The sequence below is a fragment of the Pongo abelii genome, chromosome 4 (assembly GCF_028885655.2).
Source record: "Pongo abelii isolate AG06213 chromosome 4, NHGRI_mPonAbe1-v2.0_pri, whole genome shotgun sequence".
Taxonomy (NCBI): Eukaryota; Metazoa; Chordata; class Mammalia; order Primates; family Hominidae; genus Pongo; species Pongo abelii.
In genome coordinates, this window is record NC_071989.2 from 69,699,178 (window position 1) to 69,843,356 (window position 144,179).

The 144,179-nt window shown below is 39.0% G+C and overlaps 1 protein-coding gene across 4 annotated transcripts; it reads right to left on the reverse strand.

The window, feature by feature from the left end:
• Positions 1 to 15,083: 15,083 nt before the first annotated feature.
• Positions 15,084 to 121,321, reverse strand: DEPDC1B (DEP domain containing 1B). Of its 4 annotated transcripts, none has more exons than XM_003776602.4 (11): positions 121,179 to 121,321; positions 108,035 to 108,300; positions 73,981 to 74,116; positions 72,076 to 72,203; positions 71,324 to 71,454; positions 69,392 to 69,439; positions 65,333 to 65,473; positions 23,923 to 24,089; positions 21,594 to 21,770; positions 17,244 to 17,429; positions 15,084 to 16,082 (listed from the first exon to the last, which is right to left on the reverse strand). In XM_003776602.4, the coding sequence occupies exons 1-11, from the start codon at positions 121,224 to 121,226 to the stop codon at positions 15,921 to 15,923; spliced, it is 1,590 nt and encodes a 529-aa protein (XP_003776650.2). In that variant the 5' UTR covers positions 121,227 to 121,321; the 3' UTR covers positions 15,084 to 15,920. The 4 variants fall into 4 exon arrangements, with proteins under 4 accessions (XP_003776650.2, XP_054411564.1, XP_054411565.1 ...); XM_054555589.1 differs by having other exon boundaries at positions 69,392 to 69,436; positions 121,179 to 121,304; XM_054555590.2 differs by lacking the exon at positions 121,179 to 121,321 and adding an exon at positions 120,746 to 120,944.
• Between the last annotated feature and the right edge of the window lie 22,858 nt (positions 121,322 to 144,179).

Sequence of the window (144,179 nt, forward strand, 5' to 3'; positions counted from 1 at the left end):
TCTGTCCTTGTTAGATGGATTGTGACTTGTGAAAATAGTCAAATATGCTAAATCAGACACCTGCTATGCCTTAATAGATCATCAAATTCAATTCTCTGTGAAAAGGTAAGAGTGATGAACTTTCTGAAATCAAAACTTTCATCATCTTTAAGCAGTAATTGTGTAATTATATTTGGCATTTTGATAAGTAGAAAGTAGAAAGAAATTCAGAAATGATGTCACTGTATGTTTTAAATGTTAATTATTGCCTTAGATAATTATTAACTTAGAACACTGATGCATTATTATCCAATCAGATTGTACCATCTTGTATATTCTATTTAGAAAAGTCTTAAATTTTTTTTTCTAAGTATCAAAACGCTTTCAAAAGATGGAAATTTTTAGGACAAATTTGCATATGGACAAAAACCCAAATTTAATTTTTAAAATTATGCAGAATCAGTACGCAAGAAGGCTGATTTCATTTGTTATATTTCCTCTGTGCCTCTTATCATGGTCTAATAACTCATGTGAATGAGCTACATGATTCCAGTCTTCAAAACATCACTCCCATCATTTGACTGAAGTTTTAATAACTTCTGAGTCCAAAACACACCTGATTAAAAAGTATACATACATAGATATGGATATTAGTAATTGGAGGTAAACTAGAATCACAGGTTCTCATAAAATTATAGATTGCATTTTATCCTGCCTAACTATTTTTAGCAACAAACAGTTCTGCTATCTTGGTAAATTATCACTGAAATTTCTGTTATCAGGACCCTTCAAAGGTCATGAGTTCTTAGTGGGAAGAGTGAGCAAAAGGCCCTACATTCGCATGTTGTATTAGTCTACACTAATCAAAATCGAAGTACTTCAATTTTATTTTTTTATTTTTATTTTTTAATTATACTTTAAGTTTTAGGGTACATGTGCACAATGTGCAGGTTAGTTACATATGTATACATGTGCCATGATGGTGTGCTGCACCCATTAACTCGTCATTTAGCATTAGGTATATCTCCTAATGCTATCCCTCCCCCCTCCCCCCACCCCACAACAGTCCCCAGAGTGTGATGTTCCCCTTCCTGTGTCCATGTGTTCTCATTGTTCAATTCCCATCTATGAGTGAGAACATGCGGTGTTTGGTTTTTTGTCCTTGCGATAGTTTACTGAGAATGATGATTTCCAGTTTCATCCATGTCCCTACAAAAGACATGAACTCATCATTTTTTATGGCTGCATAGTATTCCATGGTGTATATGTGCCACATTTTCTTAATCCAGTCTATCATTGTTGGACATTTGGGTTGATTCCAAGTCTTTCATATTGTGAATAGTGCCGCAATAAACATATGTGTGCATGTGTCTTTATAGCAGCATGATTTATAGTCCTTTGGGTATATACCCAGTAATGGGATGGCTGGATCAAATGGTATTTCTAGTTCTAGATCCCTGAGGAATCGCCACACTGACTTCCACAATGGTTGAACTAGTTTACAGTCCCCACAACAGTGTAAAAGTGTTCCTATTTCTCCACATCCTCTCCAGCACCTGTTGTTTCCTGACTTTTTAATGATTGCCATTCTAACTGGTGTGAGATGGTATCTCATTGTGGTTTTGATTTGCATTTCTCTGATGGCCAGTGATGATGAGCATTTTTTCATGTGTTTTTTGGCTGCATAAATGTCTTCTTTTGAGAAGTGTCTGTTCATATCCTTTGCCCACTTTTTGATGGGGTTGTTTGTTTTTTTCTTGTAAATTTGTTGGAGTTCATTGTAGATTCTGGATATTAGCCCTTTGTCAGATGAGTAGGTTGCGAAAATTTTCTCCCATTTTGTAGGTTGTCTGTTCACTCTGATGGTAGTTTCTTTTGCTGTGCAGAAGCTCCTTAGTTTAATTAGATCCCATTTGATAGAATGCTAGCAAGACTAATAAAGAAAAAAAGAGAGAAGAATCAAATAGACACAATAAAAAATGATAAAGGGAATATCACCACCAATCCCACAGAAATACAAACTACCATCAGAGAATACTACAAACACCTCTATGCAAATAAACTAGAAAATCTAGAAGAAATGGATAAATTCCTCAACACATACACTCTCCCAAGACTAAACCAGGAAGAAGTTGAATCTCTGAATAGACCAATAACAGGAGCTGAAATTGTGGCAATAATCAATAGCTTACCAACCAAAAAGAGTCCAGGACCAGATGGATTCACAGCCGAATTCTACCAGAGGTACAAGGAGGAGCTGGTACCATTCCTTCTGAAACTATTCCAATCAATAGAAAAAGAGGGAATCCTCCCTAACTCATTTTATGAGGCCAGCATCATCCTGATACCAAAGCCAGGAAGAGACACAACGAAAAAGGAGAATTTTAGACCGATATCCTTGATGAACATTGATGCAAAAATCCTCAATAAAATACTGGCAAACCGAATCCAGCAGCACATCAAAAAGCTTATCCACTATGATCAAGTGGGCTTCATCCCTGGGATGCAAGGCTGGTTCAATATACACAAATCAATAAATGTAATCCAGCATATAAACAGAACCAAAGACAAAAACCACATGATTATCTCAATAGATGCAGAAAAGGCCTTTGACAAAATTCAACAACCCTTCATGCTAAAAACTCTCAATAAATTAGGTATTGATGGGATGTATCTCAAAATAATAAGAGCTATCTATGACAAACCCACAGCCAATATCATATTGAATGGGCAAAAACTGGAAGCATTCCCTTTGAAAACTGGCACAAGACAGGGATGCCCTCTCTCACCACTCCTATTCAACATAGTGTTGGAAGTTCTGGCCAGGGCAATTAGGCAGGAGAAGGAAATAAAGGGTATTCAATTAGGAAAAGAAGAAGTCAAATTGTCCCTGTTTGCAGATGACATGATTGTATAGCTAGAAAACCCCATTGTCTCAGCCCAAAATATCCTTAAGCTCATAAGCAACTTCAGCAAAGTCTCAGGATACAAAATCAATGTACAAAAATCACAAGCATTCTTATACACCAATAACAGACAAACAGAGAGCCAAATCAGGAGTGAACTCCCATTCACAATTGCTTCAAAGAGAATAAAATACCTAGGAATCCAACTTACAAGGGATGAGAAGGACCTCTTCAAGGAGAACTACAAAGCACTGCTCAAGGAAATAAAAGAGGATACAAACAAATGGAAGAACATTCCATGCTCATGGGTAGGAAGAATCAATATCGTGAAAATGGCCATACTGCCCAAGGTAATTTATAGATTCAATGCCATCCCCATCAAGCTACCAATGACTTTCTTCACAGAATTGGAAAAAACTACTTTCAAGTTCATATGGAACCAAAAAAGAGCCCGCATCACCAAGTCAATCCTAAGCCAAAAGAACAAAGCTGGAGGCATCATGCTACCTGACTTCAAACTATACTACAAGGCTACAGTAACCAAAACAGCATGGTACTGGTACCAAAACAGAGATATAGATCAATGGAACAGAACAGAGCCCTCAGAAATAACGCCACATATCTACAACTATCTGATCTTTGACAAACCTGAGAAAAACAAGCAATGGGGAAAGGATTCCCTATTTAATAAATGGTGCTGGGAAAACTGGCTAGCCATATGTAGAAAGCTGAAACTGGATCCCTTCCTTACACCTTACACAAAAATTAATTCAAGATGGATTAAAGACTTAAACATTAGACCGAAAACCATAAAAACCCTAGAAGAAAACCTAGGCATTAGCATTCAGGACATAGGCAAGGGCAAGGACTTCATGTCTAAAACACCAAAAGCAATGGCATCAATTATAAATATTGATGTGGTTGGCTGTGTCCCCACCCAAATCTCATCTTGACTTGTAGTTCCCATAATCCCCACGTGTCAGGAGAGGAGCCCAATGGGAGGTAATCAAATCATAGGGGCAGTCATCCCCATGCTGTTCTCATGATAGTGGGTTCTCACAAGATCTGATGGTTATATAAAGGGCTTTTCCCCCTTTGCTCGGCACTTCTTCTCCTGTAGCCTTGTGAAAAAGGATGTGTTTGCTTCACCTTCCACCATGATTGTAAGTTTCCTAAGGCCTCTGTAGCCATGCAGAACTGTGAGTCAGTTAAACCTGTTCTCTTTATGAATTTCCCTGTCTCAGGTATTTCTTCATAGCACCATGAGAATGGACTAATACAAATATTAATTATATTTTACTTAGTTCTCATGAAAATAATTTTTAGTCCTCCAGTTTTTTAAAAATTAAGTTTCATTTGCTTTATTAAACATAGAAAGAAATCCATTATAAACTACTCAAGAAGACTACCTTGTTATTACTTTGAAAGATACACTAGCAGCAAGATGTAAAATTTGTGGGGGCTAGAAAAGGGAGAAAAGCTTTTGTTATATTCTCTAGAAAAGGCTCTAGATACTATAAGTGTCCTCAGTTCTGACAGAAGAGCCCCAAAAGAGGCATTACAAAGTGAGCAGACCTAGCCACATACATAATTATTTTTTGTTTGGAAATAAGCACTGTTGGTGACATTTTATGGAAAATATAATTTATTCTACATCCTCAAATGAAGCAAACAATTCACTCAACAATTCTCTAAGGTGAAATTTGCAAAAACTGTAAATAGAATTTTAACTTAGATTCACTACTTAATTATGAAACTTACATTGCAACATAAATATGCACTAACAAACTGAAAGTGACTTTTTTTTATTGGGTTAGCACCCTGTTGTCCCATTGTTCCCAGTTTATTTCCTCAAATTGAAAATTTAAACGTTAAAGTTAACTAGACACTGAAAAAATTCATCAGAGGGTACTTATTACACTGTTAATAAATATATCCTCCACTTATCACAGGAAGTATATTTGTTCTATAAAATTAAATAAGAAATATATTTCCAAGTTGATACAAAGTAGCAAATTCTGTTTATTAATGTGGTCTTAGATCCCAACTTTCAAATCACTTGAGTACCCATGAGCAAATAATTTCTTTAAGACTCAATAATCATAGTTTATGTTTTATGGCAACTTGTTTGGAAGACCCAATGATGTCAAGGTATTATACTCTGCAAGTTATATTGTCTTAAACAAGAAAATGCACGACTGCAAATGCTGTAAAATTAGAATTTCCTATGTTTCATGCTGAAGTGAGTACTTCAAAATACTATGATGATCAATATAAATACAGTTGAATCTCTCCTAAATACTGGTTTTTCATAGGTAATAAAACTCTCACTTTTCCCTAGGTCTTTGACATATGTAGGTTTTTGTTCTTGAGGGTAAAAGTAATGATTTACCACAGCCACACCCATATAACTAAGGACCATTTTTACTGATTCCTCTTTTAATCATGATTTAAGATTTTTGTGACTTTCCAAACATAAGACATTTTTAGTTTCTTCTTCCTGTACACAAGCAGCTCACAAACATCAGCTTTTTAAAAGTTATATTTCCTATAACAATGTGCAGAAACTCTCTTCTATATGTGGGAATCAAAACCAGACTCTTGGATAACATAAGTGCTAAGTCGTGACCCATATGTCTATTAAATTTGCCAGACTCCCAGACATGACTTCCCTGAAGGCAGATGCAGGAACACAAAGACGTGTGAGAAATAAAAATGAGAAATGGCTGAATTCCATCATCCTGCTCATACACAGAGTGTCTTCAACCTTGAAAATTTGCTATAGTACTCGTTTAAAATTTTCTGTATGGAACATTCATTTGATAAATTTCTTACCAGAGTCTCTTAGGGCAATGATACTCCCTATGACATTTTTGACTCATCATACCTAAAAATAAAAGCAATTATACATAAAAATGAAAAATACTTTAAAAATCATACCTAAAAATAAAACAAATACATGCTTATGTCTACAGTGCATCAAAGAAAGACTTTGTTTTCATCACTGTTGCAGTATCTTTTGTGGGAATTTGTGGAAAATGCGATGAAAAATCTTTAGCATATATTTGTAGAAAGAGACCAAAAGAAATTGGAAGTGAATTTGGAAAAGCTGGTTAAGACAATGAAAATGCTGCAAATCAAAAAGAAATTTCAGATCTTAAATTTTTTAAAGTATAGGTTGAAAAATGACAAACGAGCTTATACATAAGTATCCAAAGTAAATGTGCTAAAAACCATAAAACATTGCTCACTGGAAACTATACAACACATTAGTCAGGAGCCTGGGGTTTGCAGTTAGACAGTGCTTGTTTTGACTGCCATCTATTTTACTTGCAAGCTGAGTAATCTTAGGGATATTACCCAACCTGACTGAGCCTCAGTTTCCTGAGCTGTAAAATGGACAGTAAAATGAATGTAAAATCCATAATAGTGGACATATGAATTGAACAGGAGACTAGAAGTGCTGAAATATAAGAACATTCTGAAGAAATTATCCAGAAAGCAGCATAGAAACACAAAAATACAGACATACGTTGAGATTAAGAGACAGAGTATAGAGTGAGATCTAACATACATTTAATTAAAGATTCAAAAGCAGAGGAGAGATTGTGACAAAGGCAATATTTAAACTGATGAAAGACCTCAAACTTCTGATTCAAGAAGCTCAAGAAATCCCAAGCAGGATAATTATTTAAAAAGTACACACCAAGATATAGCAACATCAATGAAAGACCATGAAAGAGAGAGAGAAAAGCAGCCTGCCAAGAAAGGGGCACATTATTGATAAAGAAGTGATATCTAGAGTGGCAGCTGACTTTTAAACAGCAATAATGTAAGCCAGCCAACAAAGGGATAACTGCAGTATATGGAAATAAAATAGCTATCAACTTAGAATTCTATACGCAGTGTATTAGTCAGTTCAGGCTGCTATAACAAGTACCATACACTGGGTGGCTTATAAATAGAAATTTATTTCTCATAATCCTGGAGGCTGGAAGTCCAGGATCAAGGTGTGAGCATGGTCCATTTCTGGTGAGGGCTCTCTTCCATGTTGTAGACTACTGACTTCTTATTGTATCCCCACACTATAGAAAGAGGGCAAGAGAGCTCTGTGGGTTCTCTTTTATAAGGGCACTCATTCTATTCATGGTCTACTCTCTTGGCCTAATCACCTCCCAAAGGCCTCATCTCCTAATACCATCACTTTGGGGGTTAGGATTTCAACACATGGGTTTTCTGGGGAGACAAACATTTAGTCCATAACTTACAGTTAAACTATCTTTAAACGATGATGGCATTCTTTACACTAAATTGTACACTGAATGGCTAAAATACAAATTTTCTGCCATATATATTTTACCACAACTTAAAAAAATATATAACATACCCCAAATCACTGAATTATACATTGTAAGTGGGTGAATTGTATGGTTATGTGACTTATATCTCAATAAAGCTGTTAAAAAGAATAAGGGCAAAATTTAAAAAGTTTTCAGACAAAAACAAAGTAATCCCTTACTGCAGATAAATTCTAAAGAATTTACTTTAAGAAGAAAAAAAGTGGTAAAATACATGGGTAAGTCTAGTAAACAAAGACTACATAAAATAACAACAATATATTATGAAGTTTAAAAAGCAATAAAACATAATACATTATAATAATATCTAATTGGAAGGGTGTTCTTACTGCATTAAGGTCCCTAAATAGTCTGAGATGATGGAAAAGGTACTGACTAACTTTAAACTTTGATATGTTAGTGTAAAAGACACAATTCCTAGGGAATCCAACAAGAAGATTAGAAACAGAGTGCATAGGTTTCAAATTAGCAGGAGAAATCATGAAATTATTTCCAAAATCCAAACAAAGGCAAGAAAGTGAAGACAATGAGTTAGAAAGCATCAGTAAAGGTGCTTTTACCCAAAATTAGAGTAGATTTATACCTAAAATTAGAGTAATCATATTAAACTGTCTAAATGCTACAATTAAAAATAAAGACTGTGAAGTTGGCTTCTTAAAACATAAACTACATGCTGTTTATAAGAGATACACCTAAAATATAATACAGAAAGACTGCAGACAAACACATTACTAATGATAAAGAATGACATTTTATAGTGATAAATAAAAAGGTCAGTCCACCAGATAAATATGAAAATTCAAAATGAATTTAATCAGAAATCTATAATAATTCTCTCAGTAATAAATATAAATGCAGCCAAGGTGAGAAGATCACTTAAGACTAGGAGTTTGGGACCAGTCTGGGTAACAAACACATCAAGACAAAATCTCTAAAAAATTTGAATAAAATTAGCTGAGCATAATTAGTCCTAGCTACTTGGGAGGCTGAGACAGGAGCATCACTTGAGCCCAGGAGGCCAAGGTTGCTGTGAGCTATGACTGCACCACTGCACTCCAGCTTGGGCAACAGAGTGAAACCCTGTCTCTAAAAAGAAAAGGGGGGAAAAAAACATACACACACACACATATATACAGGCAAAATAAATCAGTAAAATTGTAGGAAATTTAAACAAGATTTTATATAGAGAGAAAAAACTGTAATCACTGCAAAATTCATATTCTTTTCATGTGTACAGAATATTAACAAAAATTGATCATATACTAGGCTATGCAACAAGTCTCAACAAATTTCAGACTGAAATTATACAAACCATTTTTCTGACTTCAGCATAATTACATTATTTATTTTTTAAAAGTTAACTAAGTTCCACCCAAGATTCAAGAAAGAAATCATTCCAATCATATATAGAAAAAGAGAGTAATTTTCAGCTTAATTTATAACCTTGATCAGAAAGTCAACAAAGATAGTAAGAGAAGAAAATTTTCAGGCCAATTTTACTCATGAACATAGATACAAGAACTGTAAACTAAATATTAGCAACAGAATCTAGATATACATATCCAAATGATAATACATCATAATTAGATTTATGCCACTCCCAGAATGCAAAGTGGCTTAATATTAGTAATCAGTTAATGTAATATAACCCCAATGATAGACTAAAAGATAGAACTTATAAAATCCTCAAATGTAGGAAAGGTAGTTGATTAAGATTCAACATCAACTTACAGTTAAAACAAGCAATAAAAATTTTTTGACAATAGAATAGAAATAGAAAATAACTTCTTTTAAAATTATAAAAGGGTATCTACAAATACTCTAATGCTAAAAACTTCCTCTTTGAAATTAGGAGCAAGATGATGCTGCTGCGATCCCCACTCTATTCCACATTAAACAGTAACTCCCTCTTATCTGCTAGGGATATGCCAGACCTCCATAGGTGCCTGAAACCATATAGTTTTGTTTTGTTTTGTTGATATAGGGTCTTACTCTGTCACCCAGGCTGGAGTGCAGTGGTGTGATCTGGGCTCACTGCAACCTCCGCCTCCCAGGTTCAAGTGATTCTTGTGCCTCAGCCTCCAGAGTAGCTGGGACTAGAAGCGCCCGCCACCACACCTGGCTAATTTTTGAATTTTTAGTAGAGACAGAATTTCACCAGGTTGGCCAGGCTGGTCTCAAACTCCTGGCTTCAAGCAATCTGCCCGCCTTGGCCTCCCAAAGTGTTAGGATTACAGGCGTGAGCCACCATGCCTGGCCCTGAAACCGTATAGTATTGAACACTATATATACAGGCATATCTGGTTTTATTGCACTTCACAGATTATATTGTATATTGTATCCAGATCACTGCATATTTTACAAATTGAAGGTTTGTGGCAACCCTGCATTGAGAAAGTCCCTTGTTGCCATTTTTCCAACAGTAATGTGCTCACTTCGTGTCTTTGAGTCACATTTTGGTAATTCTTACAATACTCAAAGGTTTTTCATTATTATTACATCTGTTACGGTGATCTAAACAATAGCTTTTCACTGTAGATAAAACAGCGTTCTATTGGCAGAAGATGTCATCTAGGACTTTCATAGCTATAAAGAAGCCAATGTCTGGCTTCAAAACTTCAAAGGACAAGCTGACTCTCCTGTTAGGAGCTAATGCAGCTGGTGACCTGAAGCTGAAGCTAATGCTAATCTATCATTCAAAAAATCCTTGGGCCCTTAAAAAATACACTATATCTACTCTGCCTGTGCTCTACAAAGCCTGGATAACAGTACATCTGTTTACAGCATAGTTTACTCAATATTTTAAGCCCACTATTGAGATCTGCTGCTCAAAAAAAAAAAAAAAAGATTCCTTTCAAAATATTACTGCTCATTGACAATGCACCTGGTCTACCAGGCATGGATCCATGAAACAAAGGGATAAGTCATTTTCAGAGTGGGCAAAGCACAACAGTCCAAGATTTCATCATGCTATAAGAACAGCACACAATTTAAAACTTGTTTATTTCTGGAAATTTCCATTTAATATTTTCTGACTGTGGTTGAGCATGGCTTACTGAAACTGTGCAAAGTGAAACAGCAGATAAATGGGAACCAGGGAACTGCTGTACTTAAGATCTCCAGTGTCCTGAGACAAAAAAGAAGGAAAGGATGGAGGGAGCCAGGGAAAGGAAGGAAGGAAAGGAAGGAAAGGTAGGAAAAGGAGGAAAGGAAGGGAGGGAAGGGAGGGAAGGGACGGAAGGGAGGAAAGGGAGGGAAGTGAAGGGAGAGAAGGGAGGGAAGGGACGGAAGGGAAGGGAGGGAAGGGTATGGAGATTGGAAAGTATGTTGTATTTAGGTCACTTTATAACAAATTATTCTTTAATTAAGTGGGTTAAAACAATAAACATTTATTATATCACAGTTTCTGTGGATAAGGAATCCAGGCACAGCTTTGCTAAGTCCTCCAGCTTAGAGTTTCTCAAAAGTCTCCAATCAAGGTGTCAGCTAGGGTAGAGTCACCTCAAGGTTTGACCAAGGGAAGATCCACTTCCAAGATCACTCGTAAAGCTGTTGGCAGGCTTCATGTCCACGCTGGCTGTTGGCCAGAGACATCAGTTCCTTGCCTGGTGGGCCTCTGAAAGGGCAGCTCACAACATGAAAGCTGGCTTTCCTCAGAGCAAGCCAGGGAGAGAATAAGAAGGAAGACAAGCCTCTCCCTCCTCCCTCCTCCCTCCTCCCTCCCTCCCTCCTCCCTCTTCCCTCCTCCCCCCTCCCCCTCCCCCTCCCCCTCCCCCTCCCCCTCCCTCTCCCTCTCTTCGTCTCCCTCTACTTCTTTTTTCGGTCTTCCTCTGTTGCTGAAGCTGGACTGTACTGCCATGATCTCGGCTCGCTGCAACCTCCCTGCCTCGGGCTCCTGTGATTCTCCTGCCTCGGCCTGCCGAGTGCCTGGGATTGCAGGCGCGCGCCGCCACGCCTGACTGGTTTTTGTGTTTTGGGTGGAGACGGGGTTTCACTGTGTTGACGGGGCTGGTCTCCAGCTCCTGGCCTCGAGTGATCTGCCTGCCTCGGCCTCCCGAGGTGCTGGGATTGCAGACGGAGTCTCGCTCACTCAATGCTCAATGTTGCTCAGGCTGGAGTGCAGTGGCATGATCTTGGCTCGCTACAACCTCCACCTCCCAGCCTCCTGCCTTGGCCTCCTAAAGTGCTAAGATTACAGCCTCTGCCCCGCCGCCACCCCGTCTAGGAAGTGAGGAGCATCTCTGCCCGGCCGCCCATCGTCTGGGATGTGAGGAGCACCTCTGACCGGCCGCCCCATCTGGGAGGTGAGGAGTGCCTCTGCCCAGCCACCCATCGTCTGGGAAGTGAGGAGCACCTCTGCCAGGCCGCCCCGTCTGGGAGGTGAGGAGCGCCTCTGCCAGGCCGCCACCCCGTCTGGGAGGAAATGAGGAGCGCCTCTGCTCGGCCTCCCCGTCTGGGAAGTGAGGAGCGCCTCTGCCCAGCCGCCCCACCTGGGAAGTGAGGAGCGCCTCTGCCTGGCTGCCACCCCGTCTGGGAGGAAGTGAGGAGCGCCTCTGCCCGGCTGCCCCGTCTGGAAGTGAGGAGCGCCTCTGCCCGGCTGCCCCGTCTGGGAGGTGAGGAGCGCCTCTGCCCGGCCGCCCCGTCTGGGAGGTGAGGAGCACCTCTGCCTGGCTGCCACCCCGTCTGGGAGGAAGTGAGGAGCGCCTCTGCCCGGCCGCCCCGTCTGGGAGGTGAGGAGCACCTCTGCCTGGCTGCCACCCCGTCTGGGAGGAAGTGAGGAGCGCCTCTGCCCGGCCGCCCCGTCTGGGAGGTGAGGAGCACCTCTGCCTGGCTGCCACCCCGTCTGGGAGGAAGTGAGGAGCGCCTCTGCCCGGCCGCCCCGTCTGGGAGGTGAGGAGCACCTCTGCCTGGCTGCCACCCCGTCTGGGAGGAAGTGAGGAGCGCCTCTGCCCGGCCGCCCCGTCTGGGAAGTGAGGAGCACCTCTGCCTGGCTGCCACCCCGTCTGGGAGGAAGTGAGGAGCGCCTCTGCCCGGCCGCCCCGTCTGGGAAGTGAGGAGCACCTCTGCCTGGCTGCCACCCCGTCTGGGAGGAAGTGAGGAGCGCCTCTGCCCGGCCGCCCCGTCTGGGAAGTGAGGAGCACCTCTGCCTGGCTGCCATCCCGTCTGGGAGGAAGTGAGGAGCGCCTCTGCCCGGCCGCCCCATCTGGGAGGTGAGGAGCGTCTCTGCCCGGCCGCCCCTTCTGGGAAGTGAGCAGCGCCTCTGCCTGGCTGCCACCCCGTCTGGGAGGAAGTGAGGAGCGCCTCTGCCCGGCCGCCCATCGTCTGGGAGGTGAGGAGCGCCTCTGCCCAGCCGCCCCGTCTGGGAGGTGAGGAGCGCCTCTACCCGGCCACCCATCGTCTGGGATATGAGGAGCGCCTCTGCCCAGCCGCCCCGCCTGGGAAGTGAGGAGCGCCTCTGCCCGGCCGCCCCGTCTGGGAAGTGAGGAGCGCCTCTGCCCGGCTGCCCTGTCTGGGAGGTGAGGAGCGCCTCTGCCAAGCCGCCCTGTCTGGGAGGTGTACCCAACAGCTCCAAAGAGACAGTGACCATCGGGAGCGGGCCATGAGGACGATGGCGGTTTTGTTGAAAAGAAGCGGGGGAAGTGTGGGGAAAGGAAGGAGAGATCAGATTGTTGCTGTGTCTGTGTGGAAAGAGGTGGGCATAGGAGACTCCATTTTGTTCTGTACTAGGAGAAATTCTTCTGCCTTGGGGTGCTGTTGATCTACGGCCTTTTCCCCAGCCCTGTGCTCTCTGAAACATGTGCTGTGTCAACTCAGGGTTAAATGGATTAAGGGCGGTGCAAGATGTGCTTTGTTAAACAGATGCTTGAAGGCAGCATGCTCTTTAAGAGTCATCACCACTCCCTAATCTCAAGTACCCAGGGGCACAAACACTGCAGAAGGCCGCAGGGACCTCTGCCTAGGAAATCCAGAGACCTTTGTTCATGTGTTTATCTCCTGACCTTCTCTCCACTGTTATCCTATGACCCTGCCACATCCCCCTCTCCGAGAAACACCCAAGAACGATCAATAAATACTTCATAAAAAAAAAAAAAACCAAACCAAACCAAACCAAACCAAAACAAAGAAAATTATTTGGCTCCATTTGGCTAAAAAAAAAAAAAAAAAAGAAGGAAGACAAGCAAGATGGAAGTCAGAATTTTGGAATCTAATCTCAGAAGTGATACCCCATCACTGATGATGTATTCTATTACTTAGAAATGTGTCATTTTAGCTCCACCCACACTCAAGGACAGGAAATTACACAAGGCATTAAATACCAGGAGGCAAGGATCACTGAGGACAATATAGATGCTGTCCACCACGGAACAGAAAAGCAAAAGCTGTTTTTTTCCTAATATGTAGACAATGCAAAAGAATCATACTAAATGTTTAGAATTAACAAGTCTAGCAAGGTTCACTGTAAACAAAACTCAGGAAAAATCAGTTTTATACCATACACAAGCAACAAACACGATAAGGAAATTTTACACCAGCATTTACAAAAGAATTAAACATCAACATTGATCAGCTGAGTAACTGTTGAAACAAGAAATGGGTACTATGTTCTTTGAAAATTTTGATACTTTTTTTTAAAGTATCAAATACTTGGGAACAAATCTAACAAAAGATTTGTAAATCTTCACAGAAAAAAACAACTTTTTTCTCATTTATTTCAAATAAATGGAAGGGTAAACCATGGTCATGGACTAGAAGACCTAATATTGTAGACAACAATTCTCTCCAAATTGATTTATACATATAATGCAATCAAAATTAAAAAAAAAAAAACTCAACAGGGTGAGCGTTTGTCTCTCTCTGTGTGTGTGTGTGTGTGTGTGTAGGCTTGACAAACTGATACCAAAATTTGTACAAAGACGAAAAAGTCAAAAAAATGGAAAAAATGTTCAGCCATATTAATAATCATGGAAATGCAAAATAAAACCATGATCAGACACTATTAATAACCACCACATTGACAACATTTCAAACTCTGACGATAGCAAGTTTTAGTGAGGATATTAAACAAAAGGCGTTCTCATACACTGTTAATGGGAGTGTTAATTGGGACAACCATTTTGGATAACTGCTATTATCTATTCATCAATTTCACACTTAATTGGTGCTTATGTTTTATGATCTCTCGATAAGTATGTTATATTTTTTTTAAAAAGTAATCTTAAAAAAAAAAAGGAAAGAAAACAACCACATATACTTCCAAAGACAAGCAACAGGAAAAGAGATTCTGAAAAATAGACTCTACCTCGGAGTGAAAATAGAGCAAAAAGAAGAATTATTCTTGGCTCTAAACAGAATGCCAAACTCTGAGAATGAATCCTGAAACACTAAAAATCTCCCATTACATTACGTATTTGGAATGTAAGGTGGTACCCAAACCAATAGGAATACTTTGGTCCATTTTTAAAAGCAAAATCTGCATCAGATGTAGGAGGTATTTTGCTACAAGAGAACAGGAGCAAATCTTAAGTGCAAGGAAAAATCAGTCCAAGGAGTACTGTAAGCCAATTAGCAGGTGTTGCTCTCAGCTTTTTGGGTAATTGCACTCAGAGGAAGACTTTCAGATGCTCCATAATCCAAGTGCACCACAATTTTACAAAAGGACAAAGCAATGCTAAAAAATTGGCAAAGTGCTCGCCTAAAGACCAGTCAGTACAAAAGCCCAAATCTTACTTTTCATTTTCTCATAGAAATAAATGACTGATGAAGACCACTGGCAAAGGCATTTGAGGATGCTCTCTAACTGATCTAAATAAATGCCAAAAAAGAAACATGAGTAATGGCATTTTTAAAAAAAATAAGTTTATTTACATTTCACTTACTTTCAAAAGGATGAAAATATATTTATAAAGGAAGTAGTCTCATTTTATTTAACCCATTTGCGTTTGACTTAGAATCACAGGTCTAAGGGTACCCAAAGAATTTATCCAGTTCAACTTTCCATTTTTACTTAAGACTGAAATTATACCATTGCAGGCAGATGAAAATCTACTCCACTTATAGGTAAACATCAACTAATATATATGTTATAAAAACACTAGCTTTAGTAAAATCTGTCATAACAACCAATAAATCTGCAATAAAAGCATTGCTATCACAATATAAGACATTAAAAAATTTATCTGCAGCAATAAAACCTGGAATTTATACAGGAGAAATCAAAATTGGCTACTAAGTCAATAGCATCACAGTAACAGTACCCAGTGTCTTTCTTATTCAAGTATACACACTATTTTTAAGACTTAAAATTAAGTCTTAAGGCTATAATAAAGATACCAGTAGCTAGGATGTATATACACAATTATTTAATAAACACCATGAAAAAGAAAGCAAAGAGATAAAAATACCCTTAAATTCTGTAGCAATTACAAACATGTTAACATTATCACTATATATTTGACTCATAAATTTTAACCAATGTATACACTTTAAAAATAGCATTGAGTTTTATAAAAATACTAATGGCTAAACATTTTTTAAAACTAAGGCAATCTTTATCTATGTATTTCAGTAGTCTTTGTTTTATGCTTTTCTTTCTTCCACCACCAAAGTCTTTCTCCTAACCACCATTCACTCAAAACAACAACAGTGGTCTCTAGTGCCTATTGCTGTGGAAGTATTATTACATTCGAAAACTTCTAGTTCTTTGAAATGGTTGGAAAGGCTTCTTTAGTGCCCACATTAGCAGCTGTGGTTTCGGTTTGGGTTTTTCAGGAAACAGAAGTGCTTCACTTTCTGGTGTAGGAAATCGTTCTTGATAGACTTCAGGATAGGATTTCTGAAACTAAAAAAATGAATGGTCCAAGAAGAGTAAAAAAAGACACATAAAAGCCAATAAAATTAGGCAGCCAAATTTTAAGAGTTTCTGAGCCTGTATTTTCCTGTTTTTGTTTATTTTTGTTAAAACATTTCATTCCAATTTCTATAGAGCTAATCCATCTTTCCTTTGATCTAAGCTTCAAATAAGTTCCCCTTTTAATAATGTTTCTTAAAATTCCCCCCATTGCCAACTATAAATAGACCTCACTTTTTAAATATTCACAAGTAACTCTGACTTCAAAATAACTTCTGTTCTACACAGTTAAATAAAATTTTGGCCCAATTACATTTCACCATTTTTCTGTTTCTCCAAGTCAGCCCCACCAGCTTCTGCTCAAATGGAAGAGGGAATATTCTGGTGTATATTACTTTGCGAAAAGCTTAAAAGAGAGGCAGTATACTTTCTGTTGATCTTTACCACTAAACTCTTCTCCAAAATTACTCTGAGAATAATATGATCAGAAGCCCAGAACTCTGGTGCTCTGTGTGTAATCCTACAGGTATGGTGTTTCCTGAATCCAACTATGTAGAGTTCAGTCTTTAAAAACAAAAACCACTCACCTGATCATGGATCAACCTTTATGAATAGTCAAAAGTAACATATTGTGAATTAAAAACGATTCCCTGGAACCCTAAGCTGTGTCCCCTAACATAAGAGGAACTAAAAACTTGTACTGATACCTGAGGCAAGAAACTAATTTGATAGTGGCTATCTAAAACCAATGGCTTTTAAACTCTAAACATTTTACACCTGTGAATTCCATCTGCTTTGCCTTTCGAAAACATGAAAAGAAATCTACCCTCACTGATAGCTTCTCTGAGATTAAAGCAGATGCTCTGCTAATTCACATCATGCCACATACCAAAACAAAGGACAAATATTAGAGAATAGCTCCATAAATGAAGAGTTTGGCAATGGTAACAGATTTACACTGAAGAATAAAGATCTAGGAAACTGACCACAAGTGTGTAAATCAGTGAGACTTCTGGAATGTATGAACTATTATACTTAGAAAACTGCTATGGCTCAGAAGATGAGATTTACATGAAGCCTATTAAAATTAAAAAAAAAAACATAAAAACAGTAGGGAGGAGAAAAAATGGCTTATAAGGAATATCATTTTACCTGCTTCAGTTTCTTCTTCTTCTCTTTGTTGGAGAGTTTGGCATCTGTTATGACTTCCTCCAACAAGGCTGCCAGAGGTTCCTGAGAGCCGTATGATCTTTGATATTCAAATTCCTCTGGACTAATTTGACGGCAAAATGATGGAGCAGATAAAGTGATATCCATATCAGCTCCTGGGTATTTTATCTGAGGTAAAAGGATTAGTAGTGAAAGAATATGGCATATTTTCAAATAAATTATAAGAATTAGTTTAGATCAAATACAGGATATCTCCTTGTACTGTAGCGATGCCATGTTAGTCCTCAAAATTTGATTGGGGGAAACTCTATATTGAAAAGTAAAAGTATTTCCATAACTTCAAAATATTATTATTTAAAGCCACGGTTTTAAATTGGATTTTTACCTTTGTAAACCCAGGAGCCATTTCAATAACAAAAAAAGCTTGTGCCCTTGTTGGGAACAGGCCCCAAAATCTGGCCATAAACTGGCCCCAAAACTGGCCATAAACAAAATCTCCACAGCACTATGACATGCTCGTGATGGCCTTGACGCCCAACGCTGGAAGGTTGTCGGTTTACAGGAATGAGGGCAAGGAACACCTGGCCCACCTAGGGCAGAAAACCACTTAAGGCGTTCTTAAACCACAAACAATAGCATGAGCGATCTGTGCCTTAAGGACATGTTCATGCTGCAGATAACTAGCCAGAACTCATCCCTTTATTTTGGCCCATCCCTTTATTTCCCATAAGGAATACTTTTAGTAAATCTTATGACTGGCTTGCTGTCAATAAATATGTGGGTAAATCTCTGTTCAAAGCTCTCAGCTCTGAAGGCTGTGAGACCCCTGATTTCCCACTCCACATTCTATATTTCTGTGTGTGTGTCTTTAATTCCTCTAGGGCCGCTGGGTTAGGGTCTCCACGACCGAGCTGGTCTCGGCATTCCCTCTTTTAACAAGATCTGAAATTCAAGCATAAATTAAACACATTGACTAAAATGATTCAAAACATTGATAATGCTGTATATCCACTGGAACTATCTGGGCGCCTTCCCACATTTGAAGAATGTGATTCTCAATGCCTTGGGGATGGTAGTGGCATGCATTTAGCTAAGCTTTTAGGAAGAGAGGGGTACTACAATCATTTCCTAACATCTTACCCATGAGAATCAAGTAAAACAACAAATGTGCAGACATTGCAGAAGGGATAAGGGAGAAGAGAGAAATAAGAGGAAAAAGGAAACCAAGACCTGTGAGTAAATGAACATACATTAAAAATATTTAATTTCAGAGCCTGGAGTCCTTTGAAATAGAAGGTTGCAGATGAGGATCATAGAAGGCTTGTGTCAAAAACATTGCCTATCTAATAACGTATCCCAGGGTCAGCTCTGAAACTGTCCTAAAACAATCACTGGAATAATCCAAGCAACACTGCATTTTCAGAGAAGCACTCCCCTAAATGTGATACAGTGTAGAGGCTTAGGAGCCTAATCAAAAGAACAAAGATCTATAGGTTCTGAGTGCTGAATGGAACAGGTGCTTGGCAATTCTAATATGTACTTGCAAGAGAGAAAAAGTAACTGGACAAGTGAATCACTACTGATTTTATTCAGAGCACACTGCAGTGTCTCTTCACAAGATCATGTTTACCTGCAGTTAAATTAATCACCATAGCTCAGCCTTCTGAACTTCAAGTAATAGCAAAGGGCTCACAAGGCTAAGTTACTACATATATGCCTGTGCTATGCATGTGAATACACAAACCTAGCAAGTATACAGGGCAACACAGTTATTGCTTGATATTGTTTGGCTGTGTCCTCACCCAAATCTCATCTTGAAATGTAGTTCCCATAATCCCCTTGTTGTGGGAGATGGGAGGTAACTGAATCACAGGGTGGTTCCCCCCATGCTGTTATTATGATAGTGAGTGAGTTTTCATGAGATCTGATGGTTTTATGAGGGGCTTTTCTCCCTTTTGCTCGGTGCTTCTCTCTCCCGCTGCCTCATGAAGAAGGAAGGATGTGTTTGCTTCCCCTTCTGCCATGATTGTTAAGTTTCCTGGGTCCTCCCCAGCCATGCTGAACTCTGAGTCAATTAAACCTCTTTCCTTTACAAATCACCCAGTCTTGGGTATGTCTTTATTAGCAGCATGAGAACAGACTAATACACTCCTATAACATTTCCTTGCAGAAACTTGGGGAAGTATTTCTGTTCATTTTTATTTTCTTTAGGTTTGGCTCATAAAAATATCAGAGAAAAAAAATTAAACTAAAACAGCAGTTAAGATTACACTTTTCACCCATGCAAGTGGCAAAGGTACATATAAGTGTTAATGATAATATCCAAACTAGGCAAAGGGGCAAAGAAATGAACACTCACTTTCTTATACCACTGACAGAAATGTAAATTGAAATGATCATTCTAAATTTGGCAATATGCTATCGATACTTAAAATATGTTCATGGCCTTTGGCCAAGCAATGCTGCCCCTAGAAGTTTATTCTTAGAAAATAATCACAGATTAGCCAAAAAAAAATCTACCTTTAAAAATATTTACTGCTATACTGCTTCCAAAATGGGGGAAAGCATGGAAACAATCTAAATACCAACCAAAAAGTATCATTTAAATAAATTATGGTATATCCATATTATGGAATACTATGTTGCCAATAATATTATTATGGAATAACATAACAATAATGATGATACCAACAACAAAGGCAGCTACTAATTGTAGGTTTACAATGTGATAAACATTATTGTGAGCATTTCACATGTATTAAGCCCACATGTATTTTAATCATGTTTTAATTCCCTAGAAAAACTCTATGAGGTAAATATTAACTACTATTATTCTCATTTTACAGATGAGAAAAAGAAATGTTGGGACAGATGTTGAAGCAGAGACATATTATATAATTTGCCTAAGGTCACACAGCTAACAAAAGGCATGTCATGAATTCAAAGGCTCCTGAGTCTGTGCTCTTGGCCATTCTCATGCCAATCAACAATATTTAATGATGGGGGAATTTTTTTCTCATTGTTAAGAGAACGTAAGTGGCAGGAAGGGAGGCAGGCAAGAAGGAAGAAGGAAGCAGGGAAGGAGGGAAGGAGGGAAGGAAGGAAGGGAAGAAGGAAGGGAGGGTGGGGAGGGAGGAGAGAGGGAAGAAAGTAAGGTAGGCATGGACATAGACAGCAGACAGACACAGAAAAAAAAATTTGAAAGACTATAATACTGACTATGAACATTTTAGTGTAACTCTGATACTTTTTGGTGTGTTTTTTCTATATTTCCCAAGTTTCTTCAATGTGTTAGGTTGATAATTGCAAAAAAAATAGAAAAAATTTTAACTTTAAAATTGCCTTCTAGAAACAGCTGGACAGTTAATTATTTTTGTAATACCTCAGAAGGAGGCAGTTCACTGGTCCTTAATTGTGGTGCCTCAAAAAGATCTCAAATGAGAAGAGGTCCAATCAGTCAGAAGGAGTCAAGTGGACCTTCTGCCTGCCTTTACCAGGTTTCTGCTCCCACAGGCTGACATACAAACCCCACTTTGGGGTCCACACGATAATAATATATTACACTTCTTTTGCATTGTTTTTATATAACCACCATGACAACAGCAGCAGCTACCTTTCAAAGAATACCTGACATTTGTCAGAAATTCATCCTAGGAATTGTAAAGTATAGTGTTCTAATCTTCACAACTTTATAAAGAAAGAATAGCCCATTTTAACGCCTGAGGAAAGAAAGTAAAATCCAAAGAGGTTAAGGGACTTGCCCAGAGTCACACAACAGAAAGGATACAGCTAGGAATTTGGCCAGGGTTTCATGGCTCTCATGCCAGTGTTCTCCTACTGTACTATGATTTTCAGACAGGCAATATGGAATGATAGTTTAGAGCACTGATTACAGAGGCTGACTGCATCAGTCAGAATTCTGGCTCTGTGGCCTTAAACAAAGTTATTTAAGTTCTTTGTGCCTTAGCTTTTTCATGCAAAAAGTGGGAATATTAAACTAGGTCACAGGGCAATTATGAATCAAGACACTTACTGCACATAAAATCATTTCCATCAGTACGTATATGTAGATTCTGAATAAACTCATTCAAGGAATTAGCAATAAAAGATATGCCACATGGATTGATATAACAAAACCAAATGTGCATTCTGTAAAATTTTCAATGATAATACAAACACATGCAGGGGATTACTATGTGCCAAGACCTGTTGTAAGTACTTTATAAACATTAATTCACTTAATCCTCATAATAAAATGCCCCAAGAAGCCTAGCAAGCTTACGTGACTTTATATTGCCAATTTTATAGGACTGATAATATCCTCTCCTTTACCTGGACTCTTCGTAGATGAGCCACATGCTCCTCTATAGAGGTCTGCAAGGCCAAAGGGACTTTCAGAATTTCCTGGTAATTGTCCATCAGAAACGTTACCAATCTAGCAGCTAATAACTCATCCAAGTCCACTTCATCCTTGGAACACAAGATGCAACGGGAAAACGTCTGAACCATCTAAAAAAAAGAGCGGGGTAGGGGGTAAACGCAGACGAGTATTTTTCTGAACTGAGTGCAATCTAATTTGCAAAAGGCAAATATGAGAAATAGTCTAAGGCACAGGGTGCATATTCTACCAGGAGTACCCAGCCATCTCAGATGGGTTGATGGTGTCAACAACCAGAACAAACAAAATGTACATCTTCCTGTTAAGAGACTGCAGAGAGATGCTTATCTGAGCAATTTTTAAAGGTACTTCCTTTTACGCATGATTTTAAATATACACACATATATATATATATACACATACACACATATAAATATATGAAAACAAATTTTGAAAATCATTATCACCATGACTTGAATCATGTAGCACTATTAAGTTCAAAGCACTTTATAGCCATTTAGTCAATTATTATTTATCCTAATTTCATTATTGATTTCTTTTAAACTGCTAACACAGTCCACATGCCTCAACCATTACATCTTTTCCTAGTTAGCTTATTTTCTCTAGGATTTTCGATGTATATTTGACAATCATCTTTGAACAAACCCATGGGACTTTTCAAGAAGTACATTAAGTGATGAGACTCTCTTTCAGGCAAGCAGAAATGCAAAATATATTATAGCATCAATATCATGTAATAATTTCCATAGAATTTATATTAACTATTCCTTTTTTTTTTTTTTTTTTTGACGGAGTCTCGCTCTGTAACCTAGGCTGGAGTGCAATGGTGTGATCTCGGCTCACTGCAACCTCCGCCTCCCAGGTTCAAGCAATTCTCCTGCCCCAGCCTCCCGAGTAGCTGGGATTACAGGCGCCTGCCACCATGCCCAGCTAATTTTTGTAATTTTAACAGAGACGGGGTTTCACCATGTTGGTCAGGCTGGTCTAGAACTCCTGACCTCAGGTGATCCACCCGCCTCGGCCTCCCAAAGTGCTGGGATTACAGGAGTGAGCCACCACGCCCAGCCTAACTACTCCATTCTTAATACTGTTCTTTGGACTGGCTTGTTTTGTTTTGTTTTGTTTTTTCCTACTACTTTTATTGCTGACAATCTTCCTTCAAAATCTTTAAGCAAAAAATCATGTAATTCTGCTTAGTAAGACTTCATTAACACACTGCAAATGATCTTCACTTACATTTACATGTACAGAGAGACACACAGGCAGAGAATTTTTTGCCTGGAGACCATGGACCCCAGGGACTCTGTGATCGCCTTGAAACTGCATGCAAAGTTTTGCACATGTATTTTATATTCAGAATAGATATAAAGTTTTCTTCAGCTTTCCAAAAAGGTCTATTAGCCTCTCTAACCATCCACTCACTCCAACAAAATATAGAGATCAAGAATCCTACTGGGCACTAAGTGTTCCTCTGATCTTACTCTATTACTTCTAAAACTGGGCCAGTGAATCCCCAGGGAGTACACAGTGGTTTAGCAGGATATGGAAAGCACATACATTCCACTGAAGCACCAGTTTTGCTCCAAGACATTTTTTGAGGAAAATTAAGAGATTTTGCTAGTACGTTAATTCTAAAATAAACTCTCTTTAAAAACATATGCCAATAGAAGCAGAGATTAGATGGTAGTTACCACAGGCTGGGGGATACAGGGGCATGGAAATAGAAGATGTTGGTCAAAGGGTACAAAGATCCAGTGAGACAGCAGGAGCAAGTCTTAGTGCTCTAGTGCACAGCATGGTGATGACAATTATAATAATATATTGTGTATTTCAAAATTGCAAAAAGAATAGATTTTTAACGATCTCATTACAAAAAAATGATAAGTTGGTATGGTAATGAATCTGTTAATTAGCTTGACTGACTCTTTCTATAATGTATACATAAACTAAAACATCACATTTTACCCCATAAATATATGCAATTATTATTTGTCAATTAATAATAAATTTAAAATAATTTTAAGTGGGAGAACAGGATGTAGCAGATCTCTCTACAGAGTTTGCCCCTACTCAAGTCTCCATTTCTCATTATGTTCTTTAAGACACTTAGAACAAAAGCACGACACAAGTCTGGGTGGACACTGACTGTGGCTCTTTTAAGCAAGCCTGGTTTGTACTTCCCTCTGATCACCCGAACTAATACACCTTACTCAGTCTACTTTCATTCCAAAAAGTCATATCTGATGTTAAAAATCAACCTACCAGTGTTCGGGTACCAAAGCCATCACACAGGGGTGGCATCTCTTTGTTTAAGCAAATCCTTGCCATCATCCTCATCAATAGTTGTAACTTTCTCCTATTTTCAGGAGGCAGGAGAAGGCAGCAAATCTGAAATGCTTCAACTGCCACTTTCTCCTTCTGTAACAAACCTGATTTAGAAAAAAAAAATGTTATCTTTCAACACCTATAGCCTAGTAGATTCTATATGGTCATATTTTAACAAAATATATATTAGTAAAATTACATAAAATATTTTCACATATTCAACTATACTGGGTCAATTGAATATAGATCCATTGTCACTCACAAATCACTATAGAAAATACAAACCATCAACCAGGCATGACAAATATATAGAACCAAATACAGCCATTTTCTCCTCCCATACACTAGACAGATATATCTCAATTTTCATAGCACTCTTTCCCGAACCAGGAGCAGCCAGGCTAACACTACCCTAACCCTCAACTCACCTAACAACTCACGTTGTTAATAAGTCCAAAACAGCAAGAACGTGAACGTGTCATCACTCCCCTGAATGCTTCCCTCTGTATTATTTCCTCATTATCAGCAGGCTCACCACCTTGCATGACTCTCACTGACTAAATAAAGGACTGATGCCCACAAAGTCAGTCCACTGCCAAATGGCTCCCCTTCTTTCTAAATAATGCCTTTCAAATAACCCTTCCTTCCACTTAGGCTATCTTTCTTAGTTAAGTGTGCCGATTCAATCATGTTATATGCCATCCTTCCTCATCTCAGGTATGATTTTGCTAAAAGTTATGATATTCTAGCCAGGCACAGTGGCTCACGCCTGTAATCTCAGCACTTTGAGATGCTGAGATGGGAGGATCACTTGAGGCCAGGAATTTGAGACCAGCCTGGGCAACATAGTGAGAACCCATTTCTACAAGAAAAAAAAAAATTTAATTAGCTGCCATGGTGGCACATGCCAGTAGTCCTAGCTATTCAGGAGGCTGAAGGAGGAGAACTGTTTGAGCCCAGGAGTTTGAGGTTACAGTGAGCCATAATGGCACCAGCCTGGGCAACACAGCAAGACCCTGTCTCTCTTTTTTTTTTTTAAAGGATATTATAATATTGCTCTCTTTTTTACTATATTTGTCCCTGGACATACTTATATCCAAGCCCTCTAATGAGGTAAAACTGCTTCTATCAGTTTATCTGTCCTATATCCAACTATTTCAAGTTACCACTAGTCTTTGGGAGGCAAAAAACATCTTTTATATTGAATAAGTATTTATTGACCATCTACAATATACAAGAACTGTGCTAGATCCCAGAAATACAAAGATATACCAGGCCTGTTCCTTTGAAGAGCTTATGCACTGTGAGGAGAAACCCATAAACAAATAAGTGACAAATGAAAAGCAATGCAAGAAATATCTGCAAGGGCCACAGAAGGGGAACTATAAGCCACTCAGTATGACATGTAGTTATGAGGGGAATGACTTGGTAGAAGTAAAGCTAGAAAGATCAACAGAGATGAGGTCTCAGAAGGCCCTGACTGCCAGATGAAGGAGATTGGGTTTGATCCCAAAGGCAGTGGATGTGCACGGACGGGAAAGGAGGGCAGAAGACAGATCTTTTCTAGACCAAGTGCTGATCCTAGACGTACTCAGGAATGCTGTTGATTATATCATTATCATCTATGTAGACCTGTTTTCAATTCCACATCATCAAATCATGGAAAGAAAAAAGGTTTACGATAATATTTTAATATATTCTTTCATTTACCCAACAAATATTTATGAAGCCCCACCTGTATTCCGGGAACTGTATTAGGAGGGGACATGCAGTGAGGAATAAAGCAAAATCCCTGTGTGATCTCATGGAGCTTGTTTTCTAGAAGATAAAAAGCAAAAAGATATAGAAATACAAGGTCAGGCAGCAAGATGCTATGGAGAAAAATACACTGGAGAGGAGCTGGGGAGTGAGGGGATGTGCTCCAAAAAAAACACTTCTATCATCTTCAGGAAGGCCCTCTCTAAGGAGGTAACATGTGAGCAGAGATCCAAAGGAAATGAGAGCAAGCCAAGGAAATACTGCAGAGACAAACTTTCAAGGTGGAGGGAATGGCAATTACAAAGATTGTAATGTGAGAGCATACTGGGAGTGTGTGAGGTACAGGAATGCGGCCAGCATCAAGAGACAGTGTGTGTAAGGAAAACACAAGTCAGAAATCAGGTTAGAGAGGCAGCCAAGGGGCAGATCATGCAGAACTTTGTAGGCTATATCATTAAAGACTGAGGGGTTCATTATAAATGACCTGAGAAACCACTGGTGGGTTCTGAACAGAGGAGTCACTTGATCTGAATTGCTTTTTACTGTGGCACCTGTAGAGCAAATAGATTGCAAGGGGAAAGCAGGGAAAAAGGAAGACACACAGCATGCTGATGGTCTGAATGGGGATGTAGCAGTTGAACTGGTAATAACTAGTTAAAATCTTTCTCCACAAAGCCATCTAGTTTTTCTGTAAAGCCTTCTGTCTCACTGTCCCACGAATCCCTTCTTTTTCCAAATTAAAAATCCCTTTGCAAAGGCAGATATCCTTACTGCATTGTATCTACATTGCTTTATGAATGAGACTACAAGCTAATTGAAAGCATAATGCATTTATTTTGGCAAGCCACATTTCCTAGTATAATACAAGGCAAACAGATAAACACTCAAATACCTATTTATCAATAGACTATATATTATATTATATTATATTATATTATATTATATTATATTAAATTAATTATTAGCCAGTATTATATGGCTACTAAATGATAATTTTTGAAGTTATGCAACAATATTAGTAGTACAATATTTTTAAAAAAATAAAAGCATGCTGATTATAAAGCCTTTATGAAAAATAATGTATTAAAAAAGAAATATATTTTAAAATTAAGAGTACATCAGGGCTGTAAAATAATCAGAATTTTATAAAAGAAATTTAAAAATTTCTTTGTGAGGATGCTATTAAACAAATATGTAAAAATTATATCCACTATATCTTTTCAAAAAATTATTACTAAATTCTAAACAGCCAGTTGCTTGCCAAACTTACAGTAGATAATAATTTCAGACTTTATGAAAATTAAGTGAGGCTAGGCATGGTGGCTTACACCTATAATCTCAGCATTTTGGGAGGCCAAGATGGAAGGATCACCTGAGGCCAGGAGCTTAAGACCAGCCTGGACAACATAGCAAAATCCCATCCCTACAAAAACATTAAAAAATTAGATAGGCATAGTGGTGCATGCTTGTGGTCCTAGCTACTCAGAAGACTGAGGCAAGAGGATCACTTGAGCCTATGAGTTTGAGTCTGCAGTGAGCTATGATTGCACACTGCACTCCAGCCTGGGCAAAAGAGCAATACCCTGGGAAAGAAAAAGGAAAGGGAAAGGGAGAAAGAAAGAAAAAGCAAAAAAGAAATCAAGCAAGAAAACATACGTAAATCCATCTCAGGAATTTATCTACAGAAACCTACATACTGGGTGATAAGCCACCATCCTTGACTCATAAACATCCCAATAACTCAACCTTCCTGTGAGACCCTTTTCCTCCCTCCTGTCACTGATCCCAGCTGGGACTCCTCTACAATTTCTTCCAACTGTCAACCTTCCTATTTCCTGTGAAAACAGAAGCCTATGCTACTATCTCTTCCTCCTTTAAATCCATAATCTTTCCCCAAGATCATCCTCCTGCTTCTAGCAGTGGAGGAGCCACTATCAGTATCTTTAACAGAAGGAAGTCTCTGCTGCACAATATTGGATAATGTGGAGGGAGAGGGAGTTGCTTACTCCCAAAGCTAAAGGAGCAGCATGAAAGGATGAGGTTCCTGTCACCTGCAGCTGGAGCATGGAATACAGTTTACCAGACTGGGGAGAAAACCCACTGTAAGGACTGGTTAGGTCTATAACACTACTAGATTTGAATCACAGTTGAGCTACATAATGAATTAAGTAGGACTCTGTAAGTTGATCTTGTAATTTAGCTGTCTTTTATAGCAATGTTCTGAGTAGTGGGGAGAGAGGAGAAGTACAGAACACTTGTTCAAAGCTACCTGCTTGGAAAGGCTTGGGACAAAACCTATTATTTTGACATAATTTATGAGATAAAATTGAAAAATTAATTCATTTCTCCCTCCAAAGAGGTATAAAATTGCTATGCCCAATTCCATTTACCTGCTTACTTTTTTCCAAGTATACATTACTACCACCTAATATACTACAGAATTTACTTATTATGTTATCTGCCATTGTTTCCCCTCTGCCCCACTGGAATGTAAGCTCCACAGGGTAGGGGTTCTTATCATTTTCGTTTGTTGATATGCCTCCTGTGGCTAGAAAAATACCTGGTACATCATAGGTACCAACACATTTCTGTGTAAAGAATGAATGAATGAATGATATGAATGAATGAATACATGAATGAAGGATAAGAATGACCCATCTCTTATTGGGATTGTAGCCAGAATATCTGGATTAAATCCCAGCTCTCACCGATTGTGGACAAGTCAACCTCCATAAATCAGAAAATGTTGTCAACAGTCATAAAACCAAATCAATGTACTACACTGGGTATCCATGGGCTATATAGAGGAGTCAAGTGAACTAAAATTTCAGTGGCATCAGTCATAGCTACTACTACCTTAAAATGTTAAAACTAACATCAGGAGGAAGATACAACATGAATCACATACAACTTTGGCTGGATTTTCTTTAAAATCTGGTTAAGAAATGTATTGTGCACTAATAGATAAGATTAAATTTGGCTCTGGGCCTCACAACAATAGCAGGTAAAATTCCACAATGTCCCAACACAAGCATATTATTGAATAATAAATCATTTAATTATACGCTCCTAAACCCTAATTGCCTAAACATTTGTAGAACCACATTACATAGTATGGAAGAAGATATAAACTTATGTAAACATCATCCACATATTATGTTTTTGTAAAATTCACCATGTGTAATTCAGAAAGCCTCTGTCACAGTTATTACTCTGTGAGTCACTGGAAGATTTTCAGGCTTGCATTATTATTACATACAAAAAGGTATGTCTCATTCCCTGGTGTTAGAAGGTCCTAAACAACTCAAACTTTTTGATTTTTCAGCTGAAACTTTGTAGATGTTTTTGTTAGCTTCAGTGAGAGAACTATCTTTGCAGTTGCTATTTGATAGTTGGCTCCTTGTTATAGATTAGTGAAGTCTTTACTGGAGTCATCTATTAATATACAGGTATAACCTCGTTTTACTGCACTTCCCTTTATTTGCTTTGCAGGTATTATGTTTTTTACAAATTGAAGTTTTGTGGCAACCCTGTGTTAAGAAAGGCTATCACCACCATTTTTCCAACAACATGGGCTCACACCATGTCTCTGTATCACATTTTGGTAATTCAGAATATTTCAATTTTTTAATTATTATTTTATCTATTATTATGACCTATGATCAATAAGTAATCTTTGCTGTTACTACTGTAAGTGTTTGGGGGAACCACACAATATGCCCATAAGATTGTGAACTTAATCAACCAATGTGTGTGTTCTGACTGCTCCACCAACAGTGGTTCCCCTGTCTCTCTCCCTCTCTTTGGGCCTCTCTATTCCCTCAGACACAACAATATTGAAATTGGGCCAATTAATAACCCTACAATGGCCTCTAAGTGTTCAAGTGAAAGAAGAGTCACATATCTGTCACTTTAAATCAAAAGAAACGATTGACCTTAGGGTGGCAGGTTAAAAGCTGAGAGAAGTCACAAGCTAGGCCTCTGGTGCCAAACAGCCAAGTTATGAATGCAAAGAAAAGTTCTTGAAAGAGACTAAAGCGCTACTCCAGTGAGCACACAAATGACAAAGCAGTGAAACAGCTGTGTTGCTGACAGGACGAAAGTTTGAGTGGCCCAGATAGAAGATCCAACCAATCACAACATTTCTTTAAGCCCTACCCTAATCTAGAGCAAAGTCCTAACTCTTCAATTCTATAAAGGCTGAGGGAGGTGGGGAAACTACAGAAGAAAAGTTGGAATCTAGCAGAGGCTGGTTTATGAGGTTTGAGGAAAGAGGCTGTCTTCATAACATAAAAGTGCAAGGTGAAGCAGCAAGAGTTAATGTAGAAGCTGCAGCAAGTTACCTAGAAAATCTAGCTAAGATCATGATGAAATTGGCTACATTAAACAACAGATTTCCAATGTAGACAAAACAGCCTTTAATGGGAAAGGATGCCATCTAGGACATTTGTAACTAGAAGGGAGAAGTCAATATTTGGCTTTAAAGCTTGAAAGGACAGGCTGGCTCTCTTGTTAGGCGCTAATACAGCTGGTGACTTGAAGTTGAAGCCAGTGCTCCTTTACCATTCCAAAAATCCTAGGGCCCTTAAGAATTCTGCTACATCTGGCTGGGTGCGGTGGCTTATGCCTGTAATCCTAGCACTTTGGGAGGCTGAGGTGAGCGGATCACCTGAGGTCAGGAGCTCAAGTCCAGCCTGGTCAACATGGTGAAATCTTGTCTCTACTAAAAATACAAAAATTAGCCAGGCATGGTGGCATGTGCCTGTCGTCCCAGCTATTTGGGAGGCTGAAGCAGGAGAATTGCTTGAGCCCAGGAAGTGGAGGTTGCAATGAGCCAAGACTGCGCCACTGCACTCCAGCCTGGGCAACAGCGCAAGACTCCACCTAAAAAAAAAAAAAAAAAAAATAGAATTATGCTACATCTATTCTACCTGTGTTCTAGAAATGACAACACATAGTTTAGTGAAGATTTTAAGCCCACTGTTGAGATCTGCTCAAAAAAAAAAAAAAAGAATAGTAAGTAATGGTAAGTAATCAGTGTTACTTTCCTGATTTTTATGCTTGTATGAGGGTCCTGTAGGGGAGTGACCTAGTTTATAGGAAAAACACACAGAAGTATTTATAGGTGATAGAACATTTGATTGGCAATTTACTTTCAAATGGTTCGGAAAAAAAAAGTTCTTTGGACTGTACTATAGCCGTTCTTGTAAACTGGAGATTGCTAGAAAATTTAAAAATTTGTTTAAAAGAAAAATGGTGAAAGGTCTGAGGGAATGCAAGGTCATATGCGGGCTAAGAATAGTGTTATGAATACTCTAAGGATGTCAATGATATCGTTATGGTTTCCATCATTGCCACAAATAACTGAAGGATATAAAATATAAGTGTGACACCTGGGAGATATCATCACTCTTCTAAGCTTCTCTTGTGCTATACACACACAGGAGCTACATGCTACTTTTTAAATGCATTGCTTTTTTGTAGTCTTCATTATGCTTCTCTTCTCATGAGATATTCATTGCGAGATTTCAATTTCTCTAAATCGATTTGAAGGCCGTGATTTGACCCTTACAAAATCTGCATAACAAAAACACATTTTAAAATAGGGTGCTAAGATAGTGCAACTATGGACAAATAAACTGTGAATCTTCAGCTTTAAGGGGGCCTACTTCAAAAACAGTGGAGCCAGAAGGGGCTGCTGATTTGTCACGGAAGAGAAGCAGTTTGGGTTTGTGAAAGATAGTAGACTCATGGAAATATTCAACAGGCAGATGACGATAGCAGCTCTGGAATTTAGGGGACAGGTCAACACTTGAAATATATACTTGAGAATCATTAATTTATTCATTCAATGAAGGTTTGAAAAGAGCATAAAATGTTCTAGGACTGTGCTAAGATCTGAGAATCCCAAAACAGTGAGACAAAGATCTTGTTATCAAGAAGCTCACAGTCTGGAGAAGAAGATGAACGAACACAAGCCATCATAAAGCAATGTGGAAGACAACAATAGAGATGTGTCAAAGGGATATCATGGAAGCACCAAGGAGACTGACAGGTAATCGATAATGATCTGTCCCAGGAAGATTAAAATATAATAGCCATAAGAGGAAGTTACTTTTTTAAGTCTGTATTTGAATACTTAATATAATGTCACAGAAACACACAGAAGTCATTCAACAACTATTTCCTCAAAATCAGATGAACTAAGACAGTCCATGAAAAAAGGCTGTTACATATGTATGTGTGTGTGTGTGTGTGTGTGTGTGTGTGTGTGTGTATACATAAAAAACAGATGTAGGGTCATTGTTTTGCCATTAATTGGGTCTGAGGTTTTAAGCATTCCTGTATGACCACCCAAGAGATTACTTCTTGATATATTTTAATCAGTTAAGTTCTTTGTACCAGTGATACTTAGTCACAAATTGCACCTATGTTGTACTTTCAGTTTTCAAGTCTTACAGGAACCATTCTCTGCTATACCTCTGTGGTCCAGGGGATGAAAGGGATTTACACCTCTGTACATCTTTCCTTCCTTTCTCTTTCACTCCTATAAAAGAGGGCAACAGAAGTCTGAACTTGTTTGTTTAAACTCCACCAAATCATTCTGAGCATGGTTCTAAAAGCAGCACCATGCGTTTCCCCATCTGAGCCTTCATTTTATCTTTTCTGACTGTAGAGTGGTCATGCTCATAGTTAATAAACAAACAACACAACTTTTAAAAATCACTTTAATTTCTGTGAGTTTTGGGGGGTTTTTGTTTTTTTACACTTTCTTTCTAGTTTCTATGTCTTCCTCCAATCGTCTCTGTTTTGTTTTGTTTTGTTCTGTTCTGTTCTGTTTTGTTTAAGAGATAGGGTCTTGCTTTATTGCCTGGGCTAGGCTCAAGGGATCCTCCTGCTTCAGCCTTCCAAGGAGCTGGAACTACAAGCATGTGCCCCAACACCCTGCTAATCCATTCAGTTTTGTAAAGTTTGTTTATATTTGTTTATGTTTCTAAGCCCCTGCTTGATCTCTTCTCTTTTTTTAACTTACCATATAAGATAGGAATTTATTAATATTTAGATGTAATATGTTTATTAAATAATGTTGTCTTTCCCTTTCAATTGGATATGAGTACTGCATTTATTTATCCAAATACGAAATGTTATGTTTTTTAAAGTTATTATTAGCAGGCCAGGCATGGTGGCTGACGCCTGTAATCCCAGCACTTTGGGCAGCCAAGGCGGGTGGATCACCTGAGGTCAGGAGTTCGAGACCAGCCTGGCCAACATGGCGAAACCCTATCTCTACTAAAAATACAAAACATAGCCAGGCATGGTGGCACATGCCTGTAATTCCAGCTACTCAGGAGGCAGAAGCAGGAGAATCACTTGAACCTGGGAAGCAGAGGTTGCAGTGAGCCAAGATCATGTCACTGCACTCCAGTCTGGGTGACAGAGCAAGACCTTGTCTCAAAAATAAATAAATGAATAAAGAAATAAACAAACAAAGCTATTATGAGCAAAGTTATGAAGAACAAAGCCACCCCTACAGCTAATACTTCATGCACATACATGACATTTCACTCAAATTAATACTTGAGTAAAATGAATCAAAAACATCCCAAGTTTAAAATCTCGAAAGTGGGGGGGGGGGGGTGGAACCAAGATGGCCAAATAGGAACAGCTCCAGTCTACAGCTCCCAGCGTAAGCGACTCAGAAGACGGGTGATTTCTACATTTCCAACTGAGGTACCGGGTTCATCTCACTGGGGAGTGTCGGACAGGGGTGCAGGACAGTGGGTGCAGCGTACCAAGCCTGAGCCAAAGAAGGGCAAGGCCTCACCTCACCTGGGAAGCACAAGGGGTCAGGGAATTCCCTTTCCTAGTCAAAGAAAGGGGTGACAGACGGCACCTGGAAAATCGGGTCACTCCCACCCTAATACTGCACTTTTCCAACAGTCTTAGCAAATGGCACGCCAGGAGATAATATCCCACGCCTGGCTCGGAGGGTCCTACGCCCACGGAGCCTCGCTCATTGCTAGCACAGCAGTCTGAGATCAAACTGCAAGGTGGCAGCCAGTCTGGGGGAGGGGCGCCCGCCATTGCCCAGGCTTGAGTAGGTAAACAAAGCAGCCAGGAAGCTTGAACTGGGTGGAGCCCACTGCAGCTCAAGGAGGCCTGCCTGCCTCTGTAGACTCCACCTCTGGAGGCCGGGCATAGCCAAACAAAAGGCAGCAGAAACCTCTACAGACTTAAATGTCCCTGTCTGACAGCTTTGAAGAGAGTAGTGGTTCTCCCAGCATGCAGCTGGAGATCTGAGAATGGACAGACTGCCTCCTCAAGTGGGTCCCTGACCCCTGAGTAGCTTAACTGGGAGGAACCCCCCAGTAGGGGCTGACTGACACCTCACATGGCCGGGTACTCTGAGACAAAACTTCCAAAGGAATGATCAGGCAGCAACATTTGCTGTTCACCAATATCTGCTATTCTGCAGCCTCCGTTGCTGATACCCAGGCAAACAGGGTCTGGAGTGGACCTCCACCAAACTCCAACAGAGTTGGAGCTGAGGGTCCTGACTGTTAGAGGGAAAACTAACAAACAGAAAGGACATCCACACCAAAACCCCATCTGTACTTCACCATCATCAAAGACCAAAGGTAGATAAAACCACAAAGATGGGGAGGAAACAGAGCAGAAAAACTGGAAACTCTAAAAATCAGAGCACCTCTCCTCCTCCAAAAGAATGCAGCTCCTCACCAGCAACAGAACAACGCTGGATGGAGAATGACTTTGACGAGTTGAGAGAAGAAGGCTTCAGACAATCAAACTACTCTGAGGTAAAGAAGGAAGTTCGAACCCATGGCAAAGAAGTTGAAAACCTTGAAAAAAAATTAGACGAATGGCTAACTAGAATAACCGATGCAGAGAAGTCCTTAAAGAACGTGATGAAGCTGAAAACCATGGCACAAGAACTATGTGATGAATGCACAAGCCTCAGTAGCCGATTCGATCAACTGGAAGAAAGGGTATCAGCCATGGAAGATGAAATGAATGAAATGAAGCGAGAAGGGAAGTTTAGAGAAAAAAGAATAAAAAGAAACGAGCAAAGCCTCCAAGAAATATGGGACTATGTGAAAAGACCAAATCTATGTCTCATTGGTGTACCTGAAAGTGACGGGGAGAATGGAACCAGGTTGGAAAACACTCTGCAGGATATTATCCAGAATTTCCCCAATCTAGCAAGGCAGGCCAACATTCAAATTCAGGAAATACAGAAAACGCCACAAAGATACTCCTTGAGAAGAGCAACTCCAAGACACATAATTGTCAGATTCACCAAAGTTGAAATGAAGGAAAAAATGTTAATGGCAGCCAGAGAGAAAGGTCAGGTTACCCACAAAGGGAGGCCCATCAGACTAACAGCAGATCTCTCGGCAGAAACCCTACAAGCCAGAAGAGAGTGGGGGCCAATATTCAACATTCTTAAAGAAAAGAATTTTCAACCCAGAATTTCATATCCAGCCAAACTAAACTTCATAAGTGAAAGAGAAATAAAATCCTTTACAGACAAGCAAATGCTGAGAGATTTTGTCACCACCAGGCCTGCCCTACAAGAGCTCCTGAAGGAAGCACTAAACATGGAAAGGAACAACCAGTACCAGCCATTGCAAAAACATGCCAAATTGTAAACACTATCGAGGCTAGGAAGAAACTGCATCAACTAACGAGCAAATTACCCAGCTAACATCATCAGGACAAGATCAAATTCACATATAACAATATTAACCTTAAATGTAAATGGGCTAAATGCTCCAATTAAAAGACACAAACTGGGAAGTTGGATAAAGAGTCAAGACCCATCAGTGTGCTGTATTCAGGAAACCCATCTCACTTGCAGAGACACACATAGGCTCAAAATAAAGGGATGGAGGAAGATCTACCAAGCAAATGGAAAACAAAATAAGGCAGGGGTTGTAATCCTAGTCTCTGATAAAACAGACTTTAAACCAACAAAGATCGAAAGAGACAAAGAAGGCCATTACATAATGATAAAGGGATCAATTCAACAAGAAGAGCTAACTATCCTAAATATATATGCACCCAATACAGGAGCACCCAGATTCATAAAGCAAGTCCTTAGAGACCTACTAAGAGACTTAGACTCCCACACATTAATAATGGGAGAATTTAACACCCCACTGTCAACATTAGACAGATCAACGAGACAGAAAGTTAACAAGGATATCCAGGAATTGAACTTGGCTCTGCACCAAACGGATCTAATAGACATCTACAGAACTCTCCACCCCAAATCAACAGAATATACATTCTTCTCAGCACCACACCACACCTATTCCAAAATTGACCACATAGTTGAAAGTAAAGCACTCCTCAGCAAATGTAAAAGAATAGAAATTATAACAAACTGTCTCTCAAGACCACAGTGCAATCAAACTAGAACTCAGGATTAAGAAACTCACTCAAAACTGCTCAACTACATGGAAACTGAACAACCTGCTCCTGAATGACTACTGGGTACATAACGAAATGAAGGCAGAAATAAAGATGTTCTTTGAAACCAATGAGAACAAAGACACAACATACCAGAATCTCTGGGACACATTCAAAGCAGTGTGTAGAGGGAAATTTATAGCACTAAATACCCACAAGAGAAAGCAGGAAAGATCTAAAACTGACACCCTAACATCACAATTAAAAGAACTAGAGAAGCAAGAGCAAACACATTCAAAAGCTAGCAGAAGACAAGAAATAACTAAGATCAGAGCAGAACTGAAGGAAATAGAGACATAAAAAACCCTTCAAAAAATCAATGAATCCAGGAGCTGGTTTCTTGAAAAGATCAACAAAATTGATAGACCGCTAGCAAGACTAATAAAGAAGAAAAGAGAGAAGGATCAAACAGATGTAATAAAAAATAATAAAGAGGATATCACCACCAATACCACAGAAATACAAACTACCATCAAAGAATACTATAAACACCTCTATGAAAATAAACTAGAAAATCTAGAAGAAATGGATAAATTCCTCGATACATACACTCTCCCAAGACTAAACCAGGAAGAAGTTGAATCTCTGAATAGACCAATAACAGACTCTGAAATTGAGGCCATAATTAATAGCTTATGAACCAAAAAAAGTCCAGGACCAGACGGATTCACAGCCGAATTCTACCAGAGGTACAAGGAGGAGCTGGTACCATTCCTTCTGAAATTATTCCAATCAATAGAAAAAGAGGGAATCCTCCCTAACTAATTTCATGAGGCCAGCATCATCCTGATACCAATGCCTGGCAGAGACACAACCAAAAAAGAGAATTTTAGACCAATATCCCTGATGAACATCGATGCACAAATCCTCAATAAAGTACTGGCAAACCGAATCCAGCAGCGCATCAAAAAGCTTATCCACCATGATCAAGTGGGCTTCATCCTTGGGATGCAAGGCTGGTTCAACATACACAAATCAATACACGTAATCCAGCATATAAACAGAACCAAAGACAAAAACCACATGATTATCTCAATAGATGCAGAAAAGGCCTTTGACAAATTTCAACAGCCCTTCATGCTAAAAACTCTCAATAAATTAGGTATTGATGGGATGTATCTCAGAATAATAAGAGCTATTTATGACAAACCCACAGCCAATATCATACTGAATGGGCAAAAACTGGAAGCATTCCCTTTGAAAACTGGCACAAGACACGGATGCCCTCTCTCACCACTCCTATTCAACATAGTGTTAGAAGTTCTGGCCAGGGCAATCAGGCAGGAGAAGGAAATCAAGGGTATTCAATTAGGAAAAGAGGAAGTCAAATTGTCCCTGTTTGCAGATGACATGATTGTATGTCTAGAAAACCCCATCATCTCAGCCCAAAATCTCCTTAAGCTCATAAGCAACTTCAGCAAAGTCTCAGGATACAAAATCAATGTGCAAAAATCACAAGCATCCTTATACACCAATAACAGACAAACAGAGAGCCAAATCACGAGTGAACTCCCATTCACAATTGCTTCAAACAGAATAAAACACCTAGGAATCCAACTTCCAAGGGATGTGAAGGACCTCTTCAAGGAGAACTATAAACCACTGCTCAATGAAATCAAAGACGATACAAACAAATGGAAGAACATTCCATGCTCATGGGTAGGAAGAATCAATATCATGAAAATGGCCATACTGCCCAAGGTAATTTACAGATTCAATGCCATCCCCATCAAGCTACCAATGACTTTCTTCACAGAATTGGAAAAAACTACTTTCAACTTCATATGGAACCAAAAAAGAGGCCACATTGCCAAGTCAATCCTAAGCCAAAAGAACAAAGCTGGAGGCATCACGCTACCTGACTTCAAACTATACTACAAGGCTACAGGAACCAAAATAGCATGGTATTGGTACCAAAACAGAGATATAGACCAATGGAACAGAAAAGAGCCCTCAGAAATAATGCCGCATATCTACAACTCTCTGATCTCTGACAAACCTGACAAAAACAAGAAATGGGGAAATGATTCCCTATTTAATAAATGGTGCTGGGAAAACTGGCTAGCCATATGTAGAAAGCTGAAACTGGATCCCTTCATTATATCTTAGACAAAAATTAATTCAATATGGATTAAAGACTTAAATGCTAGACCTAAAAACATAAAAACCCTAGAAGAAAATCTAGGCAATACCATTCATGACATAGGCATGGGCAAGGACTTCATGACTAAAACACCAAAAGCAATGGCAACAAAAGCCAAAATTGACAAATGGGATCTAATTAAACTAAAGAGCTTCTGCACAGCAAAAGAAACTACCATCAGAGTGAATAAGCAACCTACAGAATGGGAGAACATTTTTGCAATCTACTTATCTGACAAAGGGCTAATATCCAGAATCTACAATGAACTCAAACAAATTTACAAGAAAAAAGCAAACAACCCCACCAACAAGTGGGCAAAGGATATGAACAGACACTTCTCAAAAGAAGACATTTATGCAGCCAAAAGACACATGAAAAAATGCTCATCATCACTGGCCATCAGAGAAATGCAAATCAAAACCACAATGAGATACCACCTCACACCAGTTAGAATGGTGATCATTAAAAAGTCAGGAAACAACAGGTGCTGGAGAGGATGTGGAGAAATAGGAACACTTTTACACTGTTGGTGGGACTGTAAACTGGTTCAACCATTGTGGAAGACAGTGTGGCGATTCCTCAACGATCTAGAACTAGAAATACCATTTGACCCAGCCATCCCATTACTGGGTATATACCCAAAGGATTATAAATCATGCTGCTATAAAGACACATGCACACTTATGTTTATTGCGGCACTATTCACAATAGCAAAGACTTGGAACCAACCCAAATGTCCATCAAGGATAGACTGGATTAAGAAAATGTGGCACATATACACCATGGAATACTATGCAGCCATAGAAAATGATGAGTTCATGTCCTTTGTAGGGACATGGATGAAACTGGAAAACATCATTCTCAGCAAACTATCTCAAGGACAAAAAACCAAACACCACATGTTCTCACTCATAGGTGGGAATTGAACAATGAGAACACACGGACACAGGAAGGGGAACATCACACAACGGGGACTGTTGTGCAGTGGGGGTAGGGGGAGGGATAGCATTAGGAGATATACCTAATGTTAAATGACGAGTTAATGGGTGCAGCACACCAACATGGCACATGTATACATATGTAACAAACCTGCACGTTGTGCACATGTACACTAAAACTTAAAGTATAATAATAATAAAATTAATAAATAAAAATAAACAAAGAAAAAGAAAATGTGGCACATATACACCATGGAATACTATGCAGCCATAAAAAAGGATGAGTTCATGTCCTTTGTAGGGACATGGATGAAAGATGGAAACCATCATTCTCAGCAAACTATCACGGGGACAAAAAACCAAACACCTCATGTTCTCACTCATTGAGCAATGAGAACACTTGAACACAGGAAGGGGAACATAACACACCAGGGTCTGTCCTGGGGTAGGGGGAATGGGGACGGATAGCATTAGGAGACATACCTAATGTAAATGACGACTTAATGGGTGCAGCACACCAACATGGCACATGTACAAATATGTAACAAACCTGCATGTTTGCACATGTACCCTAGAACTTAAAGTATACCCTAGAACTTAAAATATTTAAAAAAAAAAAAGAAAGAAATGGCTTTCAGGAAAAACAAACATGCATTAAAGAACAGTTTTTGGTTATTACTCATCTTTGTACAATTATATACTACTTTCTTTTCTTAGTAATTCAAGTCTTGAGCCTAAGTTTTTTCAGACAATAAATTCAAATGTTTTCTGAATGTTTTTGGTGAATAGCAACTATGCTTATCATCATATGATATACTGATTTTCACAAATAGTGATTTTGACTTCTTTATTACCTTTAGGATATTGGCAATGTAATTTATGAGTTGTATTAAATAAAACCCTTGTCTGCAAAAAATAAAAAATAAAAATAAAACATGATGCTTTAAAAAAAAAGTCCTCGGATAACATGTGTTACTTTTTTGTTCAACTTTGATTTATAATTAAAATACTACAAAAATGTAGAAATTTTAAATGTAGAGCTCAGTGAGTTTTGACAAATGCATACCCCCATGTAAACAGCACAACAACGAAAATATAAAACTCTTCCACCCCCCAAAGAATCTACTGGTGCTCTTTGGCAGTAAGGCCTCTCGATCCCCTAGACCAAAGCAACCTCTGACCTGCTTTCTGCCTCCATAGATTCCCCTTTCCTAGAATTTCATGTAAATGGAACCAGAATGGCTTTTATCACTCAGCATATTTTTGAGATTCATTTATATTGTTGTATGTACCCATAGTTTATTTTTATTGCTGGGTAATATTTCATTGCATGGATATACTACAAAATGTTTTTCCATTCACTTGCTGATAGACATGTAGATTGTTTCCAGTGTTTTGATATTATGAATAAAGCTGCTATGAATACCACACAATTTGTGTGAACACATGTGTTCTTATCTCTTAGATAAATACCTAGGAACGAAATTAAGGTATATGTATGTTTAACTTAGTTAGAAATGATGAACTCATTTTCCAAAGTGGCTATGTCATTTCACAGTCCTATCAGCAATGTCTGAGGGCTCCAGGAGCCCCACATCTCACCAAAAATTTATGTCAGTGTCTTTGGCTTTAGCCATTTTAGTGTGTACATGGTAGTATCTCATTGTGGTCTTAATCTGCATTTCCTGTATGATTAATGATATTAATAATCTTTTCATGTGCTGAGTATTTCATATATATTCTTGTCATGTCCAATATTTTTGTCTTTTTTATTGCATTGTCTTGTTATTGAAGTGTTCTCTACATATCCTAGTTATAAGTGTTTTGTAAGCTATGTAATGGGAATTTTCTTGTCTTTTCATTTTCTTAACAGTATATTTCAAAGAGCAGAAATTTCCAATTTTGATGAAGTCTATTTGATATAATTTTTATTTTATGGTTATGTTTTCTAGGAACTAAGATATCTTTGTCTATGCAAAATTGCAAGAATTTTTCTCCTATACTTTCTTTTGGAAGGTTTTTAGATATATCTACTATATTTGAATCTGTGATCTAGTCCAAAGTAAAATTTGAGTGCATACAGTATACAGTATAAAGGTTCACTTTTTCCATAATAGATATCCAGTTGTTCCAACACTATCCTGAAAAGATGATCCCTTCCCTTGGCTTCTTTGCTGCAAATCACTTGACTACAGATACGTGAAATCTACTCTTGGACCCTCTATTCTATTCCATAGGCCTAAATATCTATCCTTATGCCAACAACACACTAAATATCAATATACTTTACAGGAAGACTTTACAGTAAGATACCAATACCACACCTGAAAGTAAGATTTTATAGTAAGTCTTAAAAACAGGTAATGTAAGTTCTCTAATTTTTTCTCCTTTTCTCCACATTGTTTTGGCTATTCAGCTTATTTGTATTTCCAAATAAATTTTACAAAATGCTTGAAAACTCTACCAAAAAAAGCCCTTGGATTTTTATCAAGCTAAATAATCCATGGATCAATTTTGGAAGAATTGACATCTTATCAATATTGCATATCTTTCAGTCCATGAACATAGTATGTCTCTCCAGTTATTTAAGTCATCCTTAGTTCCTCTCAACAACATTTAATAGTTTTCATTGTCAGGTCTTGCATATACCTTGTTTATCCCTACTTATAATTCATCCCTGAGTAGTCCATGTTTTTTGGTGTTATTGGAAACAGATTATTAGGTTGGGTTTTTCGGGGTTTTGTTTTAGTTTTCCAACTGATTTTTATACAGTGGTCTTATATTCTGCTTCCTTGTTAAGTTTAATTATTAATTCATAAGTGCTTTTTGGGGGCAGATTTCTTGGGATTTTTGATATCAGCAAATGTAGTTTTATTTCTTCTTTCCAGTCTTAAATCACTTATTTCATTTTCTTGCCTTTAAGGCATGAAAGCACTGCTGACCTCTCATGAAATGTTGCATAGAAGTGATGAGTTTTGTCTTTTTCTGACCATAGGGGAAAGCATTCAGTCTACCACCATTAAGAAAAATGTTGCTCTGGGAGCCAAGATGGCCAAATAGGAACAGCTCTGGTCTACAGCTCCCAGCGTGAGCAACGCAGAAGACGAGTGATTTCTGCATTTCCATCTGAGGTACTGTGTTCATCTCACTAGGGAGTGCCAGACAGTGGGCGCAGGTCAGTGGGTGAGCGCACCGTGCGCCAGCCGAAGCAGGGGCGAGGCATTGCCTCACTCGGGAAGCGCAAGGGGTCAGGGAGTTCCCTTTCCAGGGGTGACAGACAGCACCTGGAAAATCGGGACACTCCCACCCGAATACTGTGCTTCTCCCACGGGCTTAGGAAACGGTGCTCCAGGAGATTATAGCCCGCACCTGGCTCAGAGGTTCCCTACGCCCACGGAGTCTCGCTGATTGCTAGCACAGCAGTCTGAGATCAAACAGCAAGGCGGCAGCGAGCCTGGGGGAGGGGTGCCCGCCATTGCCCAGGCTCACTTAGGTAAACAAAGCAGCCTGGAAGCTTGAACTGGGGGAGCCCACCACAGCTCAAGGAGGCCTGCCTGCCTCTGTAGACTCCACCTCTGGGGACAGGGCACAGACAAACAAAAGACAGCAGTAACCTCTGCAGACTTAAATGTCCCTGTCTGACAGCTTTGAGGAGAGCAGTGGTTCTCCCAGCACGCAGCTGGAGATCTGAGAACGGGCAGACTGCCTCCTCAAGTGGGTCCCTGACCCCTGAGCCCCGAGCAGCCTAACCGGGAGGCACCCCCCAGCAGGGGCAGACTGACACCTCACACGGCCCGCCGGGTATTCCAACAGACCTGCAGCTGAGGGTCCTGTCTGTTAGAAGGAAAACTAACAGAAAGGACATCCACTCCAAAAACCCATCTGTACATCACCATCATCAAAGACCAAAAGTAGATAAAACCACAAAGATGGGGAAAAAACAGAGCAGAAAAACTGGAAACTCTAAAAAGCAGAGTGCCTCACCTCCTCCAAAGGAACGCAGCTCCTCACCAGCAACGGAACAAAGCTGGACGGAGAATGACTTTGACGAGCTGAGAGAAGAAGGCTTCAGATGATCAAATTACTCCGAGCTACGGGAGGATATTCAAACCAAAAGCAAAGAAGTTGAAAACTTTGAAAAAAATTTAGAAGAATGTATAACTAGAATAACCAATACAGAGAAGTGCTTAAAGGAGCTGATGGAGCTGAAAACCAAGGCTCGAGAACTACGTGAAGAATGCAGAAGCCTCAGGAGCCGATGCGATCAAATGGAAGAAAGGGTATCAGCCATGGAAGATGAAATGAATGAAATGAAGCGAGAAGGGAAGTTTAGAGAAAAAAGAATAAAAAGAAACGAGCAAAGCCTCCAAGAAATGTGGGACTATGTGAAAAGACCAAATCTACGTCTGATTGGTGTACCTGAAAGTGACGGGGAGAATGGAACCAGGTTGGAAAACACTCAGCAGGATATTATCCAGGAGAACTTCCCCAATCTAGCAAGGCAGGCCAACATTCAAATTCAGGAAATACAGAGAACGCCACAAAGATACTCCTTGAGAAGAGCAACTCCAAGACACATAATTGTCAGATTCACCAAAGTTGAAATGAAAGAAAAAATGTTAAGGGCAGCCAGAGAGAAAGGTCGGGTTACCCTCAAAGGGAAGCCCATCAGACTAACAGCGGATCTCTCGGCAGAAACCCTACAAGCCAGAAGAGAGTGGGGGCCAATATTCAACATTCTTAAAGAAAAGAATTTTCAACCCAGAATTTCATATCCAGCCAAACTAAGCTTCATAAGTGAAGGAGAAATAAAATCCTTTACAGACAAGCAAATGCTGAGAGATTTTGTCACCACCAGGCCTGCCCTAGAAGAGCTCCTGAAGGAAGCGCTAAACATGGAAAGGCACAACCGGTACCAGCCGCTGCAAAATCATGCCAAAATGTAAAGACCATCGAGACTAGGAAGAGACTGCATCAACTAACGAGCAAAATAACCAGCTAACATCATAATGACAGGATCAGATTCACACATAACAATATTAACTTTAAATGTAAATGGACTAAATGCTCCAATTAGAAGACACAGACTGGCAAATTGGATAAAGACTCAAGACCCATCAGTGCGCTGTATTCAGGAAACCCATCTCACATGCAGAGACACACATAGGCTCAAAATAAAAAGATGGAGGAAGATCTACCAAGCAAATGGAAAACAAAAAAAGGCAGGGGTTGCAATCCTAGTCTCTGATAAAACAGACTTTAAACCAACAAAGATCGAAAGAGACAAAGAAGGTCATTACATAATGGTAAAGGGATTAATTCAACAAGAAGAGCTAACTATCCTAAATATATATGCACCCAATACAGGAGCACCCAGATTCATAAAGCAAGTCCTGAGTGACCTACAAAGACACTTAGACTCCCACACATTAATAATGGGAGACTTTAACACCCCACTATCAACATTAGACAGATCAACGAGACAGAAAGTCAACAAGGATACCCAGGAATTGAACTCAGCTCTGCACCAAGTGGACCTAATAGACATCTACAGAACTCTCCACCCCAAATCAACAGAATATACATTTTTTTCAGCACCACACCACACCTATTCCAAAACTGACCACATACTTGGAAGTAAAGCTCTCCTCAATAAATGTAAAAGAACAGAAATTATAACAAACTATCTCTCAGATCACAGTGCAATCAAGCTAGAACTCAGGATTAAGAATCTCACTCAAAACCGCTCAACTACATGGAAACTGAACAACCTGCTCCTGAATGACTACTGGGTACAAAACGAAATGAAGGCAAAAATAAAGATGTTCTTTGAAACCAAGGAGAACCAAGACACAACATACCAGAATCTCTGGGATGCATTCAAAGCAGTGTGTAGAGGGAAATTTATAGCACTAAATGCCCATAAGAGAAAGCAGGAAAGATCCAAAATTGACACCCTAACATCACAATTAAAAGAACTAGAAAACCAAGAGCAAACACATTCAAAAGCTAGCAGAAGGCAAGAAATAACTAAAATCAGAGCAGAACTGAAGGAAATAGAGACACAAGAAACCCTTCAAAAAATTAATGACTCCAGGAGCTGGTTTTTTGAAAGGATCAACAAAATTGATAGACTGCTAGCAAGATTAATAAAGAAAAAAAGAGAGAAGAATCAAATAGATGCAATAAAAAATGATAAAGGGGATACCACCACCGATCCCACAAAAATACACACTACCATCAGAGAATACTACAAACACCTCTATGCAAATAAACTAGAAAATCTAGAAGAAATGGATAAATTCCTCAACACCTACACCCTCCCAAGACTAAACCAGGAAGAAGTTGAATCTCTGAAAAGACCAATAACAGGAGCTGAAATTGTGGCAATAATCAATAGCTTACCAACCAAAAAAAGTCCAGGACCAGATGGGTTCACAGCCGAATTCTACCAGAGGTACAAGGAGGAACTGGTACTATTCCTTCTGAAACTATTCCAATCAATAAAAAAAGAGGGAATCCTCCCTAACTCATTTTATGAGGCCAGCATCATCCTGATACCAAAGCCAGGAAGAGACACAACGAAAAAAGAGAATTTTAGACCAATATCCTTGATGAACATTGATGCAAAAATCCTCAATAAAATACTGGCAAACCGAATCCAGCAGCACATCAAAAAGCTTATCCACCATGATCAAGTGGGCATTCATCCCTGGGATGCAAGGCTGGTTCAATATACACAAATCAATAAATGTAATCCAGCATATAAACAGAACCAAAGACCAAAACCACGATTATCTCAATAGATGCAGAAAAGGCCTTTGACAAAATTCAACAACCCTTCATGCTAAAAACTCTCAATAAATTAGGTATTGATGGGACGTATCTCAAAATAATAAGAGCTATCTATGACAAACCCACAGCCAATATCATACTGAATGGGCAAAAACTGGAAGCATTCCCTTTGAAAACTGGCACAAGACAGGGATGCCCTCTCTCACCACTCCTATTCAACATAGTGTTGGAAGTTCTGGCCAGGGCAATTAGGCAGGAGAAGGAAATAAAGGGTATTCAATTAGGAAAAGAAGAAGTCAAATTGTCCCTGTTTGCAGATGACATGATTGTATAGCTAGAAAACCCCATTGTCTCAGCCCAAAATCTCCTTAAGCTGATAAGCAACTTCAGCAAAGTCTCAGGATACAAAATCAATGTACAAAAATCACAAGCATTCTTATACACCAATAACAGACAAACAGAGAGCCAAATCATGAGTAAACTCCCATTCACAATTGCTTCAAAGAGAATAAAATACCTAGGAATCCAACTTACAAGGAATGTGAAGGACCTCTTCAAGGAGAACTACAAACCACTGCTCAACAAAATAAAAGAGGATACAAACAAATGGAAGAACATTCCATGATCATAGATAGGAAGAATCAATATCGTGAACATGGCCATACTGCCCAAGGTAATTTACAGATTCACTGCCATCCCCATCAAGCTACCAATGACTTTCTTCACAGAATTAGAAAAAACTACTTTAAAGTTCATATGGAACCAAAAAAGAGCCCTCATCGCCAAGTCAATCCTAAGCCAAAAGAACAAAGCTGGAGGCATCACACTACCTGACTTCAAACTATACTACAAGGCTACAGTAACCAAAACAGCATGGTACTGGTACCAAAACAGAGATATAGATCAATGGAACAGAACAGAGCCCTCAGAAATAACGCCACATATCTACAACTATCTGATCTTTGACAAACCTGAGAAAAACAAGCAATGGGGAAAGGATTCCCTATTTAATAAATGGTGCTGGGAAAACTGGCTAGCCATATGTAGAAAGCTGAAACTGGATCCCTTCCTTACACCTTATACAAAAATCAATTCAAGATGGATTAAAGACTTAAATGTTAGACCTAAAACCATAAAAACCCTAGAAGAAAACCTAGGCATTACCATTCAGGACATAGGCATGGGCAAGGACTTCATGTCTAAAACACCAAAAGCAACGGCAACAAAAGCCAAAATTGACAAACGGGATCTAATTAAACTAAAGAGCTTCTGCACAGCAAAGGAAACTACCATCAGAGTGAACAGGCAACCTACAAAATGGGAGAAAATTTTCACAACCTACTCATCTGACAAAGGGCTAATATCCAGAATCTACAATGAACTCCAACAAATTTACAAGAAAAAAACAAACAACCCCATCAAAAAGTGGGCAAAGGACATGAACAGACACTTCTCAAAAGAAGACATTCATGCAGCCAAAAAACACATGAAAAAATGCTCACCATCACTGGCCATCAGAGAAATGCAAATCAAAACCACAATGAGATACCATCTCACACCAGTTAGAATGGCAATCATTAAAAAGTCAGGAAACAACAGGTGCTGGAGAGGATGTGGAGAAATAGGAACACTTTTACACTGTTGGTGGGACTGTAAACTAATTCAACCCTTGTGGAAGTCAGTGTGGCGATTCCTCAGGGATCTAGAACTAGAAATTCCATTTGACCCAGCCATCCCATTACTGGGTATATACCCAAAGGACTATAAATCATGCTGCTATAAAGACACATGCACACGTATGTTTATTGCGGCATTATTCACAATAGCAAAGACTTGGACCCAACCCAAATGTCCAACAATGATAGACTGGATTAAGAACATGTGGCACATATACACCATGGAATACTATGCAGCCATAAAAAATGATGAGTTCATGTCCTTTGTAGGGACATGGATGAAACTGGAAGTCATCATTCTCAGTAAACTATCGCAAGAACAAAAAACCAAACACCGCATATTCTCACTCATAGGTGGGAATTGAACAATGAGAACACATGGACACAGGAAGGGGAACATCACACTTCGAGGACTGTTGTGGGGTGGGGGGAGAGGGGAGGGATAGCATTGGGAGATATACCTAATGGTAGATGACGAGTTAGTGGGTGCAGCACACCAGCAATGGCACATGTGTACATATAGTAACTAACCTGCACATTGCGCACATGTACCATAAAACCTAAAGTATAATAATAATAAAAATAAATAAATAAATAAAAGAATTTAAAAAGACTAAAAAAAAGAAAAATGTTATCCATAATTTTCTCACAGGTACCCTTGATAAGGCTGGGGAAGTTTTCTTCTATTCTAATTTATTTAACATTTTTATCATTAATGGGTGTTGAATATTGTCACATACATTTTCTGCAATCGTTGAGATGGTCACATGAGTTTTTTCCTTCATCCTATTGATATGTTGAATTATACTGATTGATTTTAGATGTTAAACCAGTCTTACTTTGCTGGGATAAACCCTACTTGGCCATGATGTATTATTGTCCTTTTTATCTACTGCTGCATTCAATTTGCAAATTTAATGTATTTTTGCATTTGGTTTTATCAGGGATATCATGTGCCACAATTTTTTTGTGTAATGTATTTGTTGGTTTTATTACCCATGTCAATACTGGCCTCATAAAATGGTTCAAGAAATATTCCCTCATCTTCTATTTTCTGAAAGGACTTTCATACAAATGTCATTATTCATTCCGAAGTGTTGGGTAAAATTGATCAGTAAGCCATCTGGACCTGCAGTTCTAGCTTAATTCTAGCATAGTCAGAAAACTTAGTACAATTTCAATCATTTTAAATTTACTGAGCTTTGCTTAATTACATGTCACCCTTGACATACATATTATTTTATTATTATTATACTTTAAGTTCTGGGGTACATGTACAGAACATGCAGGTTTGTAACATAGGTATACATGTGCCATGGTGGTTTGTGGCACCCATCAACCCGTCAACTACTTTAGGTATTTCTCCTAATGCTATCCCTCCCCCAGCCCCCGACCCCCTGCACAGGCTCCTGTGTGTGATATTCCCCGCCTTGTGTCCATGTGTTCTCATTGTTCAACTGCCACTTATGAGTGAGAAGATGTAGTGTTTGGTTTTCTGTTCTTGTGATAGTTTGCTGAGAATGATGGTTTCCAGCTTCATCCATGTCCCTGCAAAGGACATGAACTCATCATTTTTTATAGCTGCATAGTATTCCCCGGTGTATAGGTGCTACATTGTCTTCATCCAGTCTATCACTGATGGACATTTGGGTTGGTTCCAAGTCTTTGCTATTGTGAATAGTGCCACAATAAACATACGTGTGCATGTGTCTTTATAGTAGAATGATTTATAATCCTTTGGGTATATACCCAGTAATAGGATGGCTGGGTCAAATGGTATTTCTAGTTCTAGATCCTTGAGGAATCGCCACTGTCTTCCACAATGGCTGAGCTAATTTACACTTCCACCAACAGTGTAAAAGTGTTCCTATTTTTCCACATCCTCTCCAGCATCTGTTGTTTCCTGACTTTTTAATAATCACCATTCTAACTGGTGGGAGATTCTATTGGTTAGAAGCAAGTAACAGGTCCCACATATACTCAAGGGTACAAGGTAGCAGGAAAATTGGGGGCCATCTTGGATTCTGTGCATCCATAAGTACTTTCAAATATTCTATTTTATCTCCACCGTTGGTTGATAAGCTATACCTCTGTTTAAACAACCACACCAAGATACAATGCAATTCTTAAAAATCAGTAATAAAATCCTAACAGCAGTCATAGGGAACAAAAAAAAGATACATTCTACCCCCCTCCTCCTTCAGGATTCCAATTACATGTATATTAGACTGCTAAATATTTCCCATAGGTCATTGAGGCTGTATTTTTTGTTGGCTTTTGTTTTGTTTTGTTGTGGGAGGTTTGTTTTGTTCTTTTTTCTCTCTGTGCTTTGTTTAGACTAGCTTCTATTGTGTGTATTCAAGCTCATTGATCTTTAACTTCTGGAGTGTCTAGTCTACCCCTAATCCTATCCAGCAAAATTTTCATTTGAGATACTATATTCTTTTTAACACCTAAAGTCAAATTTAGTTATTTTTTCTTTGCTTGTTCTTTTTGTATGGGAATATATTTTTTAAAGTATATGATTCTAGTGATTTTTTTTGTATAGTCACTAAGTTATACCCATCCCTATTATCTAATTCCAGAACATTTTGTCACCTTCCCATTCTCTCCTCCCCACAACCCCTGGAAACCACTTATCTTTGTCTCTATAGATTTGCCTATTCTGGACATTTCATAAAAATGGAATCTTTTACTTAGAATAATGTTTCCAAGATTCATCCAAGTTGTTGTAGCATGCAACAACATTGCATTCCTTTTTATGGCTGAATAATATTTCATTGTACAGATATACTACATTTTACTCCTTCATCACTTGATGGACATTTCAGTTGTTTCCACTTTTTGGCTCTTCTGAGTAATGCTGATATGAACATTTGTGTACAAGTTGCTGTGTGAACATATGTTCTCAATTCTTTTGGGTGTACATCTAAAAGTGAAATTTCTATATCACATGTTAACTGTATGTTTAACTTTTCGAGGAACTGCCAAACTGTTTTACCAAATGGCTGTGCCATTTTATAGTCCCACCAGTAATGTACAAGAGTTCCAATTTATCCACATCCTCACTAACACTTATCCAAATTAAGAAATACATTTTACACTGCAATAATAAATATATGTGTTTAATTAAAACGAAAAAGTTTATGAAAATACCTACTCTTGCTACATACAATGCACTCTGATATTTTGCATACTATTCTATTTTTTTCTTTTTTTAATGTTATTCTACAATACAGATTTCACATCCAACATAAAGTTTCAAAAACAATGGTTTAGGGAATACTGAGTTTGAGCTGAGATTCTTGTATAACATCCAAAAATACACAGTCAGAAGTCAGAAACATTCTGATCTTGAGTTCAGGAGATCTAGAATGAAGATACAGAACTGAAAGTCTTCAGCACATGGGTGATCTATGAGGTAGGTATGTGATCAAAGAGATACACGGGAAAAGGGCTGAGGTTGGGGGTATCTATAAGACTTGTGAGGTCCTTCTTTACATACAGTTCCAAGGATGTTAATTATTTTTCAGTTCATTCAAATGTCAAAGCAGTATTCCACTTTTAGTTTTGCATCGAATCTTGGAGTGCTACATTTTGTTTTCCATGATTCAAATTCATGCAGAAATGCTTAGATTCTAAAAACCAGTTTAATCTGAGCTCTTTGTTCCTTAACTTCTTCCCCATTGCTGGATGATTACCTAATCTTTTTTATTTCATCACTAAGAGGTTACTGACAAAGGTACAGAAAAAAATGATTACAAGATAACTTAGCTTTTAAATACACAAGAAGACCTACAAATAAATTCAAAAGACATCTTCATCAAATACTTTTTTTTTAAGCATGTAATGAGTTTATTATTTTTAATCAATGTATTAAAATATACTTAATTTATCCACTTTAATTTCTAATATGACAAATACTAACAGATATAAGGCACATAAAGAAAAACTCTTTGGGTCCTTAATAATTGTTAAGAGTAAAAAAGGGTCCTGAAACCCAAAAGTTTAAGGACCACAGGATTAGCAGATTCCTAGTAAAGGGACAAGAGGAACCGAGGCTGCGGTTCCCAAATACATCCCCTAACAGCTACATCAGATTCCCGGGCTTGCTCCATACCCATTGAATTAGAATTGCCAGAGTTTTGTTCCAGGAAATTATATTTCTAAAAAGCTCTCCAGCTAATTCCTATATGCAACCTAATGCTTGGAGGCAGAAGCACCCACAATGAGTTGACAAGTATTTCAGTCAACTCCTTTGGTTTGCAGGAATAGCGATGTACTCAAGTAAGCTCCAGTAATTGGGGAGTCGATTGCAAAGATATACTTGGCACCACTGGCATGTCTTGTGGGATCAGTTATACCACAAAACAGGTGTTGTAATAGATCCCCACCCAGGAAAGAAGTGGGAGATCACAGCAGGAGTTTGTGGTTCTTCACTCTGTGTTCTGCCATCAGTATGACTGAACTTTATGACTACAGGACTCTATGCACTCCCTAGTCAGCTTCCCTCTGTCCCTCCTCCAAATAGCTGCTTCTCCATGCTTGTAGCTAAGCCAAAAGAACAAAGCTGGAGGCATCACACTACCTGACTTCAAACTATACTACAAGGCTACAGTAACCAAAACAGCATGGTACTGGTACCAAAACAGAGATATAGATCAATGGAACAGAACAGAGCCCTCAGAAATAATGCCACATATCTACAACTATCTGATCTTTGACAAACCTGACAAAAACAAGAAATGGGGAAAGGATGCCCTATTTAATAAATGGTGCTGGGAAAACTGGCTAGCCATATGGAGAAAGCTGAAACTGGATCCCTTCCTTACACCTTATACAAAAATTAATTCAAGATGGATTAAAGACTTAAATGTTAGACCTAAAACCATAAAAACCCTAGAAGAAAACCTAGGCAATACCATTCAGGACATAGGCATGGGCAAGGACTTCATGTCTAAAACACCAAAAGCAATGGCAACAAACGCCAAAATTGACAAATGGGATCTAATTAAACTAAAGAGCTTCTGCACAGCAAAGGAAACTACCATCAGAGTGAACAGGCAATGTACAAAATGGGAGAAAATTTTCACAACCTACTCATCTGACAAAGGGCTAATATCCAGAATCTACAATGAACTCCAACAAATTTACAAGAAAAAAACAAACAACCCCATCAAAAAGTGGGCGAAGGACATGAACAGACACTTCTCAAAAGAAGACATTTATGCAGCCAAAAAACACATGAAAAAATGCTCACCATCACTGGCCAACAGAGAAATGCAAATCAAAACCACAATGAGATACCATCTCACACCAGTTAGAATGGCAATCATTAAAAAGTCAGGAAACAACAGGTGCTGGAGAGGATGTGGAGAAATAGGAACACTTTTACACTGTTGGTGGGACTGTAAACTAGTTCAACCCTTGTGGAAGTCAGTGTGGCGATTCCTCAGGGATCTAGAACTAGAAATTCCATTTGACCCAGCCATCCCATTACTGGGTATATACCCAAAGGACTATAAATCATGCTGCTATAAAGACACATGCACACGTATGTTTATTGCGGCATTATTCACAATAGCAAAGACTTGGAACCAACCCAAATGTCCAACAATGATAGACTGGATTAAGAACATGTGGCACATATACACCATGGAATACTATGCAGCCATAAAAAATGATGAGTTCACGTCCTTTGTAGGGACATAGATGAAATTGGAAATCATCATTCTCAGTAAACTATCGCAAGAACAAAAAACCAAACACCGCATATTCTCACTCATAGGTGGGAATTGAACAATGAGAACACATGGACACAGGAAGGGGAACATCACACTTCAGGGACTGTTGTGGGGTGGGGGGAGGGGGGAGGGATAGCATTGGGAGATATACCTAATGCTAGATGACGAGTTGGTGGGTGCAGCGCACCAGCATGGCACATGTATACGTATGTAACTTACCTGCACGTTGCGCACATGTACCATAGAGCCTAAAGTATAATAATAATAATAATAATAATTTTAAAAAAAAGAAAAAAAAGAAAATGAAAAAAAAGAAAAAAAAAAAAAAAGAAAGAGGAACCTGACAGTTGGCAATAAAGCAGAAACGGAAAATTGCTTGGAGGTGAATTTGAAGAAGCATCAAATACTTTTAAACCCTTCAAGATCATAAACTATTACTGATTTTTTAAAAGCTTCTCTTTTTTTTAAGGTTCTGGTTTAAGAAGTTCTGAAGGACATTAGCATTCTATCTTTTTTTTCCCCCCCAAAGAGATTCAATGTTGTAACTGTTTTATTATTTGGGTTCATTTCATTTTGCTAAACATAAGCTAGAATAACTTTTTCACCTTCATCATTTCTACAATCTCAACATCATCATCAAAATGCTGATTCTTCCTTCTTTTGAGAAAATGACAAAGGCCTCTGTCGCCCCAAAGGTAACTTGTTTCTTGCATTTCCAAATGATATAATAGTGCTTTCTCTAACTAATAGTGCTTAACAGATTGTTAAGATCTCTCACAAGTAGTTTCACATAAAAATCTTCCTATCATTTGAGAGAAGAAATGGCTGGATATCAATATATGATTATTCCATCTTAACTAATACATTACGCCAATTTTTTATCTTTTTCAAAATAAAAAAAAGATAGGAGGAAAGTATTATCCAATACTTTAACTTTCATGTTTTTATATCTGTAAGTATGACAGGTTATCACTGCCACTTAATGAGAAAACTGGGTCCAGAAAGGCAGTGATTTGTCAAAGTAGGTACAATCAGGTCAACAAACCAAAGAACTTAGTGATATTTTCATTGGTGAAATAAGAATAAATAATAAAAAGAGCATAAACAATCCAACCAAATAAACTGTGCAATCAATCTATGAGACTTTTGCAATCAGGGAAACAATCATTTAGCTGGCTTGAAGTGGAATAAGTGAATAAATAATTTAACACTCAAGGAAACCCAACTGTTCCTATGATACACATAAATGCAATCAAGTACAGAATTATTCAGAATTGTTAAGTGCTTTCGGTGATACCTACCTTCGTCACCTTCTTTCCCAATATCTAATAGTTACATCAGATTTCTATTTTCAAATCACTAGAAACACAAATTTTTCATCTTTGCAAAGTAGTCCTCATCATTCCACTAACATGAACAACGTCAAGAACAAGCTATTCCTTTTGGGAGCTCTGAAAAGAAATGAAACACGAAGGTTTTTGAGACGGCCTGGAGTTCCCTGAAAGGCCAATGGGACCATTGTTTTTTCAGCCAGAGAAGAAACTCAGAAGAGTTCATTGTAGTTTTTGACCAACCAAAGGAATAAAAAAAAAAAGTCACAGTTTCATTTTCACTAAGAACATGTATAAAAAATAAAAGGTTTACACTTAGCCAGGATTCAGACTACACATCAATTAGTAAAAATTCTTGCCTAAAGAAAGACACAGCAAGAGGAACTATTTCTCCAGAGATTTTCAAAAAAAAGGAAACAGGCGCCATTGGAAATTGTTTAAAATTAGATACAGATTCATCCATGCACATGATGATGCCCTTTCCTGCGTAAAAAGTCTCAAACTGCTATAGCATTTCTATGACTTTTTTTTGCTTTTATGCTTAGAAAGTCCTTTAGACACCTAAACACCAGGCAAATATCAACTGTATTTTATATACAGATATAAATATGTATTTATTTGCATTATTAACATTTCATTTTCTAATCCAGTTGGAATTTATCCTGCTGAAATGGTGGAAGAAAGGTCTTAAACTTCTTTCCCAAAAGTTCTATGGATTATCCTAGTGATCACTGATATGAGTAGCTTGTGTAGGATTCCTCAGGACTTGACTGAGGGGGTGCCATGGCAGCTTTGGGACGACTTGGGGCCGGCCCTGTCCTGGGGAAAAAACACCTCTGGTCCCTGGCCCTGACTGCTGAGGAGGCAGCTTCTGTACAGCTTCTCTGGGGAGTTTTTCTTACATTGTCCGCCATGTTGCTGCAATGACATGATTCCGTGAATTTTTTATGGTGAAGAGCATTCCACTGTGTATATACACTGCATTTTCTTTATCTCTTCATCTGTTCATGGACAGGTAGGTTGATTCCACATCTTGAGTATTGTGAATAATGTGTCAAGAAATGTAGGATTTCACGTATCTCTTCAATATACTGATTTCATTTGCTTAAAATGTATATTCAGTGGTGGGATTACTACAGCAAATGATAGTTGTATTTTATTTTTTGAGCAACCTCCAACTATTTTTCATAGTGTGTATACTGACTTAAATTCCACCCTACATTGTGTAGTAGTGTAATAGTACCCTTTTGTCCAACTCCACACTGATCACTGCATTGTAAAAAATTTGTTTCTTTTTTGTAACATTAATTCCAATGAGAGTGGAGAAGATATCTCAGCGAGTTTTAATATACATTTTCTTGATGATTAGGTATGTTGAGAACCTTTTCTTTTACCTGGTAGTCAAATTCATGTCTTCTATTCAGAAACATCTATTCAGGTTCTTTGCCCAATTTCCATCTGGTTATTTGTTGTTTTGTGTTGTTGTTGTTTTTCCTACTTAGTAGTGGTAATTTCTTGTACATGGTAGATAACAACCCTTTCAGATATATAATCCCCCATAATTTTGTCCCAATCTACTGGATGCCTTCTGTATCAGTTCATTCTTTTCTTTCCTATGCAGAAGTTCATCAGTTTTCCATAGTCCCACACTTATTTTTGCTTTTGTTAGCAATGATTTTTGTGACAACAGAAAAAATTATTTCCAACCCACTTTATTGGCAGAATCATTTTCCTCTATGTTTTTCTCATATTTTTCTTTTTGCAACCTGTGAGCATAAATTTGAGTTTCCCTAAACATGCATTCACCCTATGTTTTCTTTTAAAAGTTTCATCGTTTCTGATATTGTTTAGGTCATTAATTTATTTTGAGTTGATTTTTGTGTATTGTGCAACATAACAGTCCTCTTTATACTTCTTTATATGAATATCCAGTTTTCTCAAAATAATTTATTAGACAGACTCGCCATTCCCCATTTTGTCTTTCAGATGTTCTTTCAAAAAATGTGTTGACTATCCATTTGCGTTTATTATTTGGTTGCCTCAATTTGTCCACTGCCGAGTCAGCTCCTTGCCCAGAGTAGGAGCTATCGAGAGATGTGCACTCGGCGTGGCTGCAAGGACCAAGGGAGCAGCCCAAGCCAGTAACGGCCTTGGACGGGGAAGGGGAGGACGTGGAGACCAAGAGCAGGCAAGCTGGCCCCACCAAGCAGTGGAGGCTTTGCTTCCTCTTGGGATGCTTTGCACATCTGCAACAGGCACTGTGCAGGCCCTGAAAAGCATGGCTGTTGTGGAAAAGAAAGGCATTTCTAACCAAAAACCAAAACAAAAGAAAACAAAGAAGCAGAAAAGGCTATAGAAGTTTCCAAAACTGGTTGCCATGAAAGAAATTCTGCAGGCACAAATAAAAACCAGCCACAGACTGAAGGTGCACTCAACCCACTCAGGAACTCTGCAACTGTGGGCTCTTTAGCACTTGGGAGCTGATCCACAGCTCACTGACTTTGAGAACCAAAAAGACGTGTTCAAATTTTCAACAAATTCTCAGAAGACAAATGAGTGCAAGAACTCCTACTGCTGAAGACATCTGTACCCAGCAGAATATTGTGCTCCTGTTATTGAAAGGGTGTGAACCTCCAGAAATACCTCTACATTGTGGATAATGTTAGAAGAATGCATCAGACATGAACCACCTACAAAGAACATTTTGTGGTGGGAACAGTTTTATGATTTCTTCAGAATTTTGCCTTGAGAATATGAGAACGTGTTTTCAGTGGTCCAGAAGATCTGCTGCCCACCCCAAGCAGTAGGTGGAAACAATCCACATCTGTTCACATTCACAGATTGCACCCTGGGGAACAATTCATTGAAGCTCAGGCTGAAGACCTGGTGGAGGAGCCTCCAGGTTACAGGTCAGAGGAGGAGACCTTATTTGAGGTCAAGGTAGACTCAAAAGCAAGTGAAAACCTTCCCGTTGAGGAAATATTGAAACAGCTTCCTCATTACTGGGCATTGGAAAAGGTCCCATGAAAGACAATGGCAGCCTCAAGAATCAACGAATATGATTAGCCCCTGGACATCATCTATGAGGGCAGCTGTAATGACGAAGACTCGTCAGCTGCTCCTGAGGATCTTCTCAGCAGAAATGAGGAAGATTTCTTCTCAGGGAAATGACATGTTCCCACCCATCGTCAACTTCATGTGACCCAGAGTGGATTCTGGAGAGTATAAGTGACGGGGAGGACTCTCCAGCTCCCTGCAAGGACCATGTGGAAACCAGATCTGAAAAGGAAGAAGGCACTGGCAATATATCATCAACTGCCAGGGAAAGCAAGTGGATTCTGGAAAGGATAAGTGATGAGGAGGACTCTCCAGGTTATTTCTCATCCTGATAAGTCTCATTTGCATCATATGGGTCCTATTAGCACAGATATCTCCAAATGGGCCACTCTTCTATTACACAGAATAAATTGCTCATTAAAGGCCTCTAATTATAGCTATTTTCCTCCTTGCCATCTACTATAAAAGGGTCAATCAACACGGGGCTCTAGGGTCTCACTGAAATTGTGGTCAGCCTTATTCATAGAATCACAGAGTTCACCCACAGAACAAAAAACTGGTTGGTGGCTGGTGACTGTCCTAAGTTAATAAGTGGGGCACACTATCTGAACTTTGCCATTTTTGTAACCATTCTGGCTATCCTGGGAATCTCCCCATTCACTAAGCCCATTCCTGGTGTACGTAATGTCAAAACTGTTCAACATGAATGATGTCCTGTGCTGATGAGGATGAAGAGACACCCTCACTCTCCAAAGCTGTCAGAAAGAACCCATATAAAGGACCAGTGGAATAATTTGTCTATTTTGTTGCTGTTTCATTAATTCCCTATGAGACTGCATGCCTGGGCACTGTGCCCTCTGCCAGAACCTGGGGTACCAGGGGCACTAAGAGGCCATCTGTTGGGGCAGCCCCGGCCACTCAGAGCACACAGGGCCACAGCGATGGCAACGCTTGGCTGGAGCGCTCCATGCCCGTGTCCTGGAAGCCACTCCTCACCCCAAATCGGCTGCCAGGCATCATCCCAGGTGCCAGGATCATTGATGCCACCACCACAGGCATGCTGGGGAAAGGCGGCTGTTGCAAACTGAGCAGCCAGCCAGGCCACCTGCCTTGATTGGAGCCTGGTCCCACTCAGCCCCAAATCCTGCAGCCTCCACCCATCTGGCCAGAGCGCCCCCTCGGCAGTCAGGCCCAGCGGCCACACGGAACTTTGCCCAGAATATCCAGCTCCTGCCTAAGAGCCATGGGTGCATCTGGCCCCACGAGACCAAAGTTGGCTACTCCCGACCTGGCCTCTGCCTTCTGCAGTGCCCAGCACAGGCCTTGCTTCAAGGGCCCATGGCCTCCAAAGTGCTCAGCACCCACCAGGGACCACTGGCAAACTAGCAGGGGTGCCTCTAGGCTGGGTCCCTGGTGCCACTTTATATAAGCCAGCCTGGGGAATGGAGACCTCCACAGCTGTGGGGATAATGCAGCATCCAGGTCTGGGATTTTAGGTGGCTGTGGTGGTGTTGGGGACAGGAGACTGAGGCAAGTTGCCAGTGGACTCCTGGAAGTGAAGAGAAGTCAGGGGAAATGTCTGTCCCTGTCCTTGTCCTGATGCCAGCAGAATAAGCCACAAGCTGGGGGATTCCTTTTAAAACCTGCATTATGCCCTCACCTAAGTACTACCACAATCATTTCCTTGAGTGCCTGCTGTGTGCCAGCTGCTGTGCCAAGCTCTTTGTGTGTATCTGAACTTCACAAAGGCCTTAAGGCAATAGTTAATAGCATTATGCCATTTTACTTCTGAGGAATCTGAGGCTAGGGGATAAATAACTTGCCCACAGTGAGTGCAGAAGCCAGGACTGGAATCCATGTCTGCTTCTCTCTAGAGCCTGGACTCCTTACCCCTGAAGTTACTCTCCTGGCTTCTCTATGGTAGGTACTGTTCAGTTAGTGTTCACACTGTAACAAGAGGAGCTGGCCCTGCTGCCTTCCTTGCCTCTTCTCTCCTTCCTTACTCTGGTGACTTCCTCTGGCCAAGGAGAGGATCTGCAAGACTCTCTCTCTACTCCATGTAAAACGACTGGATTCTTGTGGAGAAACTGTGAAGTGGACTTGGGAAGCACACAAGAAAGCTATGCTGGAGGCTTGGGAAAAAAGAGTAGCTATAGGCAAGTACTCCAATAGAAGCTCTGCCTCCACCGTGAGAACATGCCAGGGTTGGCCTGCTGGAGGGAGACATGTGGAGCAGAACTGAGTCACCCCAGCCAACCTCCAGACCTGGGAGGCCCCTGCCAACAGCCTGCAGTCCTGGGAGTGAGCCCAGCTGAGACCTGAAGAGCTGCCCAGGCTAAATCACCAGCCTGTAGATTTGTGAGCTGAAAGGAGAAATGATAAAGAAAGTGTTCTTGGAATTCATTTCTGGCAGAGTCTTGTGAGCTTTGCTTTCATTTGTTAGTGAAATGCTTGACATTTTTCCTTCACTTTATAAACATTATGTGTAAATTACTCAGAATCCTAACTGAAAGTAATTTCCCATTAATGCAGGCTATAAAATACCATTTTATTTGAAACTATGCCTCAGAAATAGATAGTACAGGGCACCCCTTTACACTCGCAAATTACACCCACAAATCCAGGAAGCACAATGTTGGGTGTGTGAGACAGAGACTTAAAGCTACTACCAAGGAAAATGCAGAAGAGGCAACTTTGGACAGACATAGGCAAATGGCAGAGAGTGGCATGCAGTAGAGTCTGCAGCAGTGAAAAATCCAATTATGGGACACTAAACTTTAAAAGCCAACTTTTGCACATCTGCAATCTCTGGGCGACCAGTACCCTTCTAAGAATTTAATCTGCCTAGACACCAAGCAAGGGCCAAGAAGGAGGAAACAGAAGCACTGGCATGCGTGGTCTGAATGAGGAAGCCAAAGAACCCACTGTCCTATCAGTGTTTTTTTCCTTCCAAGTCAGACACATACAGCGGACTTCCTTTGCGACCACTTGCTGATCACACATCATCTGCAATCATGAATCTTGGAAATAAATCATTCCAAATGCTCTTAAAAATAAAAATAAATAGGCCGGGCACAGTGGCTCACACCTGTAATCCCAGCATTTTGGGAGGCCGAGGCGGGCGGATCACGAGATCAGGAGATTAAGACCATCCTGGCTAACACGGTGAAACCCCATATCTACTAAAAATACAAAAAATTAGCTCGGCATGGTGGTGGGCACCTGTAGTCCCAGCTACTCGAGAGGCTGAGGCAGGAGAATGGTGTGAACCCAGGAGGGGGAGCTTGCAGTGAGCCGAGATCGTGCCACTGCACTCCAGCCTGGGCAACAGAGTGAGACTCTGTCTCAAATAAATAAATAAATAAATAAATAAATGGCTTGTGCATTTTGTTACAGCCAGGTAATACCTAGGCATTTCCCTAAATTTCCACCTTTAATGAGTACCTAACTCCACTTTATTCTGACAATCATGGTAGGCAGCAATCATTATGTTTTGAGGTAATTCAACATCCTTACCTTGGCTCATCTGCATCTTTAAAAGCTCCAGCCAATACAAAATTAGCTGGGCATGGTGGTGCATGCCTGTAATCCCAGCTACTCAGGAGGCTGAGGCAAAAGAATCACTTGAACCCAGAAGATGGAGGTTGCGGTGAGCCGAGATCGCACCATTGCACTCCAGCCTGGGCAACAACAGCAAAACTCCATCTCAAGAGGAAAAAAAACAAAAAAACTCCAGCCATAAGCCCTGGGCTCTGAGAGCAGATAGCACCATTGGCAAGAACTTTGGACTAACATGGGCAAGAGCCCTCTGTCTGGTCAAGCACATAAACTAGGCACTCTCTGAAAAAAAAAAAAAAAAAAAAAAATTGTTTTTCCTTAAGAATTACCATGGGATAGGGACCCTGACATAACTTGAAGAACATAAGGGAAGAGAGGTAATAAGACAAAGATTTCACTGCTCCAGAGGGTCTCCTTAAAGTCACTAGACAAAAGAACCAACGAATGGAAACCCTAACCTTAAGGATGTTTCTAGGTTAAAAATCACAGGGGAAGATCTCAACCTATTGAGTTAAATGATCCAGTGCATAATCAATCTAGTGAATGTCTATGGCATTTTCTATATTTAACATTTAGGAGAAAGGGAACAGCAAAGAGCTATTATCTCAGTATTCCAGCCTCCTAACAAATAAACCAGGAGTTGCAAGCTCAACTGCCTACGGGAGCAGACAAATGAAATAAATAAGTGAAGAGAGTCAAGTGAACTTGGCTTCAGAGTCTGAAAAGCAATGAGGAGTATTAGAGATTTGGCAAATTGGAGTTCACGCTCCTTAAACACTTGCTGCTTCTAGTGGAAGCACTCACTATGCAGCTGCAGCAGTTTGTATCACCAAAAATTCAAGCCCAGGGCTGCCAGATCTTCTAAATTTTTTTTAAAAAAATCAGAAATATGAATTCTGATGTGAATCTCCTATTTCTTAAGGATTGGCAATTTAATTAAATTCTCTTTTTAAAAACACAGGTCAAATCAGACGTTTTCATGGTGAATTTATGTGGGCCATATTTGGCCTACAGATGAACAGTGTGGGTTCTCAGATTATACAGCCTACAAGTCACTCAATTTTCCAAAACAGTCTACCCTGCTCCCGTAGCCTTTTCTGCTTCCTATCTGCCTCCCTCCTTTCCTCAATATGCCAAATTATTGCATGCTACACATCTCAACGGACTCTAGGTTGGGTGTGGAGTGTGAGTAAAGAATGCTACTCTATCTCAATCACCCCATTCAAGAGTCAGCTGAGCTTTGATCTCACTACAAGGAATTCCTATTTTGGAAATGAAGATCAATTACAATGGAGTCATACTGGCAGGTCAGACAGCTGGGCCAAATTAAATAATTTTTTTAACATAAGTAACAAATAAGTCTTTCATCTCCAAAACTGCCAAGTCTTTTTTAAAGAATCTTTAGATGTCCTATCTCATGTATCAGTGATGACTAACTGCTCTCATACAGCTTTGCCACCAAGCCCAACCATGCCACAAGCAAAGGAAGAAACCTCAAAAGAAGTTCATTAACTAAGCTGAACATCACTTCCATTGAAAACACTGTAGAATTTTTAGCTTCTACGCAAAGTAGAATTATTATTTACTTTAAAATACTTTAATGATATCCTATTCCAATCAAAGTAAGTAAAAGGTTTAAAGGATGGGTCAGCCCCACCGGGATCCAACCTACATATCTAGATATTTACCTTTTCCCACAGACTCTAACAGGATTGCTATGTTAGATAATCTTTGTTAAACATGTAAACAAACTGTGGTCTTCTGTATCTAGAAGGCCTTCTTCTTTCTTCTTCCACTATGAAAGGATCTAAGAAAATAGTTTTCGATGTAAGATATCTCAAATATATTCACTTTAACAGGACTAGATAAGGCAAGGTTAATGTATTACCATCCATATGCATTAGTGCATTCCTGCTGATACCTAAAGGCAATAAATTCCCCCAATCTGCCCATCCTTTTCCACCCTGCAGCCACTAAAGATGATATATTAGAGGGCAGCTGACTCCAATACTAATTTAGAAGCAGCTTTCATTCCTAGCTGAGATCAAAATGAATAATTGTGATAAAATAGAGCAGTGACATCGTAAATATAACTGATGCAAATTGGAATTTGTTTTTGAAAAAGTTTCCAAAACAGATACTTTTACTATAGAACATTATAAAAATAGAAAATGAGAATGAAATCTAAGAAGTTATTTTTAATACAATCTTTAGAACTCTTATTTTACCAGTGGCATAAAGGCAGTAAGTGGCTGGTATGGTTTGGATCTGCATCCCCACCCAAATCTCATGTTGAAAGGTAATCTCCAGTGTTCGAGGTGGGGCACGGTGGGAGGTGATTGGATCATGGGGGCAGTTTCTAATGGCTTAGCACCATCCCCCTTGGTGACATTGTTGCAACTGTGAGTTCTCCCAAGATCTAGTTATTTTAAAGTGTGTAGCACCTCCCCTAATCCTTTTGGTCCTGCTCCTGCCATGTAAGATGCCTGCTCCCATTTTGCCTTCTGCCATGAGTAAAAGCTCCCTTAGGACTCCCCAGAGGCAGACACTGCCATGCTTCTTGAACAGCGTGCAGAACCATGAGCCAATTAAACCTCTTTTCTTTATACATTACCAAGTCTCAGGTATTTCTCTACAGCAATGCAATTCCTAATACTGTTGCTGTAATAGGAATCCACCCAATTAGTCCATAAGCATACTAAGCAACAGCAAATATTCATCACTAGCCATGATGCTCACAATTCCATGGGCCCCCAATTCTCCTCAGTTGGAGCCAAAATACCAAGAAGATCCAGTAGTCTCAAAACCCAGTAATAGGCCTAATCTTTTAATTTGTTCCAATGTTGTTCTGTGGGAAAACACTGACTCTTATTTACATGGTTGATAATTGTTGTATTTTGTTATTATCAGGAAATCTATAAAAGCATAAAATCCAAAGTATTTCTCATGAGATCAAGTAACTTATTCACATATTGCTGATACTTTGTTACAATACAATGGCAGCATCCATAGTTTCCAAAATGAAAGAACGACATAGAGAAGGAGGAAGAGGAAGAGTAAGCAAGGGAAAAGAAGGGAAAGGGAAAGATGGTTAAACCCAACAACATTCAAAAACAAAAGTATGCTAATTCCTACAACTTTACCTAACAGAATATGATACCCACACAATAATTTCGTCCTTAAAGCTCTTTTGACAAGAAAACAATAATACTTAATGAACAATTACAAGAACAAGAAAATCTGATTTCCAAGAAGAAAGGAATATCAGAACGAACTGTAACAATAATGTTGATTTTTTTCCTTTCTACCATGTTCCTTTCAGTGTAAATTCTAAAGTATAAATCTATATGAGGAATAGCTACACACGTTTTAATTAATGATAAAGTCACTATATTTATTTCATATGTCTCAAATTACAAAGTCCTACAAAAAACCTGTTTCTTCTATAAAAAGAAATTAGATTTCTAAATGAAAATACACCTCCCACACTTGACTATTCATGAAGTCATAGCCAGAATAATAGATTTAGCCAGGAATAGTAAATGTCAAACTTATATTCTCCTCTGCCAATAAAGTTATAGTCTTTTGAATAAAAATGACATACAATGTATTATATTCTTTCTTAAGAAATAAAAACTACTGGTCCTTGCTTTGAGTTTCTTAATAGAGCTTAACCACTTTCTTTTACTTCTGCACAGAGCAACAGAGCAAGACTCTAGCTATGCCAAATACTCTTATCAGTTTTTATTTTTAAAATGGCATGAGCTTTGGCTAATGGAAGTCTCAAAATAGTGAAAAATGGAACGATTCAATATCAGTGATGTAGATATATGTTCATTATATTCCAACTTACCCAGTACGCTGACAAAAGCATCAAAAAGATGAAATGTAAGCAGAGGCTCTTTCAAGTGACCATAGTAATCAGCTATGGTTTTAAAGACATCTTTTTCAAATCCCAAGTACATAGGCTGCTTCAAATCCGAACAGTTGGGCCCTATTTTCAAAAAGACAGTGAAAGAGAAACATTAATGGAGTAATTACCTCGAAGTATTATTCTCTGTGAATATGTGTGGCGTGTACAGATATTCAGATATTTGACATATACAGAAAAGTTTTTATGGGGAAAATTGACATTAATTAAATAGGCATTCTACATTGATATTAATTAAACAGACATTTTACATTTTGCCTACACAAATATGCTTTATGTCTAAATTGAAATCTATTATAAAACAATGAAGAAAATCACTGGTTTATTTCCATTTTAAAAGAAACCTTTCTTTAAGAAAAAAACATTCTTCTGAAAGGCATTTTTATTAAACGTAAACAATAATTTTCTTTGAAATACTCAACATTATCCTAGTCTTAATAAAGTTGACCAAGATAACAATTAGCTCACATATGTAACAGACAAGTTATAAAGCAATTTGTAAAGATTTTCATTATTTCATCCTTGTTATATTATAAAATCCTACAGTCATAGAGTTGAGCGAAATAATCAATTTCTGCCTCTATTTCAGACTAATAAATATTTAAACTTAAAAAAAATCCTTAAAAGGGGATTTTTTATTTTGTCTTAATTCATTCTGATTATAAACTCTTTATTTGATCACTGACCGACCATCAAAAGACAGTTTATCAAGCAAAGTCATACTGCAAAGTTGAAGCAACCATTGAAAGCCTGAAACAGCCTGCTCCCAACCATACTCTACCCCAGCAACAAGCAAGGAAACATCCACTTGTGTCTGGCCCAAAGAGGAACAAGAAATGTTCTCTACAGAGTTGGCAACAACTGCCCCACCAATCCATCCACAGGCCACAGATTTACACTGCCAAGTTGAGAGATGAACTGGAGCTGCCTGTACCTTGAGGAAAATAGCAAGTCATCCCATGAGGAACAGTGTAGCCAGCCTTCTCTATTTCCATTACAGCATGGAAGAAAGGACCACATCCTCATTGCCTAGTTCTGGCTCAGCAGAAGACTAAACAACTGTACCCAAATGGACCTCTACCCCCAGAGGAACAAAAGCAGCAGCCAAGATAAACTGAAAGGAAATTCTTCCTACAGAATCTCTCTAACTAAAGAAAGGGGATCAAGCTAAAAAGGACAGTAAAGCATTCTGGGTCTTTACATTTCAAGGTCACTGTAACATGATCAAATGACCTTTTCGGCCTCCTTAAAGACTCTCTTACCTTTCAATGTTCTGTTCTCTTCTTATAAAATAATTTGATTGGCTAAAATAATGAAAATTGTGAAATATCTATGCGTGTGGTACAGCATGAATCCAGCAGCAAAGGTAGCTGCCATTTTGCTTGCCTCCTGCTCTGACATATCCTAAGCTTAATCAATTAAAATAATTAGGTTGGTATGTCTCAGCAAGCAATACACATTGCCTAGAATTACTCCCTGTCAGGATAAGTACGCGGTTCATTCTAAGCAGTTGTATCCCTTTGTGAACATCTCATCATCCTTCTTAAAAATATGCAAAAAATTTTTAAAGGTTTCCCTAAAAAAAATCAGTGTATGGTGAGCCCTATGAGAGGAAGCCATATTTTTATGACCTTTTCTTTCTCAGTCATCTTGAACTTTAATAATATTTTAAAAATTTTTATATAAATGTTATTTCTGACAGATTCTGGAAAAGAAATGCTTTGACTTTTTTTGTCTATTTTTTAATGAATCCTGGACATGCGCAAAGAAGAAAAACACAGTTAACTTGGTTTTTCATTTATGTAGCCAACATTGAGGCTGGCCAACAATGAATGTATACAGGCCCATGTGCACACGGGTGTGACAATAAACACAGATGGGCCTGAAGAGAAAGAGGTGAGCAGCACCTCTTTCAGAAAAGGAGGCAATAGGCCTTCAAAATACCATACAATCAGCCTATCCTTTCTGTTCCCTTTTAGATGACTGAAACACGAATTGGGACTTATTAAGGATAGGACGGACAAGAAACAGGTTGTGACTTTGGTGGACTCAAAGTAGATTCTGAGGGTCAACAGGAATTTCAGAAAACATTGTGACTTCATAAAGTTACTCAAAAGGTTAATCTTGCCCTTTGGCCACCTTTATTTGTTTGACACATAAATAAACATCTTTACAGATATGCCAGCCACTCATAAAGCATAGTACTTGATACATATGAGACAAGTTCCCTTTTCCCAGCACTTGCCACCTAGTATCACGCCACCTCACACACATGAAGATCATTAGTAATTCACCCCTCACATCTTTGCTCTCCACTGATAAGAAATTCCAGTTATTCTAAGCTTTCTGCAGAAGTTTTTTGGCTTTAGGTGCACATGCTGCTTGAGGGAAAATTATGTTCTTTACTACATTTCAGTAATCATTGAAAATTCAACATCATAAATATCTTACTATATATTTTACAACATATTACAGGCTAGATTGGTTATACTAGCTTCCTATGTTCATTCCTAGCTGATCAACTTCTTTTTTTTTTTGAGACGGAGTCTTGCTTTGTCACCCAGGCTGGAGTGCAGTGGCACAATCTCAGGTTCACGCCATTCTCCTGCCTCAACCTCCCAAGTAGCTGGGACTACAGGCGCCCGCCACCAAGCCCAGCTAATTTTTTTTGTATTTTTAGTAGAGACGGGGTTTCACCATGTTAGCCAGGATGGTCTCCATCTCCTGACCTCGTGATCCACCCGCCTCGGCCTCCCAAAGTGCCGGGATTACAGGCATGAGCCACCGCGCCTGGCCTGATGAACTTCTAAAACCTTGATTTGCCCGTTTGGAAACGGGAAGTTTAACTTCTCATTTATACTCCCTATCTCATCATTGTCAACCCTAGACAAGGATGTAATTTAAATTTCATTGACTTCAAATGCCTGAGCAGGAAGAATAAAAAGCACTTCCCCAAGCTAAGACCATAGTACACTGAATCTCAGAGGCCCCAAATTTTAACCAAAAGCCAATGAAAATGTTAACAGTTAAACTCAGAGAACCTTGGGCTTCACACAAACTATTGGTTACTATTCATATACAGAAGGATAGTATAGAATGAATGAATAGCATTCATCTTCAAAAGGCTATTCAAAATCATAGGATCATGTTCCATATACTACCACTAAGATTCCCCACATTAAGCTTAAGAGTTATTTTAGTTTCATTCTATAATCAAACAAAACTAATTCCAGTTAAACCCATATTTTAGGGTCTACTAATTCACAAATTTAAAGGGAATTTTCACCTATATCTGTAATGCTAGTCCCGTACAAAAGAAATGAAAATAAACTACTACCTTGTGGTATCTGTGAGACTCAAAAGGCACTCCAGACCAAATATCACTATTATCAGTCAGCCAAAATAACTAGAACTCTTTCCATCAAAATTATTTGTTTGGGTTAAGCCATTAATCATTAGAATCCCTTCTTTGGGTTAACCCTTCTGAAAATTCCCAGAAGAATGGTAGTGTTTCTGAGATACTATAACAACTAATGCCTTCACAGTGCCTATGATATTCAATGATATGGAAATCACATGCCTATGAAATAGATTTCATATACCTATAAAAATCCTCACAGGGACCACCCTGGTCCAGGCCCTCTCATCTAACATCCAAATTACTGAAACAGTCTTTCTTGTTTCTCTACATGCAGGTTCTTCTCCTTCCAAACCATCCTTCATCCTGTGATGAAGCAATTAGAACTAGTGTGGATGGATCTACTAGAAAGTAGAAGTACTAAATCCCTTTAAAACTGTTCTAGAATTCAGTCCTTTCACTAAGTCACAAATTTATAACTAAAAGCACAGTAGTCCCAAAATAATTAACTGCCAGTCTCACAGGTGTCAAATCAATGTTCAGGCCATTGAGCAGAAATTTTTTCTAATTTAGGGCACTAATTTCTGTTAATTTCACAAAACTGGCAGATAATTAGTACTTACAATTTGCCAAACACTTCATAGCTGACAGCACCCAATGAGGAAGTTCTTCTGAAGGAAAAAGAAAATTTTTATTCAATTCCATATAACTCAAGAAATCATATACATACTTGGTATCATAAGAATGTATTACTTGCCCAAGTAATATTAACCATATCTGCTAATCACAAATCACCAATTTATGTTATTGGAACATTTAAAAGATGGAAACCTTTCCTTGTCAGCAGTGTTATAACATGCACTTACATAAATCATGCCTACAGATTTCTCTAAGGACACAACCCTTTTTAAAGCTTTAGCACCTTTTTAAAGCTATAGGAAAAAGAAAAAATGTATAGTTTGCTCCAAACAAACAAACCAAAAGACAAACCAATTATTTTAAGAATTACAGAAAGAAAAAGAAAAGAAAAAATATTAGTCATCAAACACATTTGTGAAACAAGTCCATCAAACACCACCAGCCCCACAAAAAGGGTAATTCTGTAGGTCCAATATAAGTATCATTTTACATGTTTCTGTTTTCAAAATGCTTTAGGCCAAGAACTGACATATTAATGTTAGGCTATTAGTATTAGGACAACCTTTAAATAATAATAGCTGAACATTGCTACAAAAAAATCCCAGCTGAACCATTTGGTACAGAATCTCTTCCCTCCACGCCCTGCCAGAGACATCCGATGAGATGGGCTAGCACTCAGGCTGCCACTTCATCTTCTCTATTTCTGTAAAACTGCGAAGACACTTGTTGAATTGTGTTAGATCTAATGAACCAGAGTCTTGTAAAATGCTCTCTTCTTTCTTAAGATCTTACTTAATAAAATGAAAGATGATTGATCATCTAATTGATAACTAAAAGTATTAATTTGCTACACTCAGGGAATGTGGAAGAATTTTAGATGTATTTCAAAGGCTGCACTCTCCCCCTCATTCTATGGAACTTAATTTTATATGTTGATATTAACCTCAAAACTCATAAAGTCACCACAAACTTATTTGTCTCTCATTGTCCTCCATTCCTCATATAGGGACTATAAAAGGAGAAGTGTTTCAGGTCTGAAGACAGGTTCTGCTCCTGTCAGGAAACATGGTATAGAAAAATCTCTTCCCCTCTCACCACTGCTCAGGCTATTCTGCTACATTCTGTCTGCTTCCCAGGAGCCTCCAGCCCTAAATTTAATCATATTTTTAAAAAGTCAAAAAGTATTATGCCATCTTCCCACATCCAAAGATCATCAAGTTCCAGGCAATTCCCAGCATCGAGGGTTTGAATTAAAGGAAGAACAAATCAATGAGCCCATCCAAATCTGGTCCTTATCCACAGAAAGATTTAAAATCAGTGTGGGGACTGTGGTCCACTATCAGTACCCTAACCACATTTTTACAAATCAAAAACCATGTTAGGTGGCTGTTATATGGTTCTTTTGTTTGTTTGTTTGTTTTTTCTGATTTGTAAACTGGTCTAGGGTAGGAAATATAAAAAATTAAAGCAATGTCAACATTTCAAAAACTACCTTATTAAAAAGAACCAAGACTATTCCAGAAAATCTAACACAGAGAAACCAAAACAAAAACGTGAGAATTCTAAATGCAGTCAGACCCCAGGGCCCACTTGAAAACTGACTCTAACTCTTAGTTATGTCTTGAATATTCTCACATTTCAGAGATTTCCCTGGGAATACGCAACCACTTAATGCGCAAGGTGGCTAACACTGAACTAGCTTCTGGATGGATTTTGCTGAGGCTCTCATTCCTAGATACTCATCTTCCTATGACATTCCCTTATTCCAAACAATTTGTTAAAAGGTATTAGAAAGAATATATGTAATGAAGGAACAAACTTATTCAGGGTTTAGGGAAGGGTCAGATAGGAGCTGATGGACCTATGCAGCCAATATATTATGTCAATAAGTAACAAAATTATATTTATGCACTTACTTGACTTGTCATCAAGAATAACAACTCCCTGCTTGCTAACACTATATACATTATGGATGATGAACTTCGAATTAACAAGTTTGATGTCTAAAACTTCTTCTAAGGAATCCAGGCCAAGAATTTTCTGTAAGCTAAAAGATAAGTAATTATATTAATTAGTTCTGTCTTTAATATTATATTTACTCAAAAACCTGGTACTACAAAAAATCAATCTTTATAATGCTTTATTTTCATGCATTGCACCCAATCTTTGTGGGGCAAAAAGGGTAGAAATTGGAGTACAATAAAACAAATGTAAAAGATATCCTTTTGCTATTAATATTTTGCCTCACAGATTTAGTAACACCCCAAATGACAAGAAAGTAATTTTGTAAGTAAAAATACTACAACACAAAAACTAACTTATCCAATGATAAGAAACTAATATTAGCATATCTTCATGAGAAACAAAATTTTGCTGTATATGATTGTTAACTTTATACATACAGTACATCAGTATCTAGGAGACCAAATTTTCTATTATGTGTCTTATTACTCTTAAGAACTTTTAAACTCCTAACTTAACTATTATATAAATAGCAGGAGATAACCCCAGAATTCAGTTAAACTATGTTTGCTGATCACAACTGCAAATAATGCAAAGTTGAGATTTTTATATATAATTTCAGAAAATTAAATATGCAGAGAGTGAAGAAGTAGCAAAATGGGAAACAATATCTCTAAAATTTCTCATTAATATCAAATGTACATACTATGATAATGTCATAGACTTCCATATCTCTTCTACATTGGCCTCTGTCAGCTGTCTGCGGTGGACAAGACGGCAAGCTGGCACCTCTCCAATTGCAATACTGTGACGCTTGTACCACATCTCAGAATTCTAATGGAGGGGGGATGTAAGAAGGGAGGGAAGGAGAAAGAGTAGAAAGAGAGTGAATAAATATTTCAATATAAGGTGGTGTGATTTTTATGAGAAATGTCTTTGATTTGGTTACTTGCAACTTGATTTAAAGTAATAATTAGAAATATAAACTAACTTTCTTTACATAGACCTCAGAGAAGTAAAGAGTGATTCTTAAGACTAGGTCACATTATAAATGAATATTCATGAATTACAAAAGAGCTATGGCAATAAGTATGGCATTAACTAGCTAATTTTTCCTGTGGACGTTTCAACTAATCAGTGAAATAGCAGTGAAATAAAATTTTATTCATTCAAAATTAAGGAATACATATCTAAATTCATACACTGTACAGACTGATTATTGACAATGGAATTAAAATGTATTACTTTTGAGGACTGTATTTTTTATAAGCAAATATCAAGTAAGTGCAATGTTCGAAAGTAGCCCCCAAATCTTAGCCATCTGCAAATGGCTCCACAAGGACAGCTGAAGATGGCAAAAGGAACAGAAATTTTTTTGTTGTTTGCTTTTTAGCATTACACTTCAGTCCTGGTGGTCTTCTACTGGGGATATTTTAAGGAAAAAATGTGAAAAAAAGAGACAGTCAATTCTACAATGAGCTTCGGTTTTCCAAGACTAGAAGAATCTACCTTTGTTTATATATTTGGTCAGGGGTTATTACACAATATTCCACACCCTAACCTTCTTACCCTCAACTGGCAATAATAACAAAGTTTAGGAGGAAGAGACAAAAAGGAAGAAGAGTAATAAGTTATAGAACGTACTGGAAAAGGGGATTACAAGAGAGTTTTAACAGAAACCTGCTCAGTCTGAACATATAAGAACAGCTGCCATATACAGTTGACCCTTTATATTTATGGGTTCTGCATCTGTGGATTCAACCAACCACAGATTGAAAATATTCAGAGGAAAAAAATGGATGGTTGCATCTGTACTGAACATGTAGCATTTTCTTCTTATTGTGAATCCCTGAACCAGGGGTCCTCAACCCACAGGCCACGGACTGGTATCAGTCCATAGCCTATAAGGAACCAGACTGCACAGCAGGAGGTGAGCGTTGGGCAAGTGAGTGAAGCTTCACTGAATTTACAGCAGCTCCCTGTTGTTCACATACTGCCTGAGTTCCACCTCCTGTCAGATCAGCCGCATTAGATTCTCATAGGAGCGTGAACCTTCTTGTGAACTGTGCATCTGGGGGATCTAAGTTGTGTGCTCCTTATGAGAATCTAATGCCTGATGATCTGTCACTGTCTCCCATCATCCCCAGATGGGACCATCTAGTTACAGGAAAACAAGCTCAGGGCTCCCACTGATTCTACATTATGGTGAGTAGCATAATTATCTCATTATATATTAAAATGTAATAATAATATAAATAAAATGCACAATAAATGTAATGCACTTGAATCATCCCAAAACCACCCCCACCCCCACCCCAGCAGCCCTGGTCTGTGGAGAAATTGTCTTCCATGAAACCAATCGCTGGTGCCAAAAAGGTTGGGGACTGCTGCCCTAAACAAAACAGTACAACAACTATTTACATGCAAGAGTGAAAAACTGCAAAAGTCATTCTTTCTTTGTTACTGGTCTCCCAGCTGTTGGCAGGTACGATTCTGTTTTAAAGTACCTTTAAACTATTGTTCATAAAGGACCACAGAAAGACCAACCCTAGGAGTTTATGGATGATTCTCCCTGCTGCCAGCCCCTCCGTCTTTCAGTCATGGCACTTACCATCACAACTGGCCTCACTGGGATGCTCTCTTGTGAAGTGCCTGGTGGGGGATCATTCCATTCTGGAAATTTAATAACATCCTTTTGGTATGGGGGCTTCTTTGGATATGGTTTCAGGGGTGAAGAAGGAGGAAATCTAAAACCCAAGAAGAAATTCTCTATTACTGAAGTCAGTGGGAGACACAGATATTTTAACAATAGTCTCCACTTTTGTGTACCTGAAAATTTATACAATAATTTGTACAATATTTATACAATAATTACATAAATTTTAATTACTTAAACTGCTCTATACCATACCTGATAAAGAAAAGAAAGGTGATTGAATACATATTTTTTATCAGATAATCTTTTTCTGTAGGCTTGTTAGAAAAGGATACAATGCATTACATTGCACTGCAAAAGCAATGTAAGAACTCTAGTTCTTAATGTTGACATAAAAGGCAGTGGGTTGCTGACTTTTATTTTGACTTTTTATTTACTTAAGCCAAAATAACAGCTTAAAAATCTTACCCATGTTATCCATAGAAAAAAATCATACAAATAACTAAAGACCTTATCTCAAAGCAAATGCAGAAATAAAGAATTATAAAATATCTATAGTGTTCAAGGGAAGTTTATATGAAGGTGAATCCGGAGACTCACCAACAAGAGTACTGAAGGAAACAGAATGTGTCACCTCAAAATATTCCTCTTTGACATAATTTTTTGGGGCTAAAGGCCATTTGAAGCAAATACAGAAAAGTGCTTTGTCTTTCCTCTGTTTGCCTAAGAGCAGGAGTATTATTAATATGAAGACAAAAGGTCTATCTTTCCCTCTTTCCTGCCCCAAAACAGTATGTAAATTCTCCTTTACAACCTTTATCAGCTTAGAGACTGCACCAGAGACATCTAAGCAGACTTTATTAGTTTCCCCATAAATTTACCTTCCCACACCTTCCTGCCTTTGGAAGACTTAAACTGCTTTCATGTGTCCTGATGCTTCTCTAAAATTTATTGCTCTTTGTTGAAGACCATATAAGCTGGGACTCTAAGGCACTGCATCTAGTTATTTTTCTCCCACGGGATGTGCACTGCACACATTAACAAACTTGCTTATTTTTCTCTTGTTAATCTGTCTTTTCTTGCAGGAATATGTCCCAAGTATGAACTTCTGAAGGTTGAGGAAAACTATAATTTCTCATCTTCAAATAGAGAAACATTTCAAAAACAGTCGCAATAGATTTGAAAAGGAATGACTAGTGGAGAAAAGTTGCATTTCATCTTTTCTGAAAAGAATATCCAATAACTATTTTAAACATCAGTTTTGGGTCACTTAAAAAAAGAGAGTTCTGGAAATCACTAAATTAAGTTAAAGATAGCTTAAAGTTTGGGAATCAAGTTACCAAGGCAGGTGTTCCCAAAAGATTCCAAAATATAAACTAAATGAATCTCTATAGCCAAAGCATCTTTCTTTATAAATAAAGGGTGGCTTATAAAAGTCCAATTTTGTTTCCTACAAGTCAACAATCCCAACAAATGCCCATTTCCAGACAAAGTACAGCATTTATGCATGTGTATGTGCACATATGCTCACATACAGGTAGGATATTGAATGTAATTCCCGGAGTTCACAGATTGCCCACTTCTCAGTTCATTCAAAACTAAACACAATCCCTACTCCCATCCCACCACTAATGCCCTCTGTTTACTCTCCCACTTCATTCCCTCAACTATGGCATAAAAATTTTTGGACCTGAATTCCGGGCTTTCTCACAAACTATCTATGTGTCTTTTGGAAAGTATAAGTCTCTCTAAATAATAATTTATTTATTTGTCAAATGAAGGAATTAAATTGGAAGACCCATAAATTTTCTCCTAAGTTCAAAAAGATGCTTCTTATATTCCCATAACCAGAAAAAAAGTAGTATCTTCCAAAGACCAAAGCACAATTTGTTATGTGCAAAACTGTGATTGAAGAAATACCAGGAAATCACTTTTTTCCTCCACACTGAGAAGATGAGATCTTTGCTGTCAGTAATATCTGCAGTTACCAATAGAAGGTGTGCTATCTATTTTCACAGCAGTCTGACAACTTTGTCTGAGAAAAAATGCAGAAGAGCTCCCTCCAGTGGAGTACTTCTATTTCGGGCATTGAAAGTTAGCAATTTAATCCTAATATTTTAATAATGTAATATTTCACCTGTTAAAGATGATCCAGTTCAAATGCCACATTTTTCACTCAGAGAAATTAAGGCTCAAAAGAGGAAAGCAACTAATTTAAAAGCCTCACAACTGGCCAAGAGAACAAACCATCTTACACAAAGGATTTGCAAGCCTTTTATTAAGAAAATTATAAAATTTTTATGCAAAAAAAAGACAGTGTGCCCCCCTAAAAAGAAAGAAAACTATAAAATTTTATTGAAAGACATTAAAGAAGAACTAAATTGATAGCTATATTATGCTGGTGAATAAGATTCTTTCTTAAACTCAGGCTCAAGCAATCCTCCTGTCCTGTTTCAGCCTCCCAAGTAGCTGGGATTACAAGTAGTTGCCGCTGTGCTCAGCTTGGTGAATAAGATTCCATATCATACAATGTTAATTTTCCCCCATGAAGATACATAGTTACAATGAAAATTTAATAAAAATATTAATATAAAAATATTTAGGAAACATCATAAACTTATTCCAAGCCAGGCACGGTGGCTTACACTTGTAGTCCCAGCTATTCGGGAAGCTGAGATGAGAGGATCACTTGAAGTCAGGAGTTCGAGACCAGCCTGGGCAATAAAGCGAGACCCCATCTCTAAAGTAAAAAAATAAGAAACATGATCAACTGATTCTAAAATTTATATGAAAATGCAAAGGCCCAAAAATAAGACATTCTTAAAGAAGAAAAACAAAGTGAGGTGACTTGTCCTATCAGATATCAAGGCTAACATAATAGGGCAATACTGATGGCAGAGACCATAGTTCCTCGAGCTCCGCATTGTTGACATTTAGGGCCGGATAGTTCTTTGTTGTGGGGAGCTGTCCTGTGCACTGGGGGATGCTGCTAAGTGCAAAGCATCCCTGGCCTCTACTCACTGGATGTGAGTAGCACCCTACACAAAACACACACACCTGTTGTGACAACAAAACATTTCTCCAGACATTGTCAAATGTCTTCTGCAAAATGGCCCCCGGTTGCGAATCATGGGCCTAGACAAAGAGAATTCAAAACAAACACTACTCTTTAGAAACATGATTTATGATACAGCAGACATTACAGATCAATGGGAAAGTATGGACTGTTCAATAAATAGTACCGAGCCAACTGGTTATCCATTTGGGAAAAATGAAACTGCATCCCAGTTCAGCCTGCCATATTTCCAAAGGTGTTTACAATCATACCTCCTAACCATATGCTCTTTTGCAATATGATCTTGCCACTACTGTATCAAGAGATAGAATGTCTTTCTCTACCCTCTTCAAGTCTAGGTGAGCCCTGTCTAATTGCTTTAATAAATACAATAAAGCAGAAGCACTAGCCTAAATGGCTAGAACTCTCTTCCTGCCTCTTGAAACTCTCACTCTTGTATAACTCATTATTATGAAGCTCCCTCTTGGAAACCAGCCATCTTATAAGAAGTATGACTACCGTGAGCCCACCATGTTGTCAAATGCCTAAGCAACAGGAAGACGCCCTAGAAGATGAGATATTGCAAGGAAATAAACTGAGGTAAAGGAGCACCAAAATTCCAGATCTGCAAATAAACAAATATTCCTGGAGGTGGATTCTCCAGCCTCAGCAGCCGAAGCTGATGCCCACCTAAGCAACCTTCCAAAATTCCTGATCCACACAATTATGTAAAAACTACAATGGGCCGGCACAGTGGCTCACACCTGTAATTCCAGCACTTTGGGAGACCAAGGTGGGTGGATTGCCTGAGGTCAGGAATTCGAGACCAGCCTGGCCAACATCGTGAAATCCCGTCTCTACTAAAAATACAAAAATTAGCCGCGCATGGCGGCATGTGCCTGTAATTCCAGCTACTCGGGAGGCAAAGACAGGAGAATTGCCTGAACCCGGGAGGCGGAGGTTGCAGTGAGCTGAGATTGCACCACTGCACCACTTCAGCCTGGGCAACAGAGCAAGACTCCATCTAAAAAAAAAAAAAAAAAAAAAAAAACTACAATGGTTATTTTAATCCACTAAGTTTGACATAGTTTTATTACACAACAGGTAACTAGAAAAGAAATTTGTGGTATCTGCAACAGGATCGGGCAGTGAAACGGATGCATGAAGGGCCTCAGATGGACTTCTTAATAGAGGCTGAAAGAACAGTAAGGAAGTTGTTGTGAAACAGTATGGAAGGTGGAGAAAAAAATCTGTGTTGCACAGTGGCATAAATTTCAGTAAAACTGTCACCTGTGGTAATAGGGAAACTAGAAAAGATGGATCTGGCGAACAAATTTCCCAGGATGAATGATGAAAATGACAACTGGTTTCTTTTATAACAGCTGCAATAACCAGGTGTGGATTGTGCCAAGTTAAGAGTGATGAGGTGGATAAATGTGAAAAGAAGAGCTTTATTTCTCATAAAGGGTTTCAGCCTGTAGGCTGGCCATCCCACAGGTTGGGAAGCAAAGCCTCCAGCAGCAGCTGAGAGCAAGCACTTTGAGGGAGGGGTAAAGGGAACAGGAATTTATGCTGAGCGAGGTAGCCAAATATGCATATTTAATAAGCTAAAGGAAGAGTCATGAATATTTATGAAAGGAGAAATATGCACATGTGCAATTGAGCTTCATGCACCTTTCATGGGTTGCATGTTCAAAAAATGGTGGCATTAGCATGATCTGAAGATGGAGTTTTCAGCCCACTGATGTCAAAAGATGAAGCAGAGGACACAAAATCATCACCGTGTATCCTCCACCAGTCAGCCAAAACTGGTCTGGAGATGGTGGTCAGTTTTTAGCAAGGGATATATTGTGAAATTGCAAAAAAAGTAGGAAGAGTCCAGTCACAGCCTCAGATGATTGGCTTAAGATGATAAAGCAATGAGTCATCTGTTTCTTGTTTTCCAAAGCTGGTTTCTGTTTATTCCTTGGGAAAGAAATCTGGTTAAAGGTTACTAAGGAAGGGACATATTGAGGCTTGTCCAACCCCCTATCCCATCATGGCTAGGAACTCAGTTTTTAAGGTTTCTTTTTTGTAGAATGCTTTTTATTTATTTATTATTTCAATAAGTTTTGAGGGACAGGTCATGTTTGGTTACATGAATAAGTTCTTCAGTGATGATTTCTGAGATTTTGGTGCACCCATCACCCGAGCAGTGTACACTGTAACCAATGTATAGTCTTTTATCCTTCATCACCCTCCCACCCATTCCCCAAGTCCCCAAAGTCTATCATATCATTCTTATGCCTTTGCATCCTCATAGCTTAGCTCCCACTTATAAGTGAGGACACACAATGTTTGGTTTTTCATTCCTGAGCTACTTCACTTAGAATAATGGTCTCCAATTTCATCCAGATTGCTGCAAATGTCATTATTTTGTTCCTTTTTATGGTGGAGTAGTATTCTATGGTGTGTATATATATATATATATATATATATATACACCACATTTTCTTTATCCACTCATTGATTAATGGGCATTTGGGCTGGTTCCATATTTTTGCAACTGCAAATTGTGCTGCTATAAACATGTGTGTGCAAGTGTCTTTTTCATATAATGACTTCCTTTCCTCTGGGTCAATACCCAGTTGTGGGATTGCTGGATCAAATGGCAGATTTACTTTAAGTTCTTTAAGAAATCTCCACACTGTTTTCCACAGTTGTACTAGTTTACATTCCCACCAGCAGTCTAAACATATTCCTTTTTTGCCACATCCATATCAACATCTTTTTTATTTTTAATGGTCATTCTTGCAGGAGTATGGTGGTATCACATTGTGGTTTTGATTTGCATTTCCCTGATCATTAGTAATGTTGACCATTTTTTCATGTGTTTGTGGGCCATTCGCATATCTTTTTTTGAGAATTGTCTACTCATGTCCTTAGCCCGCTTTTTGATAGGATTGTTTGTTTTTATCTTGCTGGTTTGATTGAGTTCCTTGTAGATTGTGGATATTAGTCCTTTGTTGGGTGCATACTTTGTGAACATTTTTCTCCTACTCTGTGGGTTGTTTGTTTACTCTGCTGATTATTTCTTTTGCTATACAGAAGCTTTTTAGTTTAATTAAGTCCCATCTATTTATTTATTTGTCTTTGTTTTTGTTGCATTTGCTTTTGGGTTTTTGGTCATGAAGTCTTTGTCTAAGCCAATATCTAGAAGGGTTTTTCCGATGTTCTGCAATTTTTATGATTTCAGGTCTTATATTTAAGTCTTTAATCCGTCTTGAGTTGATTTTTGCATAAGGTAAGAGATGAGGATCCAGATTCATTTTCCTACATGTGGCTTGACAATTATCCCAGCACCATTTGTTGAATAGGGTGTCCTTTCCCCACTTTATGTTTTTCTTTGCTTTGTTGAAGATCAGTTGGCTGTAAGTATTTCACTTTATTTCTGGGTTCTCTATTCTGTTCCATTGCTCTATGTGCCTATTTTCACACCAATACCATGCTGTTTTGGTGACTATAGGTTTATAGCATAGCTTGAAGTCAGGCAATGTAATACTTCCAGATTTGTTCTTTTTGCTTAGCCTTGCTTTGGCTATGTGGGCTCTTTTTTGGTTCCACATAAATTTTAGGATTGTTTTTACTAGTTCTGTGAAGAATGATGGTGGTATATTAATGGGAATTGCATTGAATTTGTAGATTGCTTTTGGTAGTACAGTCATTTTTACAATGTTAATTCTACCCATCCGTGAGCATGGAATGTGTTTCCATTTGTTTGTGTCATCTATGATTTCTTTCAGCAGTGTTTTGTAGTTTTCTTTGTAGAGGTCTTTCCCCTTCTCAATTAGGTATATTCCCTAAGTTTTTTGGTGTTTTTTTTTTCTTTTTTTTTTGGCGGGGGGTACTATTGTAAAAGGAATTGAGTTATTGATTTGATTCTCAGCTTGGTCACTGTTGGGGTATAGCAGTGCTACTGATTTGTGTACATTAATTTTGTATCCTGAAACTTTAATGAATTCATTGATCAGTTCCAGGAGCTTTCTGGATGAGTCTTTAAGGTTTTCTATGTATACGATCATATCAAGAAACAGTGACAGTTTGACTTCCGCTTTACCAATTTGGATGCCTTTATTTCTTTCTCTTGTCTGATTGCTCCGACTAGGACTTCCAGTACTATGTTGAACAGAAGTGGTGAAAGTCAGTATCCTTGTCTTTTTCCGGTTCTCAGGGGGAATGCTTTCAACTTTTCCCTGTTCAGTATAATGTTGGCTGTGGGTATGTCATAGATGGCTTTTATTACCTTAAGGTACATCCCCTCTAGGCTGATTTTGCTGAAGATTTCAATCATAAAGTGATGCTGGATTTTGTCAAATGCTCTTTCTGTGTCTATTGGGATGATCATTTTTGTTTTTAGTTCTGTTTATGTGGTATATCACATTTATTCACTTGCAGCTGTTAAACCATCCCTGCATCCCTGGTATGAAACCCAATTGACCATGGTGGATTACCTTTTTGATATGCTGTTGGATTCGGTTAGGTAGTATTTTGTTGAGGATTTTTGTATCTATGTTCATCAGGGATATTGGTCTATAGTTTTCTTTTTTTGTTATATCCTTTCCTGGTTTGATATCAGGGTGATAATGGCTTCCTAGAATGATTTAGGGAGGATTCCCTCTTTCTCTATATTTTGAAATAGCGTCAATAGGATTGGTACCAATTCTTCCTTGAATATCTGATAGAATTCAGCTGTGAATCCTTCTGGTCCTAGACTTTTTGTTGTTGCTGGCTATTTTTTTCTTACCATTTGAATCTCACTGCTTGCCATTGGTCTGTTCAGAGTTTCTATTTCTTCCTGGTTTTATCTAGGAGGGCTATATATTTTCAGAAATTTATACATCTCCTCTAGGTTTTCTAGTTTGTGCACATTAAAGTGTTCCTAGTAGCCTTGAATGATCTTTTGTATTTATGTGGTATCAGTTGTAATATTTCCCATTTTGTTTCTAATTGAGCTTATTTGGATCGTCTCCCTTTTCTTGGTTAATCTTACTAATGGTCTATTGATTTTGTTTATCTTTCCAAAGAACCAGCTTTTTGTTTCGTTATCATTTGTATTTTTTTGTTTCAATTTCATTTAGTTCTGCTCTGATCTTTGTTATTTCTTTTCTTCTGCTGGATTTTGGTTTGTTCTTCTTTCTCTAGTTCCTTGAGGTGTGACCTTAGATTGCCTATTTGTGGTCTTTCAGATTTTTTTATGTAGCCATTCAATATAATGGGCCACCATGCCCGGCCCAGAATACATTTTTTTAAACCACAATGAATCTATAAGAAAAAACTTCTGTGGAGAAAAGCAAAACACATGAACCAGGCATTTCCAGATGTGGAATTAGGAATGGTGAATAAGCATAAAAATATACTCAACCTCATCAGTAATCAAGGAAATTCAAAATAACATCATGAAACAGAATTTCGCACACATCAAATTGGCAAAAGTTTAAGTCAATATCAAATATTTTCTGCTACTGAAATAAAAATTAGCATATGTTCTTTTATGAAGGATGTCTTTCTCAATAAAACTGAGAACATTTAAAAACAGCAGAGCTCCCTCTAGTGGGCTAAATTTCATTTTGCTTTAAAAACTGTAAATTTAATCCTAACATGATCATGGATTCCAGAATTATAAACTCCCTTAGAAAACATCTAGAACAAACTACACATTTGTACGCTGAAGAAATTAAGGCCAGAAAAGTTACTGGCCACAACTAATTGTCCAACCAAACAAGCAGGTCTCCTAGTGCCACCACCACTGCCAAATATTGGCTGGAGAAAAGCAATTTAAAAATAATCCATACCAGAACTATCCTTTGGTGAATTTACTTGTAAAAAAAATTAGGATTTATTACCTAATAAATCAATAAAATTATTCTAAGTCATCTAAACCACAAAGAAACATAGTTATAAATCTTAATAAACTTGATAAATGACAGCTCTCTCAATGATTTAAAGCCCTTTTAAGAGTTTAACTATACACTGTGGAAGCATCAGTAGAAATTTGCAACATCAACAGCTTTGGCCAGCCTGCCTCCTTGCCTTACTAGCTTACAGACTTTGTACCCAAAAACAAAAAGCAAACAACAATACAAAAAAACACAGCCAGATATTGTTTATTATATGGGCTGGTCTTTCTGAGACTACTATTTCCCAGAAATCCTTGAGTTATGCAAAACCATAGCAATTTGCAGGGTTTTGCTGTGCTCTGTAAACCCATTCAACATATTTCTTGAGCCCATTAGTGGTATATATCACCTAAATGCTGAAAAACTGCTAATGATTACATTTCACAATACTTTCTGAAAGTGTGTCAGGAACATAAAGTGTTTGAGGAAAGGAGAATGGGAGATGAAGTTGGAAACCAAACTAAGGAAGGCTTTAAAATCCAAACTCAGAAATCTTTCCTTATTCCACATGAATAAAGATTCCATTGTAAGTAAAGGATCAAGTGAGCATTTTTAAGGAGAGAGGTGAGCTTATCTGAAAGACACTCCTACCTTAAATTAACAATAGTTATTTAGAAAATAAATTCCATTTGCAACAGAAAAAAATCTATAAAATATCTATGACTTAAAAACACATACATATACAAGATTTACAAGAAAAACTACAACCACTTAAAATAGCACAACCCCACAATAAGTGGGGTGATTATTGCACCAAACCCCACAATAGGTGGGGTGAAAACTGCACCAAAATAATCACCCCAGAAATACGTGGGGTGATTATTGCACCAAAAAACATGAACTACTTAGATATAAATATAACAGGCAAGGCGCAGTGGCTCACGCCTGTAATCCCAGCACTTTGGGAAGCCAAGGCAGGCAGATCACGAGGTCAAGAGATCAAGACCACCCTGGCTAACTCAGTAAAACCCCGTCTCCACTAAAAATACAAAAAATTAGCCGGGCGTGGTGGCAGGCGCCTGTAGTCCCAGCTACTCAGGAGGCTAATGCAGGAGAATGGCGTGAACCCAGGGAGGCGGAGCTTGCAGTGAGCTGAGATGGCGCCACTGCACTCCAGCCTGGGCGACAGAGCGAGACTCCGTCTCAAAAAAATAAAAAATAACAAAATATGTTCAGGATCTATATAGTCAAAGCTACAAAAAAACTGCTGAGAGATTAAGCACCTAAATATTATGATTTCACACAAAATCCCAGCAAGAATTTTTATAGGAATAAACAAGTTGGTTCTAAAATGTATATGAAAAAGAAAAAGAACTAGAATAACCCAAACAATTCTGAAAAATAACAAAGTTGGAGGACTCACATTACCTGATTTCACTGGAGACAAGCTACACATGTAGAATGGAATGGTATATGAATTAAGTCAGAGGACTCTATATGGCATTGTATCCCCCTAGGAAGAATACATGTACTGGGAACCAGAGGGTGGAAGCAGGAGTGGCCCTACTTACCATCCCTCCCTGTGCTTCCCATCTCCATAACCCTGGGCTCTGCAATTAGCAGTCTTGTCCCTCAAAGGGACATATTCTTGACAGGGGACATAGTAAGGGTACTTTGGACTCCTTGTGGCCAGGGAGCAGCAGGTGAGAAGAGAAAAGGAATCACTATCTTGGCAGAGGTCATGGATCCTGATCAGCAGGCAGGAGAGTTGCATTTACATAATAGGGGCAGGGAGAAATACCTGTGGCACTTCCTGGAGATCTACATGGCACTTCCTGGTACTTCCTTGTCCCACTGTAACTGTGAATGGGTTTGTACAGAAACATTAGCTCAAAAAGTGCATGATTACCATGGGTCTAGATCTTTAGGAATGAAGTTTTGGGTCACACTACCAGGTAAGGCACCCAAGTCCTGCCAAGGTGATGGCTGACAGTAACGGGACTGAGAATGAAGAGTCAAGGAGGGAGAGAATGAGTACCAGCTGCAGCCATGAAACCAACTGCAACAATAGGGGCTATAGTCTTCCTAGTAATTTCCATCTTCTAGGTTTCCACTCAGGAAGTAAGCACCAACATGTGTGGGCAAGCGGATCTGTGAAGCACAAGAAATGGACTGTGCTGGCCACAGGGGTGCACAGCTCACATCTCCCTCCAAGAAGCCAACAGCTCCCAGCTGCTCTACCTTTCACACTTCCCCAGGCTGCTTCCAGCCCACCAAGGAGCACAGCAAGGTAATGAGCCAAGATAATCCTTCCAGAAGACCTAAGACTCCTCTAACAGCATCCTTTGCTTGGGAACTCCCCATCAGCCTGGGGAAATTTTCAGAACTGCAGCATGTGGTCTTAGCTCTTCCTACCCAATTCTTTCCCCTCTGCTTTCCCTGAGGTCAGGCCTTCATCACAGCCTATAGGCTCACTCCATCGCCTCCTGTTCCTTCCCCATTCATCCTTTCCTGGTGCCCCACCCCAACCCCTGGCATTAAATCTCTTGCACATCTAGTTCCCTCTTGGCATCTGATTCTCTTCTCAGAGGACCTGAATTAATGGAGTCTCCTATTAGTCTGTACTTATCTATGTGTAATGAATTCAGATCAGTGCAAACAATGTAAGTACCTGCCACATATCAGACACCAATAGGTAACAAAGATACAAGAATAAACAAGTCTTTGCCCTCAAGAAACTTAGAGTCTAGCAACTATGCCCTGCGAGCCAAATCCCACCACTTGCTTTATTAGATGTAAAGTCTTACTGGTGGAACACAGCCATGCCCATTCATTGACACACTGTGTATGGCTGCTTTCTCCCTACAACTGCAGTTAAGCAATTCTGACAGAGGTTATATGACCTGGAAATATTCACTATCTGGCCCTTTTCAGAACAAGTTTGCTGACCTGGTTCTGGTGGATACAGAGATAAAGGAATACTTACTTGCTTGTTGTATAGGCTTCACCAGGGTAAAAAGCCTGTCTGTCATGTTCCCACTGTATCCCCAACAACTGGCTCATTCAATTTGAGCACAAGTTACAGTAGACTTGGTAAATACCTTGTATTCGTCTGTTTTCACACGGTATAAAGAACTACCTGAGACTGGGTAATTTATAAAGAAAAGAGATTTAATTTACTCACAGTTCCACATGGCTGGGGAGGCCTCGGGAAACTTACACTCATGGCAGAAGGCAAAGGAGAAGCAAGCACCTTCTTCACAAGGTGGCAGGAGAGAAAGAAAGAGTGCAAAGGGGAAAGTGCCACACTTTTAAACCAGCAGATCTTGTGATAACTCACTATCACAAGAACAGAAAGGGGGAAATCCTCCCCCATGATCCAATCACCTCCCGCCAGGTCCCTCCCCTGACATGTGGGGATTACAATTCAACATGAGATTTGGGTGGGGACACAGAGGCAAATCATGTCATACCTACATCTATTCTTGGTGACCAGTATATCCTAAAAACAGAAATGTTAGCAGTCTTACTTTGTAGATGAGGTCACAGAGATTCAGAGAGTGTCAGCATTTTGCTTAAGATCATATGAATGGTAGTAACTGAAAGCTGAGATTAGACCCCAGGCCTGCCTCATTCTAAACCTGTGTTTGTTACAGTCCTTCTATACTGAGCTCACATTATACTTAACTGCAGTTCACTGATATGGGGAGGACTGAGCAACCTTAACTAGGGAACAGAGGTGGAGTGATTATTGTTTAACTCCTTCAACGGGAACTCACTGACTAACCTTTGAACTTCTTTGTCAATAAATACTGGGCATTATGCTGGGTGTTGAGGACACAGAGATAAAAGGCAAATTCTTTCACAGCCTTATCTCCCACAACTGCCTGTGTAATAATACCTAACTTGTTTACTGGGTTCCCACCCCCTTGATCACCCTGACCAACCTCTCTCCCTTCCTTCCCTGACACACACCTGTTGATGCATCAAAACTCAAGTGTCACCTCTAAAGCAAACTATTCTCTGACTGATTCAAGCAGAGTTAATTCCTCAGCCCTCCTATAACAATGAATTCACACACATTACAGCATTTGAAACAATAAATTCGAATTTATCTGTTTGTCTTTCTAACTAAACTATAGATAGGGGCATAGATCAAAAGTGTTTAGCACCATGCCTGGCATACAACAGGAACTCCATGATGCCTGAGAAAGGAAAGGAGGAGGAGCGGAGGGCACTGGAAGAAGCAGCATATGTGAGGATCTAATTAACAGAGACCCAAAAACACAAAACTGAGCTAAGAAGCCGGAAAAGAAGTGTTAATCAAGTGACTGGGGAAATGCTGACTGGGCACTAGCTGCATAAAATGCTTAAGCTGACTGTGCTTCCTCATGTTCACAGGAAACATTTGGTGGGCCTCTCCCATTCCTAGTTTGAGAGCTTGTCAACTCCACAAATTCAGGGAATAGTATACCCCAGCTTTCAACAACTTTCATAAACCTAGTCTTAACAACCAACATCTCAAGGCAAGTTACCACTCTTCTCAGCAAGTTATAGTTTAGAACTGATTAATGCCTATATGATATTTATTATTTTGTTTCTAGGTCAATAATATCTGAGAACTACTCTTGTTCAATCCCTGTTCTCTCCAAAAGTGTTCTCTTCTGTGTAAATTGGGAGCTTTCAGTCAGCCGTGCTCCTTTCATATTTCTGGAGTCCTTTATTCCATTTCCCATTTAAACTCATTTATGCCTAGTGTTCCATTACTGGAACGCTAAGCATGTGGGAGTCATCTCTATCCTACTGCTCAAGGTCACTACCAAGGTCTGATTGCAAAAATTCAAAAAATTGCAACCTCAGGAATAAACAGGTTAAGGACACTAGTGGATAATAACTAGGCATCATGAATTCTCAGCAAAAAAACCTGGGTAAGGATATTAAAAAAAAAAAAAAAATTTCAAGGCCAGTTGGTAAGACCAAGTGTTTAAAACAAATAAATATAAAGGGAAAGGATAAAGAAGTCAGCAGGAACTATGACCCCAAATGAAGGATCAGGATAGAAGAATAAGCCAAGGATTTGAAATTATCATGAGTTAATCACCAAAAAGCCTAAAAAAGGACATTATAAAACAAAAGTCTATCAATAATCAGGAATTACCTTTTATGACTCAGGGCAGTATATTTCAACATTCTATTTAACACACCTACATGTACTAGTTCTTTTGCAAAGATGGCAGTGATAACATAACCCCAGAATCAGTTTGACTTAACAGCTTAATACATAACTTTGAACCTTGGGTCCACATATAACTGGCCTACTACTTATACTTGATAGACTCTGCTCCTGTGCCTCGGTGCCTACAAAGGATCCTGAACTCAAATCCATCCCCCATATCTCTGATTGCCACAGATCAATCTGATCTGTTGCTTTGCTTTCACATACACCTAATAATCTGTTGCAGTCACAAACACATAATAGTCATTGTGCTATTTCCTAGGCCCAAAAAGCTGCCCCAGTCTTGCCCACTCTACAGCCATTGCTTGTTATATCCATCTGGGTCTTAGTTGCAACTGTAAGGAACAGAAACAAATTCTGGCTGATTTAACCATAAAGGAATTTGGAGATATCAAATAGAACACAAAATCAATTGGAGAGCTGGAGAAACAGGATGGGGGTGGTGGATAAGACAAAGGGGGAAAAGGAGGCCACCCAGCACACATAGAAGGAAGCACAAGTGAGTTCATGCTCCAGGAACAATCTGGTCCTAAAGCCACTGCCAGTAGTTCTGGATGCCTCTGTGTACTTCTGTCCTTGTTCCTGCAGTCCACCACTTCTGTCACAGGAGGATTCTAAGCTGTCCCTTCCCCTTTGCATGCCTCATTCAAGATGCAAAGTGCTAAGGAGGAACATACAAATGGCCAAGGAGAAGAAATGCCTGAGCCCTCACTGCCAGGGGTAGGAAGCAGGAGTGTCTCACCCCTGTCGGCTTCCACTGTAGGGCACAGGGCCCTGCCTCCCACCAACACCCACACAAATGGGGATTCCCACAAAATAGAAAAGAAGTTTGGCAAGAAACAGAAATAGAAAAGAAATGCCTGGCAGCAACAAAGTTGTCCCTATATATTTTTTTCATCATTATCCCACAACAGCCTGGGCATTCATTCTTGACCTTTGTGGGAGATGTGGGTGCAGACTCTGAGACAGTCACCCAGCTCCAGGGACTCCAAAATCCTTGAGAGATTACCTAGGAACAAAGCCATCACAAAGACTTAGACACCCACTAAACAATGCAGGTGTGTTTGAAGAACTGTTCACTGGCTTGAAAATAGTTACAGTTACATTCCAAGCCTCTGTAAGCAGATGCTAAACATTAACAAAGATTCTAAATGTAAATAGCAATTTCAGATTAATGAACAATATGTTTAAAACTTTGTTTAAAAAAAAATCAGACTTCAAACAAAGCTTATGGACTACATACAGAGCAGTTACAGGGTCCAGCCTGAAATTTGCCTATAAAACACAGGTCCTTCCTTCCTTTTCAGCCCCACAGCTAGCATTCTCATCTAGGCAATATCGCTTTCACCAGTTACCTTAAACGCCTCAACCAGCTTCTCTGCCTTACAATCTATTCTGTCCCTATTATTCAATTAACTCTGTTCTAGAACAAAGACTCCATCACTGCTCAAAACACTAACAGTAGCTGCCTTCTCTGTTTTTTTTTTTCTTTTTTTCTTTTTGTTTTTTTGCTTTTTTGTTTTTTTTGAGACGGAGTCTTGCTCTGTTGCCCAGGCTGGAATGCACTGGCGCGATCTCGGCTCACTGCAAGCTCTGCTTCCTGGGTTCATGCCATTCTCCTGCCTCAGCCTCCCGAGTAGCTGGGACTACAGGCACCCGCCACCACGCCCAGCTACAATTTTTTTGTATTTTTAGTAAAGACGGGATTTCACTGTGTTAGCCAGGATGGTCTCGATCTCCTGACCTCGTGATCTGCCCGCCTCAGCCACCCAAAGTGCTGGGATTACAGGCGTCAGCCACCGCGCCTGGCCTTTTTTTTTTTTTTTTTTTTTCTTTGAGACAGGTTCTCACTATGTTGCCCAGGCTGGCCTTAAAAATCCTGTAGCACACCAACACGGCACATCTATACATATGTAATAAACCTACATGTTGTACACATGTACCCTAGAACTTAAAGTATAATAATGAAAAAAAATATCCTGAGCTTAAGGAATCCTCTGGCTTCAGCCTCCTAAGTAGCTAAGACTACAGGTGCATGGCACTATACCTCGCTTTAATAACTTCTCCTTTTGAAATAAAACCCTACTCCATAGTCAGAAATGTAAGAAATTCCACCAAATGTATCCCTCATGATTTCCTGACCTAAGGTTTCTGTTCCAGCTGGGTCATCCTCCTCCCTTTTCTCCCAGGAAGCTTATTTGTGTGTTTTTGACTGACAGCCTTGATCTTGCCATCTTTCCTTTTCCTTCCCATCCCTTCTTTTTATCCAGATCCTGCCCTGTTTAGCAGACCCAGGCTGAAGTCCTGCTCCTCCTCCGTCTCCTTCCCCTTCTCTTTCTCCTTCTCCTCCCCATCTCCCTCCTGTTCCATGAGGTTCCAAACACTCCAGTCCACACCAATTGGATCACAGACACAATTCCTACAATGGCCAGGCAGATAACATAATAATGATACAGTCTGGTATAATATTATAGGGAAATGGTGGGGAATGTGGCCACTGGAGTGAGTTTGCCCCATCTAAAGACTTTCTGGTTCATAATGTATTAAGACACTGTGCTAGAAGTTAATGACGTTAAGTGTCTATGAGAAAGAGAACTGAGTGGCTGGGGGAGGGATATGTGAGGAAGGCTTTTCATTGCATATGCCCTTTTGCACTTCGTAAATTTTGAACCACATAAATGTATTATCTTCACAAAATATACAAAACTTAAAAATAAAAAGGCGATAGAAAAAACTTAATGACTAAACCACAACGCTGGTCAAACAAAATAGATACGTCAACCCAATGACTGCCAGTGTAACTGATTGTTTGTTATGGGCTATTTTAGGTAATTAATTAAATATTGTCTTGATTCTGCTAAGTAGCAGAATCTTTTTCATACAGACACACACACACACACTCTCAAAAGAGATTATAAAGTCAGGCAGATAAAGAATCATGTTATATTTCCTTTTTAGATCCTTCACTGCCACGGATTGGAAAACATGTGATAGGTACTCCATATCCGGAAACATAAAAGTTTAGAACTAAAAAGGATCTTAAAGATCTAGTCCTCCCCGTCATTTTCTTCTTTTTTATTTTTTCTTTTTTTTATGAGACAAGGTCTCTCTCTGTCACCCAGGCTGAAGTACAGTGGCATGATCATGGCTCACTGCACCCTTGAACTCTGGGACTCAAGCAATCTGCCCCACTCAGCCTCTGGAGTAGCTTGGTCTATGGTACATGCCACCACTTCACCTAACTAAATTTTTAACTTTTTGTAAAGACAGGGTATCACTTTGTTGACCTGTCAGTTTATATTTGAGAAAACCAATGCCCAGTAAGGCTAAGAACTTATCCAACTAATCACAGGACGACAACCCATGACTATGAAATGAGTAAAAACAAAAGAAAAATAAAATCACACTAACAAGTTTTGTGCTTTCCTAGAAAAACAAAAGATGTCCACTAGAGGGAGGAAGTCATCCATTAATTTAAAGGTGAGGTATCTAAAACGGGTCCAAAAGACCTATTGGGTAGTGATGAAAGAATTTTTCCCAGGGCCACAGAAAATGACTTAAGGGCCACCTCCCTCAAACAACTTAAATTTGAGTTTCTTTCACTGGAGGTACAAATACAGGTTTTGCAAATCTCTAGCTTAAGAAAGTTATTAGCATAGGGTAAAAAAAAATTTTTTTTTTTTGGTGTATAGCCCTATCAAGTTTAACACATGTATACATTTGTGTATCTACCACCAAAATCAAGAAACAGAACTATTCCATTACTCCCAAAAACGCTCCTTCCTGCTCTCCCTTTACAGTCGCACCCTTCTCCAACCCAACGGTGCTACATTGTATGGATGTACAATAGTTATCCATTCACCCATGGAAGAATGTTTAGGTTATTTCCAGTTACTGGCAATCTATAAATATTCACTTACGAGTTTTTGTGTAAACATTGCTTTTGTCTCTCTAGGATAAATACCCAGGAGTAGGAATGCTGAATCATATAGTCAATGTACTTATTAACTTTAAAAGAAACTAACTTTTCCAAAGTGACTAACAATCTAGGTGTCCAACAGCAATGTATAAGATTTCCAGTGACTGCATCCTCACTAGCACTAGATATCATTAGTATTTTTATTTTAAACATACTAATAGACACATAGTTTTATCTCCCTAGGGCTTTAATTTGCATCACCCTAATGTATACTACATTAAACATCTTTTCAAATGCCCATCTGCTAACTGCATACTTTTGGTGATATGTCTTTTCAAGTCTTTTGCTCATTTTTTAATTGGATTGCTTGTTTACTTACTGTTGAGTTGATGAGTTCTTTACATATTCTTGATACCACTCCACTGTCACATATGTGGTTTGCAAATATTTTCCCCATCTGTAGCTTGTCCTCTCATCCTCTCATCCAATGTCTTTCACAGAGCAAAAATTGTTCATTTTGATGAAATCCAATTTATCATATTTTTCCTTTATGTTTGGTGCTTTTAGTGTCATGTCTAAAAACTCTTTGCCTAATACCAAAACAAAGGTTTTTCTCCTGTTTTTCTAAAAGTTCTATAGTTTTATATTTAAATCTATGATCCACTTTGCACTAATTTTTGTATGAAGTATAAGGTTTATGTTGAGGTTCTTTTTTTATTTTGGCATATGCATGGATGGATGCCCAATTATTCCAACATAATTTGCTGAAAATACTCATCTTTTCCCATTAAATAGAATTTACATCTTTGTAAAAAATCTATTGGCATATTTATATTTATCTGTTTCTGGACTCTCTATTCTGTACCACTGATCTGTATGTCTATCACTTCACCAACACCATAGTGTTAACTTCTGTGGCTTTATATACTAAGCCATAAAACTGGGTAGTATGATTCCTCTGCTTTTTACATTAAGAACTGTGAAAGTAACATTATTCAATAAATCTGGCGATAGCTACATAACAAACTTTAGTTTCAAATTAAAATCAGTATTTTGGAAATAGGCCAGAAAAATAAGAAAGTATGAGAGAAAAGGAATAGAAAGAGAGAAAGAGGAAGAAAAAGAGAAGTTGAAACATGAGAATGACACACATAGAGGGAGAAACAAAACAGAAAAAAGAGAAGGAAAGAAAAAAAGGAATGAGAGAGGCAGGAGAATAAAAACAAAATGGTCCCTACGTGTTAGATCTCAATCCCCACCAACTGAGCCAGTGAATTTCTACCTGTGAGCCATGAAAACCTTCCCAGTTCAACCACCCACCAAAGCTAGCACCAGTGATGAGAGCAAGTCAGGAGCCATGTACAGGCTCCATGCCAGAGAAACCTTTCCTGCTAAAGGGCTACAACAGGACAAACACTTTTCTCATTAAATAATCCAAAACAATTATCATAATATAAATTTTTATTTGTATAGAACCCACTAAGTTAGGTTTAAATAATATTACATAATTGTTCAGATGGGCAGAAGCAGTAAGTACAGGATTTCTTTAACTAGAACATTTTTGGTGTTTTGTTTAGATATTTTAAAGGGGAAAGTGTCTGAGGATTAAATATGTACCCTGTCTACCTCATAGAATTGTCGTAAAGATCAGAGGAGATCATAAAGATTAAATGACATCACAGAAGTAGAAATGTTTCATAAACCAAAATTTCTTATAAACATATAAAGCAGTATAATTCAATCTCCTTATCCATTAGAAGTTTAGGGTCACGAAGCTTTAAGACACAGACAACAGCATCTAGTTCAACCATGAGCACCATTTAGTGAAATCTAAAATTGTTTTCACCAGCAGCAAACCCAGAACTCTTTCTAGTAATTGCTGTCGGTTAACAGGAAAGAAGTATAGTGCTGAGTACATCTCCGCAACATCTCATTATTATTATAGGCATTCAGATATTACGAACTTGCTTTCCTTCCTTATACACTAAAATTCACTCCTCCCTTCAATTTTTCTATACTGAACATCTTGAGTCTTTAAAAAAAACTTACAAATTTAAATGCATTCACAGAACAAATATGGCATGCATTTTTTAAATCTAGAAATCATTTTTGACACATTCCAAAATAAGGGCTTTACTCATCTTTGTTATAAAATTCTCTAACATATATATGCAAATCCCCTCTCTTCAAAATATACAAAAAGAACCCTTATATTTCAGGTAGCTTTCTCTAACTCATAGATAAAGGAAACCACCTCTCTTTTGCTATATTTATATAAGTATTTAGGTTATGTTTCCCTTGCCTCCTTTATTTGAGAAGAACTTCTTGAAGAAGACAGTTCATCATTTAATACGTATTACATAGTACTTAATGCATTGCAAGAACTTTGTGAATATAAACGTGTTGATTACACCAAATGTTTCTTGCTTATTCTGTGTGTTTACTCTTTCATTTACTAATACATTTGATAAACTAAATCAACCTCATGTTGTGAAAATAGAGGCAGTCTGGCATAGGCTTCAGAGATGAAGACCTCATTTCAAATCCTGACTCTTCTACCACTACCTGGATTACTTTGGACAAGTTAGTTATTTTGGCTTTATTAATTTCCTAATCTTTACAACTAGGATACTACCATTTCCACCTACAGGTGTTGAGTTAAATAATGAATTATGTGATGAGGATGGAACATCATAGAAGCTCTAGAACATTAGTTCCTTCCTTTCTAGCAAGAATCCTTCAATGTCCATTCCAGTATTCTCAGAACTACTTACAAAATGTTTCCCTTCAGTCCAGCCCACCCAGGCCCCCCACCACCAATGCCAGCACCTGCATATACCACCCAGGGACCTGAGGACCATCACACCTTGCCCACTACCACCACCCAGGGGCACACATACACCACCCAGAGCTGCAGGACCAGCCTGCCTGGCATCTACATCATCAGAAAAACCTTGCCACAGCCTCTGCCAACAACCTAAGCCATTGAGGAACTCACAGACACCACTGGCATTGATTACAGCCAAAGAAATAATAGAGACTAAATTACTGTGCATACCCAAAATCAAAGGGAAGGCACTCTAACCAGCCAACACTATAGATAGATCTACAGGAAAAAAGTCTTTACCTACAAAAGCCAATCCATAAAACTAGAAGAAGCAACTGTTCCATCAGATACACAGATAACAACACTGAGGCATAAAAAACATGAAAAGGCAAGGAAACACGAAACCTCCAAAAGGACGCGATCATTCTCCATTAACATCTCAAAGAAAAGGAAATCAATGAAATGTCTGAAAAAGAATTTCAAATAATGATTTCAAGGAAGCTCAATAAGATACAAAATAACACAGACAGACAATACAAAGAAATAAGGAAAATAGCTTATGATCTGAATTATAATTTTTTTTTTTTAAGAGACAAGGTCTCACTATGTTGCCCTAGCTGGACTCAAACTCCCCTACTCAAACAATACTCTCACCTCCTGGGTAGCTGGGGCTACAGGTACACACCACCACACCCAGCTCTGAATGAGAAATTTAATAAAAAGATAGTTATAATTAAAAAGAACCAAACAGAAATCCTGAAAATTAAGAATTCAATAAATGAAATAAAAAAGCATACAACCAACATTTCAATAGGCTAGATCAAGCAGAAGAAAAACTTTCTCGATTTGAAGACAGGTCTTTTGAAATAACCCTGTCTGATAAAAATAAAGAAAAAACCAACCCAAATGTCCAACAATGATAGACTGGATTAAGAAAATGTGGCACATATACACCATGGAATACTATGCAGCCATAAAAAATGATGAGTTCATGTCCTTTGTAGGGACATGGATGAAGCTGGAAACCACCATTCTCAGCAAACTATCGCAAGGACAAAAAACCAAACACCACATGTTCTCACTCATAGGTGGGAATTGAACAATGAGAATGCATGGAGACAGGAAGGGGAACATCACAGACCGGGGCCTGTTGTGTGGGGTCGGGGTGGTGGAGCGTGGAGGGATAGCATTAGGAGATATACCTAATGTTAAATGACGAGTTAATGGGTGCAGCACACCAACATGGCAAATGTATACATATGTAACAAACCTGCAGTTGTGCACATGCACCCTAAAACTTAAAGTATAATTAAAAAAATAAAAATAAATAATAAATAAAAAGGAATAAAGAAAATAAAGCAAGCCTACATGACATATGGGATTACCATTAAGCAAATAAATATGTGTATCTTGAGCATTTCAGAAAGTGAAAGATGGGAAAAGGCATAGAAAACCTATTTAATGAATAAATATAAGCAACAAATTGGAAAACCTAAAGGAAATGGATATATTCATAGACACATATAACTTACCATGATTGAACCAGAAATAAATAGAAAATCTGTAACAGATCAATAACAAGTAACAAGATTGAATCAGTAATAAAAAGTCTCCTAACAAAGAAAAGTCCAGGACTGGACAACTTTACTAATGAATTCTACCACACCTTTGAAGAGGAATTAATATCAATTCTTATCAAATTATTCCAAAAAAATTGAAGAGAAGGAAATTATTTCTAACTCATTCAATAAGGCCAGCATTACCCTGATACCAAAACCAGACAAAGATACAACAAAAAAAGAAAAAAAGTGGCCAGTGTCCCTGATGAACATAGATACGAAAATCCTCAACAAATTACTAGCAAACCAAATCCAACAACACATCAAAAAGGTAATACACCATAATCACATGGGATATAGCCCAAGGATGAAAGGAAGGATCAGTATACACAAATCTGTCAGGCACGGTGGCTCATGCCTATAATCACAGCACTTTGGGAAGCTGAGGCTGGCAGATTTCTTGAGCTCAGGGGTTCAAGACCAGCCTGGGGAACATGGCAAAACGCTGTCTCTACAAAAAATCTAAAAAAAAATTAGCTGAGCATGTGGCGTGCGCTTGTAGTCCCTGCTATGCAGGAGGCTGAGGTGGGAAGATCACTTGAGCCTGGGAGGTTGAGGCTGCAGTGAGCCAAGATCGCACCACTGTACTCCAGCCTGGGTAACAGAGCAAGACCCTGTCTCAAAAAGAAAAAGAGAATGCAGTGAAAGAAATAAAGATTTACTTATATATATACATCACAACAACAGAATGAAGGACAAAAACCATATGACCACTCAACAGATACAGAAAAAAAGCATTAGATAAAATTCAACATCCATTCATAACAAAAACTCTCCATAACTTAGGTACAGAAGGAATATAACACAATAAAAGCCATATATGACAAACTCACAGCTAACATCATTGAACAGAGAAAAGCTGCAAGCTTTTCCTCTAAGAATTAGAACAAGATAAGATGCCCAGTTTCACCACTCTTACTGAAAATAGTACTGGAAGTCCTAACTAGAGCAATTAAGCAGGAGAAAGAAATAAATGACATATAAATTGGAAAAGAGGAAGTCAAGTACTCCCCTTTCACAAATGACATAATCTTATATAGAGAAAATCCTAAGATGCCACCAAAAAATTCAGAACTGATAAATTCAATAAAGTTATAGGATACAAAATCAACATACAAAAATCAGTAGCATTTCTATACACCAATAACAAACTAGCTGAAAAGAAATCAAAAAAGCAATCCCATTTATACTAGCTACAAAAAAAAATACCTAGGAATAAATTTAACAAGGAAGTAAAAAAATCTCTATAATGAAAACTACAAACACTGTTGAAAGAAATTGAAGAGACACACAAAAAAATGGAAAGACATCCCATGCTCATGGCTCAGAAGAATTAATGCTGTTAAAATGACCATACTACCCAAAGCAATCTACAGATTCAATGCAATCTTTATCAAATTACAATGACATTCTAGAGAACACAAAAAAAAAATCCTGAAATTTGTATGTATCCACAAAAGACCTTGAATAGCTAAAACAATCACAAGCAAAAAGAACAAAGCTGACAGCATCACACCACCTGACATCAAAATATACTACAAAGCAACAGTAATGAAACAAAATGATGTTGGTATAAAAATATACATAAACCAATGGAACAGAAAAAAGAACTCAGAAATAAATCCACATGTTTACAACCAAATGATTCTCATAGCCAAGATGCCAAGAACATACATGGGGGAAAGGATATCCTTTTCAATAAGCTAGAAAAACTGGATATCCTTATGCAGAAGAATGAAACTAGACGCCTATCACTCACCATGTATAAAGGTCAACTCAAAATGGATTAAACACTTAACTGTAAGACCTGAAACTATAAAACTACTAGAAGAAAACAGGGGAAATGTTTCAAGGACACTGATCTAGGCAAAGACTTTATGGGTAAGACTACAAAAGCACAGGTAACAAAAACAAAAATAGACAAATGGAACTATATCAAACTAAAAAGCCTCTGCATAGCAAACAACACAATGAAGAGTAAACCCGAAGAATGGGAGAAAATATTTGAAAACTATTCATCCAACAAGGGACTAATATCCAGAATATATAAGGAGCTCAACAACAAAACTCAAATAATCCAATTAAAAAATGGGCAAAGGATCTGAATAGATATTTCTCAAAAGAAGACATACAATTGACCGATAAGTATGTGAAAAAAATGCTCAACATCACTAATCATGAGGGTAATGCAAATGAAAATCACAATGAGATACCATCTCACTTCAGTTAGAATGGCTATTATCAAAGACAAAAAATAACAAATGCCAGCAACAAATGCTGGCAGGAAGGCAGAGAAAAGGGAACTCTCATACACTGTTGGGGGGAAAGTAAATTAGGATAACTACTATAGAAATCAGTATGGTTTTAGGTCTAACATTTAAGTCTTTAATCCATCTTGAATTATTACCATTTGACCCAGCAATCCCATTACTGGCTATATACCCAAAGGATTATAAATCATGCTACTATAAAGACAAATGCACACGTATGTTTATTGCAGCACTGTTCACAGTAGCAAACATTGGGAACTAACCCAAATGTCCATCAATGATAGACTAGATTAAGAAAATGTGGCACATGGAGGTTCCAAGAGGGCCAAATAGGAACAAATCCAGTCTACAGCTCCCAGTGCGAGCGACACAGAAGACAGGTGATTTCTGCATTTCCAACTGAGGTACTGAGTTCATCTCACTGGGGCTTGTCGGACACTGGGTGCAGGACAGTGGGTGCAGCCCACTGACCGTGAGGCATCGCCTCACCCGGGAAGCGCAAGGCGTCCGAGAATTCCCTTTCCTACCTAAGGAAGCCATGACAGATGGCACCTGGAAAATCGGGTCACACTCACCCTAATACTGTGCTTTTCCAACAGTCTTAGCAAATGGCACGCCAGGAGATTATATCCCACGCCTGGCTCAGAGGGTCCCACGCCCACAGAGCCTTGCTCACTGCTAGCACAGAGGTCTGAGATTGAACTGCAAGGCAGCAGCAAGGCTGGGGGAGGGGCGCCCGCCAATGCCAAGGTTTGAGTAAGTAAACAAAGCAGCTGGAAAGCTCGAACTGGGTGGAGTCCACCGCAGCTCAGTGAGGCCTACTGGCCTCTGTAGATTCCACCTCTGGAGGCAGAGCACAGCCAAACAAAAGGCAGCAAAACCTTCTGCAGATTTAAACGTCCCTGTCTGACAGCTTTGAAGAGAGTAGTGGTTCTCCCAGCACGGAGTTTAAGATCTGAGAATGGACAGACTGCCTCCTCAAGTGGGTCCCTGACCCCCGTAGCCTAACTGGGAGGCACCCCCCAGTAGGGGCCAACTGACACCTCATACGGCCAGGTGCTCCTCTGAGACAGAGCTTCCAGAGGAACAATCAGGGAGCAACATTTGCCATTCTGCAATATTTGCGGTTCTGCAGCCTCTGCTGCTGATACCCAGGCAAACACGGTCTGGAGTGGACCTCCAGCAAACTCCAACAGACCTGCAGCTGAGGGTCCCGACTGGTAGAAGGAAAACTAACAAACAGAAAGGACATCCACACCAAAACCCCATCTGTACGTCACCATCACCAAAGACCAAAGGTAGACAAAAACCACAAAGATGGGGAGAAACTAGAGCAGAGAAGCTGAAAATTCTAAAAATCAGAGCGCTTCTTCTCCTCAAAAGGAACGCAGCTCCTCGCCAGCAATGGAACAAAGCTGGATTGAGAATGACTTTGACGAGTGGAGAGAAGAAGGCTTCAGAAGATCGGTAATAACAAACTTCTGCAAGCTAAAGGAGGAAGTTTGAACCCATCGCAAAGAAGCTAAAAACCTTGAAAAAAGATTAGATGAATGGCTAACTAGAATCAACAGTGTAGAGAAGACCTTAAATGACCTGAAGGAGCTGAAAAGCATGGCATGAGAACTACGTGACGCATGAACAAGCTTCAGTAGCCGATTCGATCAACTGGAAGAAAGGGTATCAGTGATAGAAGATCAAATGAATGAAATAAAGCGAGAAGAGAAGTTTGGAGAAAAAAGAGTAAAAAGAAATGAACAAAGCCTCCAAGAAATATGGGACTATGTGAAAAGACCACATCTACGTCTGATTGGTGTACCTGAAAGTGATGGGTAGAATGGAACCAAGCTGGAAAACATTATGCAGGATATTATCCAGGAGAATTTCCACAACCTAGCAAGGCAGGCCAACATTCAGAATCAGGAAATAAAGAGAATGCCACAAAGATACTGCTCGAGAAGAGCAACTCCAAGACACATAACTGTCAGATTCACCAAAGTTGAAATGAAGGGAAAAATGTTCAGGGCAGCCAGAGAGAAAGGTCAGGCTACCCACAAAGGGAAGCCCATCAGACTAACAGCAGATCTCTTGGCAGAAACTCTACTAGCCAGAATAAAGTGGGGGCCAATATTCTAAATTCTTAAAGAAAAGAATTTTCAACTCACAATTTCATATCCAGCCAAACTAAGCTTCATAAGTGAAGGAGAAATAACATCCTTTACAGACAAGCAAATGCTGAGAGATTTTGACACCAACAGGCCTGCCTTATAAGAGCTCCTAAAGGAAGCACTAAACACGGAAAGGAACAACTGGTACCAGCCACTGCAAAAACATGCCAAATTGTAAAGACCATCGAGGCTAGGAAGAAACTGCATCAACTAACGAGCAAAATAACCAGCTAACATCATCATGACAGGATCAAATTCACACATAACAATATTAATCTTAAATGTAAATGGACTAAATGCTCCAATTAAAAGACACAGACTGGCAAATTGGATAAAGAGTCAAGACCTATCAGTGTGCTGTATTCAGGAAACCCATCTCACATGCAGAGACACACATAGGCTCAAAATAAAGGGATGGAGGAAGATCTACCAAGCAAATGGAAAGCAAACAAAAGCAGGGGTTGCAATCCTAGTCTCTGATAAAACAGACTTTAAACCAACAAAGATCAGAAGAGACAAAGAAGGCCGTTACATAATGGTAAAGGGATCCATTCAACAAGAAGAGCTAACTATCCTAAATATATATGCACCCAATACAGGAGCACCCAGATTCATAAAGCAAGTCCTTAGAGACCTACTAAGAGACTTAGACTCCAACACAATAATAATGGGAGACTTTAACACCCAACTGTCAACATTAGACAGATCCACGAGACAGAAAGTTAACAAGGATATCCAGGAATTGAACTCAGCTCTGCACCAGGCGGACCTAATAGACATCTACAGAACTCTCCACCCCAAATCAACAGAATATACATTCTTCTCAGCACCACATCACACTTATTCCAAAATTAACCACTTAGTTGGAAGTAAAGCACTTCTCAGCAAATGTAAAAGAACAGAAATTATAACAAACTGTCTCTCAGACCACAGTGCAATCAAACTAGAACTCAGGATTAAGAAACTCACTCAAAACCGCTCAACTACATGGAATCTGAACAACCTGCTCCTGAATGACTACTGGGTACATAACGAAATGAAGGCAGAAATAAAGATGTTCTTTGAAACCAATGAGAACAAAGACACAACATACCAGAATCTCTGGGACACATTTAAAGCAGTGTGTAGAGGGAAATTTACAGCACTAAATGCCCACAAGAGAAAGCAGGAAAGATCTAAAATAGACACCCTAACATCACAATTAAAAGAACTAGAGAAGCAAGAGCAAACACATTCAAAAGCTAGCAAAAGGCAAGAAATAACTAAGATCAGAGCAGAACTGAAGGAGATAGAGACACAAAAAACCCTTCAAAAAATCAACGAATCCAGGAGCTAGTTTTTTGAAAGGATCAACAAAACTGATAGACTGCTAGCAAGACTAATAAAGAAGAAAAGAGAGAAGAATCAAATAGACACAATAAAAAATGATAAAGGGGATATCACCACCAATCCTACAGAAATGCAAACTACCATCAGAGAATACTATAAACACCTCTATGCAAATAAACTAGAAAATCTAGAAGAAATGGATAAATTCCTGGACACATACACCCTCCCAAGACTAAACCAGGAAGAAGTTGAATCCCTGGATAGACCAATAACAGGCTCTGAAACTAAGGCAATAAAAGTCCAGGACCAGAGAGATTCACAGCCGAATTCTACCAGAGGTACAAAGAGGAGCTGGTACCATTCCTTCTGAAACTATTCCAATCAATACAAAAAGAGGGAAACCTCCCTAACTCATTTGATGAGGCCAGCATCATCCTGATACCAAAGCCTGGCAGAGACACAACAAAAATAGAGAATTATACACCAATATCCCTGAAGAACATCAAAGCAAAAATCCTCAATAAAATCCTGGCAAACCGAATCCAGCAGCACATCAAAAAGCTTATCCACCATGATCAAGTGGGCTTCATCCCTGAGATGCAAGGTTGGTTCAACATACACAAATCAATGAACGTAATCCAGCATATAAACAGAACCAAAGACAAAAACTACATGATTATCTCAACAGATGCAGAAAAGGCCTTTGACAAAATTCAACAGCCCTTCATGCTAAAAACTCTCAATAAATTCGGTATTGATAGGATGTATCTCAAAATAATAAGAGCTATTTATGACAAACCCACAGTCAATATCATATTGAATGGGCAAAAGCTGGAAGCATTCCCTTTGAAAACTGGCACAAGACAAGGATGCCCTCTCTCACCACTCCTATTCAACATAGTGTTGGAAGTTCTGGCCAGGGCAATCAGACAGGAGAAAGAAATAAAAGGTATTCAATTAAGAGAAGAGGAAGTCAAATTGTCCCTGTTTGCAGATGACATGATTGTATATTTAGAAAACCCCATCGTCTCAGCCCAAAATCTCCTTAAGCTGATAAGCAACTTCAGCAAACTCTCAGGATACAAAATCAATGTGCAAAAATCACAAGCATTACTATACACCAATAACAAACAGAGAGCCAAATCACGAGTGAACTCCCATTCACAATTGCTTCAAACAGAACAAAATACCTAGGAATCCAACTTACAAGGGATGTGAAGGACCTCTTCAAGGAGAATTACAAACCACTGCTCAATGAAATAAAAGAGGACACAAACAAATGGAAGAACATTCCATGCTCATGGATAGGAAGAATCAGTATCGTGAAAATGGCCATACTGCCCAAGGTAATTTATAGATTCAATGCCATCCCCATCAAGCTACCAATGACTTTCTTCACAGAATTGGAAAAAACTACTTTCAAGTTCATATGGAACCAAAAAAGAGCCCTCATTGCCAAGACAATCCTAAGCCAAAAGAACAAAGCTGGAGGCATCATGCTACCTGACTTCAAACTATACTACAAGGCTACAGTAACCAAAACAGCATGGTACTGGTACCAAAACAGAGATATAGACCAATGGAACAGAACAGAGCCCTCAGAAATAATACCACACATCTACAACCATCTGATCTTTGACAAACCTGACAAAAACAAGCAATGGGGAAAGGATTCCTATTGAATAAATGGTGCTGGGAAAACTGGCTAGCCATATGTAGAAAGCTGAAACTGGATCCCTTCCTTACATCTTATACAAAAATTAATTCAAGATGGATTAAAGACTTAAATGTTAGACCTAAAACCATAAAAACCCTAGAAGAAAACCTAGGCAATACCATTCAGGACATAGGCATGGGCAAGGACTTCATGTCTAAAACACCAAAAGCAATGGCAACAAAAGCCAAAATTCACAAATGGGATCTAATTAAACTAAAGAGCTTCTGTACAGCAAAAGAAACTACCATCCGAGTGAACAGGCAACCTACAGAATGGGAGAAAAATTTTGCAATCTACCCATCTCACAAAGGGTTAATATCCAGAATCTACAAAGAACTTAAACAAATTTACAAGAAAAATATCAAAAAACCTCATCAAAAAGTGGGCAAAGGATATGAACAGACACTTCTCAAAAGAAGACATTTATGCAGCCAACAGACACATGAAAAAATGCTCATCATCACTGGCCATCAGAGAAATGCAAATCAAAACCACAATGAGATATCATCTCACGCCAGTTAGAATGGTGATCATTAAAAAGTCAGGAAACGATAGATGCTGGAGAGGATGTGGAGAAACAGGAATGCTTTTACCCTGTTGGTGGGACTGTAAACTAGTTCAACCATTGTGGAAGACAGTGTGGCAGTTCCTCAAGGATCTAGAACTAGAAATACCGTTTGACCCAGCCATCCCATTACTGGGTATATACCCAAAGGATTATAAATCATGCTGCTATAAAGACACATGCACACTTATGTTTATTGCGGCACTATTCACAACAGCAAAGACTTGGAACCAACCCAAATGTCCATCAATGATAGACTGGATTAAGAAAATGTGGCACATATACACCATGGAATACTATGCAGCCATAAAAAAGGATGACTTCATGTCCTTTGTAGGGACATGGATGAAGCTGGAAACCATCATTCTCAGCAAACTATCGCAAGGACAGAAAACCACACACCGCATGTTCTCACTCACTGGTGGGAATTGAACAATGAGATCACTTGGATACAGGGCAGGGAACATCACACACCACGGCCTGTCAGGGGGTCGGGGGCTGGGGGAGGGATAGCATTAGGAGAAATACCTAATGTAAATGATGAGTTGATGGGTGCAGCAAACCAACATGGCACATGTATACCTATGTATCAAAACTGTACTTTGTGCACATGTACCCTAGAACTTAAAGTATTAAAAAAAAAAAAAATACCAGTATGGAGGTTTCTCAAAAAAACTAAAAATAAAACTACCATATTATCCAGTAATCCCACTACTGGGTATTTATCCAAAAGAAAGGAAATCAGTATATCAAAGAGATATTGGTACCTCTATGTTTATTGTAGCACTATTCACAATAGCCAAGATATGGAATCAACCTAAGTGTCCATTGATGGATGAATGGATAAGGAAAATGTGGTACATATACACAATGGGACACTACTCAGCCATTAAAAAAAAAAAAAGAATGAAATCCTATCATTCATGGCAACATGGATGAACCTGGATGACATGTTAAGTGAAATAAGTCAGGCACCAAAAGATAAATAATTCACAATCTCACTCATATGTGGGAGCTAAAAGAAGGAGCTTATAGAAGTAGAGGATAAAATTATGGTTATTAGATCCAGGAAGGGTAAGGGGAGAGAAGGACAGCAAGAAGTTGGTTAATGGATGCAAAATTACAGTTATATAGGAGGAATAAATACTAATGTTCAGTAGCGTTATAAGGTGAATAACAATAATTTATTGTATATGTTCAAAAAGCTAGAAGAGAGGTTTTTTTAATATTCCCAACACAAAAAAATGATAAATGTTTGAGGTGATAAATATCCTAACTACCCCGATTTGATCATTACACATTGCATACTTAGATCAATATATCACTCAGTACTCCATAAATATGTACCATTATTATATGGTAATAAAAATTAAATAAATTAAACTAAAATTTAAATAAATACATTGAAAATTAATAAAATTTAATTTAAATAAATTAAAGAAATAAATGTTTAAAGGCTCCTTTCCACAAAGCTTGATATTTAGAAGGATGTTCCTGGATTTTGACATTTCATTGACTCTCCATCTATTTTCAAATCTAACCTGCCTCTCGCTCATACTCCCCTCCTCTGTTTTCATAACTTGGCAGTAGTACTCTTTGCCCAAGGAAAGCAGTTAAGACACGGCAGGTAGGACAGCAAATGCTCTTTCGTGGAGCACTGTAATAGAAGCCTGCATGTATGCAACGGCTGGCTGTACACTCATTAGCTCACTCTCAATTCAAGGCATGGGCACCTTAACAAATGATTTAGATGTCTAAACAGATTTCATCCCAGATTAATCTAGGTAATTGGCAAAAGTCGGTGGTTAACTTACACAACTTCCACTCAGGAAAATGGAAAGCCATAATGAACTTTCAGGTAGTAAATGGTGAAAAAAAAAATACTGTTCCATTTATGACTCACAAGTATTCTATTAGAGAAACTGGAGGAAAAAATAATTATTTAATGGATGAATTTAATCTGTCTTGTGTACTCCATTTTTTAAAGGGGGATACATGGTTAAGTCTTAATATTGAAGTGAAACATGTTCTGGCAGTTAGTGCTGGGTAGTCGGCTCCTATTTTACTCTGCTGGGACTCATAAAGCCTCCTGGGACTCGATGGAAGGTACCCAATTTAAGGTCACAATAGAATAGAATGGAAGTTACTCATCCAGAGACTCTTTCAGACGTGTTCTAGCTAAATCTTGATGGGGTACAAGCAATTAAAGTTTCCCAAGAGAAACAATCATTTAAGAATTCCCAATAAAGTGTAACATGTAGAATCAGGGCTAAAATTTCCACTGCCTGATGCTATTAAGTACTAAGGTCTCAGAATAGGCCAAGATTACCCAATATCCTAATTAAAAGTGGGATCAGCAACGCCAAAACTAACCACCAAGTGGAGAGATGACTAATTGCCCAGATGACAATACTGGACGCAAGAGACTGCTGATGAAACTCCCTGAGGAAGTTAGATCCTAATGCACAGCGATGTCTGTTCTTCACCCTATGCACTCACGACAGACACTCTCACCCTGCTCTGCCTTTCTCAGCAGCTAGTCCAAGAGGGAGACAAAGAAGTGTTTCAGGTACGAAAGAGCCAGGTTTTCTCTGTGCAAAGCCATGTGTCCCAGTGGAATGCCCTCACTGAATATGTTGCAATCACACTCCTTATTTTTCAGCTGGAGTAAAAGAAAGCATGTAATAAGGGTCCATATTCTCCATTCTTTCTTTTAATCTGTGTAGATAACTCAACAATTCCTTTATGGACCTGTGTGACTTCATTCCTCTTTAGTCTTCTCCCACACCTGAATCTGAGGTTGGTCCCCTCCACCTCCAGCAATAAAACTGCCAAGTATGCAGTGAGAAGTGAAGTGCAAGACAAGCAGTCTTCATTTTCCCTTGGATTATCTGGTGGTAAGTGTCCACATGATAAAATAGCACTGAAACATGAGCAAAAATGTTTGCAGAAAAGCAGACTCACATTGTCAGGCTTAATCTGAGACATCAGGGGATTCTAGCATAATTCTTCACATGGGCCCTGAGCTGTTTAAAGATCACACACACTCTGCTACTAACCTCCTGAATATACCAATCCCCATTGCTCAGAAAAGCTGAACCCAGAGCTACTGTTTCACCATCTCAGATTCTCCAGGAGAAGTACTAAGTTATGGCCACCATCTTCCCAGGTGAGCAAAAGGCATGAAAAGATTACCTTACTGAAACATCACTGCAACAAAACACAGCTCTGGTATGCTCTAAAAAGACAAGAAAAATCCCAACTGGTTTTATTGTAGCAACACATTCAGTTCTCCACTCAACAAATCACAACTAGACCCACTGTTCGGTGAACAAGGTAAATTCTTACACATCAGGAAGCTTCAACAGACTTGGACCACATTCACTCATCTCCCCAATTCCTCACCTTCCAGGTTTACATGTTGCCATTACCTGTATAAGTGACGATTGTCTTCAAAATCTTCCTGACCCCATTTTCCCTTGATGTCTTCAATAACGTGATTCTTCAGGAATTTTTTTAGCAACTGGACTGTTTGTTTGCGGGTCACTTCAGGGCCGAAGTTTTGACTGCACCTCAGCAGCTCATGCAGCCAATCCACAGCTTCGGCTGCTGTGAAACAATGCTCATAGCTCTTGAAACAACAGCGATGTTTCCGTAACGGCATCTTAACACGAAAAAGCTCCACGGTCTCATTCCACTAGCGGAAAGAAAGAGAATGGCATTTAGTAATCAACTGATTTTTTTAAGATTACTACATCTCAAATAATTAAAGCAAAGAATGCAATTTTTCCACTTAAACTGCTTTAATAACAGGTAGAGCCTTGAAGATGTTTTATTTACAGGCTTCAAACTCTAATAAAGAAAAGTTTGGGAGAATGGATGCTGGTAATGGCTGTACAACACTGTGAATGTACTTAGTGCCATAGAACTATACACATAAAAAACAATTAAAATAGTTTCATATTATGTATATTTTACCACAATTAAAACAAAAATAAAAACTTTTTTTTTTTTTTGAGATAGAGTCTAGCTTTGTCGCCCAAGCTGGAGTGCAGTGGCATGTCTCTGCTCACTGCAACCTCCGCCTCCCAGGTTCAAGCGATTCTCCTGCCTCAGCCTCCCAAGTAGCTGAGATTACAGGCGCCCACCACCACGCCCAGCTAATTTTTGTATTTTTAGTAGAGATGGAGTTTCACCATGTTGGTCAGGGTGGTCTCGAACTCTTGATCTCAAGTGATCCAGCCACCTCGGCCTCCCAAAGTGCTGGAATTACAGGAGTGAGCCACTGCACCCGGCCTCAAAAATAGAAACTATTGATAGAAAAAAAACTCTCAAGAAAATGCAGCTTTTCAAGGGTGGTTCATCATTTATTCATTCAAGAAATATTATTTATGGAGGAGGTTGCCATCAAGTTGTCCTATTAATGGATTTTTACATAAATGAAGAACATACAGTAAATAATGATTAAAACTAAGCTCACTATGCAAACTTTGCTTTTTGGAGTCCCCTGTTTAATATGATTTTACCTTCATTCAGCAAATATTTCTAGGTTGCTTATTATGTGAAAGGCATTGTAGGAGGAGGAGGAAAAGAGATGAAAAAGATAATACAGTGCCTGATGTCAAACAGCTCAAGGCCACAAAGATAAACCTTTGAAAAGTGATGAGCCAGTTTTTGCTTACATGCAAAACAAAGCTTTTTGAAAGAATAGCTACTAGATACCTCAAATAATATATATTAGTTTAAAACTACCTCATGGTTCCTTTGAAAGGACCTAGAAGTTTAAGTGTGCATGACATCTTCAGATATCACATTGAAAAGTAGACTGGGTAGAGAGAGCTCAATCTCTGAAGTCAAACACTGCTGGGTTGAGAGGCCTATTCTACAACTGACCAGCAGGGCAACCTTTGGCTCATTGCTAAACGAGCCTCCATTACTCCGGGTGTAATGCAGTACCCACATGACAGGGTTATTACAAAGACCAGATGAGATAATGTTGATGCAGCCTATCACAGTGTCTGTCATGAAAGAAGTGCTTAATAAACATTAGCCATTATAGCATCATTTCTGCTGTATTTATTAATATTATCAGGGTGGGTGTGGCTGTCAGAGCTGAGTGAGTTCATTGGAAAGACCCCAGAATGGAGTCTCCATTGGCCATTAGTCCAGCCTCTGCCAATAACTATGTGGCTTTGGTGCAGTTAACACTTTTCTCTAGGAATTTGTCCTAAATAAAAACATGGCCCTAGAAGCTCAAAAAAATCTCAGATTTTGGGAGTCAAAAATCATGGAAATTAAAATGAGAGGTCTGCTAAGAAACAGCACACCACACACTGATTGGATCCACTTCAGTTAAGTCCAGGGAATATATATCCCATTGCTTCCACTTTATTCAGGAACCTTGCTTTGTCAAATCAAGTGCATACTAACTCACTGTAATACACTGCTGGCCATGCTGACCACACAATGATCCTAATCTTCAAGTTAAGAAACACTGGACCACTTCAGCATAACAGAATCAATCCCTGAGGAATGGGAAAACATGAGGTATGGAGTCAGACCTGAGTTCAAATACCAGTTCTGCCATATACTGGTTGCACAGGGCCTGGCACATGGTTAAGATCTGAAAAAAATCCAGTTTCCTTCCACTACAAGATGCCACTAGGCGGCAGGTGAACTGCCATGTCTCATAGCATCCTTGAAGACAAAAACCAGATGTCTCTCTTAAATGTTACTTTCAAATAACTTCATGACAACTCAGCTTCTTTCTCCTTATATCTGTGAAGTTATATCAGTGAGCAGGAAATCAGGAAGCAAATAAATGACTTTTTTTTTCTCATTAGACTATAATATGTCCCAAACTTGTCTCCCCATTGTGTCTTTGTATATATGTAATCCTCATAATAACCATCTTTCAGAAGGAATTAAGAAATTTACTCACATCTACCCAGCTAATAAGTGGTAGAACCAATCTGTATATTCAAATCTATATCTTGTATTTTAAAAAATCTATGTTCTACCTACAGTCTGCTGAAAATACAAAAATGTTAAAGGGAAATAACAGTCTCATCTCCATATTGTTTAAAGCTAGCTCTAGAAAAGAATCTCATAAGTACTTGTTTAATAAATGCTTATATGAGATGTGATCTCTTTTTTTTTTCAGCCACTTTACTTTTAGGGATTCACCATGTAGAAGCAGAAATATAACGGATTAAAAAGCATTTACAGGCCAGGTGCAGTGGCTTACACCTTTAATCCTAGCACTTTGAGAGGATGAGGTGGGCAGGTCACTTGAGCCAAGGAGTTCGAGACCAGCCTGGGCATGATGGGGAAACCCCATTTCTACAAAAAATTTAAAAATTAGCCAAGCGTAGTGGTGTGTGCCTGTAGCCGCAGCTACTCGGGAGACTGAGCAGGGAGGCTGAAGTGGGAGGATCACTTGAGCCTGGGAGGTCAAGACTGCAGTAAGCCATGATTGCACCACTGCCTTCCAGCCTGGGCGACAGAGTAAGACCCTGTCTCAAAGAAAGATAAAATAAAAGTATTTACAAGTTAAATTTTATTTAAACATGTTGAATTATATTTAATAAACCTGAGTGTTTTTTCAGAGAAAGCATTTATAAGTATTTTATATACTTATAAACATAAGTATATTTATGCTTTATAATCAGAGAAAAATTAGAACTAATTTGCCATTTTATAATCAGAGAAAAACTAGAACTAATTTGAATAAAATTGACTGAAGTGTGGAATAGCCACAAAACAAACTACTATCAATAGTTCCAAACAGAAATAGATATCATAAGTATAACAAAGTGGAAGAAAAACGTACAAAACACTATACATAATCTGATCCTATCTGCTTTGGTATATGCATATGAAAAGCTAAATGAATATACAACAAACTTAAAAAAAAAGGAAAGTCACCTCTTTTGAAGAAGGAATATAAGGCAACTTTTACTGTGTAACATATTTCTAATTTCTTCCTACATAATTATTTCAACATCTTTTTAGGAACATAGGCTCCCTGCCAGTCCTCCTAAAGTCCTTAAAATTCATAGTCATTTTCTCATTTTCTCTTACTCTTCTCTTTCAAGTCTGTCACTTTACAAACCCTGAATCTTTTATTTCTCACCTCTCTTCCTATTTAAATCAGATTTTTCTGACGTCACCTTTTCTTTAAACTGTATTTCTGATCTCAGAGTTGTTTTTTGTTTTTTTTGTTTGTTTGTTTGTTTGTTTTTGCCCAACCTTGGGTCATGTTTTCCCTTCTAATCATGCCTTTTCTTCCAGATTTCTCTTCATACTCTCTGCTGCCCAACCACCTGAGAAACTATTATCCTATTTCTCTTTTATTTTTGATGGCTAACCTTCTCAGCCACATTCATAATTCCTGAGCATACAACAGCAGGAGCTTGAGGGACAGAAGTGGGGTTTGTGTATGCATGTACCCCAGATGTGTAGCACAGTGTGTGACCCACACTAGGTAGTCAACAAGCAAGCACTTAATCGATCTTTCACTTTTTCTATTTTTTTTTTTTTTTTTTTTGAGACAGAGTCTCACTGTATAGTCCAGGCTGGAGTGCAATGGCATGATCTCAGCTTAATGCAACCTCCGCCTCCCGGGTTCAAGTGATTCTCCTGCCTCAGCCTCCCAAGCAGCTGGGGTTACAGGCATGCGCCACCACACCCAGCTTATTTTTATATTTTTAGTAGAGATGAGGTTTCACCATGTTAGTCAGGCTAGTCTTGAACTCCTGACCTCAGGTAATGCACCCACCTCAGCTTCCCAAAGTGCTGGGATTACAGGCGTGAGCCACCACACCCAGCACTTTTTCTACTTTTTTTAACCAACTTCTCAAACTCACAAAATTTAATCCCACTAATTCCTAATCATGTCTTCCTCCTCGCCAAATTGAAATAGCTTTCTATTCTTACATTAATCTTTCTACTTCTTTTGACACTGTTATGAGCCATGCTCCAAATTAAGTTAGTCCAAATTTAAAATCTTTTTTAACTTAAAAACACACAGAAACAAGGCAAGCCACTGAGTAGGATAAGATATATCTATCATTTCCAAACAAAACAAAAAAAATCTATAAGAAAAAGACATTCCAATTAAAAAATGAAAAAAAATTTAAACAGGTATATCATAAAAAAAGATCTTCAAATGTCCTATAGCATATACAAAGATGTTAAACCTCATTAATTATCAGTGCAATGTAAAAGAACTCAAAAAGTCAATATCACGACATGGCTGTCAGAATAACTAAAATGAAAAGCAGGCGGATCTAATGATCCCACTTTTGGGTATTTGCCCAAAACATTTGAAGTCAAGATGTCAAAGAGATGTCTGCACTCCCATGTCATTTACTATTTACAAGAGCTAAGTTACGGAATCAACCTGAAAGTCCATCAACAGATAAATGAATAAAGAAAATGTGGTATACATATACAATATAATACTATTCAGCCTTTAAAAAAAGAAAGAAATGTTGTCATTTGCAACGACATGGATGGAAGTGGAGAACATTATACCAAGTGAAATAAGCCAGGAACAGAAAGACAAATAATGCCTATTCTCATTTATACGTGGAATCTAAAACAATTGAGTTCAAAGAGGCAAAGAGCAGAATGGTGGTAACCAGAGGCTGAGGGGAGTGGGGAACGGGGAGATAACGGTCAAAAGGTACAAAGCCTCAACTAGACAGGAAATTATCTTTTTTATTTGAGATATCTTGACATCATGGTGAAGATATTAATAATAATGTACTTTCAAAATCTGAGAGTAAATTGCAAGTGTACAACAAAAAAATGTTAAGTATCTGAGGTGATGGATATGGTAATTAGCTTGATTTAATTATTCCATTGAATTCATAAATCATAACATCATTTTGTACCCCACGAATATATACAACTATAACTTGTCAGTTTACAATTTAAAAAACTAAAATTTTTTTTAGAGACCTAAAAAATAAGAAAAAAGGTAGGCGATACTAAGTGCTGGTAAGAATGTGAAAGAACTAGAAATCTCATACACTGCTATAAGGAATGTAAATTGGTGTGACCAGTTTGGAAAACAGATTGGCAATATCTGCAAAAGCTAAATATCTGAACACCTTATAACTCAGCAATTCTACTCCTAAGCATATACCCAACAGAAATCCATATATATGTTCCCCAAAAGACACATTATTCATAATGGCACTATCCATAATAGGCAGAAACAACCCAAATGTCCATCAACATAAGAATAAGTTATAATATATTCACCAATAGAATGCAGTGAAAATGAACGAACTATTGCTACATGCCATAACATAAATGAATCTCAGAAAATAATATTGAGATGAAGAGGCCACATATGAAAAGTAAATACTATATGATTCCATTTACTTGAAGCTCAAAAGCAGGCCAAATGATCCATGATAATTGAAATAATGATAGCAGTTACCTTCATAAGGAGGTAGGGACCAAGTGGGGGAAAGGAGACTTCTGCGGTGCTAGTAATATGATATTCCTTGATCTGAATGTTGGTTACATGGGATACTCACTTTATGAAAACTTGTTGAGTTGTACACTTTTTGTACAACTCAACAAATTTTTTTGAGCATTTTTCTGTACATTATGCCTAATTAACCCCTAAAAACAAAAACACATACATACACATACGCACATGCTCACATACTAAAATTATTACCCACATGAAAGTTGGCAAATATGAACTGGTTGGTTGGGGTGGTAAACTGGATGTGGAAGAGAGTAGGGAGGTTGGAGAAGAAACCAAGTGAGTGGATGAAGGAGGGAAAGTATGTAAACAGGAAAAGCAGAGCAAAGGCTAAATAATGAATAGTAGAAAGGAAGCCCATAAAGAGTCCAAGAACGCTGATTTAACTTCTCTACCTATCCACCCACTTTACAAGGTTATTGTAAGATCAAATGAGATCATGACTATAAAAGTCCTTCATTAAAAATGTGTTCCTCAAATTTAAGGATCATATATAAAATGTCCAGGATATCTCTTAAATTATAAGGTTCAATCTATTCTAGAGCTGGAAAAAATCTTTGGGACAAAATCAAGACCTTAGCAGGATACACAACTTAGCAAATGTCATTCAGGTACTTAGTCTGTGAATAAGATCTGGAATCCTGTGCTATGGACTTTTCTTCAAGTAGTCATTTCACTACACCAAGTACCTATGGATATTACCATACCTTTAAACAATTTTCACATATTTTTAATCATTGATTATTGATTTTTTTAATACATGCTCTGATACCTAGCTTTCATTTATCATTAGATTTTTGCACTGAAAAGGCATAATCAAGTATGTAGGGCCGGGGGACAGGTGAATAAAAAAGATTTTTGTTTATGTTGGTTGAACAATCATAATCATGAACTAAAATTACCTAATGCATAATACCTTATGCATTACATAAACATAATGAAGACATGGCTCTCTGGGACCCAATATTTCCAAATATCACTAGGTATATCCACTAATTGACCCAGTCTGGTTAGCAGTTCTGTTGTTCTTTTAATTACAGAAGTAATAACACTCATTGAAACAAACAAATTAAACACAGAAGTACACACAAAAGAGTTTGCATGTCTTACTCCATACCTATCACATACAGACACACGGACAGAATTTTTTCTTTGTAGGTGTGTCGTTTATTGTTGTTTGCCATTTTAAAAAATGAGATCAATCATGTTGTATATGTTATCCTAAAACATGCTTTTGCACCTAACAGATATCTCCCTGAATCATACCTGCAGATCTAGCCCATTCTTAAGAATGTGTCATAATTTCTTCTGCCATTTTCTAACAAATGGTCATCCAAGTTCTGCCCAGTTCAATTTTTACAAATACGTTACAAGTATATACTTGTTTATATAACCTAAAGTACCAAGGCTTTTGTTTACTTTTGATAGATTTCTAAAAAGTATCAGCATATTTAAATCAGTTGTAGCAATTCACACTTCCACCAACAATGTGGGAGCCTAAAGCCTTACACTTTGGCCTACACTAGATGTTATCATTCCTTTCATTTCTGCCAATCTATGTAAAAGAAATGATAGATCCATATTTTGTTTGCGTTTTCATATCTTTACCTTTAGTCATATTCATTTCTTCTTCTGAGATTTGCCATTTTTCTATTGGGTTATCTCTTTTTTAAAATCAATTTTAAGAACTGTTTAATCTGTTAATGTTTAAGGGCATAGAAGTTAGGAAAGTTAATCGATTTTGTTCAGTTCAATATCCTCACAACAAAGACCAGTGCCTGACATATAGTATACCCATTTAATATGTACTGATGAATATAGAATATTAAACCTTTTTGTCATATGTTACGAATGTTTTATCTTAGCCTATCAATTTCTTTACATAGTCTGTAGCTATACAATGATTTTGTTGTAGATGTTGATGTTTTTATAAGGAAATAATTATCTATTTTCTTTATCAGTTAGTTCAGGGTTTATTCTCTTAAGAAAGCTTCCCTATCCTGAGGTATTAAAATATTTATCAAAATTTTCTTTTAATATTTTAGAGGGTATGTTTTTTAATATGTAAACCTTTAACTGAATTTTATATGGTGGGAGGCAGGGGATCTCTATTTTTTTCTGGATGGAGAGTTGTGTTAGTCCATTCTTGCGTTGCTGTAAAGAAATACCTGACACTGGGTAATTTATAAAGGAAAGAGGTTTAATCAGCTTACGGTTCTGCAGAGTGTACAAGAAACATGGTGCCAGCATCTGCTCAGTTTCTGGTGAGGCCTCAGGAAGCTTTTATTCAAGGCAGAAGGTGAAGCGGAAGCAGGCTGAAGGAGGCACGTAACACAGCAAGGGGGGAGCAAGAGAGAGTGAGGGACAAGGTGCCACACTTTTAAACAATCAGATCGCACATGAACTCAGAGTGAATATTCACTCATTATCATGAGGACAGCAACAGGCCATTCATGAGTGATCTGCCCCAATGACCCAAACACCTCCACTAGGCCCCACCTCCAACACTGTGGATTACATTTCAACATGAGATTTGGAGGGGACAAACGTCCAAACCATATCAAGAGTCAATTATGCCATGCTTTTCTAAATGAACAGTAATACTATTAAGTAACCTTACATACCACACTTCTTGATTATTTCTATCCCATCGAGCGACTATCTGTTCCTGTGTAATATCATACAGTTGTCATTACAGTCAATTAATACCAAGTATAAATCTCTGGTAGGACAAGGCCCCTGTCTTCTTTGTAAGGGAATGTGAAAACTTCTTTCTTTTTTTTTTTTTTGAGACAGAGTCTCACTCTGGTGCCCAGGCTGGAGTGCAGTGGCGTGATCTCAGCTCACTGCAACCTCTGACTCCCTGGTTCAAGTGATTCTCCTGCCTCAGCCTCCCAAGTAGCTGGGATTACAGGCATGTGCCACCACACCCAGCTAATTTTTGTATTTTTAGTTGAGACAGAGTTTCATCATGTTGGCCAGGACGGTCTTGATCTCCTGACCTCGTGATCCACCTGCCTTGGCCTCCCAAAGTGCTGAGATCACAGGCATGAGCCACCGCACCCAGCATGAAAATTTCTTTTTGTGAAGTTCATTTATTTTTGTGAGGGAAAACTTTTTTCAGTTCTCAGAATTTTACTCTTCAGCATGAGCTTTCAATTCATTGCATTCTCCCACACAAGAAAAAAAGAATCCATTAGGATTCAGAATGGATTAACTGCTCTATTGCTACTGATGTTTATTTCATACTAGAAAATGTCTAATAAAACATCTTTATCAAAGTCTCATTGCCCCTTTTAAAAACAGCATTTATAAATAGACTTTTGAATTTACTCATTTTGATTCTGAATGGCATTTATCATTATGGGTTACATTTCCTTAATATATGAGATACTTTAGATTTTTCAAAGCCTGCTGAGGTCACCTTGGTCTCTGTTCCCACTTATTTCCAAATATAACTAAGGGGTTATTTGGCTACTCTGCTCAGAAAGAAAAATAATTATCTTTAAATAATCTAACAATATACCATTCTCAGTCACTTTTGGAAACAAAATATCCTATGTCAACAAAGAACAAGAAAGAGCTTGAATTTTTTTTTCATGACATTATATTTAAAGAGAATCTTTACAGCAAATGGAACAAAACAGATTTGTTTTATGATTTTAAAACACTTTTTGTTTTGCTCTACTTATTAATTTCAGTCCCCTAGTTTCTCAGGAAAAAATAAAATCACACAATTGTTTTTGCTTAACATGATGAGGCAAACTATAAGACATACACCTACTGCTGTGCATCCTGTTCTTTTCTCCAGGATATTCCATTTCCTTTCTTCTTAGTACCAAAAATATTATGATAGCGGTGCTATAAAGAAAACTGACTGGTCTGGGAGTTCAGTGACAACCAATCCTAGATCTACTTGTACTTGCCACAACCTCGTTGTGTGATCTTGCCATTCTAATTCTCAGATTCAATGAAAGCTGTATGTCTTTTAAAATTTATCAGTTGCATCAGACCATATATATAACTCAGAATAAGTTCAAAGAAGATTTAAGCAGTTTCTAGAAAAAAATTTCTTTCTCTCTACTTGAATGAACTATTTATACCAAGTTTACAAAGATGAAAGTTATTTCAATGAAAATGTATAAATGGCTAATTAGCTTCACATTTATCATGAGTTGGGGCTGTCATTTGACTTTTGTCATAACATTTTACCTAATCCACAAAATGTTATTTTCAAATAAGACTTTGGTGCTTAAAAAAAGCACCAAAGAGCTTTTTCTAAAGCTGTACATGCTTTGAGAAAGTAAAGTGAGTCATGAAAGGAGAAAATAAAGGCCTAGTTTTTGTATCCCAATAGATTTTTACCAAGCTTCCCCTGAAGAAAGTTTAGAATGAGCATGATGGGAAAAGGAAGAAATTGTATCCTGCGGATGGAGGGAGGAAAGGCCAACTAGGTTCAACAAGTAAAAAGAGGACTAGTCTCAAACTATTAAATATATGATTTACCTAGCAACAGCTTTAAGTCACAGCTGAATTACACTGGGGAAACAATTACAGATTTTACAATGGAAAGAAGCAGCTTCAATGTTGGCTGCAATCACTGACAGCAGGAATACTCACTTTTGAAAAAAAAATTGGCTATTGTTTTCTGTTTTCCAAATCTTAGTTTAATATTATGTTCCTCAAACACTATGAAGTTGAGAACTGAATTGATTACCTGGGAAATTGTGGTGAAACTGAGGTGTTTGTTTCATTTATTATCCATGTCATTTATCTTCTTAACTTAATCAACCTAAATTTAGCCTGAATATTATTTGTTAGGGACTGAAGACTTCTAGAGAGCAGAGAGCACCCTTTTTTAATTAAACAAATTCCTTTGATAATATTTTAATGTGGCTCAAGAATCCAGCAGTATCTATATATGGACCCTCTGCATCCATGAAAAGAAGTACCTCATACAATTCTGTGAATATGAGACTAAAATACAATTCCAATTATGAGGTAATTTTTTTTTAGTCTAATGCAGGAAGAATGAAGACTAGTCACGTCAAGAACCAGAGCCTTGCTATGTTTTCCTTATGTAAGTGCTGTAAATAAATTGGTGAAGGGAATGATCAAATGCCTTATTTTCCTCCCTAAAGTTAAACCCCAGATCATTCTGGTGTCTGCATAGAGTGTTTGCAAAGATGAGTGCAATAATTCTTCTCGTCCTCTCCACATGCACCTCTGTGGCTTTGCCACTCTGCCCATCAAGAAGTGGAGTTGAATTTCTAGAATCTGGATTTAGCTGTTTAACTTGCTCTGACCAATGAGATTTGAACAAAAAGTCACAAGCTGAAACTTCCTTTTAGCTACGTTGGAACCATGAGACCACTACGTGAAGATGCCTCCGATAACCTGTTAGAGATATCTGGCCCAGGTAACAGCCAGGACCAAGTCAAGCAGCCATCTTCCATCATCCAGTACTAGCCAAGTCACATTATTTGTGGCACATGAGTGACCTCCACAAAAGAACCATTGACATGAGTCTAGCCGAGATTACTGATCCAAAGGATGAGCAAATAAAATGCTTGTCTTTATGCCAAATAAAACAATGTCACAGACTCTCCCAATCCCCTTATTATTATTATTTTTTTTTTTTTTTTTGAGATGGAGTTTCGCTCTTGTTGCCCAGGCTGGAGTGCAATGGCGCGATCTCAGCTCACTGCAACTGCCGCCTCCCAGGTTCAAGCGATTCTCCTGCCTCAGCCTCCCGAGTAGCTGAGATTACAGGCGCATGCCACCATGCCCAGCTAATTTTTGTATTTTTAGTAGAAACGGGGTTTTGCTGTGTTGGCCAGGCTGGTCTCGAACTCCTGACCTCAAGTGATCCGTCCCCTTAAATCATGTAAAATTTCATGAGTATGTGGCATGTGCAGTTTTCTGTGTAGAGGATCCTTAATCTTCACCAGATTCTCGAAGTGATCTATGAGCCAAATTTAAAAAGTAAAGACCCATCAGCCCCAACTATGATTTCTCTTCCAGAAGCTGGCCTTCTCAGCTCTGGCTTGACCTACTGGTATAGTGTGTGGCTGGCTTTGGAAAGAAAAGGAAACTCTATTTACATTATCTGTATCCCAGCATCCTCACCTCTTCCATGAGTCTAGCTGAGTAAGAGTATGGATCTTTGTTCCCATCTTTTCCTGCGTATTCATTATGATGCATGGAACGATGAGAGTAATTCCCATGTTAAATGTGGCCAGAGAGGTTGGCAGACCAAGGAGCAAGTTACCGTCCTCCCAAATTACCATTACACTTCCACAGAAAGTCCTCTAAAAACTTGCCAGAGACATTACCAAATTGTCACCCTTTGTTGCATTATAGTAAGCCTTTGAGGTAGAAATCACTAAAATTACTTGCTCCAAGTCAAAGCTGACCAAGTACACCTCAATACCAAAGCTTTTCTCCCAGAAAAAAACAAAACAAAACAAAAAAAACAGGACCCAGGACCCTCAGGGTCTGCAAAGACTCTCCTAAAACATCTGTCCCGGCCAGCTCCTCATTTGGATCGGTGCTGACAGAAACAGAAACGCCAGGGGCCGGAAATGTGGCCAACGCGATGCCCCTCTGTTCTGGGCACCGTTTGTTCGAATACCTCGTCAGATATCATCAGGTGTCACTCAGGAAGGAGACACGCCCTGCCTGGACTGCCGCGAACGCTGAGCGTTACGGGGTACGTAGTGGCCCCTCAGGTTACCGACCGGGTCCGTTAGATTCCAGAGGACAAAAGGCAGGGAACAACCTGGTCTTGGGGTCTTTAAATAGAGAGGCGCCATCTACTGCCGAGAACCCAGTCAACATCTCACGGACAAAGCTGCACTCACCCCAGGCCGGCTGAGCTCTGGGCCCCGTTAGCCTTTCTTTGAGGCTCGTCCACTAAAAGGCAGCCCCAGTAGTCCCAGCTGAAATGCTCCACACCCGAGCCCCGCTGGCCTGCGGAAGCGAAGACTGACAAGCACTCTGTCCGCGCGCTGACTGGGGGCTCGCGGCACCGGCGGCTCCGCCCAGGCCCCCGCACACTCACTCACCAGCCTGGTAGCTCGGTACGGCCCGGGCCCCACGATGCGATGCTCCATGGCGCGTAGGCAGCAGCGGCCGCAGCCGCGCCAGCGCGGATCCCCGCCAGCCGGAGGAGCAGCAGTTTGAATCACAAGCCCGCGGGCTCCGGGCGCTGATTGGGCGGCGCGGCAGCACGTCACCGGAACTGCGCGGGGTGGGCAGGGAGGCAGGCGTCTCCTCGGAGACCCGCGGCGCCGGGAGCTCCGGGTGCAAACTTGCCGGGGGCGAAATCTCTTGCCCACCCTGGTCCCACCGTGCGAGCACACCTGGGCAGATGCGACTAAGGGGCCAGGGGCGTCTCCCCAGCGCTGGACAGCGCTGTGCAGCGCCCTTCCCAGATTTCTGCGTCCGCGCAACACAAACAGACGCACGTTTTCTCTACAAAAGGATCAATAATAGGTGTTATCCAGCGACCGAAACCCAGCTTTGGGCCGCGTGGATAAATCCCTGTCCTCCCTACCAAGTGCACTGTGAGCCTGGAGGTGCTGCTAACGCTGGGAGAAGCGGTAGTGAAATGAAGCGAGGCGACAGCTTTTACCAGTGTAGGGACATTTAAAAACGGGATAGAGAGCACAAGGAGCGTAGACAGTGTGTTAAGGGCAATAAAGAGCGGGAAGGGAGCGCCGATTCCTCTTCTGTTTCTTCTCACGATAGTCTTTTCTCCTTTAATTTGAGTTCTATGTTTTGTGCTGGACTGATAATTTTAGTCCTCGGCAATAGGGTTGTGAGTCCTTTTTTGACTGCTTAGAATTTTCCCCCCGGGAATTGCTAGTCCGATTTGCAATCTTTCAGAGGGACAAATGAAGTAACTCCATATACTTAGGACTCTGTACACCTACTCAAATTTGGTCATCTCCGTAAGTATCCAGGACAAGACGTTGAAGGAGTGAAGGTGTGCCATTCCAAAATATGCCTAATTGGTATATTGATTATTTCGAGCGGAAAACATTGGAGAAATGGTAGTTTCAAAAAGGGCAAGCTGACCTGCCTCTTCCGATGCAGCAGGCCACAAAGATTTCTGTGGGATGGGCATCCTCTCCCTACCACGGTGAGAAAATAGCCTTTATCACCAAAGGCTTGGAATTGAAGGCTGCAGTGGACCTGAGTAAACATTCTTAACGAAGTAACCCTATCTTCCACTAGGAGATATAGGAGACTTTTTACATATATCTTCTAGTGACTCCCCAGAAAATGTTACTGCCTTTGTGAGCTGTGGAAGTTAACTCGAGTCACAGGGCACCAAAATATGTTAGCAGCTGCCCATATCCGAGACACAGCCCCAGAGTATGTTACAGGCAGCGAATCCCTACAGATCTGCAGCAACCTCAATTCTTGCCTCCTCAGAAGAAAGAGTTCGACTGAGAGGCATAAGGCAGAAGGAGAGACCAAGGCAAGTATTAGACCAGAAGTGAAAGTTTATTAAAAAGCTTTGAATGAAAGGAAGTACACTTGGAAGAGGGCCAAGCTGGTGACTTGAGATCTAGTGCGTAGTTTGACCTTTTGACCTGGGGTTTTATATGTTGGCATACTTCTGGGGTCTTGCTTTTGGGGCTTTGCATTACTTCTCTCCTGATTCTTCCCTTAGAGTGGGCTGTCCACAGGCGCATACTTGAGCCCACTTGCCCAACTCCTAAGATCTTATCGGGAAGCTGCTGACCAACAGTTCAAGTGTTTTCTATTAGGAGACTGCCTTTCCCTGGTGCCGGCTGTGACCACCCATTATTTCAGAGAGACAATTAACAACCACCTGACCATCACCTGATGGCTGCCTGACATTCCTGATGTGTGTGTGTATGAGGGGAAGCCCTCTCCTGCCTTGCTCATGCCTGACTGGCTACCTACTGTAACACCTTAACCAGATTTTCTTTGTCATGGCTTTTCTTCTCAAATTTATCTCTCTTTGTCTAAAAAAATGAATAAAAGCATCTTACTTTGCCACTTCTTCAGACTTCACTCTCTTGTGAAGATCCCCATGTGCATGTAAACTAATAAAATGTGTATACTTTTCTCCTGGTAATCTTCCTTGTGTCAATGTGGTTTCTAGATACAGCTGGAGAGCTCATTAAGAGGTAAAAGGGAGCTTGGAGGTGATCTCTGGCTCCCCTATAACATCATAAGAAAGAGCAAAGTAAGGGATTGGACCACCTCTTTATCCTCAAAACTACACCACTACCACCACCCATTTGCTGCTTTAGGTTTTTATTTAGAAAGCCCAAGAAATGTCCTGAGATGATACATATATATTGCTTTTGTAATTAGAAAAAGCAATTTAAAATTTTTTTTCTTACTTTCAGTAAGTGAATCCTTATCAGAACCTTTTTTCTTTTAACCTCTAAGCTCCATGGAAGAGATCTTCCTGCCCTTGGCAAGGAATAAAAAGGTATACTTGTGTCCTTGACACAAGAAACAGGAGAAAGGGAATTTTAGAGCCTTGTCTGAGACCTGCCACCACCTATCATGGTGGTGAAACTGGAATCTGATACAAAACATTACGTTCAGCATCATGCAGCTTTCTAGTTCTGTAAGTATCACAAACTGTGAAATTCCATAGATCTGGATTTCAATAATGACTGGTACTACTTACCAGTGGAGTGACTTCAAGCTAATTATTTAATTTCCATCTACTCACTGGTAAACTGGGAATATTAATGATTATCTTGCAGAGTTGTAAGGATGTATATAAATTGCTAAATATAGTGCCCAGCATATATTTACAATGCCCAGCATATAGCAGTAATAAAAAGAACTATATATATTTTTTTTTTAAATCATGCCAGCTTCTTGAGCATTTCCCAAGAGCCTGTTACTAACCATAGACAAGATGGCTGTTACTAGAAAGGCATACTTCCAAAGGATCTACATATCAGAAGCCACAAAGAGTCATTGAACGGGCCAGGGGCATCTGCCCAACGCTGGACAATGCTGTGCAGCACCCTTCCCAGACTTCTGCGCCCACGCAACAAAAACACACACACTATTTCTCTACAAAAGGATCAATAAAATGGTGTCATCCAGCAATGCCTCACACCTATAATCCCAGTACTTTGGGAGACCAAGGCAGGTGGATCACTTGAGCTCAGGAGTTCAAGACCAGCCTGGGCAACATGGCAAAACGCTATCTCTACTAAAAATACAAAAATTAGCTGGCTGTGGTGGCACACTCCTGTAGTCCCAGCTACTCAGGAGGCTGAGGTGGGAGAATCGCTTGAACCTGGGAGGTGGAAGTTGCAGTGAGCCGAGATTACCCCACTACACTCCAGCCTGGGTGACAGTGTGAGATCTTGTCTCTAAATAAATAAATAAATGCCTCAAAGAAATCGAGGTTTTACATTTGTTCATTCACTTATTCAGCAAGTATGTAAGAATACGCTACTGTGTGCCAGGTAAAATTCCAGTCACTGAAATCATGCAATAGATAAAATGCAGCTTCTAGGAGCTGACTCCTAAGTAGAGGAAGGGATGACAAGCCAGCTATAATACATTCAAATATGTATTATATATCAGGTAGTGATTGAGTACTGGGAAGAAAAGTAAAAGACTAAAGTGGAGAGGGTGGTAGGGGGAAGTTGCTGTTTTGGTTCAGGTGGTCAGGGAAGGCATCTTTGATGAAATCACATCTGAGTAGACGATCTGAGTAAAGTAAGGGGTAGTTGTCTGGGGAAGAGCTTCTACGCTGAAAGAATGAGCAGCCCATGAGAAACTTCCAGGAGACATGGGAAGGAGGTTGGTGCTGACTAAAGTGAGGGAGTAAAAGGGGCAGTGGAGGAGATGGAGTTGAATACAGAGTGGAGTGGGGCTTTCAGACCACATTATGGGCCATGGGATTCTGATCCTCTTCTGAATTAGTGAAAATATATTAGAAAATTTTGATCAGCAGAGTGATCAAAACAGATCACAATCACTCCGCTGATCTTTGGCCAATCATTTTGGCCAAATCACTCTGGCCATTGCGTGGATACTGGACTCGGGTAGGCATTGAGGGTGAGAGAGGAGGCAGGAAAACCAGTTGAGGAAGCTGCTACAATACCTCACTGGAGAAAGTAAACATATTCGCTTGGTATGGTGCTTGGCACATAGTGGCATTCAACAACTATTTACCAAGTGAGTAAATGAGTGAGCAAATGTGTTGCTCATGTAGTGTATTCTTACATAAGCTTTAGAAGTTATTCATTTCTTAAAGATCAATTTGATTCATTCATTCTGTTTGCCGTTTCTCACATGAATATGGGCAACAAAATAATAGCTAGCTTTTATATTTTTATTTTAATGTATCAAATTTGTTTTTAAAACTCTTACTTTTTATCATTAAAGTCCTCAGAGATTTTGAGTTTGGGAAAATACAATCTGCACATACTCCATGACTTGTGTTATAATTGCCCCTCCACCTCCTGCCGCCTCACACTTACACCATTACAGTACAAAGTTAGCATAATAAAACCTGTGCCAAGGAATATAGCTAAATGGATTTTCATATCTGAGAATAAGCTCAATTTCTGACACATCACAGCTATGCCATGTAGCACATATGGTGAAGTATAATTCTCTACACCTTGGAAAGAGACGTAATGAAAAAAATTTTTAACTAACATTGATCTGGCCAAGAAATATAGGATGAATTAAAGGAGGAAGATTCTGAAGATATGAAAGCCATTTGGAAGACAGCTGAAGGAATATAGGCATGGAATTCCATGAGTAATAGAGTGTTATGAGAAAATACCCATATAATCTTGAGCAAGACTCAACTTCTCTGATTATCAGTTTCCTCATCAGTAAAATAGAAATAATAATGGTACTTGCTTCATAGGGTTGTTGAAAGACTTAACTGAGGAAATATATACAAAGCTCTTAGAATTTTGTTTCCCTTATATGGTAGGCAGAATTCTAAGAAGGCCCCTATTTCAGAAAAAGAGAACTAATAGAAGACATATACATATATGTACAGAGAGAAAGAGACAAAAACAGACAGAGATTTATTAAAAGGAACTGGCTCACATGACTATGGAGCCTGATGAGTCCCAAGATCCGTAGTTGGGAAACTGAAAACTCAGGAGACATGATGGTGTATTTGCAGTCCAAGTTCAAAGATCTGAGAACCAGGGCCAATGGTATAGCTCCAGTTTGAAGTCTGGTAGGCTTGAGACCAGGAAGAGCTGATGTTTGAACTCTTCAGTTTGAGTTTAAAGTCAGGAAAAAAAAAATGTTCCAGCCTGAAGGCATTCAGGCAGAAGAAATTCCCTCTTATTCAAGAGAGAAACAGTCTTTTGTTTTATTCAAGCCTTCCACTGATTGGATGAGGCCCACCTATATTAGAGAGGGCAATCTACTTTAGTCTATTGACTTACATGTTAAACTATCAAAAATACCCTCAAGAAATACTTGGAATAATGTTTGACCACATATCTGGGCACCCTGTGGCCCAGTAAAGTTGCACATAAAATTAACCATTACAGCCTCTGAGATTCCCCAGCCCCTGATATACATAAACCTTCTTCCCATTATTCAACCAAACACTAATCTAGACACTGCTGTAATGGGATTTTGCACATGTAATTAAGGTTGTTGATCTTGAGGTAGGACAAATATCTAGATAGGCCTACTTAATCATATGAGCTCCTTAAAAGGAGAGAATTTTCTCCAACTAGTTGTGTAAGGGAAGCCAGAACTAAATTCCACCAACCTGAATGAGCTTGGAAGCAAATTTTCCCCTAGAGCCTCTACAGGAGAACTCAGCTGGCTGATGCCTTGATTTCAACCTCCAAATACCTGATACATTGAACAGAGAGCAGCCACATTGTGCCAGATTTCTCACCTACTGAACTGTGAACTAATAAATAGGTGTTGCTTAAAATCCGGTAAATCTGTAGTAATTTCTTATGTACCAACAGAAAACTGATACACATTTTACATACAAAACTCTCAAATGCTTGTTCTAGTTACTCTATGGCTGGAGTAGGAATGGGAGAAAAAAAGTCAATATTTAATGAGTAATTATTTACAAGGGATGAGGGAGAAGAAAACGTCAAAGATGGCTCTAAATATATTCTGGAAAGCTGGCAAAAAAAAATTGTGCCATTAACCATAAGGAAAGAAGAGTTGTCTGGGCAAGCAAGAAGGAACATGGAGAAGGGGTCTCAGACTTTCCTGTGCATAAGAATTGTCAAGGTTCTTATGCATAGTAAAGTGCATAAAACTCAATTTTATGGATTCCACCCACAGAGGTAGCTAGAAGTACCTAGATTCCATAGCTAATTTGCTGTTTGACTATTTGCTAGTAGCTCCAAAGATAGATGACATGTACAGATTTCTAATTTTGATGAATCAAAAACTTGAAATCCCCACCTTGGGGGATGGAGTGTAAGAGAATATCATCTAGCTTGTAATTAAGCCCATCCAGCCACCTGGGATCCTCAGCTCAATATGGCTTTCTACTTTTCTAATAGAGAAAAGTAGAGTTAATCTCTACTTTTCATACCCAGTGCATGTTACCGGAAAAATATTTTGTTATACTGGTAATGGATAATTCACACAAGTCATTGGACTTATTCCTTATACATGCCAAAGGCCAAAGAAGCTGATATTTGGACATGCAGCATTCAAATGAGAATGAAATATCCAAAGAGAAATAACCCATATTTGAAAATACTAGATGAAGAGGTTGGGTACAGTTGGGGAAGTTAGAGGGAGGAAGAGTAGAGAGAGGAACAGAGGACCTTTCCAATGTACCATTTCAAGGCTTTTGGTTTACGGCCTTGACTGACCTGTTTCTCTGGCCCTCATACTACTGCCTCACCCCTGTGCCTAGACTTATCTGCCTACACCTGGCTCTTCAGGTACCACAATCTCTCAGCCTTCCCTTGGCCCGTGCTAAATCTTATGACAGGGGCTTGTCCCACTCTTGGCTCCAACCCTGGAGGCTAAAGCTCTGGACATTCATCAAAGACCTTCTCCTCTATTTTACTTTTAAAGGCACAAGATTCAAGTTTCTGCCTCAGCAGAATTACAAATCATTACATATTACTGAACTTTGGGGCAGTTGACAAATAGTCAAACAATATATTGTTTGATATCCAGTATTAGTAGATCAGTTGTCTGGCCCATGGCACCTAAGCTCAGTTTTAAAAGAAATGAAAAAAGTAAGATAAAATTATTGGCATTTTTTAAAGATTCATCACAAATGGTCCCTGAAATAGCAAGTGTACTTAATTTAGCTGGGGGAAAAAAAAACTCAATTAAAAATTTAAAAAGGAAGTTAAGGTAGAAGGGTGGGGAATATACAGAACTTTTGGGAAACACTACTGCCAGATCCTACAGACACTTATAAGAAGTAAGGTGCTCAAGGCAGAGGGTGCTTCCTTCAGGGCAAGATATTCAACAGGAAATTTCCTACACCTGGAATCAACAGTAGAGCATCCTGGGTGCCTAGGCCCATGGACCACATGCACATGCAAGAACCCAGAATCAGAAGTGGAGAGTAGCCGGGTGCACAATCTCAGTGACTCTGGAGGATTGCTTGAAGCCAAGAGTTTGAGACCAGCCTCGACAAAATAGTGAGACACTTGTCACTACAAAAAAAATTTTTTTTTTAATTAGCCAGACTTGGGGGTCACACACCTGTGGTCCCAGTTACTGAGGAGGCTGAGGTGGGAAGACTGTTTAAGTCCAGGAGTTTGAGGCTGAAGTGAGCTATGATCATGCCACTGCACTCCAGCCTGGGCAATAGAGCGAGATTCTGTCTCTAAAAAATAAAAAATAAATTTTAAAAAATGGATAGTGGTTGGCATCACTAAGCCAGAAACAGGATGAAATTGAGATTGTGAGCAAAAGCAGTTGGGGAACAAGGAAGGTCTGTGAGCTGGGGTTGGGGCAGGGTGTCTGTATGTGTTGGGCTCCCTTGAAGGGCTAACAAAGGCAACAATGGTGATTGTGTTTGCCCCCAACACTGCTGCTCTTATTTTCTTGCAGAGCCAAGCAACTGAAACTTGCAAGGATATAAAAATATAAAAAACAAAATCATTTTAAGCTTTTGTCCTTACTGATGATGATTAGATTTTATATTTTTCTTTTGTTTATCCTTAAAGGTTTTAATGAGAATTCCAATATAGGCTTATCATTTAATCATATTAAATGTTTTGAATCTGATAAATCCTCTGTGGTATAAAAATACATATTTTATTAAAAGACTTTTTAGAGTAGTTTTAGGCTCACAGCAAAATTTAGAGGAAGGTTCAGAGATTTCTCATATACCCTTTTACCCACATGTGCATAGCTTCTCTCATTATCAACATCCTCCACCACAGTAGTGCATTTGTTACAACTGATGTTTTAACTTTTCACTGGGTTATAATACATTGATATATATTTCTTTTTTAGTAGGACTCTAAGTCCCTTCCCAAATCTTATGTGAAATTGTAATCCCCAGTGTTGGAGGTGGGGCCTGGTGAGAGGTGACTGGATCATGGGGTTGGTTTTTAATGGTTTAGCATCATCCTCCTAGTGCTATTCTCTTGAGGGAGTTCTCACAAGATCTAGTTAAAGTGTATAGCACCTCTCCCCTATCTCTCTTCTTCCTTCTCCCACCATGTAAGATGAGCCTGCTTCCCCTTCACCTTCTGCCATGATTGTACATTTCCTGAGGCCTCCCTAGAAGCTGAGCAGATGGCCAGCATCATGCTTCCTGTAGAGCTTGTGGAACTGTGAGCCAATTAAACCTCTTCTTTATGAATTATCATCCCAGGTTTTTCTTTAGAGCAATGCAAGAATGGACAAATACACACATATGGAGAAAAGTACACAAATCTTCTTTATATTTCTTGGTGAATTTCACAACCTAAACACATCCTGTAACCAGCACCCAGATCAAGAAACAATATATGAAGGGTATCCCTCCTCCAGCAGTTCCACAGTGTAATGGTGAACATTCTGGATTCTGAATCCAGCTGTTCAAGTTCAAGAAACAAAACATGACCAGCACCTGAGAAGACCCTCTCATGGCACTGCCAGTCTCTACTCGCTAAGGGTAACTGACACAGATATTTTACTGTGTAAGAAAAAAGAGAAGCGAAAAAGACTATACAGCAGACCAAAAAGGGAACAGACGCTGAGACACAAGTTACTAGGAATTTAGTCCCTCTACATTATAACCCAAAAAACAATGTTGGAAACTTAAGGAGAAAAAGATAAAAGGATTTTATTTAATAGACAAAACTCTTATAGTATCCAGTTTCAGACTGGATCTACCATTTGTGAGTTTTCCTGTTTCAGTTAAAACTAAAGAGTGACTTTCTAGACATTGAAACCTGTTTGACTGCATTTTCTTGTCTAACTTTCTCTGAAAAGCCTCTGGCTTGCTCCTGGAATTAATTTGCAGGGCAGCGGTGTTATTCCAGTTCCAATGAGGGATTAGTAGAGAGTGGCTCTGCAGAATTCACTATGAAGTTGCCTCCAAATCTGTCAACAAACCAGAACCCTGGAGACTATTTTAAAAAGAGTTGCCAAGGCCTGACTTCAGAGCCCTTGAAAGTAGCTGCTTTTAGGAGAGAGGGACCAGAAGAGTTACCACAGAAATGTCTTTCTTTTTCTGTTTTTAAGATAGGGCCTCACTCTGTTGCCCAGACTGGAGTGCAGTGGTGTTATCTCTTGTCTCACTGCAACCTCTGCTTCCTGGGCTCAAGCAATCCTCCCATATGAGCCTCCCAAGTAGCTGGAACCACAGGTGTATGTCACCATGCCCAGCTAATTTTTGTATTTTTTGTAGAGATGGGGTTTTGCCATGTTGCCCAGGCTGGTCTTCGACTCCTGGGCTCAAGAGATCTGCCCGCCTTGGCCTCTCAAAGTGCTGGGATTACAGACATGAGCCACCGTGCCCAGGCTTTTTTTTTTTTTTAAGACAGAGTCTCACTGTCACCAAGTGACATCACTGAAATGCAATGGTACAATCATAGCTCACTGTAACCTCAAACTCCTGAGCTCAATGATCCTCCTGCTCCAGCCTCCTGAGTAGCTAGGACTATCACATCTGGCTAATTTGTTTACTTAATTTTTGTAGAGAAGGGGTCTTGCTATGTTGTCCAGGCTAGTCTTTAACTCCTGGCCTCAGGCAATCCTCTCAACTCAGTGCTTGGATTACAGTATGAGCCACCCTGTCCAGCCAGAAATGCCATTATTATCTGATCTCCTCCTGCAAGCTAGCTGAGAGCTGAAAGTGGGGTTCTGCAGGCCTTGCTAGTAAGTGTCATGAGGACCTGGGCAGAATCCTAGGAGAGAATAGCTCTTGCTGTTCTTCTGTGCTTGAAGCTCAAGCTATCAGAAGTAGCATCTTAAAGGAATATTAGATAAAAGTCATAAAGAGATTCAAGTCCAGTCTTCAAACTGAGCCAGGAAAAGTACAGAGCCAAAGGAGATGGAAACAGAGGAGGTACAATCAGAGAGGATGTTGAGGCAGAGCCTGGAGCAACTATAAGCTGCAGTGCAAATAGCCAGAGCCAAGTTTTGACCATGAACCTTTAAAGAGATAAAGACCACAGCTCCATCTACTGAGAGTTCTTGCCACAAAATTTGAAGCTAAAGCTGACCATACCTCATCATTATGATTCAATTACCAATTTACAGGAATGCAGAGGATAGAAGAAAAGAGGGGTGGGGCACAATGAGCAAAATTTTATAAATGTGGGAAATTCTATACATGATCAGGTGTTTGCAATTGCAGGAAGAGGGAATGTGACTGATGGAGGGAGAACCCATAAGATATTTAAGACAAATTAACTAATCACAGTATGTGGACATTATTTAGATCATTACTCAATGAACTGTAAAAATAATGAAAACAAAACATTTTAAAAGCAATTATGAGATAATTGGAAGGTGGAATACTGAATCGCTATTTGAGGATAATCAGAAATTATAGTTTAAATTTTTACACGATTGTTGTATTGTGGTTATTTAAAAAATAAAAGAAAATAAAAACCTTCTAAATCTTTTAGGGTAGTGATTCTAGATTTGGAGCAGGCATCAGAATCACCAGGAGGACTTATTAAAACACAGATGATTGGGCCATATCCCCCAAGAGATTCTGATTCAGTTGGACATTGTTGGCACCTGAGAATTTCAATTTCAAACAACTTTCCAGTAGATTGTGGTAAGCAAGTCTGGAGACCACATGCTAAAAACAATTGTTTTAGATATATATTTTGAGATATGCATGATTAAAGGATACAATTTCTAAGATGTGCTTAAAAATCATATGGAGGAATGGGCATGGTTGGAGACAGACAAGATTGCCTGTAATTGATAACTGCTGGAGCTGGAAGATGATGGGTATAGGAGGGACTATTGTTACTTTTCTGTCTACTTTTATTATGTTTGAAATTTCTGTTTTGAAAAGATTTTTTAAGACAAAGGAACACAAAAACCAATAAAGCATTTGACAAAATTCAACATCCATTCCTGATTTTAAATATCAACCATGGATGCTTGGTACCAAAAAAACCTCTCAACAAACTAAGGAATGGACAGGAACTCTTCAACCTGATAAAAAGAATCTTTGAAAATCCTACAGCTAACATTACAATTAATGCTGAAAGACTGAATGCTTTCTCCCTAACATCAGCAACAAGGCAAGGATGTCTGCCTTCATTATTATTATTTTTTTTATTATATCCATGTAACTTTCTGTATTGTCTTTTTAAATTTAATATTATTTTTTATTATACTTTAAGTTCTGGGATACATATGGAGAACGTGCAGGTTTGTTACATAGCTATACATGTGCCACGGTGGTTTGCTGCACCCCTCAACCCATCATCTACATTAGGTATTTCTCCTAATTCTATCATTCCCCTTGCCCGCCACCCCTCAATGGGCCCTGGTGTGTGATGTTCCCCTCCCTGTGCCCATATGTTTTCATTGTTCAACTCCAGCTTATGAGTGAGAACATGCAGTGTTTCGTTTTCTGTTCCTGTGTTAGTTTGCTGAGAATGATGGTTTCCAGCTTCATCCATGTCCCTGCAAAGACATGGACTCATTCTTTTTTATGGCTGCATAGTATTCCATGGTGTATATATGCCACATTTTATTTATCCAGTCTAACATAGATGGGCATTTGGGTTGGCTCCAAGTCTTTGCTATTGTAAATACTGCACAATAAACATATGTGTGCATGTGTCTTTATAGTACAATGATTTATAATCCTTTGGGTATATACACTGTAATGGGATTGCTGGGTCAAGTGGTATTTCTGGTTCTAGATCCTTGAGGAACTGCCACACTGTCTTCCACAATGGTTTAACTAGTTTTTTTTTGTTTTTTTTCTTTTTGAGATGGAGTCTTCCCAGGCTGGAGTGCAGTGGCACAATCTCGGCTCACTGCAACCTCTGCCTCCCAGCTTCAAGCAATTCTCCTGCCTCAGCCTCCCAAGTAGCTGGGATTACAGGCACCCGCCACCACACCCAGCTAAATTTTTATATTTTTAGTAAAGACGGGGTTTCACTATGTTGGCCAGGCTGGTCTCAAACTCCTGACCTCGTGATCCACCCACCTTGGCCTCCCAAAGTGCTGGGATTACAAACATGAGCCACTGCAGTCAGCCAGCTGAACTAATTTACACTTCCACCAACAGTGTAAAAGCATTCCTATTTCTCCACATCCTCTCCAGCATCTGTTGTTTCCTTTTTAATGATCGCCATTCTAACTAGCATGAGATGGTATCTCATTGTCGTTTTGATTTGCTTTTCTCTAATGACCAGTGATGATAAGCTTTTTTTCATATGTTTGTTGGCCGCATAAATGTCTTCTTTTGAAAAGTGTCTGTTCATATCCTTTGCCCACTTTTTGATGGGGTTGTTTTTTTCTTATAAATTTGTTTAAGTTCTTTGTAGATTCTGGATATTGGCCCTTTGTCAGATGGATAGATTGTAAAAAATTTTTTTTGCTTTCCATTTGCCTGGTAAATCTTCCTCCCTCACTTTATTTTGAGCCTATGTGTGTCTTTGCATGTGAGATGGGTCTGTTGAATACAGCACACTGATTGGTCTTCACTCTTTATCCGATTTGCCAGTCTGTGCCTTTTAATTGTGGCATTTAGCCTGTTTACATTTAACATTAATATTGTTATGTGTGAATCTGATCCTGTTATTATGATGCCAGCTGGTTATTTTGCCCATTAGTTGATGCAGTTTACAGTGTCGATGGTCTTTACATTTTGGTTTCTTTTTGCAGTAGCTGGTACCGGTTTTTCCTTTCCATTTTTAGTGCTTCCTTCAGAAGCTCTTGTAAGGCAGGCCTGGTGGTGAAAAAATCCCTCAGCATTTGCTTGTATGTAAAGAATTTTATTTCTCCTTCACTTGTGAAGCTTAGTTTGGCTGGATATGAAATTCTGGGTTGAATCAGAGAAATGCAAATCAAAACCACAATGAGATACCATCTCACACCAGTTAGAATGGCGATCATTAAAAAGTCAGGAAACAACAGGTGCTGGACAGGATGTGGAGAAATACGAACACTTTTACACTGTTGTGGGGACTGTAAACTAGTTCAACCCTTGTGGGAGACAGTGTGGCGATTCCTCAAGGATCTAGAACTAGAAATACCGTTTGACCCAGCCATCCCATTACTGGGTATACACCCATAGGATTATAAATCATGCTGCTATAAAGACACATGCACACATACGTTTACTGAGGCACTATTCACAATAGCAAAGACTTGGAACCAACCTAAATGTCCATCAATGATAGACTGGATTAAGAAAACGTGGCACATATACACCATGGAATGCTATGCAGCCATCAAAAAGGATGTGTTCATGTCCTTTGTAGGGGCAGGGATGAAGCTGGAAATCATCATTCTCAGCAAACTATCACAAGGACAGAAAACCAAACACCACATGTTCTCACTCATAGATGGGAATTGAACAATGAGAATACTTGGACACAGGGTGGGGAACATCACACACCAGGGCCTGTCATGGGGTTGGGGGAGGGAGGATGGATAGCATTAGGAGATATACCTAATGTAAATGATGAGTTAACAGGTGCAGCACACCAACATGGCGCATGTATACATATGTAACAAACCTGCATGTTGTGCACATGTACCCTAGAACTTAAAGTATAATAAAAAAGAAAAAGAAAAAAAAAAAGAAATCCTGGGTTGAAAATTCTTTTCTTTAAGAATGTCAAATATTGGCCCCCACTCTCTTCTGGCTCGTAGGGTTTCTGCAGAGAGATCTGCTGTTAATCAGATGGGCTTCCCTTTGTGGGCAACCCATCCTTTTTCTCTGGCTGCCTTTAACATTTTTCCCTTCATTTCAACCTTGATGAATCTGACAATTATGTATCTTGGGGTTGCTCTTCTCGAGGAGTGTCTTTGTGGTATTCTCTCTATTTCCTGAATTTGAATGTTGGTCTGCCTTGCTAGGTTGGGGAAGTTCTCCTGGATAATATCCTGAAGTGTGTCTTCCAACTTGGTTCCATTCTCCCTGTCACTTTCAGGTACAGCAATCAAATGTAGGTTTGGTCTTTTCACATAGTCCCATATTTCTTGGAGGCTTTGTTCATTCCTTTCATTCTTTTTTCTCTAATCTTGTCTTCTCACTTTATTTCATTAAGTTGATCTTCAATCTCTGATATCCTTTCTTCCACTTGATTGATTCAGCTATTGATGCATGTGTATGTCTCATGAAGTTCTTGTGCTGTGTTTTTCAGCTCCATCAGGTAATTTATGTTCTTCCCTAAATGGGTTATTCTAGTTAGCAATTCCTCTAACTTTTTATCAAGGTTCTTAGCTCCCTTGCATTGGGTTAGAACATGCTCCTTTAGCTCAAAGGAGTTGTTATTACCCACCTTCTGAAGCCCGCTTCTTTCAAATGTCACACTCATTCTCCATCCAGTTTTGTTCCCTTGCTGGTGAGGAGTTGTGATCCTTTGGAGGAGAAGAGGCATTCTGGTTTTTGGAATTTTCTTCCTTTTTGCATTGGTGTTTCCTCATCTTCATGGTTTTATCTACCTTTGGTCTTTGGTGTTGGTGACCTTCGGATGGAGTTTCTGTGTGGTGGTCCTTTTTGTTGATGTTGATGCTATTGCTTTCTGTTTGTTATGTTTCCTTTTAACAGTCAGGCCCCTTTTCTGCAGGTCTGCTGGAGTTTGCTGGGGATCCACTCCAGACCCTGTTTGCCTGGGTATCACCAGCAGATGCTGCAGAACAGCAAAGATTGCTGCCTGCTCCTTCCTCTGGAAGCTTTGTCCCCGAGAGGCACCCACCAGCTGCCAGCCGGAGCTCTCCTCTATGAGGTGTTTGTCAACCCCTGCTGGAAGGTGTCTCAAGTCAGGAGGCACGGGAGTCAGGGACCCACTTGAGGAAGCATCTGTCCCTAAGCAGAGCTCAAGTGCTATGCTGGGAGATCCACTGTTCTCTTCAGAGCTGGCAGGCAGGAATGTTTAAGTCTGCTGTAGCTGCCCCAATAGCTGCCTCTTCCCCCAGGTGCTCTGTCCCAGGGAGATGGGAGTTTTATCTATAAGTTCCTGACTGGGGCTGCTGCCTTTCTTTCAGAGATGGCCTGCCCAGAGAGGGGGACTCTAGAGAGGCAGTCTGGCTGTAGCAGCTTTGCCATGCTGCGGTGGGCTCCGCCCAGTCCAAACTTCCCAGCAGCTTTGTTTACACTGTGAGGGAAAACCACTTACTCAAGCCTCAGTAATGGTGGACGCCCCTCCTCCCACCAAGCTCAAGCATCCCAGGTTGCCTTCAGACTACTATGCTGGCAATGAGAATTTCAAGCCAGTGGATCTTAGCTTGCTAGTGGGATCCACTGAGCAAGACCACTTGGCTTCCTGGCTTCAGCCCCCTTTTCCAGGGGAGTGAAGACTTCTGTCTCACTGGTTTCCAGGGGCCACTGGAGTACGAAAAAGAAAAAAAAAAAAAAAAAACTCCTGCAGCTAGCTCGGTGTTTGCCCAAACGGCCGCCCAGTTTTGTGCTTGAAACTCAGGGCCCTGGTGTTGTAGGCACCCGAGGGAATCTCCTGGTCTGTGGGTTGCAAAGACCATGGGAAAAGCATAGTATTTGGGCCGAATAGCTCCAACTGTCATGGCATGGTCCCTCCTGGCTTCCCTTGGCCAGGGGAGGGAGTTCCCTAACCCCTTGTGCTTCCTGTGTGAGGTGACACCCCCCACCCCCACCTCTGCTTGCCCTCTGTGGGTTGCACCCACTGTCTAACCAGTCCCAATGAGATGAACTGGGTACCTCAGTTGGAAATGCAGAAATCACCCACCTTCTCCATCGGTTTCCCTGGGAGCTGCAGACCAAAGCTGTTCCTATTCGGCCATCTTGCCCCAATCATCTGCCTTCATTATTTTTATTCAACATTGTATTGGTGGTTCTAGTTAGTGCAGTGAGGCAAAAAAAGAAAGAAAAATTCTCCAGTTTGGAAAGAATAAGTAAAATTGTCTTTCTTTGCAGAAAACATTATAATCTATGTAGAAAATCTTATGAAGTCTAGAAAATAGCTACTAGAATTAAGAAAGCTTTGTCATTTTCAGGATATAAAATCAATAATCAAAACTCAGTTGCACTTCTATATGCTATCAATGAACAATCAAAAATTTGAATTTTTAAAAATGTCATTTGTAATAGCATCAAAAACCTATAAGGTTAAATATCTAGGGATAAATCTTATGAAAGATGCATAAGACTACACACTGAAACTATAAAACACCTAAAAAATTAAAGACATAAATTAGTAGGGAGATATATAATGTCCATGGATCATAAGACTCATATAACAAAGACGTCTTGTCTCCAAAAATTGATTTATGCAATCTCAGTCAAAATCTCATCAGAGATGAGATTTGCCATAGAAAACAGCGAGGTAATATCAAAATTTATAAGGAAATGCAAAGGACCTAGAATAGCCACTTGAAAATGAAGAACAAATTTGGAGGACTAACACTCTCTGATTTCAAACTACATCAATCAAAAGAATGTGGTGGCATTGGTATAAAGATAGACAAATAGACAAATGGAAAAGAGTCCAGATATTAATGTATTATACTCCCAACATTTATTTGTAAATAAATTATTTGAACTCAAAACACAAATATTCTATATAAACTGGAAATATTATACATTATAGAAAGATTGCCGACACTCCCAACAAAAGCCTATTGAGCCCTCAATACCCCAAATTTACTGTTCTACTAGTATCACCATTGAATGTCACCACCACACTTAAATATGTTAACAAATTCTCCCATTCTTGGGTCGAACTGGCAAGCCCACCTGCTAGGAAATTGGAGAAGGAATTCTCTCCACTGTACCACTGGGGACCATCCCTGTAGCCAAGGATAGGAACTCTAGCAGGGTAGGGGCTAAATAATTGTAGGGCTCTGATATGGTTTGGCTCTGTGTCCCCACCAAAATCTCGTGTTGAATTGTAATCCTCAATGTTGGGGGAGGCACCCGGTGGGAAGTGACTGGATCACGGGGGTGGATTTTCCCTTTGCTGTTCTTGTCATAGTGAGTGAGTTTGCATGAGATCTGGTTGTTTGAAAGCGTGTAGCACGTCCCCCTTTGTTCTCTCTCTCTCTCTCATGCTGGCCATGTGACAATGTCACTGCTTTCCTTTGCCTTCTGCCATGATTGTAAGTTTCCTGAGGCCTCCCCAGAAACAGAAGCCTGGATAGCCCACAGAACCATGAGCCAATTAAACCTCTTTTCTTTATAAATTACCCAGTTTTGTTTCAGTTTCAGGTAGATCTTTATAGCAGTGTGATAAAGGACTAATACAGGCTCTCTATTGTAAGAGTTCCTAGGAGCATATTTCTTTCTAAATCTGCATTCTATCCCAACTTGAGAGCCCCAGGTGGGTTTCTTTTCTTCCTTAACTAATATTGAGAATGAATACCTATTCTGCTCTTAGTCATATTACCACATGGAGAGACTTCCTTAAAGCAGTGGTTCTCAAGCTTGTCTGCACATTACAATCACCTGGGGAGTTTCAAAACTACTGATCCCTTTGTTCCACCTCCACGGATTGTAATTTAATGGCTCTGGGATCGGGGAGCATAAGATTCCCAAGTGATTCAAATGTGCAATCCAGCTTAAGAACCATTGCCCCTGAGGAGTATTTCTGGCCTTGTAACTTGTCTGAACAGGGGGTTTAGGAGGTAAAACTGGAAAGCATGTTTCAGATACTTCTGGGTTATCTGCGGGATCTGACTGCCTGCAAATTCTACCAATTCTGTACTGCTGCTCTGAGCCATCAATTTTATAAGAACAGGCCTTACGCAAGGGGCAGACGGAGCAGTAAGTGGGAGAAGTCTATTCTTGCCCAAGAGTGACTATGACAAGATAATTATGTCTAACTTAGGCATGAGGAAGTATCAGCAAGCTCGTTTAGTCATAGACCTAAAGTCATCTAACCACTTACCTGCCCAACTTTTTATTTGAAAAAATTTCAAAGGCACAGAAAAGCTAAAATAATCCAATGACACCTATGTACTCTCCATCTACATACATAAATTGTTAACATTTTGTTCCAGTTGCCATCTCTCTCTCTATCTCACTCATGCTCCCTCTGCATGCACGTGCATGCACACTTTTTTTTTTTTGGCTGAACATACACAGCTGACACTTGAACGACATAGGTTTGAACTATGCAGGTCCATTTTGGTGAAATTTTTCAATTGTGCCTGCCTTTCCTGCCTCCCCTTCCACCTTCTCCAACTCTTTCACCTCTGCCACCAGAGACAGCAAAACCAACCTCTCCTCTTCCTCCTCCTCTTCAGCCTATTCAGTGTGAAAACAATGAGGATGAAGACCTTTATGATGATCCATTTCTACTTAATATATAGTAAATATATTTCCCCTTCCTTATGGTTTGCTTGATAACATTTCTCTAGCTTAATTGATTATAAGAACACAATAAATAATACATATAACATACAAAATATGAAAGCTATTCGCAGTTGAGTTTTTGGAGAGCCAAAAGTTATACGTGGATTTTTGACTGCACAGGGGATTGGCACTCCTAACCCCCATGTTGTTCAAGGGTGAACTGTATATCTCCACAGGTATCTGCTAAGAATGAGGGAATCTTCTACTCAACCACAATACCACTTTTACACTTACAGTTTAACATTGATAACATAATATTATCTAATATATGGTTCATATATAAATTTCCTCAATTTACCTCAAAAATTTCTTTATAGCTATTTTAAAGACCACATACTGCATTTGGTTTGTTTGTTTACTCTCCATAATGTAGAATAAACTCTCTCCTTTTTACTAGACATTGACACTTTTGGAAAGTCCAGAACACTTGTGTCATAGAATGCCCTATAATGATTGTTCCTTATGATTTAATTCATGTTGAACCTTGAACAAGAATAGTATGTTGATGATTTTATGCACTTCCAATTGCATCACATCAGGAAGAATGTGGTCTCAGTTTGTCCCATTATCTAATGCTAAATTTAATCATTTGGATAGGGTAGTGCCCACCAGATGTCCCCGTTGTAAAGATAGCTTTTTCCTTTATACTTAACAGATAATATGTGGGGTGATATTATGAGACCATACAAATATCCTGTTCCCCAACAAACTTTCACTCAATGTTTTTTGACAATCCTCACATGTATGAGTTAGTACATTGGTGGTTTCAAATAGTGATTTTCTAATTCTACCATTCCTTCTACATTTTTAACAGGTATTCTTCTGTTAAGAAGAGCTTTTCTCACGATTAGAAATGACAAAGGGGACATTACCACTGACCTCACACAAATACAAAAAACCTCCAGAGACCATTAGAAATTATGCACATAAACTAGAAAACCTATAAGAAATGGATAAATTACTGAAAACATACAACCTCCCAAGACTGAATCAGGAAGAAATTGAAACCCTGAACAAACCAATAATGAGTTCTGAAATTGAATCAGAAATAAAAAGCCTACAATCAGAAAAAGCCCTGGACCATACAGACTCACAGCCAAATTCTACCAGACATATGAAGAAGAGCTAGTACCATCGCTAGTGAAACTATTCAAAAAAGTTGAGGAGGAAGGACTCCTCCCTAACTCATTCTATGAGGCCAGCATCATTCTGATACCAAAAACTGGCAGAGACACAGAAAAAAAGAAAAAGAAAAAGAAACTTTAGGCCAATATCCTTGATAAACATGGATTAAAATAACTTCAACAAAATACTAGCAAACTGAATCCAGCAGCACATCAAAAAGCTAATCTACCATGATCAAGTAGGCTTTATCCCTGGGATGCAAGGTTGGTTTAACATATACAAATCAATAAATGTGAATCACATAAACAGAACTGAAAACACAACCACATGATCATCTCAATAGATGTAGAAAAGGCTTTCAATAAAATTTAACACCCTTTCATGTTAAAAACATGAACAAACTAGGCATTGAAGGAACATACTTCAAAATAATAAAAGCCATCTATGACAAACCCACAGCCAACATTATACTGAACGGGCACAAGTTGGAAGCATTCCTCTTAAGAAGCAGAACAAGACAAGGATGCCCACTCTCACCGCTCCTATTCAACATAGTACTGGAACTCCTAGCCAGAGCAATCAGGCAAGAGAAAGATACAAAAGGGATCCAAATAGGAAGATATAATGTTAAACTATCCCTGTTTGCAGACAATAGAATACCCCATAGTCCTAGAATAGAAAAAGAAACCCCATAGTCTTTGCCCAAAAGTTGCTAGATCTGATAAACTTCAGCAAAGTTTCAGGACAAAATATCAGTGTACAAAAATGAGTAGCATTTCTATACACCAACGACTTCTAAGCCAACAGGCACATTAAGAACACAATTTATTTCACAATAGCCACAAAAAAAATAAAATACCTAAGACTACAGCTCACCAGGGAGGTGAATGATCTCTACAACAAGAATTATGAAACATCATTGAAAGAAATCAGAGACCACACAAATGGAAAAACATTCCATGCGCATGGATAGGAAGAATCAATATTGTTAAAATGATCATACTGCCCAAAGCAATTTATAGATTCAGTGCTATTCCTATCAAACTACCAATGACATTTTTCATAAAATTAGAAAAAAACTATTTTAAAATTCACATGAAACTAAAAAAAGAGCTTGAATCATCAATGCAATCCCAAGCAAACAGAACAAAGCTGGAGACATCACATTTCCCAACTTCAAACTTTACTACCAGGCTACAGTAACCAAAACAGCATGGTACTGGTACAAAAACAGACACATAGACCAATGGAACAGAATATAGAGCCCAGAAGCAAAGCCACACACCTATAACCATCTGATCTTCCACAAAGTTGACAAAAACAAGCAATGAGGAAAGTAATTCCTCAATAAATGGTGCTGGGATAATTGGCCAGCTATATGCAGAAGATTGAAACTGGACCCTTTCTTTCACCATATACAAAAATCAACTCAAGATGGATAAAAACTTAAATGTAAAACCTAAAACTATAAAAACCCTAGAAGAAAACCTAGGAAATACCATTCTGGACATAGGCTCTGGCAAAGATTTCATGACAAAGATGCCAAAAGCAATTGCAACAAAAACAAAAATTGACAAGTGAGATTTAATTAAAATAAGTAAACTAAAGAGCTCTGAACAGCAAAAAAAAGAAGAAAGGAAAGAAAGAAAGAAAGAAAGAGAAAGAAAGAAAGAAAAACTATCCACAGAGTAAACAGACAACCTACAGAATGGTAGAAAATATTTGCAAACTATGCATCCAACAAAGGTCAAATATCCAGAATCCATAAATAACAAAAAAATCAACAAGCAAAAAACAACCCATTAAAAAGTGGGCAAAGGACATGAACAGATACTTTTCCAAAGAAGATGGATGCATAACTAACAAGCATATGAAAAAATGCTCCACATCACTATTCATTAATGAAATGCAAATCAAAACCAAAAGGAGACATGATCTAACCAGTCAGAATGGCTATTATTAAAAAGTCAAAAAAGTAACAGATGGTGGAGAGGTTGTAGAGTAAAGGGAACGCTTACACACAACACAGTTGGTGTGAGTGTAAATTAGTGCAGCCACTGTCGAAAGCAGTTTGGTAATTTCTCAAAGAACTTAGAACTGCAATTCAACCCAGCAATCCCTTTATATTGGGTATATATATATGGTATATACTCAAAGGAATATAAATCACTCTACCATAAAGACACATACGAGCATGCATATGTTCATCACAGCACTATTCACAATAGCAAAGACATGGAACCTAAATGCCTATCAATGGTAGACTGGATAAAGAAAATGTGATACATATACGCCATGGAATACTGTGCAGCCGTAAAATAGAATGAGATCATGTACTTTGCAGCAACGTAGATGGAGCTCGAGGCCATTATCCTAAGTGAACTAACACAGGAACAGAAAACCAAATACCACGTGTTCGCATTTACAAGTGTGAGCTAAACATTGAGTACACATGGACACAATGAAGGGAACAATAGACAACGGGGCCTACTTGAGGGTGGAAGGTTGGGGAAAGGTGGGGATTGAAAAACTATCAGGTACTAGGCTTATTACCTGGGTGATGAAACAATCTGTACATCAAACCCTGAGACACCTACCTATATAACAAACCTGCGCATGTGCCCCTGAACCTAAAATAAAAGTTAAAAAAAATAGTTTTTCTCCCCCACTGCCTGTTCTGAGTATAATTATAGACTCAGGAATTCTGTTTACTTAATGAATTATAATCCATTATTGTCATTTTTCTTTTTTAAGCCAGATCTTGTGTCATTTTGATTTATCCCCATTCATCTTTGACTAGTGTCTTTATTTTCCCTACAACAAGGTGTTTCAAACTCATCTTGTATATTGCCTGCTCCAGACCTGGAGTTAAACATTTCTCTAAGAAGCCCCTCATTCTTTTTAATAGGAAATGGTGTTTCTTTCTTTTCAGTAGTGACAGTGAAGTTCTTATCGGTATCTG

Bases quoted from the DNA above. Each gene is read 5' to 3' on its own strand.
- DEPDC1B (XM_003776602.4), bottom strand. From the start codon at position 121,226: ATGGAGCATCGCATCGTGGGGCCCGGGCCGTACCGAGCTACCAGGCTG. The intron at 72,204-73,980 runs GTAAGTGCCATG...CCCCTCCATTAG, and splicing joins CAGTGAGGCCAGTTGTGATG to AATTCTGAGATGTGGTACAA. The intron at 16,083-17,243 runs GTAAAATGATAT...TCATTTTTTTAG, and splicing joins AGAAGAAGAAACTGAAGCAG to TTTCAGAAATCCTATCCTGA.